The sequence below is a fragment of the Colius striatus genome, chromosome 22 (genome assembly GCF_028858725.1).
Source record: "Colius striatus isolate bColStr4 chromosome 22, bColStr4.1.hap1, whole genome shotgun sequence".
NCBI lineage: Eukaryota > Metazoa > Chordata > Aves > Coliiformes > Coliidae > Colius > Colius striatus.
In genome coordinates, this window is record NC_084780.1 from 3,409,966 (window position 1) to 3,537,401 (window position 127,436).

Consider the following 127,436-nt stretch of genomic DNA (forward strand, 5'->3'; position numbering starts at 1 on the left):
AGGACTGGGGTTGTCAGAGGCAGGCAGGGTCTCTCCTCACCAGCCACAGCACTTCAGGTCCTCCCTGTGCCTGCAGCATCCCAGGAGGGAGAACAGCCAGCCCCAGCCCCTCACTGGGCATGAAACTGCATTTTCCTGCCATCCCTCAAAATCTCCCTGAGCCTTCAAGTGAAAAGCCAGTGGTTTGGATTTGAAAACCAAACTGGAAACAGATGAGATGCATCCTGTCTTGTTTTCTCACCTCCTCTCCTTTCTCTCTTCACTCGTTCCAGATCAGGGAGAGAATGGCAAAGGAGTGACCAAAAATGAAGAAAACCAAAGCAAGGAAACATTTTGCTCTTGTTTATTCCTTTCCCCTCAAGTTTAAGAGACCAGAAAGTTCTGAGCAGCACAGAAATCTGAGCTCTTAAAAAAGGGGCTTTAGTTTAATTCCAATGGGAAATGATTGTTTGGGGCAGGACAGTCTGGCCAGTGCTTGTCTCCTCCACCACTGCTAAAGAAGCTAAATCCATCCAGGAATACACAGTTTTATACAGAGTCACAGCATCCCAAGGGCTGGAAGGGAGCTCCAAAGCTCATCCAGTGCAACCCCCCTGCCACAGCAGCAGCACCCAGAGCAGGGCACATAGGGACTCATCCAGCTGGGGTTGGGATGTCCCCAGAGAAGGAGCCTCCACAGCCCCTCTGGGCAGCCCCTGCCAGTGCTCCCTCACCTCAACAGGGAACAAATTCCTCCTGCTGTGTCTCTGGAACCTCTTCTGTTGCAGCTTGTGCCCGTTGCCCCTTGTCCTGTCACTGGCCATCCCTGAGCACAGCCTGGCTCCAGCCTCCTCACACCCACCCTTTTTTCCTCTTTCTTTTGTCCTTCTATTGAGAAACTGAGGCAGCAGGCAGCACTTCCAGGTGTCTTGGATTTTGGAGTGTCCACTTAGGTCGCTCAGGTCTGGTTTCCAGAGAGCTTTTGGCATGATGGGGTTTTGGCAGCACTCACTTCTCAGGCTTCAGGTGCCTGTGGGAAGCTCTTGCAGGCGCATCACAGACCAGGAGGAGCCTGGTGAGTTGCTGAGGACGTAGATCACCACCATCCTGCTGGAGCTGGGTGTGGTAGAAAGGTCCTGCTCTGTCTAGAGTGTCTTGGAGATGTCAGGGCAGAAGAGCTGAAGAGCTTTGTAATCCCATGTAATGAATGCTAGAACAAGAGGAAGCTAGCTCAGATTGTCCCAGGGGAGGCTGAGGCTGGAGCTGAGGCAGAACTGTTTCCCTGAGAGGGGTGTGAGCCCCTGTGCCAGGCTGCCCAGGGAGCTGGGGCAGTGCCCAGCCCTGGAGGGATCCCAAAGGCGTGGGGCTGAGGTGCTGAGGGCTGTGGGTCAGTGCTGGGCTGGGCAGGGTGAGGGCAGGGCTGGGACTGCAGCAGCTTCAGGGGCCTCAACAACCAAAACCATGCTGTGATTCTGTGATAGTGTTTGCAGGTAAAACTGAGACAACTGCCTCTGAGTGGGATGCTCCCTACCCTGTGCTGCACATCCAGACCTTCACCTCCATCCCCACAGCTCACTGCCATCAGCAAGAGGAGCCTCAGCTCTCCCTCTGGCTGGAGGAACCCGGCAGAGTGGGAGGAGGCAGAAACAACACGAGACAAACTCCCCATTCATCTAAGAGATCATTATTTACTGCTTGAATCAGGAGGATGAAGTGTTTTGGGGGAGTCAGAAGGAGTTAAATCCTTGCTATTGATTCTCACCCAGCCAGGCTGCGTGGCCGTGAGTTACACCAGCGAGCAGCGGTGGGCACCAGGCAAACGTGGGGATGATGAGGGGAGGAGGAGGAGGAAATCTGTGCCCTTCAAATATTTATGCTGCAAATTAACATGTGTTTTAAGCCTGTGATTCTTCAAATATTTATCTAGCATTAATACTTTGAAAGCTGCATTGAGATGTGCCACCCGTGCCTTGTCCCTGCTCCTCTTCAGCAGCTCCTGTTCGAGCTGTGCTGCAGCCACGCAGAGGCAGCAGCTGCAGGATGGTGCCTGGGCTGGGAGAAAAGAGCTTTATCCTCCTTCCTCCTAGAGCAAGGGGAGCCTGAACTCCTCACCCACATCAGCCTCAGCTGGCTGAGTGCAGATGTCCAGTTCCACAGAGCACGTGTCAGGTTTTTGACCCATCTGACTCCAAGGAAAAGGAACAGAAGGGGAGCAGGAGGAGACAGATAATCCCATGAGTGGCAGGATATGGAAGTGGGGCTGGGGGATCATATGTTTTTCCACATGTGATGGCTGCTGTGGTTCTGGGAGGGCTGAGAAACCAAAGCAGACGTGCACAAAGCCCTGTCCTGCCTTCTCATATGTGCCAGCCTGGATATGGGTAAGAGAAGGTGATTTGGCCCACTGTGGCTGTCAGGGTTAGTGCTACAGCTCTGACCCTCACCCCAAAACTGGGACCTTTGCTGGGGGACACCCCAATGCCTGAGCAAACCCCAGGCAGAGCAGCAGGGTGGGATTCCAGTCCTCACTTTGCCCACAGGCTCTCCATCCACTGCGTTAGCCTAGAGCTGAAATTCAGCTTCAGACTCACATTGGCTTCCATCTCCTGGTTTTTATGCAACCCACTTGCCAAAACACCATGAGCACAGAGTGACTTGGAGGGAAAAGGACATGGAGACAAATGCTCAGTGTTGCTGGCACAGGTTGCTCATTTTCCCCTGCTTCCTTGCCATTGCAATTGATACATGGCTTAATGGCCTTTCCTACCACTGCCAGTTCCCTGTGACAATTACTCCTAATTATGGCAAACATGGAGCTTAGGTAAGAGCAGAACTGTCAGCCACACCATTTTCTACATCCTCATTTTTGTTCAGCTTCTAACCTCAGCTGCAGTTTGGCTCCATAAAAAGCAGGAGAGTTAGAGGGAGCCTGCAGATTGCAAATGGCTCTAAGGGGCTGCAGCAGGGCAGCTTGGTTTGTGCCACTGACAGGAGGGACATTTCCAGCTGTGAGCTTGACTTTCATTTCTTCTCCTTTTGCATTGTAATGGGGATGTGCCAAAAGCTGCTTTTATACACTGGGGAAATGTAGAGCAAAAAGGTGCCTGTTGCTCTCACCTACTCTGGTGTTTCCACTGAAGAAGCCTTGGAGTCAAGTCATAGAATCACAAGGGCTGGAGGGGACCTGCAGGGCTCATCCAGTGCAACCCCCCTGCCAGAGCAGCACCACCTAGAGCAGGGCACACAGGGACTCATCCAGCTGGGTTTGAATGTCTCCAGAGACTTCACAGCCCCTCTGGGCAGCCTGTTCCTTTTTGAGAGCTCTTGCATCACTAGGAGCTAAACCTGGAGCCAGCATCCAGCTAACACTGACAGGATTCATCTCCATCTTCCCTTTCTTATTCTGAAGTTTGTCCTTTGCCACTGCAGATGGATGGGAAACCTGCCAGCCAGCCCCAGCTTTTGAGGTAAGGGGAGGCCAAGGCATGGGAAAGTTTGTAGTGCTTTGGAAAAGTGACCTTTCTTGGTAATTAATTTGTCACTTCCCAACAGCATCTGCTGACTCAGCAGCTGCATCCATCCTGGAAAAGGGAATGAGAACCAAGTGTCAAATGGGCTTTGTGCAAGTTCTTGAGCAAAGAGAGGAGAAAATGCAATAACCTGTGGAGGAATCATAGGATCACAGAATCACAGCATGGTGGGGGTTGGGAGAGCTCATCCAGCCCAACCCCCTGCCAAAGCAGCTCCCACCTCACTCAGGGGGCACAGGAATGTGTCCAGGTGGGGTTGGAAACCTCCTGAGAAGGAGCCTCCACACCCTCCCTGGGCAGCCTGGGCCAGGGTTTTGCTTCCCACCAGCCAGGCAGGATTGCTGCTGCACACTCCTGCTCTTAACACCCTCTAAAGCCATTTGCAATTGCTTCCCCAACTCATTTCTCCCTCTTTCATCTCATCCAGTTGCTCCCAGTTTTCCTTGTACATAGTCTGGGATGTTTCTGGCCTGATCCCAAATCCTCCAGTGTCAGCAGCAGCCTGATGGTCTTGGGAGAGCACAGATGAGATCTTACACGAGCCACTTGCTCTCTCTGCACCTCATTTGTCTGGAGAGAGATGTCAGTGCAGAAGTTTTTGTCCCTGAGGAGGATCAGTGTGTCCAGGACCAAGAGATGCTCAATTAGGATGGTAACAGGAGCCTCACATGAAGACTCAAAGTGGACAGACAAATCCCCAGACTGCTTTGATACCTTCCCTGCTTGTCTGTTCAGTTTGTAAAGCTTGTTGGTGATAGATTTAGCATGGGTGGGTTTATTTGTTATTTGCCTATTTAGCCCTACATCCTGCCAGGGGATTTATTACCTTAAATCTATGCTTTTTGTAATGCTGCTGGGTCAAACTCCATTCTGCTTTCTGCTTATCTTGTGGCAATGTTGTTGTTGGTGTTGGGATTTGCCACCACTGCAGTAAAAAGATGATTAAGGTACAGGGATCATTGTAGTGGTGTGAGTATCCCAGTGGTAATGCCTTGTGCTGGAGGCTGCATAAGCTGGGAGAGAGGAATTTCTCCATCTTAGAAATGGGGAAAGAGGCAGAAAGGGGATCTCTGTCTCAGTGGGACCCAGGAGAAGCATAGAATCATAGAAGGTTGGGGTTGGAAGGGACCTGCAGAGCTCATCCAGCCCAACCCCCTGCAGAAGCAGCTCCCACCTAGATCAGGTCACACAGCAACGTGTCCAGGTGGGTTTTGAAGCCCTCCAAGGAAAGAGCCTCCACAGCCTCCCTTCTTGGAGGTCTTCAAGACATCCAGCTTCAAGAACAGCTGCCAGCCTGCAGACAGAAGCCTGGGGAGGGAGGAAAGAGGATCTTCCTGGAAAAGACAAACTAATGCAGGTAACAATGTTTCCTGCTGGCAAAGCCTCTTCCCTTGGGCTGGGGAGCTGTTTGCAGCAGTGCTGCAGGTGTGGGCACCCTGCAGGTACAGGATTGTGGGGCTGTGCCTGTATCAAGGGGGGAGGCAGGAGGAGCATCCAGGAGTGAAGTGGGGCAGCAGGAGCTCTGCTCCTCATAGCCAGGCAAGTGCTTGGGCTCTGCTCCCATTTGCAAGCTGGGGAAGGGGCTGGAGCACAAGGGGGCTGGGGAGGGGCTGAGGGAATGGGGGTGTTGAGCCTGGAGAAGAGGAGGCTGAGGGCAGCCAGCAGCACTCTCTGACACTCCCTGACAGGAGGCTGCAGGGAGCTGGGGGTCTGGCTCTGCTCCCCAGCAATGAATGACAGGACAAGAGGCAATGGGCTGCAGTTGGCCCAGGGGAGGTTGAGGTTGGAGCTGAGGCAGAACTGTTTCCCTGAGAGGGGTGTGAGCCCCTGTGCCAGGCTGCCCAGGGAGCTGGGGGAGTGCCCAGCCCTGGAGGGATCCCAAAGGTGTGGAGCTGAGGTGCTGAGGGCTGTGGGTCAGTGCTGGGCTGGGCAGGGTGAGGGGATGGGTTGGATTCCATGAGCTTAAAGGACTTTTCCAACCCAACTGACTCAGTGATCCTGAGCTCAGTGGGTTGGGCACTTCATGGGTGCTCAGGCAGGTGCTTGGTGTCACCAGCACCGTGTTGGCTTCATCAGAGAGAGCTCTGCCAAGAGAGAGGAAACAAAATCAATGCTTAAACAAGGGGAAAGGTGCTTTCTGCTTATCCCCTCTCGCAGTGAATTGATTACAGCAGCTCCTGCCTCCCTCCTTGCCAGCAGCACCCAGCAGCCAGCACAGTGTGCTGCAGAGGCACAGGGAGCCCTGGGTGCCCTCTGAGCTCCCGGAGCTGCTTTGAACAGGCAGACAATGAGTGTCACACAGTAGCTGTTGACTGTAATGATGAGGGGTTTTGTTTGGAAGACAGATGGGTAGATAAATGTAGCAGTGTGCTCACAGCAGTACCACGTGGATGTGCACCCTTCCTGCCCCCAGACTGGCACTTCACCCTGTTTGATGCAGGTCCAAGCAGAGCTGGGTAACGCTGCACCACAGGGCTTGTGCTGATGCTGAACTCGGGATCCTCCTGCTTTATGTTTTCTCTTTGTAGCTGGGAAGCAAATTCACTACCAACAAAGTAGAGATCTGCCTGAAGAGGCAAGGAGCTGGAGCTCTCAGGGCTGAAGGACATGTCCTGCTTACAGAGTAAGGAAGGGACATCCAGGAGTGACAGCCCTCAGCTGGAGTAATGGGGGGTGATGTTTCTCCAGGGGATGAGGGAGTGAATCAATTCACAGAGGGATGGTCAATAAGAGATGAAGGAGGTGACTGGGTGTGTTTATTTGTGTATGGCACTACTTCATTGCAGGGGTAGAATAAATGAAAAGGCACCAAAGATTGATGCTGCTGAGATAAGTGTTATCAGTACAGATGCACAGCAACACCTCCTGTTCTGAGGGGAGAGCCTGAGAAATGCTCTTCTGATCACTGCAGCAAACTGTATGGGTCACCCAAGGTGATGCCCTGGGATAGATGATTGACCCAGTGTGAGTGGGAAGGGAGAGGTGGCATTGGTGCTGCCCTAAGCAATGCAGAGAGGAGAGAGGGGAGGGAGAAGAGAGAGGAGAAAGGGGAGAGAGAGAGAGGAGAGAGGACAGAGGGAAGAGAGGGGAGAGGGGAGAGAGGAGAAAGGGGAGAGGAGAGAGAGAGGAGAGAGGAGAGAGGGGAGAGGAGAGAGGGGAGAGAGGAGAGGAGAGGAGAGGAGAGGAGAGGAGAGGAGAGGAGAGGAGAGGAGAGGAGAGGAGAGGAGAGGAGAGGAGAGGAGAGGAGAGGAGAGGAGAGGAGAGGAGAGGAGAGGAGAGGAGAGGAGAGGGGCTACATCCACCTCAGAGGGATGTGACTGGCAAGTGCTATGGGAAGGGAATATTTATTAACTTCCACTGGCCTTTGGTTCAATACTCTCTGATATTTATGGGCAATCTAATTTAGGGGTCAAATTTGACCTAACAACGTCTTTTCAATAACGTCCAAAGCAAGAGGTTGCTGAAACTAATTAAGGCTCAGGCTCCAGTCAGGGGCAGCAGTCCAGCTCTGGGACTGGGCTTCATTAAATTTGCCCAGGGAGAATAGTTTAATATTTAAAGAGACCATTTAATGTTTATGTAAAGTCTTCTCCTGACGTGAAGCTGCTGATAAATCACTTCAGAAGGCAGTTTTTAAAGCCCTTTATGCAAGGCTCTTGTGGAACCAGGCTGGCAAATGCCCTTCCCAGCTCTCTTGGATTCAATGAGGCTTATGAAAAGATTCAGTCCATCAAGGGAAGGTTTGCAGGGGTGAGGAAGAGGAAAACAGAATGGAACAAAACAGCTGCCTTTGGGTTTCTCTCTCTTCCTGCATCACTCTGTCTCCCTCGCTGTCAGTGGGATTGATGGGAGCCTCTTGCTCTTGATGTGTGTGGGTCTCAAGGCAGCAGAGCTGCAGGGCTAAAGCTTGCAGAACAGAGGGAGTTTTTAACAGTACTGAAGGGTTGGGCTCCAAGTCTCTGGAGATACTGCTCAAGAACAAATCTGTTTACAGGAGGTAAAAAAAAGGGGGTTGAGAGGAGACCTGTCAGTCAAAGCACTTCTGTTCTCAGCTCAGGAGCAACTGGAAGAGTAAATACACCTCTAGTTAGCTGGTGGATAAATGAGATGGCAGCTGATCAGAAGCCAAAGGGATTTCTTGTCGAATGGCCCTCTCCACTATCAGCCTGGTGTCTTCTTTCCTGTCTCATTCAGCCTCTCACCATGGTCTCGAAGAAGGTGGTGCCCAGTTTGCTCTTGGTGGTGTCCAGAGTGGCTGGGCAGACTGAGGGCTTCCTGCCCCTTTGCACCCAGAGCAACTTCCAAACCACACAGGTAACCCCTGAGAAATGTCCTGCAGGGGCTGGAGCCCCTGAATAAGCCAGCAAAGGTGTTTCTTCCCCCCTCATCCTTCAGTGCCACCCTCACTCCCATCAGCTGCCTCTGTTTCAAGCAGGAGATAGTGTGATACTGGCAGTCCCTCATCCCAGAGTTGGGGGCCATGGGAGAGGGCAGAGACAGCTTTAAAGGTGCAAGACTAGGAAGGAAGAACCTGAACCCCTTTACAGAAGACCTAAAAGAGCTGTGTGTGTCCTCACCTGCAGCTGCTGAGTCTCATTTTCCTTCCCCCCATGCCAGTGGCTGTGATTTTTATAGAGAAGCTGCAGCTTCCCATCACCATCCTGATGGGTCTTTTTGTTGTAACAAATAATTAACCATCCTCCAGATGGTTGTCACCTCTGGGACGTGCAGAGAGGAGAATGTTGTTCTGCTTTTGATGTGAAACTCATACTGTTGAAAGGTGGCAGGCAGGCAGCCTCAGAGGCTGCAGCTATTCCAACACAGCCAGAGTCAGCTTCCCCCTCACTGCACAACCCATTGATACTGGGGAGAGATCTTGTTTCCAACAGCCAGCCACTTGCTGGGGAGCAATTGGCTTTTTGTGGGGAGTACACTCAGCCTTCAGCCTCCTTGAGGAAGATGATGGGGATGCTCACAACCATCCCCAGATGGATTGTTCATACATCACAAGCCTTGTAGCCCTGGGCCTGTTGGTGATGGGGGGGGGGGTCTTCTAGAGAGACATGTGTGAAATCAGGCTTTCCAAAGCTGCTTCTCCTCCTCTGACCACATGTTCCAGCCAAAGCAAGTGCCCAGCAAGCAGGCACTTTGACACTGAGCACAGCCCTTGCTGCATTTCACTGTCGTGTCTGTCATAGCTCAAAGCAACTTTGGCTTTTCTATATGGGCTGGGAAGAAAAGGAGAGTCCCAAAGCCAAGTTTAGCCCCATAAATGGGGAAGGACTGACATTACAGGTCTGCAAGAAAGGCTGGCAAACAGGTAATGTCTGCACAGAGCTCTCCCTTTGCAATGAGACTGGTCAGGCTTTTATTCAACTTCATTGCTACTGCTACAGAACAGAATCAGGGTCAGGCCTCTGGAATAGCTCTGTAAGGACCAACACTGGGCTACCACATCCTGATGACAGAATCCCTGAATGAGGGGGCTGGAAGGGCCCTGCAGAGCTCATCCAGCCCCTGCTACAGCAGGTTCCCCTGGCTCAGGGGCACAGGAACGTGTCCAGGTGGGGTTGGAAACCTCCTGAGCAGGAGCCTCCACACCCTCCCTGGGCAGCCTGGGCCAGGGCTCCCTCACCTCAAGGACTTTCTCCTCCTGTGCCAGTGGCACTGTTTGTGTCCCAGCTGATGCCCATCAGCCCTTTAGGCACTTGTGAGTGTTGATGAGCTCCCCCCTCAGCCTTCTCTTCTCCACACTGAACAGCCCCAGGTCCCACAGCCTTTCCTCAGCAGGAAGATGTTCCAGCCCCCTCAGCATCTTGGTAGCCCCTTGTTTCCTACCAGCCCTGTCAGGCAACTGGGCAAGGTTGCATCAGAGCAAGGTTTTACCTCCACATTATAACATGTCCTGGACATTCAGCAGCTTGGTCACCTCTCAGGCCCATCTGGCTTCTCCCTTAGGAAGATGGCAACAACAGGAGGTCTGTCTTTGCCACTCAGTGAACAGCAGCCAACTGCAAGGCAGGAATTTGCATCTCTGGGTTTAACTTGTGACTTTTTCATCCAGCTCCTGATGAGCTGCTGGCTGTCACCTCTGATCTCACAGTCTTCTGTATGTGGGCCCATACAGCTGCACACAACTCCCCCCAAAGTCTGTATATAGAGCAGAAAATTGTCAGTTTTAGGGATTTAAGTGCCAGTCTAAGCCCTCAAAGGCATCCTTACCTAGTTAGCCAAGTCTGGAAGTTGTACTGTTCCACTTGAACACAGGGAACTCTTTGCCCTGTCCGTGCAGAGGCTCCTGTGGAGAGGTTGGCCTCTCTCTCTGACAAGAAAAGGAGTGTGTAGGTCAGCCCTAAACTAAAGGAGAGACTGAGGGGGACATGTAATGGGACAAGCTAGGCTGCAATTTGGATAAGACACAGGTTAATGTGCAACTACCGTTGCAAATGTGGTGCAGCAGCAATCAATAACAGGATTTCAACAGCAAGGAGTCACGGTTCAAAGCATTAAATAACTGGCACATCCTGGTATCAAACACCTCTCCCTGCTGCAAGCACCAGCCCTCCTGTGCCTCCAGCCATGACTGGAACAACTCTATTTACTTTGGGTACATCTGAGCCACAGTTGGCTTGAAGTCATTCAGTCTGGAGGCAGGCTGATGTCTCATCCTCAGCCTTTACTGAGGCAGGGGGCTTCACCAGTATCAGTAAAGCTGATGGCTTCAAGGGTCAAGGTGTGAGAGAGTGGAGGATTATAAGGTTCAGACATGATTTTCTCTGTTGCCAGGAGGTGCCTTTATCTGTGCTTCTGAGTCAGCCCATAGATGATGTAAACTCTGAACAGCAGCAGATTGAATTGACTTCCAAATGTTGCTTTTCCCTGTATAAGCATCATCATCTTCCCTTCAGATCAGCCCTAGACTTGCTGCCAACCTGAGCAAAGTGGGCTCAAAGCACCCCAGCTCAGCTCCCTCGACTCTCCTTCGCTTCTCCTTCTGACTTTCCTGCCTAGCTGTTCCTGTCAGAGCTGGGATGTGGCTCACCCCACACACAGCAGCTGGCAAAACACCAACATGTCCTGGAGAAACTGCTAACAGAGACGTTACAGGACACCCCAGACAGTACTGTCAGGAGGCTGATTCCTGCCTTGGGAATTCTGCCTTTCCCTCCTCTCACCAGCTCATCATCGCTGAGGTATTTATATTCCTCAGAAGGGCTTTTGTGTCACGTTTGCTCACTTTGGAGTCCTCAGATACCCCATCTGCTCTCATGTACGTGCTCTTCTGGGAAGGTTATTCACTGGTTTAGGGTGCTGTCGGTGTCCTAGAGCTGATATTGACTGTTAGCAGCATTGCAACCCTTCCCAGCAGCTCTTCTTGGCTCTGCTTCCTACTTTCCTCCTCCTCCTAGAAAGTCCTCAGACTTCAGGGTGCAATTTCCAACAGAGGTGTGATGTGAGAGACACCTGTGAGGCAGCTCAGCCCCTGCAGTCAGTTCTGAACACCTTGCTCCCTGCAGCTGCCATTAGGTGTGGTTCAAGGTGGGCAGTGCTAACAAACTCAGCCCTGGGCTTTGCTCTTAGCATATGGGAATTGCACCAGGAAACATCCAGGGGTAGGGTATGGTGCAACTCTTCCTGCCTGCACACTTGAGGGCTGGTGGAATGGGTCTCACTGGTGTTCCCTCTGGAGCTTTGGGCTTAGATGTCTCAAAGGAGAGGGTTCCCTCTATTGCTGTGGGAGTTGCTACTCTCCTTTGGTTGTGTAGATTTCAATTTGCCTTCAGGCTTTTTAGCTGGGGAGCTGAGGAGGAGGAAAGGCTGAATGACAAGTTTCAGGATGCTTGTTCTTTCCCTTGAGCTGGCTGCTATCTGCAGCATCAGGATAAAGCTGCAGCTCAAAGGCTCCACTTATGGAAACGGAATCTGTAAAAGATATTAACAACAAAATCTGAGGTGAGATAATGAAGTGTGCAGTATGATTAAACAGAGGATTGGTGGTGTCTTTTCTGCATGCCTCTCAGGCACGTGGCAAGCAGCAAGGAAAGGAGAGAGGGAGGGTTTCCAGTCCCAGAGAACCTCGCTGGCCTGAGAAGTGCAAAGCATGCTGCAAAGCCTGATAATTAACCTGAGTGAGTTTTAGCCCTCCTTTATCAGCAATGAGGGAAACTGAGGCAAAGGCTTACAGGATCTCCTGAAATTCCACTTGAACATGAGGAAAATCTTGTTTGGTGCTGAGGTGAGGGAGCCCTGGCCCAGGCTGCCCAGGGAGGGTGTGGAAGCTCCTTCTCAGGAGGTTTCCAACCCCACCTGGACACGTTCCTGTGCCCTGAGCCAGGGGAACCTGCTTTGGGCTGGAGGAGCTCTACAGGGCCCTTCCAGCCCTCACCAGGCTGGGATTCTGTGGTAGAGATCTCAGTCTCATGAGCAGTCCCTCTCCCATCGGGCTCAGTGTGTGTGAAACGAGGCAGAGCTCTGGTCTTATTTCTGCTCCTCAAACAAAGCTAGAGCTGAAACCATAATTCCTCCTGAATGTATTGCTCTCCATTTACATACCTTTTGGCTTATTTCAGAGCTGCTCCTCTGTATTGGCAGCAGGAAATCCAACATATGTAAAGTCAGGACGGCTGAGATCAATGGTATGTGTGTGAGTATATCCAATTCCAATCCAATTTTATCCTCCCAAGCCAACACATATCCTGTTCTTGCCATGGCTCATTTAAATAGCTGTGTTTGTACTGGAGCAACACTGCTCAGTATGCTCTCTGCTGCAAGCCATCCCTTAGGAGGAAAGAAATCTCCTGCAATATCCACCACGGAGTGGATTCCAGCTTTAAGAGTTGATTCAAAGGTACACTCCTGGTCCGTGGGCTGAGCAGCTCATTGCAGCTCCAGGTTTGCAAGGGATTACTGCTGAGGCAGGTTGAGCTATGAAATGACTGTAAATGTGTCTGAGCAGCTGGAAGATAGAAAATAATGCATTCCATTAGGCTGGAAGTGAAAGCAACTGCAGGTATTGCTGGGCTCTGTGAGCTCAGCCTGTGCAAATCAGTCTGCAGCAGAGTGATATCATGGAAGATCTGTCATGGGAATCACCAGAGAAGCTGGGCCACATTTACACCCATGTGCTGCAAGACTAGAGGCAAGGCTGTGTGCTTCAAAGGGCCATGCAGACTTGTTACCTCTGAGAGATCCAGGCCTTTACCTCAGGTTTAATTTTGCCCACAGGAAAATGAAGAGAATTTCCCCCTCGAGGGGCAAACTGCTCCTAAAAAGCCTGAGAGGGATCTCTATCGTGTCCTTTTGCCCAGCTCCTTCACTCAGATGTTCTCTTCCAGGCTGACAGCTCCCCTGTGCCATCTAGGAAGGAAAGTTTCCCAGTGACAGCAAGAAAGTGAGTATGAGCCTCTCTGATTTGCTTCCTGGACCGTTTCCCAACGCAGTGATAGTGGGGCCAACGCTGCAGAGGCTTCCATGAGCTCCACCAAAGTGACTTTGCAGGGATATCTCCCTCTGCTCTTAAAAGTGAATGCAGGCAAGCTGCAGCAGCCAAGGTTTGCTTTAATCCTGGCTATTGGTTCTGCCAGTGGCTCTTCCCAGTTGGCCCAGCTATACACAAGCTCAGGCATACACAGCTGGCTGTGACAGTAACCATAGGAACCCTTTGTCTTGTCCTGCAGCAACGACTGTGCTGGTCCATGTGTGCACCAAAGCACGTGGGTGCCTTCAGATGTTGGAAGTCAATTCCTTTGTGCCTTGGGGGAATCTCAGTGGTGGATGCAGAAACTCTGCTGCTGGAAGGAGAAGATGGATGGGCCTCAACCATGCCCTCAGGCAGGACTCCCACTGTCAGGGCTATATTAGATCTCTTGTTAAGAAGCAAAATGTTCTCCAAGTTGCAGGGCAGATCTGCATCCCCAGGCAGCAGCACCACAGTCCATGCCTGCAAAGATCTTGCTGCTCCAGAAGCTGAACAAGAGTTTTGTGGCAAGATGAGCAGCCAAATGGTTGAGGGAAAGAGGCAGGGAAAGGAGAGAAAAGAATGGAACCAGCACTGACTTTCTAACCTAATAAGAAGCCCGTCAGGCTGAGGGACGTGACATATGATCAGGAGGATGAGAAGTGGTGTTCTTGGGTCACACCTGTGCCGTGGCTGTGAGTGACAGGGTGTTAAATTGGCACAGGCAGCTCCCAGGCAAGATCTGACACTTCCCCTGGTGACATATGCAGGGTTGTCGTCCAAATGCCACAGGATGAGGAGAGGGGGTGGCACGGTGAGGTTCTTTCAGCAGCCCCTCAGTTGAGTGTGGAAGGGTTCATCTGCTGCCTGTGGGTTTTTGGGGGTACAGCAAGCTCTCCTCTGTAGCTACCTTAGGAAGATGCTGTAGATCTATTTCTACTCCTCTGCTTGCATCAGTCCTGTCTTGATGCTTCAAGAGGAGAAGCAGACGGCACTGCACGCCTGCTCTTCCCATCCAGGATCTGAGTCACTGCCAGCAGGGCTAAGGCAGCTTCAGGCCTCGCAGGGAAGGTGGAGACTGTCCCCTCCTCCTGTCCCATCTTCCCACATCCAGCCCAGGATATTTACAGCCAAGATATTTGAGAGCTACACCGTGGGCTGGGAAACTAGCTTCTGACAGTGGAGCATCTCCGAGCACCAGAGCCCAGCAGCAGCAGCAGGCCTGTGCTCGGCCTGGCAGCCTTTGCTGCTGCCCAGAGACGTGGGGCTGAGAAAGGGGCTGCAGAAAGCACAAAAGCCACTGTCAGCTTCATCACCAGCACTGTGGGCAGGGTAAAGGGAACAGAGAGGTGCTTGTCCATGGGGATATAGGCTCTGATGTCCAGAGACCTTCCAGGGAAGGCAAGGCTGGTCCCAGGGTTGTCTTGCTAGGGAGGGACAGAGGTCACAGGCGTCCTTCCAGAAAGGGAAGGCATCTGTTCCTGCTGAGTATCAGAGCTGCCAGTCACCCTTCTGTGAAGGAATCACAGCTTTCCCCCAGATCTCCAGTTCTCAAACACCACTCCCATGTTCTCCACTCCATAGCTGAGGCAGAACTGTTTCCCTGAGAGGGGTGTGAGCCCCTGTGCCAGGCTGCCCAGGGAGCTGGGGCAGTGCCCAGCCCTGGAGGGATCCCAGAGCTGTGGGGCTGAGGTGCTGAGAGCTGTGGGTCAGTGCTGGGCTGGGCAGGGTCAGGTCAGTGGGGACTTGATCTTAAAAGTCTTTTCCAAGCAAAAGGATTCTATGATTCTACACTCCTCCTTTGTTATTTGCCAGACTGGGCCTGACCTTCCCCATCACCCTGCAAAGCACTGGGATGCTGGTGCAGGGCTGGGAGGCAAAAGCCTGGTCTGTCCCTGACCCTGTGGCCAACAGAGATCCCTCCATCTCTTGTCTGCAGTCCTCCTACTTTGGTGAGATCAGCATTGGGACCCCTCCCCAAAACTTCTTGGTGCTCTTCGACACGGGCTCCTCCAACCTGTGGGTTCCCTCCACTTACTGCCAGACTCAGGCGTGCTGTGAGTACCGCTGGCACCTTGCTCCCCGTCCCCTCAGCACAGGGTTGTGCCCCAGTGTTTGGGGAAACCAGGATTCCACACCAAAAATGATCCAGGCACGTTGCTCTGGGGTGGCTGCTCCCTGGGATCAGCTGGTACCTCCCTCAGGAACACAGAGCCCTCGGCCCTTCTGTGCTTGGCCAAATCACTGTGGCCACTGTGGGTGTCCCCCAGGAATCTCAGGGGTTGTGTCTGACCTTGGTGCAGGGAAGAGCAAAGCCATGAGTTTTTAGGACAAGAGGCAATGGGCTGCAGTTGGCCCAGGGGAGGTTGAGGCTGGAGCTGAGGCAGAACTGTTTCCCTGAGAGGGGTGTGAGCCCCTGTGCCAGGCTGCCCAGGGAGCTGGGGGAGTGCCCAGCCCTGGAGGGATCCCAAAGGCGTGGAGCTGAGGTGCTGAGGGCTGTGGGTCAGTGCTGGGCTGGGCAGGGTGAGGGGAGAGCTGGGACTTGATGATCTCAAAGATCTTTTCCAACCCAAATGATTCTGTGCTGGTTTAGGGGTGGGGTTTTTGCTGTGTTTCTCCACAGCAAAAGGACTCAATTCATGGGCTTGTATGAGCACAGGCTCAGATGCATGTGCATGTCTGGGCAGAGCTGCTCCAAACTGAGAGCTGTGAGCTTACAGAAGCTGAGCATATTCTAATTCTGTGTTTACATTAGACACTGCTCCAAATTATTAGCTGTCAGCTGTGCTTTCCAGTTAGTGAGCAGGGGAGACTCGGCTTAGCACGTTCACACTTCCCATCAGAACTCAGGATGCTCTTTTAACAGGCTCCCTGGTCTCTACCAAGTGTGTAGTTGTTGTTGCTAACCAGCTTAACAAACCTCAGCGTCTCCTGGCTGAGCCAGGGAGAGCAAGGCAAGCTTTGCCTGATGGCCTGAACAAGCAGAGCTCTGAGCATAAAGGGAGGAGCATCCCTAAAGAAGTGTTTAACCTCATGAGGGCATGGTTTAACACCCACACCCTCATGGCAGGGAGCAGTGGGGATCCACACAGCTCTCCCAGAGCCCCCACCAGCTCCCATCTGCTGCAGGTCCCATTGCTGAGGCACTGCCAAGTTTCCACCTCTCCGGTATCAGGCGTCAATCACAACAGCAGCGAGGCACAGACAAGCCTGCACACATCCATCACTAGTTCTTTCATTATCTTTAATTAAATTCTGATATTACACCACAGTATTTCAGACACTTTCATTGCTTTCCCCATAAGCAGCAGCAGGGAAAGGCAATTACTGTATATCACTGCCTTGCCAAAATAAATTGTCGAGTCAAAGCTTGGTTTTGCCTTTTTAGGCCGTGAAGGATTGTGAGGAACCTCCTTCCCCAGGCAAATATCCCCAGCACCCAGGTGCCAAAGCTGCAGCCTGCTTGGTGGGTGCCAGTTTAACTGAGAGGGATGAGGAAAACGTGTGTGGGTGCAGGTGACTGGGAAAGACACTTTCTGTCTCATCATAAATGTTCCTAAAAGTGTCAAAACATGAGTGTAGCTCGGTCAGAGTGAAGTGAGAGGTGCTCAGTCCCTCTGTTGCTCCTGAGCAGGGTTCTCTAGAGCAGCCAGGGTGGTGATATGCCAGACCCAGGTGCTGAGGCAGTCTTTGCCCTTTGCTTTCTCCATTTCTCTGCCCGTTCCTTTCTCCTGACATGAGTGGCAGCTGCCTCTGGGCTTTATTCCCTCCCTGGGGCTCCCTTAGGACTACAAAGCCCTCCCTTAGGGCTATGATCATAGCATCACAGCATGGTGGGGGTTGGAAGGGACCTTTAGAGCTCATCCAGTGCAACCCCCTGCAGAGGCAGCTCCCACCTAGATCAGGTCACACAGGAACGTGTCCAGGTGGGGTTGGAAACCTCCTGAGAAGGAGCCTCCACAGCCTCCCTGGGCAGCCTGGGCCAGGGCTCCCTCACTCCAACACTGAAACAGTTTGTCCTTATGTTTAAATGGAACTTTTTGTGTTCCCCGTTCATCCCATCACCCCTTGTCCTCTTGCTGGATTCCATAGATAAAAGGGATGCCCCAGTGGTGATGATGACAGGACTGGAACATCTTTCCTCTGAGGAAAGGCTGCAAGACTTGGGGCTGCTCAGGCTGGAGAAGGCTGAGAGGTGATTTTTATTAATGCTGATAAATACCTAAAGGGTGGGTGTCAGGAGGTTGAGGCCAGTCTTTGCTCAGTGGTGCCCAGTGCCTGGACAAGGGCTGATGGGCATCAGCTGGGACACAAACAGTGCCACTGGCACAGGAGGAGAAAGTGCTTTGGTGCTGAGGTGAGGGAGCCCTGGCCCAGGCTGCACAGGGAGGGTGTGGAGGCTCCTGCTCAGGAGGTTTCCAACCCCACCTGGACACGTTCCTGTGCCCCCTGAGCCAGGGGAACCTGCTTTGGCAGGGGGCTGGGGCTGGATGAGCTCTGCAGGGCCCTTCCCACCCCCCCACAAACCTTCCCTTGACCCTCTCAACATGGCGCCTGTTCCCCGCCTCCCTCAACAACATGGCGCTTGCCCTTCCCAAGATGGCCGCCGGGGCGCGCGGCGGGCCGCTCCCAAGATGGCCGCCGGCGCTTCCCTCGTCTCCAAGCGCTTCCGGCGCGGCCTGGTGTCAGCGGCGCGGCCATGGCGGAGTTGACGGACGCGGAGCTCCGGAAAGAGCTGGTAGCGCTCGGCTACCGGCCGGGGCCCATCACCGCCACCACCCGCAAGGTCTACATCAAGAAGCTGAACAGCCTGCGGGCCGAGGTGGCGGCGGGCGGGCGCGGGGGCCGCAGCGCGCCTCACAGCCCTGGCCGCTCCCGCGCCGGGCCTCAGCAGGCCGGCAGCGTCAGCACCGCCGGCGCTGTCCGCGACAGCGAGGACGAGGAGGAGGAGGAGGAAGAGGAGGAAAGGGGCGCGTCACGCTGGGAGGAGGGTGACAGGCAGCCCTGGGGGGACTCCCGCGGTTCCCCCCCGGGCCGAGGCGGAGGATTCGGCTCCGGGGTTGACGGAGGCCTGTCTCGGGACAGCCTGAGCCCCTCATCGCAGTGGGGAGGGTCTGTGCAGAGAAACTGGGGTGCCGGGGCCAGGCTGGGGACATCCCTGAGTGGTGTCGGGGGCCCGAGCTCCCCTTCCCAGTGGGATACGTCCCTAGAGAGGAGCGGGGGGTTAGGGGGTGGGTCTGGCGGGCTGAGCTCCACGTCCCAGTGGGACACGTCTGCAGACAGAAGCAGGGGGCTGAGCACGGGGCTGGGAGGGTCTCTGGGGGGTATTCGGGAGCCCGTCTCCACGTCGCAGTGGAGCACGTTTGCAGAGAGAAGCGAGGAGCTCGGCGCCGGGCTCAGGCCCACGCTGGACACGGCCCGGGAGCCCAACTCCACGGCCCGGTGGAGCCCATGCGCAGACAGGAGCGGGGGGCTGGGCGTCCGAGCCGGCTTGGGGACGTCCCTGGATGGGGTTGGGGGGCTGAGCTCCACGTCCTATTGGGGTACATCCGCAGGCAGGAGCGGGGGGCTCGGCTCCAAACCCCTTTCCAGCGATGAGAGCGAGGGTCTGAAGTCCACGAGCCACTGGGGCACTTCAGGAGGAGGAATTGGGGGGCAAAGCTCCCGAGCTCAGTGGGAGACAGCGGGGGAAAGGAAAGGGCTGTCCTTTAACAGCTCGTGGAGGCAGGAAAGCGAGGTGACACCCGTGTGGGGCACCTCAGGGAGGCTGAGCCATCATTTTGGCAGGGGAAAGGAGGATTTAGCTTCCAGCGTTGGGAAGGAGGCAGACAGGGAGGTGAAGCCCAGCAGCCGGGCAGGGGGGTTGATCCGGCGCTTCCCGTGGAGGACGGCGAGCGACACGGCCCCGGCCTCGAGGAGCTGGTGGGAGAGCTCTGGAGCGGGCCAGGGAATAACCTCCCGCAGCCCCCTGCTGCGCTCAGCCCCCAGGCAGCACGCAGAGGCCAAGGGCAAAGGCCTCGAGTACTACCTGTCGCAGTTCCTTTGCCTCGCCAGCTTCGTGCTGCTGCTGATTTTCCTGGGCATCCTCGTGGTGAAGATGATTGGCTCAGGCTGGCTCGACAAGAGAGAGGAGAACTGTATGTGCACTGCTTTGAAACCCTTCACCTTTCCTTCCTGCCTCCCTTCCGTTGCTGCCATTGCATTGATCCTACTCATTGCCCTCACTTGCCATCCCTGCCTCTGGCCCCATTTCCATCTCCCCTTGCCCATGGGAAACTTTGTTAGTCGTTGGAAAATAAGCCTGTGGTTGGTTCTTTTCTGAACCAGTTTGGCCTTGGGTTCTTCAAAACCCCACGCTTTATGGGCAGTGCCACTCCTGCAGGGCACAGGATGCATTTATGCTTGTCCATTGTGTGAGATGATGTCTGTGTAATGGCCTGTTGTGTGTCTCTGACACAGCCCTCAGTGGCCTTTCCCCTGGCCACATCAGGGGTTGAATTAATACTTCAAGTGTGGCAGAGCTTCAGTGTGAAATGAGGCTTCCCTGTCACCTATTCTTTTTAAGCAGTTCCCCAGCTAGGGCAGATGGAAACACTGTTACCTGATGGCTTTGGACTGAAAGAAGAAGGGGTTTTGGGGTGTGTTTGGGAAGGTGTGAGCCCTGAAACGTGGCACACTGTGCCTGTGGGTCTGTGTGCACTTTGTGTGGGCTGGGAAAGCTGCCTCCTGCTTTCTCAAAGGTTAAAACTGTCCAATGTCAGTGAATCCCTGATGCAGCCTGTTGGATATTTCAAAGCTGATGGTGTTTTGAAGCAAGCCCAGCTGCAAAATACTTTAAATTCCCAGGTAAAGGTTGCTAGCAAGGACTGTGTGCTGGGCTGCTGTGTGTCCAGTTGTTGGGATGGGAGGGAGCTGTGACACCAGAGGCCAGTCATCTGCAGAGCTACCAACCCCACTGAAATAAATGCTCTGCTTTTGCCTTGAGGAGGTTTGATTTAAGTCCCTGTTACCACTGTGGTATTTCAGGTGGCCGTGGCGTGCAGCGAGTGGCATTGCTGGGTTGTAAATCAGCAGTGCCAAGCAGTTGGTAACAGAGGAGCAGGAAACATCCACTTACAGGGCACACTCAGACCCTGGTTTTGTACTTTACAGCTGGACAGGCTTCATCATTTGCAGCCCTTTTGTTTTGCTTTCAGTGCTGCCTACCTTAGGCACTCTTTGGAGAGCCAAGGTAGTGTGTGGCCTGAGATTACGAACAGCAGAACCAGGCTTTAAAAAGTAGTGCCTTCTTTTAAAAGAGGTAATTACTTTCTTGATCAAAGCTCTTGTTTTGCAGCCAGCTAACTCATCCCTCCCCTCCTCTCTCTTGTAGTTAATCTCTTGCCTGTGGATTGTGACAAAAGGACGGATGATGTAAGCACACGTTTATTTATCTTGCAGAACTGTGGACAGGGTGTTCCTACAGGGCAGTAATTGCTCCAGGTGCCTTCCACCAGTATCAGTAACACTGTCAAATGATTAGTTGTGTTTTTGCAGAGAAACTCTTGTCTTGATGAGTTGGACTTAATGGGCCAGATGAAATTAGGGCTGAATGTGAGACTCTGAAAGATAAAACTTGAAGTTCCCAATTATGTGAATGGGTTTCTTGAATAGTTGTAGCAGCAGCAACAGGGGTTTGCAGGAAAGCTGCCTTCAGCCTGAACAATACAGGATTTTATCCACCTAAATCCCTCAGCTCCTTCATAAAGAGCTTGTACAGCCCCATTTCTTTAATCGTAATTATTAGGAGAGAGGAAATTCTGTGTTGGATTCAGAGTTCTGGTCAGATGCCTGTGATGGTCTGGAGACCAGGAATCCCTCTGTGGTCTCTGTCTGGTGGTGCAGGCTGGGCTGTGATGGTGAGCTGGTGATCCTTCCAGAGGATGGGCTGGCTCATTTGTGTCCAGCTCTGGGCCCCTCAGCTGCAGAAGGACAGGGAGCTGCTGCAGAGAGCTCAGCACAGGGCACAGAGATGCTGGAGGGAGTGGAGCATCTGCCTTGTGCTGAAAGGCTGAGGGAGCTGGGGCTCTGCAGCTTGGGGAAGAGGAGCCTGAGGGGTGAGCTCAGTCATGTTCCAAACCCATCAAGGGTGGGTGTGAGGAGGCTGGAGCCAGGCTGTGCTCAGGGATGGCCAGTAACAGGACAAGGGGCAACGGGCACAAGCTGCAACAGAAGAGGTTCCAGAGACACAGCAGGAGGAATTTGTTCCCTGTTGAGGTGAGGGAGCACTGGCAGGGGCTGCCCAGAGGGGCTGTGGAGGCTCCTTCTCTGGAGACATCCCAACCCCAGCTGAATGAGTCCCTGTGTGCCCTGCTCTGGGTGGTGCTGCCCTGGCAGGGGGGTTGCACTGGATGAGCTCTGCAGGTCCCTTCCAGCCCTTGAGATTCTGTGACTCATTTTTGACTGGGAATCTGTTGGGCTTTGCTGCTGGTGTGTTCAGTTTGAACAAGTGGAGAGTGGATGAGCCAAACCTGATGTTTTATTAGGGTATCTTTAGCTAATGTGACCACTGTCCTCTTGCTGCTGGTGTGTTCACATTTCTTACCTGTTTCTGACTTTCAGTTCTGTCAAACTAAACAGAAGGACACAATAATGAACATGCTGCAGGAGCTGTATAACTACTTGTCCATACAAGCTGGTAAGTTCCAATTGTCATTATAAAACACTTAGGAGCATTCAGCAAACTGCCTCTCCCAGCTGTCAGGATGTTTTTAACCTCAGTTTGAAGAGAGGGGTTTATGCAACAGTCAGTTCCACTTGAAGGGCTCAGAGAAAGTCAGGTAATAGAAAAATTGGAGGAGATGTGTTTATTTTTATTCTGAGCAGTGCTCTGCTAATGCTCTGCTATCACTGTGCTCCTTGGAGTGGGCTTTATTTACACTTGATATCTTGGGAATTTGAGGTGGAAATATTCAGTTTCATGGTTCTTTTCTACCAGCATCTTGAAATTGTCTTCGAGACACTCAGAGCCAGTGAGTGTAAGCTGATGTGTTCTTCCAAATAAAGCTGGAGTGACTTAAGAAATTGCCATCTCTTTGCTGAAATGTGGCAGCTGATGAGTGAGTGCTTCTCTCTTCTTTTTGCTCAGTGCAGAGTAAGACAGGCTGTCTCAGCTGAGCAGCTCCCAGAGCACAGTAGCTCAGCCAGTTTGTGCTATGTGTGAGCAGCTCTGGTCCATAACTGGTATTTTTGAGATGGAAACTCAGTGTACAAGTAGAAACTTGTTCAGCAAGATGTGTAACAGTGGTAATCAATAAAAGTGCTTCAGTTCCATGTTTCAGACCTCAACAAGGCTGAAGCCTTCAGGCACTTGAGCTTCACAGGATTTATAAAGCTTTTCCAGTCAGACTTGGGACACTTGAAGAATGTCTCAGCACGTTTGTTTGGTCAGCTTTGGGAGGCAAGATGTGCAAGATGTAGTTCTCACCAGCATTTCTCTGCCTGGGTAAAAGGCAGAGCTGTGATTTGAGCTCCTTGGAAGCATTTTGATCACTGATCATTTCATTAACTCCAACACTGCAGCCTTTGATACCTGATGGCAGGAAGCCCTCTCCTTCCATTAGGTCAGAGAGGCAGTGGTGTACTCTGCAAGATATTCTTTCTCCCCTCATTCCATGTAGAATAGCTCACACACTGAAACATGAGCTTTGATTGCCCTGATCCAACCCATATACATGAGCTGAGCATTTTATTAGTAATCATCTTCCCTGCCTGCAGCATAAACCCCACCTTGTAATCATTTTGCCCAGAGCTGTAGCCAATCTGAGAGGAGAGCACTTCCAGGCAGTTCAGTGCATTTTAACTGTTCAAAGGCTTTGTCTTTCCCCCCCAAACATGATTCCCATTTGACTTTTTTTAACCAGGTAATTTTGAGTGTGGAAACCCTGAGAATCTCAAAAGCAAATGCATTTGGGTGATTGAAGCAAAGGACCACGTGGTGGTGAGTAGGTTGTGAACAGCTATTGTTATGTCACAGTGCTTAGTCTCTTACAAGGCAATAAATAATAGATACTAAAGCAATCCACCAGCTGTTTTACTTCCTCATCCTGTTTTGATTCCTTGCCATAGCTGCAGCTTCCTCTTTGGCCAGTCCTGTTCTCAGCAGTTCTTTTGAAAGTAATCTCCTACGTCTCTGATTCAGCCCCTGTAAATCTCACTTCAATGGTTTGTTGTTTCACCATAGTCATCAGTCTTCTGCAAACTAGAAATTTCCCTGGATTGAGGGGCTGGGCAGAAGAAGGATTTTCCTATACCCCAAAGTGTCAGAAGACAGACTGCTTTGATCTAACACTCCATTTCTTTCATGGTAAACTGTCAGTAAGATTATGTTGTATTTAGTGGTTAGTCTTAACAGCCTGGGATAGTGTTATTTCACAGGGTGCTTCATGCATCATCTGCTGCAGTCAGAAGCCTTTGGCCCAGACAGACCTTTAGATTTAATTCTCCTTCCTCCAGTTTGCAGGATGAGAGTAAGAATTAACCCAGGGATAGACTGTAAGGACTGAATCCTCCCACTACTGCAAGGAAATGGTGTTATTCAGTGTTTGAAATGAATGGAGAACTAATCTCCTGGGTTCTTCCAAACAGAACATAACTGGTGGTTCCCCACAGAAGTTTGAAGCTGCCCTGAACTGGATACTCAACAGTCACAAGGATTTAGGAATATGGTAAGTGGAAGCCCCACTGGGGCAAAGTCACACTTCTCACTGGTGGCTGGTAGGTAATTTGACATCCTCTGTGATGTGTTTCAAAGCTCCCAGACCCTGATAGATTTCAAAAGACACTGTGGGGTTGGCTTTGTCTGTGCTTGCTGGGCAAGCTCCCAAATGAAATCACAGCCCTGCAGCCATAAATGGCCACTGAGCTCATTCCTTCAGAGCCCATTGTCCTGCCTTTGTGCTGGGGGACATTGTGTTCACAAATGTGCTGTCTCTCACAGGAGGCCTAAATCTTGAGCTCAGGGCTGCTTGTGGCTTTTGGTGGCTGTGTTGTCCTTCCTGCAGGGTTTAGAAGTGATGGTCCTGGTGTCCTGCCCACAGTCCTATAACTAAAGCATCCTCCTTAAACTTGTCACTTGTCCTCCCAAGGTGATTCCTCTTGAGCACAGTTGCTGGAGACACAGCCTCAGTGTTGTGTGGAACTGCATCCGTTGGCCAAAGGGTTTATTGCAGGGCAAAGCACTCTTCAGTAGGTATTGCAGCCCTGATGAGGAGGGTGGACAAAAAGATCCACTTAAACATAAGGAAAAGCACAAAAAGTTCAATTTAAAACCATTTAAACATAAGGAAAGACCCTTTCAGTGTGAGGTGAGGGAGCCCTGGCCCAGGCTGCCCAGGGGGGGTGTGGAGGCTCCTTCTCAGGAGGTTTCCAACCCCAACTGGACACATTCCTGTGCCCCTGAGCCAGGGGAACCTGCTTGAGCAGGGGCTGGGGCTGGATGAGCTCTAAAGATCCCTTCCAACCTCACTCCTCTGGGATTCTATGAGTGTTGAATGGTGTCTGTGCTTTAGTGTCAGTTGTGTGTGTGGCAAGAACACACATTAGAATGAGCAGTGGCTGACCATGCTCATCAGTCAGGCTTTTTCCCCAGGGGTTTCTCAACCAGCAGGCTCTTCAGCACATGAGAAACAGCAGAAATAAGATGTTTCCAGGTTAAAAAAACCCAACATTCAAGCCACAACCTAATTAAGACTGTTATCCAGGGTCCACAGACATCATTATCTTCCTCCAGGAAGCGTGAGCTGCCTCCAGTCTGTGGTGAGCTCTGAAGCCCAACATTTGTTTGCATTTTACCATTGCTAAATGTATCTCTGAAGAAATGAAGTGTAACAGGAGTGCTGCTGGAGTCGGTGGGCATAGCTTGTCCCAATTCCCACTGCTCCATTTTTTCCTCTAAAAAGATTCTGCAGCTGCTGCTGTGATCTCAGGATCAGACAGTGTCTGCTGCTTTGATTACTGGTGTGTGGCAGATTCCCAGGACAGCACATAGTTTCCTTAGTGGCAGGTTTGGATTCATAGGTGGGCTGGGAGCCAGAGTTCTCATGTTCTTCTCCAGGAGCCCTGTGATACAATATACTCCTTTTCATAATTAGTAACACTGCTGGCTGTTTGCTGCACAGATCTGCTTGCAGGAGGGGTGTCCAGCCTGCTCTGAAACCTGCCTGTGGCATTCTCAGCAAGTGCTGTGTTCTGTTTATCAGTGATCTGAATGAGGAGACCCAGGGCACCCTCAGTACATTTGCTGATGACATGAGGCTGAGTGGGTGTGTGACTCTGCTTGAGGGCAGGAAGGGTCTGGCAGAGGGCCCTGGCCAGGCTGGAGCAATGGGCTGAGGCCAATTGTATGAGGTTGCCCAAGGGCAAGTGCTGGGTCCTGTATTTGGGCCACAGCAACCCCAGGGAGTGTCACAGGCTGGGGCACAGGGGCTGGAGAGCTGCTGGAGGGAAAGGGCCTGGGGGGGCTGGTGCCAGGGGCTGGACAGGAGGCAGCAGCGTGCCCAGGGGGGCAAGAAGCAAAGGGCACCCTGGCTGGGCTCAGCACTGGGGTGGCAGCAGGAGCAGGGCAGGGATTGTCCCCTGTGCTGGGCCCTGGGGAGGCTGCAGCTCCAGGGCTGTGTCAGTGCTGGGCCCCTCACTCACTGCCACAGGGACACTGAGGGGCTGCAGCGTGGCCAGAGCCGGGCACAGAGCTGGGGAAGGGGCTGGAGCACAAGGGGCTGGGGAGGGGCTGAGGGAATGGGGGTGTTGAGCCTGGAGAAGAGGAGGCTGAGGGCAGCCAGCAGCACTCTCTGACACTCCCTGACAGGAGGCTGCAGGGAGCTGGGGGTCGGGCTCTGCTCCCCAGCCATGAATGACAGGACAAGAGGCAATGGGCTGCAGTTGGCCCAGGGGAGGTTGAGGCTGGAGCTGAGGCAGAACTGTTTCCCTGAGAGGGGTGTGAGCCCCTGTGCCAGGCTGCCCAGGGAGCTGGGGCAGTGCCCAGCCCTGGAGGGATCCCAAAGGCGTGGAGCTGAGGTGCTGAGGGCTGTGGGTCAGTGGTGCTGGGCAGGGTGAGGGCAGGGCTGGGACTGCAGCAGCTTCAGGGGCTTCAACAACCCAAACCATGCTGTGGTTCTACATGAGATTATTTATTCTGGGTGCTAGTCTGAGAGGCAGAACTGGAAATGAGCACTTCCCTGGGTGATTCTCCTGCATATTTCAAACATGTTCGTGGAATTTGGGTTGTAAATAAGACAAGGGGGTGGGAAGGAACAGTGTGTGTGCAGCTCCTGTGGCATCCAGTAACCACATACAAGCTGTCAGCAGTTTGTGAGCCATGCACTGGTAAATGGAGAGAATGCCTTTGTCTAATGGGTTATTCATTGCAAACAGAGAATGAATTAGCAGCTTAAAGAAAAGGAGAAACTCCCCTTTCATCCAAGTCCTCTGGATCTGCTGATTCTCCCTGGGGCTCCAGGGGGCTGTTGGCTCAGGGGCTGTTGGCTCAGGGGCTGTGGCGAGGAAGCCACAGCAGTGTAGCTCTGTCTAAAAAAGGTGTGGGGAGAGGGGGTCTGCAGGAGGCTGGGTCATCCATTTTGCCATGAATGCTTCCTGAGGGGGTGTGTGCTCTGGCTGCAGACACACTTGATGCAGTGTGGCTTTGGTGGCTGAGCTGTTTGTGCTGTTGTGAGGCGAGGAAGGCGGCACAGCCTCGACCCGCGCAGCCGCCCGCGGGCTCCCCGCGCCCGCTGCTGACTGACTCAGTCAGTGTTCCCATTGCTCTGTGCTGGGAGGTGGCAATCCAATTTAGAGTTTAATCTCCTGCACACTGAGAGGTGCTGTCAGAGTGTCTGCAGAGGCAAGGCTTGGCTTTAGCAGGGGGAGTTTTGAGCCCTGCTGCCTTTCTTAAGCGGATCCGTTCCTCGCTGGAGCAGCCAGCCCCGAAACGCAGCGGAAGGAGGAGCTGCCCTCTGTGCTGTTCCTGCATCTGCAGTTCTGTCTTGATTAAAGATGTACACTGAAGATTTTTCTGCCTCTTCCCATCAGGTTGAAAGGCAAAGACCTTTCAGAAGCTGTTACCAAAGTGGAGGACGTGTTCTGCCTGGAGTCAGCCCACCCTCAGATGGGGCTCGGCTGCCGCTTCCGTCGGGCCACGGTCACTGCTGTAAAGAACCTTTTCCTGTGTTTCTGCTGTAAGTTGTCAGTGTCACTAATCAGCTTCTCCCCTTGCAGGCTGCAGGGATGAACTGCTGCATGCTCACACCTTCTCCCCACCCTGTGAATCCACTAACAGGGGTGAAATAAATCTGCTGAGGGGGGAATATCTGTGTTGTGGCAGCACAGGGAGAGCTGCAGACCTGCTCTTGGGCTGGGGGTGCTTCACACTTCCTTTAAATCACCAAGCTGATGAGCTCTCTGGGTATTCCTCAAGTACCTATTACTATAGTTTGCAAAATAAGTACTTTAACCTACCTAAAAGCTTTGCTCTCTCTTTCTTGCACTAAGCTGCAAAGTCTTTCTAGCCTCCCTGATAATCCCTTGTAGCATTTCAGTGTCAGAGGTGCTGCTGAAGGGCCTGGCGTGCCCCAGCCCAGGCAGAGCTCTCCCTGAGCCACCTGATGATAAGACTTGGGTGTTGGCTGGAAGAGTTTATAATCCAGCCAGTAAAAGGTGGGAGTGTAGAGACTGAGATACCAAAGTTAGCTCCTGTCCTAATGGGGCTGTTGGAGCATTTGTCAGTGCTAAACCTTCAACAGAGAGCTCCTGAATTCGGGGCTGGTGCTGGAGCCCCAGGCTTTTATTTCCTCATCTGTGGAGCAGTGAAGCTTGACAGCTTTCCTCAGTGATCACTGTGGGGGAGGCCTCTAGCAAAGAGATCCAAGGAGGGGTGGGGATTCTTGTGGGGAGGCTTTCTGAGTGCCTCTGCCCACAGCCCCTGTGCTTTGCTGCTCCAGCTGTTGCCAGTGCCCAGGTTTCTGCAGGGCTCAGCTGCAACAGTGAATGAAACGAATCACTTGGCTTCAGTTCCAGGCAGGCCTGGGGAGCAGGGACTGAAAGCTGCCTCTGGGGAGCAGGCAGTGTCAGAGATCAAAGTGCATCCAGACTGTTCTTGCATTCAGTTTCCTTTTGTTCTAGGCCTGATAAGCCTTTGGGGGATCCTGATCTTCCTCAGGTATCGCTGGCGGAAGATGGAGGAAGAGGAACAGGCCATGTATGAAATGGTGAAGAAGATCATAGGTAAGATCCAGTAGCTCTCTAAAGGCCAGTAGCTCTGTTCTCCCCTCTGCAATGCTGAGGCCTCCCACTGTTTTATCCTCCTGCCCTGCAGCTGTTGTCCAGGACCACTATAAGGAATGGGAACGGAATTTGGAGCGTTACCCCTACGTTGGCATCTTCCACGTCCGGGACAGCCTCATCCCTCCTCAGAGCAGGTGAGCTGCCTCCTGGCTCTTAAGGAAGCCTGTCAGCAGCAGGACATTCAGCCCAGCTCCAATAGAAATGCAGTGACAGTGCAACAGACCATGAGCAGACAATTGATGGGAAGCTGCACTGCATGAAGAGTGTGTCTGGCCTTTCAGTTTATACAGGATTTGGACATATCTCAGGCTGTGTCTTAACCTGCTGCAGATTAATGTGACAGTCCCACAGCTGATGTTTTGTGCAGTCACACAGCTGTATTGTCATTGTTCTATCAAATGGTAATTGGATTTTCTTTTGCTTGGGCATGGAGCATCTGATTTCTCTCTCCTTCATCTAATGTGTGTAGGATGCTGTTCTCTTGCTCAGCCTTGTTCTTCCAACAGGTGCTGTGAGCAGCACAGGGGAAAGGGAGCTGGGGGTGCTGTGGGCAGCAGGATGAGCCTGAGCCAGCAATGTGCCCTCGTGGCCAAGAGGCCAATGGCAGCCTGGGCTGGGTCAGAAGGGCTGTGGGCAGCAGGTCAGAGAGGTTCTGCTGCCCCTCTGCTCTGCCCTGGTGAGACCACATCTGGAATATGTGTCCAGTTCTGGGCCCCTCAGTTCCAGAAGGACAGGGAGCTGCTGCAGAGAGCTCAGCACAGGGCACAGAGATGCTGGAGTGGAGCATCTGCCTTGTGCTGAAAGGCTGAGGGAGCTGGGGCTCTGCAGCTTGGAGAAGAGGAGCCTGAGGGGTGAGCTCAGTCATGTTCCAAATGCATCAAGGGTGGGTGTGAGGAGGCTGGAGCCAGGCTGTGCTCAGGGATGGCCAATGACAGGACAAGGGGCAACGGGCACAAGCTGCAACAGAAGAGGTTCCAGAGACACACCAGGAGGAATTTGTTCCCTGCTGAGGTGAGGGAGCACTGGCAGGGGCTGCCCAGAGGGGCTGTGGAGGCTCCTTCTCTGGAGACATCCCAACCCCAGCTGGGTGAGTCCCTGTGTGCCCTGCTCTGGGTGGTGCTGCTGTGACAGGGGGGTTGCACTGGATGAGCTCTGCAGCTCCCTTCCAGCCCTTGAGACTCTGTGATCCCATGAGGTGTGGAGGGGGTTTGGGAGGCTCTTCTGAAGTGCTCGTGCGTGTTGCTGCCTGGAAAGGTCCCAGCTGGAGTTGTGCAGCTTGGAAGGAAGCTGTGCTCTGGTGGCTGCTGTTGTGCTCTTTCAGAAAGGAATTGTGGTCGAGGGAGTTGCTCCACAGGTGATGGGGCCAGAGGGCTGCAGCCTGGTTCTGGTGGCTTCAGTGCCACTTGCTGCATCTCTGCAGGGATGTTGCTTGTGTTTGGGTTAAATGGAGCTCCTTTGTTCTCTGGATGGCACAGAGCTCTGCAGAGGCTTCCACGCCTTCACTCTTCATCACTCAACTCCTTTTCCTGACACTGTCATCTCAGCTGTTTTGAAGTGATCTCTGTGTGTGATGCCCAGAATTACTGGACACTGAATCAAACCTGGGCTGAGAGCTTCAGCCTGTGCCCCAGGCTCTGAGGTCTCTCTGCATGCAGGAGGGGTGAGGGCAGGTTGCCAGTCGAGTCTGGAGCTTGACATTCAGGGCAGTTAGCAATTACTGCTGCTGATAGAGGCTCTGCTTTGGCCTGCCACAGGCAGGACCTGTCTCTTCATGCCCTGGCCTCAAATCACTTCTAAACCAGAAGTGGGGTTTAATCTCCTTCACTTGGCTGCACAGAGACCAGGAGGCAGTCAGCAGGAGCCTGAGCAGCAGCCACAGTCGCTGCCAGCACAACCAGGGGATGACTCTCATTTGTTTTCTCTTTGCTGTTCCTCACAGAAAGAAGATGAAGAGGGTCTGGGAGAGGGCTGTGGACTTTCTGGCTTCAAATGAGTCAAGGATTCAGACAGAGTCCCACAGAGTAGCAGGAGAAGACATGCTGGTGTGGAGATGGACTCAGCCTTCGTACGTCTCGGATTCGGAGCACTGAAGAGAAGCAGAAAAGTTGAGCAGCTCTTGGTTTGGACCTCTGCAAAGGGCCAGGCCTTTGTCTGGCACTGGCAAAGAGCAGCCCACAGTCCTCTCACCTCCTGGGGCTGGGGGACTGTAGGGATCTGCTTGCTTTTCTGGCTGAAAATCTTCACACTCCCACCCACCCCCCCCTCAAAACAAAACCCATCAGGGCAATAAGGTTGAGCTTGGAAAGAAGGTTGAGCTTGAGCTGGTGGGAAGCTGGGATTGCACCAAAGTTAGCTTTCTAGCAGATGTCTGGCTTCCCTAGGCAAGCAAACCTGGGGCAAGTGTTTTAAAAAGAGAGGGGAGGGGGGGAAAAACAAACCCAAAAGAGCAGCTTATTTAGCACTGAGGGAGTTGGGATCCCTCTGACACAGCTGAAGGGTTGCAAATTTGACCTCAGCTCTGCAAAGGCCAACTGGTGGCAAAAGTCCATCAGGGAATGTGTTGAAAGAAGAGTTAAACATTTCCCATGGAAACATGCAGGGGCTGACAGTTCAGATGGTTTCCTCAGTACAAAAACAACAGTGAAAGCACTTGGAAATGTTTTGGGTGAGGAGAATGTCTGTGTTGGCTTCACCAACAAAGGGAGGGAAAAGGCAGGTGAAAGGAAAGCCCTGGAGGGGAGGGCAGCCTGCTGTGCCTTGCTGGTTTGGGCTGGAGGAGTGGTGCTTTGACCCTGTTGTGCCCTTGTCAGTCTGTGTGCTTCATTTCTGGGGAGGGAGGTGGGGAGGGGGAACTTGGGTGGATAATAAAGGTATGTAGGAAGCTTCAGAAAGCGCTTTTTGGTGTGGCTGGAGCCACAGGGCTCTGAAAGCACAGCTTTGGGAAGGCTTTTAGGGCTGAATGTTTCTGCTGGGGCAGCTGCAATGTGTGTGCTGTGTGTCAGGAGCTGAGGTTGCCAATGTGTGTACAGTGACAGCACAGGGCTTGCAGAGTTCCTGTGGCCTCCCAGCAGGCACAAGGAGCAGCTCTCAGGCCTCTGTGTTCCTGCTGCCAAGGCCTTGTATTCATTTAGTTGCTTAAGTTTGTTTTTATGTCCAGCAAACAAGTGCTTGTTTTAAAGAGAACAGCACCAGTGTGTGGCAGTCCAGCTGAGCCAGAGATGCTGCTCATCTGCTCTTCCCAGGGCTGGGAAGCAGCTCTCCAGCTCCTGACTGAGGCAGCAGGGACCAAATCCACTTCTGGCACAAGCTCATGAAACCTTCAGGTAGAAGGATTTGAACCCTTCTTAGCCCAGTGGCTGCTGTTCCCTGGCTGCACAGGGAGTTTCCTCTCCCCCTGGTGCCATGTACCACGTGGGCTCCTTGTGCTGGTCCCTGCTGGCTTCTCAGTCTTAAGTCTGCACTTCTCTAGCCCACTGCAGCTCCAGGGGGTTCCTGACTGCAGCCCCAGGGGGTTCCTGACTGCAGCCCCAGGGGGTTCCTGACTGCAGCCCCAGGGGTGTCCTGACTGCAGCCCCAGGAGGTTTCTGACTGCAGCCCCAGGGGTGTCCTGACTGCAGCCCAGGGGGTTCCTGCACCCACAGGCAGCTGTGGAAGGAGCACAGAGGCTCCATCCCAAGCCCCCTCCCACAGGCAGCCTCAGCTGAAGCCAGCAGATTGAGCAGAGCTCTCCAGGAACAACCCATGAGCAGGTTGTTCCCACGAAGCAGGAAACACCCTGTGTGGAGTTTGACTCTTCCCCCATGTTTTCTCTCTGTTTTGCTTGCTGAAGTGTTTGGCCAAAGGAGGAGACTCAGCAGCTTCTTCCACTGTTTCATCAAACAGGGGCTTCAAGTGGAGGCAGCCTTGATGCTTCTGAGTTGTAGGAAGCAGCTGGTCACTGCTGCCCCAGAACTCCCTGCAGACACTGGTGCCTACCACCTCAAGCCTTTGACTGTTCCTGGGGTCTGGGTTAACCTTCTGAAGCATCCAGATGAGGAGTCAGGCTGTGCAGGGGTCTGTGTGTGCCCAGCTGGCTGTGCAGGGTGGGTGTCCCTGCCTTGGTGCTGTTTCTATGTTCTATTTAGCTCTGTACAACAATATAGCAAATAAATTTGTTACAAAGACTTGGTTCCCTGGTTGCATTTGAGGAATCCAAAGTTGTTCCCAATGGCTCTTTCTTTCCTCAGGCAGATGAAATGGAGAGCTCAGGGTTTCTAAGAATAAGCCTGAAGATGGCCCAGGGATTGCATAACAGCAGGATGAGACAGTGTGGAGCCCTGAGACACCCACTGCAGCAGCCAAACAGCCTCAAGTCTTTGGTTGCAAATGGAATCTGTGCTATGGGAAGAGCTGGCACTGAGCAGAGATCTTGCATGAACAGCAGGGAGCTTGTTTGGCTGCATTTGGTAGAGATTGGAAGCTTTGAAGAAGGGGGGAGACTGTAGCTATTAGTTGAGTGAGTTGTTCCATGGCCCCTCCTGAAGGAGCTGTTTAAAGCAGGGCCAGGGTGGTGCAACAGGCCTCAGGGTGCTTCTGGCCTCCTGGCTTTGGCACTTGTTCTTTGGAGGGCAGGTCCCTCACATCTTGGGAGCCTGAAGGCAACAGCTGCTGCAGAGAATCTTGACTCTGCTCCAAGCTGCTGCTCCCTGGTGTTGTGGCATCCCCAGGCTGTGGGGACCTTGTCTGCTTTGGGGATGTGAAGTACAGGGAGCCTGGGAAGTAATGAGGGAAGTGTTGGGTGTGGTGTTGGAGTGGGATGGATGTCCCTGCTTGGCCTTGCTCTGAGGCTGTTGCTTCCCTCCTTGTGCCCTTCAGGGAATCCCAGCAGGGTGGGGGCTGGAAGGGCCCTGCAGAGCTCATCCAGCTCCAGCCCCTGCTACAGCAGCTTCCCCTGGCTCAGGGGGCACAGGAACGTGTCCAGGTGGGGTTGGAAACCTCCTGAGAAGGAGCCTCCACACCCTCCCTGGGCAGCCTGGGCCAGGGCTCCCTCACCTCAGCACCAAAGGACTTTCTCCTCCTGTGCCAGGGGAACTGTTTGTGTTCCAGCTGATGCCCATCAGCCCTTGTCCTGGCACTGGGGACCACAGAAACAAGTGTGGCCCCATCCTCCTGACACCCAGCCTTCAGGTATTTGTGTTGCTGAGCTCCCCCCTCAGCCTTCACGCAGCTGAACAGCCCCAGGTCCCACAGCCTTTCCTCACAAGGAAGATGCTCCATCCCCTCAGCATCTTGCTGGCCCTGCACTGGCCTCTCTCCAGCAGTTCCCTGTCCCTCTGCAGCTGGGGAGCCCAGAGCTGGCCCCAGGACTCCAGATGAGGCCTCAGCAGCTGTGGCAGAGCAGAGGGGGAGCAGAACCTCCCTGGCCCTGTGCCCACACTCTCTTGCTGCCCCCAGGCTGCCATTGGCCTTGCCCACGAGGCCACGTTGCTGCTCATGGGCAGTTTATTCTCCCCAGCACTGCCAGGTCTCTCTCCTGGAGCTGCTCTCCAGCAGGTCACCCCCAGCCTGTGCTGGTGCAGGGGGTTGTTCCTCCCCAGCTGCAGGACTCTGCCCTTGCCCTGGTTGAACCTCAGCAGGTTCCTCTCCCCCCTGGGTTAATGTGCTTTCCCACCAAATAGCAAAGGGTTAATACACTTTAAGCAAGGCCCTGTGAAAGGGGGGATGCTTCTGCCAAGGAAAAGGGCAAAGAATCAACTTAGCCAATTTAGCACCTCTGCCAGGTTCTGAGGTTGCCTTGGCAAGCAGAAGCCACATCAGCACATCTCACTGGCCAGTCTGGGGTGGCTCCAGGGGCTGTTTCTGTGAGCACTCCCACTTCCCCTCAGCCCAGAGCTTTGCCATGGCTGGAGTCATCCTGAGTCATCCCTGTGCAGCTCCTGTGCCTGGGGTTTGGTTGACTCACTGGTGTTGGGCTGGAGGAACGTGTCATGACTGTCCTAAGGCCGTGTGGCAAAGGGGGACACGTCCAGCAGCAGGGAGGGGATTGGCTCAGTGGCTGCCTGGAGGTGGGTGGGACATGGCCACCTCCTGCCCAGCTTTGGCTTGTTGCTAAGGTGTGGGAACAAAAGGGAACACAAGGCTAAATCTCTGCTCTGAACCTGCTTCAGAGGCTGCAGCCAGGCTGGGTTGCTAAGCTACAGCTGAAATATATTCAAGGTTAGGAAGGAATCTTCAGTTTGGTGTAATGACACGTGCCAGAGGATGTTTGCTTGCACCCAAGCTGCTGTGATGCTTGCTGTGACAGTGTCCTCCCCATGTCCCTTCTCTCATTTGCTATATTGGGAGCAGACACCAGTTCCATGCCACTGTGCTGCCAAGTCCCTGCTGGCTCTGTACAAACTGTGTTGATCATTTCTGTGGCAGCAACAGCCTTCCCAGAACCTCAGGTCCATTCAAAGAAGGAAGAGCTGTGTTCTTCAGCTGTGTTCTCTATCCCATTGCCCCACTCTCCTTGCAGCTTGCATTCCCCCTCCCAGAGTTGCTCACATCCCAGTCCCACTCCCAAAGTGGCCCTTCCCAGCACTGAGCTGCTGAAGCCAGGGAGGAAAACATGGGCCAACAAGCAATCTGAAATAAAAGCTGCCCTTTCTCTCCTCATTTGCTGCTCCATGTGAGGCCTTTCCACACCAAAGGCTTTGTCTCCTGCTGCCCTGACACTTATGGGGTGCTAAGTCAGGGCACTGTGCCAGTTCCTCTGGAAAGATCAACGTGAAGCAGAGCAGAGCCTGTGCCCCTGGCAGCTCCCTCTGCCTCAGCCCAGGAACCTGCTCCCCACTGCCCTCACCTTCCACCCTGACTTCATCCAGTTGGCCTCCAGGTAAGGGTTGCAAAAGGGGTTTGTGCCAGTTAATGACTGTGGCTAGAGCAGAGCAGGAGGTGTGAGTCCAGCCACAGCACAGACCTCTGCCCCTTGTGCTGGGGTCTGCTCTGCACAGCTCAGTCCATCCTCAGCAGAGTACAGAGCACTGCTGAGGTCATGCTGGAGCATCTGTGCACATCTCAGTCCACTCACAGCACTGAGCTCTGTCCCTCATGCTGGAGCTTCTCTGAACATCTCAGTCCATCCTCAGCACAGCACAGAGCTCTGTCCCTCTTGTTGGGGTCTATTCTGCACATCTCAGTCCACCCCCAGCACAGCACAGAGCTCTGTCCCCCATGCTGGAGCTTCTCTGCACATCTCAGTCCATCCTCAGCACAGCACAGAGCTCTGTCCCTCATGCTGGGGTCTGCTCTGCACATCTCAGTCCATCCCCAGCACAGCACAGAGCTCTGTCCCTCGTGTTGGGGTCTATTCTGCACATCTCAGTCCATCCCCAGCACAGCCCAGAGCTCTGTCCCTCGTGTTGGGGTCTATTCTGCACATCTCAGTCCATCCCCAGCACAGCACAGAGCTCTGTCCCTCGTGTTGGGGTCTATTCTGCACATCCCCAGCCCAGCCCAGGGCTCTGCCCCCTCTGCTCTGCACATCTCAGAGCAGCCCATTGCTGTAGGAACACTTGTGTGAGGTCTGATGTGAAGCCCACGGGTGTCTTTGACTTTAAGAGACCTCAGTGAGTTGTGAAAACCTTGCTTGGCTTCAGGCTCCTCTGGCCTGGGACCCCCACACTGCCCTGGCTCCTGGCAGAGCAGTGGCTCCCTGGGACCTGCTGTGGGGTGGCAGGAGGACACCAGAGCCTCAGCTCCTGTCCCCTGTGACAGAGGAGGCTGCCTGCCCCGTGTCACTCTGCTGTGACCTGCTCTGGGGCAACATTCAGTGTTTACATCCTGGCTCCAAAACAGCTCTTGGCATCCAAGCAGCAGCAGCAGAGGTGGCAGGGAAAACACCCTGCTGCTGGCTGGGACAGGGCTGAGCTCATGGTGCAGCTCACAAGGGCTGCCAGGGGAGCTCCCTGAGCTCTCTCTGGAGTGCAGCTCCTGCTTTGCTCCCAGATGGGGTCCCCAAGGTGCCACCACCAGCAGCAGGGGCATCCCCAGCCCAGGGTTAGGTGTGTTTGCCAGGTCTGGGTAAGCAGCCAGGGCTTTGGCAGCCCCAGGGCTGGCTGTGGGCGAGGGAGTGACACAGGGCTGCAGGTCTGGCCTCGCTGTGCAGGCTGCAGCTCCCTCTGGCACCTCTGCACAGGACACAGCACAGGGCAAAGCTACAGCAAAGGCTTAAGGATGGGGCAAAGCCTTTGGAGGTGGAAAGAGGAAAAGCCTGCAGTGTTGGGGTGTGTGCAGGAGGGGAAAGGGACGTGGGGACCTGCTGCTTCTCTGTGCCACCTTTGTGGTGGGCAGGGTGAGGAGGAGCTGGCTGGGAGACCTGCCCTGCCCTGCCCTGCCCTGGAGAAGGAGGAGGAAATGCCATGACTAGAAGAAAGGAGAAACAGATCCTGGGCAGCAGCATGTTCCTGCTGCAGGGATGGTCTGTGATGCTGAGCTGTGGCTCATGGGCAGCTTGTCCTGCCATGCTGAGCCCTCCCCAGGCACTCAGCAGAGCCAGCTGGGGCCTGCAGCCATTGCCCCTGGCTTGCTGAAAGGCAAGAGGTGCTTCAGCCCTGGGGCAGCTCTGGGCTGCATCCCCTGTGCTCCTGTCCCAGGAGAGCCAGGGGCTTGCTGGTGAACCTGTCAGGGAGCACAGTCTGCACTGGCATCCCCAGCTGTGCCCACAGCCCCAGGGCCAGGCTGGGCCCTTCCTCCTCTGCTGCCCCAAAAGTGTCTCAGAGTTCTCCACAGCCCCATAGCAGTGACACTGAGGATAAGCCATGGCTGGGCTCTTCTCTGGGGACATCCCAACCCCAGCTGGATGAGTCCCTGTGTGCCCTGCTCTGGGTGGTGCTGCTGTGGCAGGGGGTTGCACTGGATCAGCTCTGCAGGTCCCTTCCAGCCCTGGAGGTTCTGTGATTCTTCAGCCAAGGGGATGTGGTCAGGGGAGCTCAGGAGCCTGTTCCCCAGGGCTGAGCCAGGCTGGAAAGGTCACTCAGGCTCTCCCAGCCCTCTCTCTTTTCCTCCCTGGCCTTTCCCCTGGCCTCTGGCTGCTCCAGGGCTGTTGTGGTGCAGGTGATGCCAAGTGGAGCTGAATTGTGCCCAGGTGATGTTTCACCCTGTTGCTGGAAGGCAGCAAAGTGCTTTGGGGGAAGTTCCATCCTGAGCTTTGTGACACTCCTGTTGCACTTGGCTGAGGCTGGCTGAGGGCTTCAGGAGTTGCTGGTGGGGATGCACCATGGCTGGCCCTGCAGAGCACCCACATCACCTCAGAAATCAAGCTGTTAAATGTAAACCAAAACCAGCAGCAGCACTTTCCTGAACAGCAGCAGCAGCAAGCACAGGGAGGTCAGCAACTGGGGGGCTTTGTTTCCTCCTTTAACCTTGGCCTCTGCCCCCAGCCATCACTTCAGTCCCTCTGGTCTTTGAGAGCCTGTTTGCTCCCCTCCAGTCAGTGGGAATCACCACATCCAGCAATCATGACCCCAACAGGGAGATCTTCACCCCCAACATCCCACCCTTTTGCTGCCAAACTCTCCCAGCACCTTCCCATCCCCAGGTGGGTGCCCCAGGCATGGGCACAGCTTTGCTCACATCCTCAGCTGATTGCTGGGGGCTGCTCAGGGTCCCCTGGGATGGGGGAGTGAGGGTTGGGCACCAGCCCTGTGTGTCCTGGGGGGTGCCAGGACTGTGTGTGCTGAGTGATCTCCTGGACAATGGATGGGATCTTCTCTCCTGGGGATGCACAGGGCTGGCACAGGGTGTCCTGAGCACACTTTGCCCTCAGAGGGGGTCTGGGGGGATGGGTCTGGGGGGAGGGGGTGGGGTGGGCACACGTTGTCCTTGACTCACTGCAGGAACCAGCTCAGCCCTGGCAGGAAACTCTCTGGGACTTTTCCATTCTCTCACCAGTCCCAAAGTGCCTGGGTGTCGTTTTTCCTTGGCCATCAGCAGGCTCAGGGCTGGGTGGCCACTGGCTCTGCTCCCTGATCCCCTCCCCTGCTGCCAGGCAGCCTCCAGCTTCACCCCCAGCCTCATCCCCAGCCTCATCCCCAGCTTCACCCCCAGCCTCATCCCCAGCCTCATCCTCAGCCTCTCCCCCAGCCTCATCCCCAGCCTCTCCCCCAGCCTCATTCCCAGCTTCATCCCCAGCCTCATCCCCAGCCTCACCCCCAGCCTCATCCCCAGCCTCTCCTCAGCCTCTCCCCCAGCCTCATCCCCAGCCTCATCCTCAGCCTCATCCCCAGCCTCATCCCCAGCCTCATCCTCAGCCTCATCCCCAGCCTCTCCTCAGCCTCTCCCCCAGCCTCATCCCCAGCCTCATCCCCAGCCTCATCCTCAGCCTCATCCCCAGCCTCTCCTCAGCCTCTCCCCCAGCCTCATCCCCAGCCTCATCCCCAGCCTCATCCCCAGCCTCTCCCCCTGTCCTTGCCCTGCAGGACACAGCCTGGGAGCTGCTGGGGAGGGGTTTGGGATGGATTTTACAGGCAGCAAAGTACAAAACAGAGCCCGGGGGGGGGTTGGGGGTGAACAAAAGCACCAGTTGTTTTCCTGGGGAGAGTTGTTTTCCTGCACAACACGCAGCCCCTTCCCCCTCCATCCTCAACCCTCTCGCACCCCCAGGGGGTTGTTTGTCTCCAGGCTGTCTGTCCCACTCCTTTTAAAGCCCATGTGTCAGCTGCACATGCCAGGAGCTTGCCAGCACCCACGGCAGCAGTCAGCTGATGGCCCAAATAGCCACGGGCTGCCCCCCTGCCCTGCTCCTTCATTTCCCCTGCTGGAGCCAAACCGAGGAGTTGAGCTGGAGCAGCACCCACAGCCCAAACTGAGCCCAAGCTGAGCCCAAGCTGAGCCCAGGCTGAGCCCAGACGTGCCACCCACAGCAGGTGAGGTCCAGGGGGAGCTTCTGCACCAGCACTGGGCAGGATGAACAAGCTCTTGATTTGGGATGTTGCTGGGAAGGGTCTGGGCACAGGGGTGGGCTGCAGGGAGGGATGGGAGGGAGGGTACTCAGGGGGCTGGTGCCAATCTCTGCAGCAACATAGAGGCTGGGAAGCTGAGCTTGGTGGCTTTCAGCTCTTCATCACACCCTGGCGTGGCTGGGAAGGTGGGGAGCTGAGGGGCTGCTGGTGTGAAAGGCAGAAAGTGGGCTGAGGGGAGGTGAAGGAGCCTGTGCCCTTTGCCATGTGGCACTGCTGGCAGCTCCCTGCCCTGCCAGCCCATCCCTCCCCATCAACCACCCTGCTGTCCCACAAAGCAGCCCCAGAAATGCCTCAGCAGCCCAAGAAACCCCTCAGTGCAGTGAACAGAGTCTTGGCACCTTCCTGCTGAGGGATGTGGGAACCAGGCAGCAGCTGTGGGAGCAGAGTTTGCTTTCAGCACAGGAGATGTCAGATGAAAGAGCTGAGGGTTTCTGCACATGAGGGTGTCTGGCAGGGTGGTTAGAGGTGGGTTTCTTGCTGAGAGCTGAGCTTTTTGCTCCTGGCATGGTGCTGCCTTGCAGCTATTTCTGACTTTGGCTGGAATGGAGGGAAGAGAAGGAGAGGCACGTTGGAAGGGTCACTGAGGCTGCTGTGAGCCCTGCCAGGATGGCTGCTGTGAGCTCTGCCAGGATGGCTGCTGGGCTGGAAGGGGTAGGAACTTTCCTTATGGCCAAGGTGGTGCAGAGCTGGGAGGCACAAAGCCAAAAGCTCAAGGGAAATGGGGCAAGTCCAAAACACTCAGCACAGGCATTGCCTTTGATCCCAGGTCAGCTCCAGAACCAAGAGCTGACACACAGACCTCTTCCAATTCACAGCTGTATTCTTTCCCTGCCTTATAGTGAAGCAAACCAGACAACATGAGCAGCCTCCTGCAGTGCCTGAGGCCCAGCTGGGCAGTGGGAAGCTTTGGGATGCTCCAGGGAGCTTTGGGATGCTCCAAAGAGGTTTGGGTGGCATTAGAGAGCTTTGGGATGCTCCAGAGAGCTTTGGGTTGAACCAGAAAGCTTTGGGTTATTCCAGGGAGCTTTGGGTAGCACTAGAGAGCTTTGGGTTGGTCCTGGGAGCTTTGGGTTGCTCCAGAGAGCTTTGGGTTATTCCAGAGAGCTTTGGGTTGCTCCAGGGAGCTTTGGGTAGCACTAGAGAGCTTTAGGTAGCACTAGAGAGCTTTGGGTTGCTCCAGGGAGCTTTGGGTTGCTCCAGGGAGCTTTGGGACTCACCAGAGAGCTTTGGGTTGCTCCAGAGAGCTTTGGGTTGCACCACGGAGCTTTGGGTTGCACCACGGAGCTTTGGATTGCACCAGATTGATTTGGGTTGCTCCAGAGAGCTTTGGGTTGGTCCAAGGAGCTTTGGATTGCACCAGAGAGCTTTGGGTTTCTCCAGGGAGCTCTAGCTTGCTCCAGAGAGCTTTGGATAGCACCAGAGAGCTTTGGGTTGCTCCAGGGAGCTTTAGGTTGCATCAGAGAGCTTTGGGTTGCACCAGGGAGCTTTGGGACTCACCAGAGAGCTTTGGGTTGGTCCTGGGAGCTTTGGGTTGCTCCAGAGAGCTCTAGCTTGCTCCAGGGAGCTTTGGGTTGCTCCAGAGAGCTTTGGGTTGCTCCAGAGAGCTCTAGCTTGCTCCAGGGAGCTTTGGGATGCTCCAGAGAGCTTTGGGTTGCACCAGAGAGCTTTGGGTTGCTCCAGAGAGCTCTAGCTTGCTCCTGGGAGCTTTGGGTTGCTCCAGAGAGCTTTGGGTTGCACCACAGAGCTTTGGGTTGCTCCAAAGAGCAAGGGGTGCTGACCACAATATGTAGGACTGAGCACATGCTCCTGTGCTGACAGAACACTTGTTTGTAAAGTGATTTTTGCTTTTCAAGTACTGTAGGGTCTTTCTGCTAAGAGGACTCAGCTGGTGGTCAGGTGGGAGGGTGGGAGTTTCCTCCCAGGGCTGGGCTGTCTGTTTTTTGTCAGACCCAGAGCCACAATGGTTCTGCTTGGGGTGGGATGGAGTGGGCACTCATTGCAGATTAGGGAATTTAATCAGCTTGATTTCTTCAGGCTGTGTTTAGGACTGGGAACAACTAACTTGTTTGGCTCAGGCTCTCGTGACATTTGGTCCTGAAGGAGAGCTGGGGGTGATGGTGACAGAGGCATCAGTGGCCCCACAGCTCTGGCTTGTGCTGCTGCAGGGCCTCATCACACCTTACAAAGGAGACATTTCTCATGCCAGTTAGAAGCAATGAAGGGTGAGTCCATGCCAGGGCAGTGGGAGGAAGCTGCTGTGTCCCCACAGGCACTGGGAGCAGAGGCACAGAGCTGCAGACATCTCAGAGCACCACGTCTTGGTTTCATTCTGCAGAGGGGAATCCCCTGTATCCTCCTTCCCCAACACCTCCTGACTCACCTTCACCTGCACTTGCCTTTGGGGGGGGTGTTTTTTGGTTGCTGTTCTTGTCAGGAGGAACAAACCAGCCAAGGTTTTGGTTTGGAGGATCCAGGTTTCTCTGTAACTCGCTGGATCCTGGTGACGTAAATGTCTGTTGGCACTGCTGAGAACCTGAGCCCAAGGAGGTGATTGATTCCAGCAGTGTCTTGTTTCAGAGGAGCTCAGGAGCAGCTCAGGGAGTGTCTGCACTAACATTTCTCTTTTCCTAATGGCTGAGCTACTCCAGGATAAAGGACAAAATGAGAAGAGCCCCTTTTTGTCTGCCTGCAAATCTGAGTTGTGCTGAAGAGCAACTGAGCAGGAGACTGAGGGACTGGGCTGTCCCCTCCCCACAAACTCTTTTTGCAATGTCAAGGTTGCCAGAATTAGAAGTGTGTTCTATCAGCTGAGCCTCAGCCTTGGGCAGTGTGTGAAGCAATAACTGCTGGGTTAAAGTCACGTTGAGCTCCCTGTTCCAACTGTGAGAAACCCACTTGTTTTCCTTTGCTTTTCTCCTTGTTTGTGTTGTTTAAGGAGAGAATTGGGGGGGAGAGAAAAAAAACCCCCAAACCTACATCAAAGCTTCATCTTTTCAAGGGAGAAATCCTCTTTCAAAGTTGCCACAACTTAACAAAATGCTGAATGCTGTTGTGAAGTTGTAGGAAGGCTCTGAAGAGCTGCAAGGCACTCAGCTAAGGACCTGCCTTTGTTCCCCTGTGCTGGTACAGGCTGGTAATTGTAGAGTAGAAATTCCTCTCCAAAGTGTTCAGTGAGGAGAGAAAAGGAAAACTAGAGGGGGGAAGGAGGGTACAAACCACCTTGGGGGAAGGTAAAGGAGCTGCTGCCTGTGTTTTGGAGGTGGGAGTGTTTCTCTTGCTCCCTTCAACCCACTTCATCCCATCCTCCAGGCAAAAAACAAAGCACACCTGCACTGAGGGAGCGTTTGCTTGGTGGTTTAATTGCAGCAGGAGGAGGGGAAGGGGACTTTTAAGCAGCAGAGGCTTGGCTCTGTGCTGTGGGATGGGGAGTGGGTTGTGTTTCAGGGGTTGGAGCTCTTGGGTTGGGCTCTAAGTGCTGGTACCTGAGCAAAGGTTGAGTTTGTCCTGGCTGCAGAAGCCTGGGAGCAGCCTGGCACTGGCTGTCTGTGATGGGAGACTTCAGGCTTGTTCCCATCCCTCTGGGGTCTGCTGGGGAAGGAGGGGTGATGGTGCTGCCCTGGTCTCACAAGGCTTGGGGACGTGGTGCTGTCACCCAGCAGCAGGTCCTGGGGGCTTTGCTGGAGAGAAATGGGTCTTGCAGTGATGTTATGATCTAATGCACTGGGTGAAAGTCAGATGGCAAACTCCCCAAGCTCTGCTGGAGCTGGAGGGACATGGAGAGAGTCACCTGTGCTTCCAGGGTCAGGCAAAGGCAGGCTCTGCACAGCCCTTGGTGAGGCTGCAGGGACAGGGCTGGTCCTCACAGGTGATGGTTTGGGGTTTTGTCTCTCCCTCCCTTTTAGGTTGGGATGTCTTTTGCTGATGTTGCTGCCTTGATAACATGAAGCCAGACTCCTTCTCCAGGGTAAATGTTAGTTCAGCTGCCTTTTGTCTTCCTCAGTGGCTCTGGGGTTCCCTTATCCCTTGTCCAACAGAGCAAGAGCCACCCCTGGGCTGCTTGCAAGGGAGCTGGATGTTGCTTGCAAGAGAAACCAGGGTGCTGAGGCCATGTAGCACAGATGTGATCTGTGTCTGGGCTCTCACTGCTTTACAGCCTGGACTTACCACTGTCAAAATCAAGGAGCAATTTCTCTCAGAGGCTAGAATCAGGAGGGGATCTGTTGGCTGTAGCAGAGGCTGGAGAGCTCAGGGGAGCTGGTGCTTGGGTGCAAATCCTCTGGGTGCTGCTTTGACATGTCCTTGCTCCACGTGTTAGGAGTGTGGAGGAAACACTCCTGCTAATGCTCTGGTGTCAGCTGACTGGAAATGACCCAAACTGAGGTTTCTTTAGGGAGTGCAGATAATGTTGCTAATGCCATCAGCAGTGTTGAGGAGCTGCCCAGGGACCTGAGCTTACAGAGGCTTTATTAATAACCCTCCTTTGCAAGGAATGTCCTAGCTTGGGAAAGACCAAGACCATCATCAACACTCCTAAGGCAAACTGGTGTTGTTTCACAGCAAGGGGTGTCATTAATCAGGGTATTAATAACCCACCAGTACCCATCCAAGGAATGCCCTGAGCCCTCTGCTTTGATGAGGCCACCACATTAACCTGATAGCTCTTCTGGATCATTCCCCTCTGTTTCTACTGCCCTCAACACGTCTAAATTGAGTCTTTTCTGGACTCTGCCATCCAGGCTGGGGCTTCCAGCCAGCCCCTGGGTACCTCATCCTCCCTGGCTGCTGAGGGCTGGTGAAACTGTGCTCCAGGGGCCCTCAGGGTGCTGCTGCTGATGGGGCTCATAAAATCATTTGGGTTGTTGGAGCCCCTGAAGCTGCTGCAGCCCCAGCCCTGCCCTCACCCTGCCCAGCCCAGCACTGACCCACAGCCCTCAGCACCTCAGCTCCACACCTTTGGGATCCCTCCAGGGCTGGGCACTGCCCCAGCTCCCTGGGCAGCCTGGCACAGGGGCTCACACCCCTCTCAGGGAAACAGTTCTGCCTCAGCTCCAGCCTCAACCTCCCCTGGGCCAACTGCAGCCCATTGCCTCTTGTCCTGTCATTCATGGCTGGGGAGCAGAGCCCGACCCCCAGCTCCCTGCAGCCTCCTGTCAGGGAGTGTCAGAGAGTGCTGCTGGCTGCCCTCAGCCTCCTCTTCTCCAGGCTCAACACCCCCATTCCCTCAGCCCCTCCCCAGCCCCTTGTGCTCCAGCCCCTTCCCCAGCTCTGTGCCCGGCTCTGGCCACGCTGCAGCCCCTCAGTGTCCCTGTGGCAGTGAGTGAGGGGCCCAGCACTGACACAGCCCTGGAGCTGCAGCCCCTCAGTGTCCCTGTGGCAGTGAGTGAGGGACCAGCACTGACACAGCCCTGGAGCTGCAGCTCCCCAGGGGGACAGTCATTTCTTTGCAGTGGCTCATCCCCTTTCCTCACCCTCCCCTCTGTTCCACAGGTTCTGTTGGTGAAAACCCAGGGTGAGTGTTACCTGCCCCAGCAGAGCATGTTCCACGCTCCTCCCTGCATCTCCTTTTGCTGCTACTAAAGGGAGCAACTCCCCCAGCCACCTTGTGCACAGAGCCATGGTGGGGCAGAGCCCACGGGAAGCTGGTGAGAGCAGGACCCCTGTGCTCCTGGAGCCCTTCCTCCATCAGGTGGGAGGCCACATGAGCATGATGAAGTACGATGAGCACACGGTCTGCAAGCCCTTGGTGTCACAGGAGCTGAGCTTCTACGAGTCGCTGCCCTTGGCCATGAGGCAGTTCACACCCCAGTACAAAGGTAAGGGGGGATGCTGGGAGATGCTGAGACTGGGATGGGTGAGTGGCAGAGCACGAAGGTCGCTGGGGCAGGTTTTGCTGGGGCAGGTTTTGCTGGGGCAGGTTTTGCTGGGGCAGGGTGCTCCCTGGGTGAGAGTGTGTGTGGGGCAGGTCACAGAGTCATAGGATCACTGAATCATTTGGGTTGTTGAAGCCCCTGAAGCTGCTGCAGTCCCAGCCCTGCCCTCACCCTGCCCAGCACTACTGACCCACAGCCCTCAGCACCTCTGCCCTGGGATCCCTCCAGGGCTGGGCACTGCCCCAGCTCCCTGGGCAGCCTGGCACAGGGGCTCACACCCCTCTCAGGGAAACAGTTCTGCCTCAGCTCCAGTCCAAGGTCTGTGGGACTGGGAGGTTTCCTGCATCTCTGTGGCTTGGAGGACTCTGGTGTCTGCTAAGGGACGAGTGCTGGCTGATGACACCAGGAGACCCCTCCTCTGCCCATCCCCATGCTGCTGTGCTTGGCCACACAGGGGACTCTGCTGATGTCAAATAGGGCTGAACTCTGCCTTCTCTTGAGGGACAGAGGCTTGGGAAGGTGGAGGCTGAGAGTGTGGACACCATCCCTTCCTGGGGAGCCAAGAGCCTGGCCCACACAGGAACGAGACAGAGAGGTTGAACACAGTAAAAACACAGAGCCAAGGTCAGGAATAGGATGAGGGTTCCCAGCTTTGAGGACCTGGCCCCAGATAAGTTGGTGTGATGCACACACAGCAGCACTGAGTAGGTGCAGAAGAAGGGGCTGGGAGAGTCCTGTTCAAAACAGGACTCCCAGAGTCCTGCCACAGACATGCTCTGCTCAGTAGAGCTTTGAATTCTCACCCCCTGATACAGGTTTTCTGTTCCAGGAGTGAGCTCAGGTTGCCTTTGCATGTCCCCATTGCTCCAGGCTTTGGTGTTAGAGGAGGTGAAAGTTTGTGCCAGTGAGGACAAGGAGAGGCTCAGGGGTAGCACAAGCTGGGGGAGAGATCCTTGAGGCCACCATGAAGTTCTGAGCCTGAAGAAACCAGCCCAGGGATGTACCAAGCACCACTTCTGCTGGATGCTTCATCTCAGCCAAGCCCTGCTCCCTGAGCTCAGCTGTCAGAGCTGATCCTTGGAGAACCAGAGCCACAGAAAATCAACTTCCACTTGTCTTGCCACAAGTGAGACCTTCCCAGGACAGGGAAGAGCCTCCTGCCTGCCCCCCAGCTTGAAGCCCCCCATCACTGCCTGGTCCTCCCCCCTTCAAACACCTCCCTTATCTCCAACTCTCCTTTTGCCCTGAACCACATTCCCCAGATGAGTTTCTCATTCAGCTACTGAAGAGCAGCACTTGCAGTGTGGGAGGGTGGGCACTGGTGGGTTGTTTTCAGACACCCTCCCTCCCTCCCTCTCTTTCTTCTTCCCTCACTATTTCTCCTTTTCCTGCCAGACTTTTGCTGCTCATAAAGCTCCTGACCCTGGATTTTTGTGAGAGGAAAGCAGCTCAGCTGTCACCTGAAGGACTTTAAAATATCTCTTGGGCCTTCAGCTTTACAGAAAAGAGCTGAAAGTGTCCTCCCAGTGCTCTCCCTGCACTTCCAGTGCAGTCTGTCCCTCTCCTAGGAAGTCAGGGGCCTTTGTGGATTTATGAGACTGTATTAAAAAGATGCTTAAAAAAGAAACCAAGTGTTCCTCTAAGCAATTTCCCTTAGCCATGGCCAGGGTTGGCTGCTGGAGAGCTCTTGTCTCTCTAATAAAGATGTTAAGCAGCCCCAGCTTTATCAGTTCAAGGGTGGCCTGGTTGTTAATACCATTTAGTCTTCTTTTCCTCTCCTTGCAAGTCCCAGAGACTTTTGGGAGGGAATTCAATCACCATTCTCCAATATGATTTGATATTGGCACAGCTATTGTTTGTTCTGATGATAACCATCCCAGCCCTGCATGCCAGGAGCAGCCAAGAGGTGGAATGGGTTCCCAGGAGGGTGATGGGGAGAGGTGAGTGTTTAGGGGGAACAGTGCTGGGCCCTTCACAGCCTGCTCACACGTGTTCCTCATCACTGTTCTTAGGCTTGGAGGGATGTTATGTAACCATGGCTTGATGTGCAGAGCTGAATAAGTGCTACTACTCCAATCCAACTGCTGAAACAATGTCTGGCTGCTCACTTAACCCTCATGGAGTCATTTGGGTTGTTGAAGCCCCTGGGTCCCTCTCCCCAGTGATGCCTCTCCCAAGGGATGTCTCTTCCCTCCCCAAACCCTCCTCAGAGCTTCACCTTTTCCCAAGAGAAGGCTTTTGGCAAAGTCTCTTGAACAAGGTTCAGGAACAGGTCCCTGCTGGCCATGCCACTTTGGTGGGAGACCCCTGAGTGCATTGGGCAGCGTGGCCAGGGGAGCTCAGGCTTGACCCTGCAAACATGATCCCTTCCCAGGGCTCCCTTCCCTGCAGCTGCCCTGCTGCTGTGAGATGGGCACTTCTGGGCACTGAGATCACACTTACACATCTCTGGTGTTCTAGTCCTGTGTTTAAGCACCAGGGAAGCAGTGAGTGCCCTTGTGTGGTGAGCAGTGCCCTGTGCAACGAGCTGCAGCACCACAGTGACAGTCACTGAATCAGTTGGGTTGTTGAAGCCCCTGAAGCTGCTGCAGCCCCAGCCCTGCCCTCACCCTGCCCAGCACCACTGACCCCTCAGCACCTCAGCTCCACGCCTTTGGGATCCCTCCAGGGCTGGGCACTGCCCCAGCTCCCTGGGCAGCCTGGCACAGGGGCTCACACCCCTCTCAGGGAAACAGTTCTGCCTCAGCTCCAGCCTCAACCTCCCCTGGGCCAACTGCAGCCCATTGCCTCTTGTCCTGTCATTCATTGCTGGGGAGCAGAGACCAACCCCCAGCTCCCTGCAGCCTCCTGTCAGGGAGTGTCAGAGAGTGCTGCTGGCTGCCCTCAGCCTCCTCTTCTCCAGGCTCAACACCCCCATTCCCTCAGCCCCTCAGTGTCTCTTGCAGTGAGGGCAGGCAGGTTGGTGACTTTGGGACCAGCTTTCCCCCAGCCCAGCAAAGCTCTGCCTGCCTCAAGCTGAGCTTGCAAGGGGAGGCAGGAGGTGGCTTCAGGCTGGGTTCTGCTCAGGTTCCTGTTGCACACAGCGTGTGTGTGCTTGTAAATGTAAAAATAAACCCATGAGCTGAGCTACGGAGCAAAAGGCTCCTGAGGGATCACTGAGGTGCCACTGGGATGGTGACAGCACCCATAAATACCCCCTGGCTGCCTCCCTGCTGCTGGCCAGGGGGAGATTGCCATTTTGGTGCCATCAAAAGGCCAGCAAAGACAAGTACCTAAATACCCCTCTGCTCCCAAATACTTTCTTGTGGCACTAAAAGAGGAGCCACGTGTCCCAGGTTTGTTTTTCACATCTAGGTCACTTGCAGGACATATGCAAAACTGCTATGGAAGCACAAGAGGAAACAAAAGGTCTTCTTTTTCAGGCTGAGATGTGGGGTTTTGAAGAGGCTTTTCAGCTGGAAGGAGCCAGAGAATCACATTCTCTTGCACTTTCCTTCGGTGCCTTTGAAAATCTCCCCGTTAATTTTCAGCTTAATGTGAGATACTTAAGAACTCTTAATGTCCTGCTATATATAAAGGGTTTTAGGGGCCAGATTGTCAGCACTATGTAAATGAGCCACAGCTCCATTGACTTGCAGATCTGTAATTGGGGCAGTTTTTGAGGTTAGAGGCTGCTGGAGTGCTGCAAAGTGAAGCAAGGAGCTGGCTTTGGAATCCAGGGCTCTGGTTGCCTGGCAGTGACTTTTACAGGCTTTGATTTAGGCAAAAGATAAGCTGCTTTTTCTTTTCTCCTTTCCTGCCTACCTCTCCTGAAAATTCAAAGCTGAGAGGAGTTGCACTTGCTCTGAGTGATCTGCAATAGGGTTTTGTTACAAGTGGGACTCAGCAAAAGATGAGGTAACAGGAGCCTGAGGAAGACAGAGCTGCCTGTGCTCACCATCACCATGAGCAAAGGACTGAGATGGCAGCTAAAAATACCACCCTCTAATGAAAGTCTTGCCCTTGGTAGAGCAGCCTGGGTATATTTCTCCTCCATTTCAGGGTAAAATGAGCTGGTTGAACCGAGCCTGCCATGGCACACTGGTAGGATGAATGCTGACAGCAAAAGGCAACACACAGTCGTGGTATCAGAGCAGAGGGGCTGTAAGAAGGGTGGGGAAGCACATGCAAAGGCAGCTGCAGGGTTGTGGGGTACAGCACCCAGAGAGGGCTGGGCCCCTCGAGCCCACCAGTGGCTGCAGACACACAGGGCTCATGCAGGTCAGGGAGAGAAAGCTCCCATGGGCAGCAGAGCTCAGTGGGCAAATCCCACTGGCTGTTTACCCATCAGAATCTCACTTGACATGGAGAAAGGTGCTTCAGCACTTATTTGCTTTGGCAGTTTTGCTTGGGAGGACAGAGCTCCCTTTGTCAGGCTGCTGAAATGCATCTCCCCACAGTGCCTGAGAGCCTGGGTGAGGATGCCCTGGGCACAGCTAAAACCCAGCCCCATGTGTTGCTAACAGGGGCTCTTTCCAGTGACATTTGCTGGTCCAACAGCCCTGAGTGTCCTCTTGTGGACTCTGCAGCTAGATCTGAAAGCAGCAGGGCATGACTCATGCAACTGGCATCCCCCCTGAGCCTCAAAGGGCTCTGAAAAATGCCTCTGCTGCCCTGGGAGGCTCAGACAGCCCTGACAGAGAGGTGCAGGAGCAGGGCTGTGTTAGCAGCCTTTCCCAGAAAGGTCAGAGCTGCCTGGTCTGAGAGCCACAGCCATTCCTGCTCTGTCATTTGAGATGCAGAGGCAGCCATCCCCATGCCAGAGATGGGCTGCAACTGGGCTAAATATGTGATGAGCTGAATGGCATTTGAGTCCTGGGGGTTCTGTTTGAGTAAGGGAAAATGGCAATGTTAAAGTGGGTGTTTTAAGAACTTGGGGTGGAAAGTACTAATCCCTGGTTGTGGACAAGGTTCCCCCTCATGCATGAACACCAGACATGTGAGGGTCCAGTGCCTGTGGCAGCCCTTTGAATGCTGGTCCTTGGCACCTGGGGAAGGACACGAATGACCATGACAATATACAGGCATGGTGTACTCAGGCAGCACAGCCAGCCCATGCCTCTGCCCTTGCTTCTGGAGGCTCTCCAACTAAAAAGAAGCAGTTGGCATGCTGGTTCTCTTTGGAAAATTCCTGGTCCCAAACCCTCCCTTTGCCTCCTGCCAATGAGAAGCATTTCCAGCCTGGCTCTGTTGTAAGTGATACCTAAACCCCTTGTCATAAATAAGCCAGGGGCTCTGGGTGGGGGGCTTTGTTGGGTCACTTGCAGCCAAACAGAGCCCAGAGGGCCAGAGGATGAAGGAACATGATGTTCAGAGGAGGCAAGTTCCCAGCTGAGCCTTGAGAGGAGGGATCATTAGAGAAGTCTGTGGCTGTTTTCCAGGGTCTCAGACTAATGGTGTTTATTGGGCCTCACATCAGAGTGGGATCAAGTGTGAGAGGCCACTAAAATACAGGCTGCAGCTGTCCCACTAAGCACCAGCCCCCTCAATGAGCCCAGACCACCTCAGGCTGGTGCAGAACATAGAATCATTTCAGTTGGAAAAGCCCCTGAAGCTGCTGCAGCCCCAGCCCTGCCCTCACCCTGCCCAGCCCAGCACTGACCCACAGCCCTCAGCACCTCAGCTCCACACCTTTGGGATCCCTCCAGGGCTGGGCACTGCCCCAGCTCCCTGGGCAGCCTGGCACAGGGGCTGACACCCCTCTCAGGGAAACAGTTGTGCCTCAGCTCCAGCCTCAACCTCCCCTGGGGCAGCTGCAGCCCATTGCCTCTTGTCCTGTCATTCATTGCTGGGGAGAAGAGACTCTTCCAGGGAGTGTCAGAGAGTGCTCAGATGTTGGCCAAGACTGTATGGTTAATCTCATTCTGGTTTCTTCTCCCCCTTTTCTGTGCAGGCATTGTTTCTGTGCACCTCAAAAAGGACAGCCTTGGCAACCTGACCCTGCTGGCCAGCCCCAGCCTGCAGCCAGAGAGCTGTGCCCGCCGCGATGCCATCGGCGACTCCTCGCTGACCATCTGGCCCAAGTGCACATGGGCTGTGGGTGCTGGGGCTGAGCACCCATGCACCAAATGGAGCCACACACAGCTCAGCAAGACCTTCAAAGACAGGTGAGGGGCTGCTGCTCCCTGCAGACATCCTCCTGGCTCTTGCAGGCTGTTTTGGGCAGGGTCTAAGTGGGATGGTTCTGGTGGCACTGCTCTTAGTTTAAAGCAAAGTGAGCACAGGCAATGCCCAGCCCAGGTGGAGAGAAGCAAAGCCCAGCTTGGTGGCTTCATGGTTCAGCTCTTCCCCAGCTTGTGGATGGAGTGAGGCAGATTGTGCTGACACTGAGATGATGGTGTTTAAATCTGTGCCCTCAGACTCTGCTTTAAGGGCTGATGGGCATCAGCTGGAACACAAACAGTGCCACTGGCACAGGAGGAGCAAGTCCTTTGGTGCTGAGGTGAGGGAGCCCTGGCCCAGGCTGCCCAGGGAGGGTGTGGAGGCTCCTTCTCAGGAGGTTTCCAACCCCACCTGGACACGTTCCTTTGCCCCCTGAGCCAGGGGAACCTGCTGTAGCAGGGGCTGGGGCTGGATGAGCTCTGCAGGGCCCTTCCCACCCCCACCATGCTGGGACTCTGTGATTGAAACCTGTTTCCTGAGAGCACCCAACAGAAGGAGAGTCCCCAGGAGAATGGCCACGGAGCACACAGCACATCACACCCTTCTGCTGGCAACAGCCACACACAACTGCACACTGGAGGCTGGTTCCATCCTCTCCTCATCCCAGGGGAGAGCTGTCTCTGAAAGGCATTGCAAAAGCTTTCTGCAAGCCATCTTTCCTCTCAATGTGTTCAGAAAAGACCTGGGTCAGCTGTGCAGTGCTGCCATGAAACCACAGCCTTTGGTGTGATGGGAGTTACAGGTGTTGGATGAGAGAGACCAAGGAATAACCCTCCAAAATGAACAGATCTCCTCATCATTGCCTCTCTCCCAGCCCTCCCCAAAGCCAGCCCCTCTAAATTGGGAACCATTCCTATTGTTGGATGATTTGCTTGTGTTGGGGTTAGGTAGATAAATAGAGATTCCCAGGCACTGGTGCTATGAATGGCCCTTTTCAGGGGAGCCAAGAACACTTTGAAATGATAATGAAAGAAAATATTGGCACTCTGCAGTAGTTGGCTTTCTGAAAATGACTTTTAAGGAGTAACAAAGGATCTCTGCAGGTTTGGACATGATGAATATGTTTCCTTTGAGAGTCCCTGAAAATTTACCTTACTGTGTTTGCAGCCCTACAAAAAGAGGAGAGGAGGAACTATTCTCCTCTGGAGCTCATCAACCAAACGTGTTCCTTTGTGTGTTTTTATCTAAGCTGCCCGGGGAAGGTGCTATTGAGGACAGACCTTCAGTACCACACAGATTCCCTTTTGGAAGATGAGAATGGAAACCAGCCAGAAAGAAACAGCTACAACCCCTGGGGACTGCACTGTCACCAGCAGCACCTGAACCGCATGTCCTCCAAGCACAATGAGAACAAGCTTCATCGTATCCTCTTCCTTCTCTCCCCTCCAGCACAGTCTTGGGCTACAAAGAGCAGCCTGTAATCAGTGGTTTATTGGTAGTGGGGTTTAAGGTGTGTTTTAGTGCAGGTATGGATTGAGGGAGGTTCTGTTCCCACTCTGCTCTTGCCCTGATGAGGCTTCATCGTCCTGGGGCCAGCTCTGGGCTCCCCAGCTGCAGAGGGACAGGGAACTGCTGGAGAGAGGCCAGTGCAGGGCCAGCAAGATGCTGAGGGGATGGAGCATCTTCCTTGTGAGGAAAGGCTGTGGGACCTGGGGCTGCTCAGCCTGGAGAAGAGGAGACTTAGTGGGGGAAGATGTGGAATCTCCTTCTCTGGAGCTCAAGACCCACGTGGACACGTTCCTGTGTGACCTGATCTAGGTGGGAGCTGCTTCTGCAGGGGGGTTGGACTGGATGATCTTTCAAGGTCCCTTCCAAGCCCCAGCCCTCTGTGATTCTATGGTTCTATGATCCCGCCCCTGCCCAGGCTCTGGGAAAACACAGACCAGAGTTGCTCTGTTCTCTTCTCCCACTGTTTATTATAAAACAAGAAGGAAAAGGGGGAAAAAACCCACCCCACTCCCCACAAAGGTTAATCAGCAGAAGTCAAGGATCCCCTTGGCATACATTTAAAGCCAGAGCTCTATAGGAATTAGCAGCTGCCTTTGCCTTTCCTTTCCCTGTTACACTTCATTACCCACCGCTCACGTGTGTGCTGCAGTTTAACCACTTCCCCCACAGCCAGAGCTGAGGGAAGGTGTGGGACTGACAGCCCAGGGCTGGTGTGTCACCAGGGAACAGAGCTGGGGGTGCTTTAATTGGTAGGACTGTACTACAGTGAATTAAGTGAAACTGGCAGCAAGGGGCCTATAGCAATGACACGTTGGGAAGGTTGGCTGAGAAAGTCTCATTACAAGTTGTGAGCTGTTAGGGAGAGCGTCAGCACTTGCTCTGATTTAAAACCCCTTTCCATTAGAATGGTAAAGTGTTGGGTTTCCCTTAACTCATGTGCAGAGTTTCTGTTGCTTGAGAATGTGGTATCAAAATACAACTATCCCTGCATCCTGGACCTAAAGATGGGAACTCGGCAGCACGGTGATGATGCCTCGGAGGAGAAGAAAGCCCGGCACATCAAGAAGTGTGAACAAAGCACCTCAGCAGCTCTGGGTGTTCGCATCTGTGGGATGCAGGTAAGGCAAAGCCTCAGCCCTTTGGGTGTTTGCCCTACACACAGCCTTGGAAGCAAGCTGGAAGTCTAAAGGGGCTCTGTGTTGGTGTAGACTGAAGGCGTTTTGGCTTCAAACACAGGCTGTAAGACAACTCAGCTGCGTGTCCCAGCCTCAAACAGCAGAGGATGCTTAAGGGCAGAGTCTGGCACATACATGGTAACCCTTTGCCCCATGCTCCTCTCTGCCTTCTGCAGGTTTGGCTGCTTTCACAAGCAGTGGCTGCATAAGCACCACTGCCACCAGTATGAGCAGCTGGAACCAGTTTACCCCAGCTTACCACAGTACAGGAACACAGGTTCCCCACTCAGCTCTGGGCTGCTGCACAAACAAAAAGAAAAGCAACAAAGCACCCCATTGCCCTGCTTGTGCCTTCACAGAGCTGCCTCATCCTGCTGCCACAGGAGTGAGAGGTTGATTTTGTGCTGAATATTTTAGTTCCTCTTGCTCAGAAGCGCTGCCCTTCCTCCTAAAGACTGAAACCCTGCATTTGTTTCACTTGCACTTCTCAAGCTGGTTTCAAAATGTTCTGCAGCTCCTGAAGGATAATTAAGAGAGAAACATGATGGTAAAACACATGTCTGGCAGCATAAAACACCTGGTGTCAAACCCTGTGTCCTTTTCTGGCCTCTGACATCCTTCTTCTGAGCAGATTATGCCTTAAATTACAGATGAGGTGTGAGCTAATTGTAAAACTCACTCCCTCATTCCTTGCTCAGTGTTACTAGAGCCTCACACACACATTTGTGTCTACATTACATCTCTCTCTTTAAGAAAACAAGCCTATTGCTGCCTGTACATTACATGCTGTGAGGAGCCACAAGGCTGGGGTATTCCTGTACTGCTGCAAACTCCCACCACAGCCAGAGGGAAAATGCTGTAAATCACTGGTGGCACAGCTAGGGTTTGCAGCCATTTGGGGTCATTTATAGCAGTACAATGAGAACCTGCACTGGTGGTTTCAGTGGAACAGTTTAAAGCTCTAGATGAGGCAGGAATGGGGAGGGGGGGGAGTTGGTGGGAAGCCTGTGGAGGTTCAGCTCCCATCCTTAGGGTGAAATCTGGAGCTTTGGGAAAGCTCAACAACTGAATCTGCATTGTTGCTCTTTTCCCTCAAGGTTTACCAAGCAGACACTGGCCATTTTCTCTGTAAAGATAAGTATTATGGCAGGAAACTCACCCCAGAAGGCTTCAGACAAACCTTGCAGCAGTTCCTGTGCAACGGCAACCACCTCCGGACGGATCTGCTGGAGCCCATCATCCTGAGGCTGAAAGCTCTGCTCTCTGTCATCAGGAAGCAAAGCTCTTACAGGTTCTACTCCAGCTCCCTTCTCATCATTTATGATGGACAGGAGCACAAGGAGAATGTGGCCCCCTTGGATAACCACCTTCACTACCCAAAAGCAAAGTGCACCCCGACACAAGGCTCTCGAGTGGACGTGAGGATGATAGACTTTGCCCACACCACTTTTAAAGGCTCCAAATGCAATCACACCACTTATGATGGGCCAGACCATGGCTATATTTTTGGCCTGGAGAATCTGATCAAAATCCTTCAGAGCATCTCAGAAGGCAAATGATGAATCCTGTGGGATAGCCTTGGCTTGAACTAGTGACCGATAGGCCTGGGAAGTGCTGCGTGGGGTCAGTTGTAGGGGACCCTCAGAGCTGCTGGATGTCATGTGCACGGTTTGGAGTGACAGCATGGGCAGCTTGCTATGAAATGTGCCATTACTGAACACAATGCCATGCTGTGTGCTGTTACTGAACCCAATACCACACTGTGTGCCATGGCTGAGCTCAGTACCACACTGTGTGCCATGGCTGAGCTCAGTGCCATGGCTGGACTCAGTGCCATGGCTGAGCTCAATACCACACTGTGTGCCATGGCTGGACTCAATGCCACACTGTGTGCCGTGGCTGAACTCAATGCCATGGCTGGACTCAGTGCCATGGCTGAACTCAATACCACACTGTGTGCCATGGCTGGACTCAATGCCACACTATGTACCATGGCTGAGCTCAATATCACACTGTGTGCCATGGCTGGACTCAATACCACACTGTGTGCCGTGGCTGAACTCAATGCCATGGCTGGACTCAGTGCCATGGCTGAACTCAATACCACACTGTGTGCCATGGCTGGACTCAATACCACACTGTGTGCCATGGCTGGACTCAATACCACACTGTGTGCCATGGCTGGATTCAATACCACACTGTGTGCCATGGCTGGACTCAATATCACACTGTGTGCCATGGCTGGACTCAGTGCCGTGGCTGGACTCGGTGCCATGGCTGAGCTCAATACCACACTATGTACCATGGCTGAGCTCAGTATCACACTGTGTGCCATGGCTGAGCTCTGTGCCATGGCTGGACTCAATGCCATGGCTGAACTCAATACCACACTGTGTGCCATGGCTGAGCTCAGTGCCATGGCTGGACTCAATGCCATGGCTGAGCTCAGTGCCATGGCTGGATTCAGTGCCATGGCTGGATTCAGTGCCATGGCTGAGCTCAGTGCCATGGCTGGACTCAGTGCCATGGCTGGACTCAATGCCACACTATGTACCATGGCTGGACTCAATACCACACTGTGTGCCATAGCTGGACTCAATGCCATGGCTGGACTCAATACCATGGCTGGATTCAGTGCCATGGCTGAGCTCAGTGCCATGGCTGGACTCAATACCACGCTACGTGCTGTTGCTGAACTCGAGCATAAACGAGTGCAGGGCTGAAAGAACCTGCTCTGTCTGCCATCAGGCACAGGATCGATTGTCTTCTCTCGTTTCACCATTGTCCTTGATTGACTCGTGAGCCAATAGAAAGTCTTAATGATAAACCTGCTCACCCCTGCACTGCCAAAGCCAAGCAGACCCAGGAGATGCTGTGGGCTTGAGGAGGGGACCTCTGCACAAGAACTGGCCCTCACAAAGGTTTCATATCCCTGCAGGACTAAAACAGGGAAACTTTCAACACAAGGGGCTCTGTAGGGCCTGGACACATGTGAGTGTGATGCCACTGTCAGGTATCAGTCACAAAAACCATGGTGTTTTTGCTTAAAAAGAGTATTAAAGGTGTGAGATCGAGTCAGGGACTGGAGATTAAAGGTCACCTCTAGAAACCCTTTGATACAAATGTTGTGTGTGTGTGTTTGAAGGAGGCTAACAAAAGGCACAAAGTAATGTTTACAGCTTTTGTGGACAGATTTTCTTATTACAGAACAGACTAAATTCCTTCCTGCATGGTGTGGGAAGCCTGAAAATCCGTCCTTACACAAGGACTAGAGCTACAGAACCCCATTACTGGGGAGTGGGGATACAAATAAAATTGTCTAAGTAACTCTCACCTATTGTCTTCCTCCTTTTTCACTTCCACTGCATCCTTAAGTGACATTCTCTTCTGTTGAGGGCTCTGTGTGCTGAAGAGAACCGTTGCTTCCCCAGGTTTGAACAGCAGAGCCCATGGGAGAGCCCTTCACTTGGGTTTTACTGTGTGCAGCTGGTGAATTGGGACAATTTATAGATGGAAAAATTTAAGTCATCTGGCCCAGCTGCATTATTTTACTTGGCCTCAAGTAATCTGGGGTAGACCTCATTATTTACTGCAAGATTGGTCAGAGTGTTGCATATTTCTTGCCCACAAACTCAGTTGACTATAAACAACAAAAGCCACAAACACAGTTGGGAAAGGATTGAGCCATCAATTGCCTTGGCTCACCTGCAGCTCCCCCACATGCTCCACGGTCCTGTGCCCAGTGCTAACGATGGCTGCTGACAGCTCTGCTGCTGGGCTTTATACAGACCCACCCCAGCATCTCCCCACACTGCTGAGCCCCTGGCTGGATGAGCACGTTCAGACACCAGGTTTGAAAGTGGGGAAGGATGAAGGAGGGTCTCAACGTGCCAACAGCAGCCACAGCCTTTGTCAGCAGAGCAAAACAGCCCCTTGGCTGCATGCCTCACCTGACACTGCTCCTGGGAAGTAAACAGCAGCCTGTTGCATGGAAGTGTATCACTGCACAGAAGGCATCCTGCTGCCTCCCTTTTCCCCCCTTGTGTACAAGCACACAATTAGCAAGTATTTAGTATTTCATAGGATCCCAGCATGGTGGAGGTTGGAAGGGCCCTGCAGAGCTCATCCAGCCCAACCCCTGCTAGTATCCTCTTAGTGAATGATGACTGCAAGCTGAGTGGAAGTGGTGATCTGCCTGAGGGCAGGGAAGCTTTACAGGGAGATCTAGACAGGCTGGGCCAAGGTGAGGTCCATGAGTTTCAATGAGGCCAAGTCCTGCACTTGGGCCACAACAGCCCCCAGCAGAGCTACAGGCTTGGGGAGGAGAGGCTGGAAGCTGCCAGGCACAGAGGGACCTGCCAGTGTGGGTTGACAGCAGCTGAACTGAGGCAGCAGCGTGCCCAGGTGGGCAAGAAGGCCAAGGGCATCCTGGCCTGGCTCAGGAACAGTGTTGTCAGCAGGAGCAGGGAGCTGAGCATTGCCCTGTGCTCGGCTTTGGTGAGGCTGCACCTCCAATACTGTGCCCAGTTCTGGGCTCCTCTCTGCAAGAAGCACATTGAGGTGCTGGAGAGGATCCAGAGGCTGCCAGGCTGGGAAAGGATTTGGAGCTGAGGGATCTGGGGCTGTTGAGTAAAGGAGGCTCAGGGGAGACCTTCTCACTCTGCAGCTACCTGAAAGGCAACTGGAGCCAGGTGGGGATGGGTCTGTTCTCCCTGGTGACAAGCAACAGAACAAGGGGAAACAGCCTCAAGTGTCCCCAGGGGAGGTTGAGGCTGGATGTGGGGAGGAATCTCTTTGGTGCCAGGGCTGTCAGGCATTGGAAGGGGCTGCCCAGGGAGCTGCTGGAGTCACCGTCCCTGGAGGGGTTTTGGATCTGGGTGGGTGCTGCACTGAGGGCAATGGGCTGGGACAGAGGCTGGATCAGTGAGCTGAGGCCTCTCCCGCTGGAGCCACTCAAGGACTGCCCGGTTCGGGGTGTCGCTGCTGTGCCCCCGCCCCGCCGCTGGGGGGCGCCGCTCCCCGCCCCGCGCACGCGCGGCCGCGCCGGGTCCCTGCGAGGCGCCGTAGGGGGGTCGGTCACGTGACGCGGCGGCAGCGATGGCGGCCACCAGGTACCGGCGGTTCCTGAAGCTCTGCGAGGAGTGGCCGGTGGAGGAGACGAAGCGGCAGCGGGACCTCGGCGCGTTCCTGCGGCAGCGGGTGGCACAGGCCTTCCGCGAGGGGGAGAACACGCAGGTGAGGCGGCGGCGGGGCCGCGGCGGCGGGGCCTCTGTGAGGCGGTGTCAGGGCCCAGGGCTGAGGGGCGTTGGGGCTGCCGCGGGGCGCGTCCCGGCGAGGCTGAGGAGAGGGTTGTGCCCGTTGGGCTCTGTCGTGCGACGAGCCTCGTGGGACATCCTCGTAAAGGATGGTAGGAGACGGGTAAAACGGTATGTGCGAAATCCAGGTGCAGAGGCGCTTGTGGCAGCGATGTTGCAGCTGATACTGAGGTGACAGTGGTCAAAGTACACCCGTGTGGACGCAGGACAGACACCTGCCCTCATAAGAGGTGTCCTGGAGTCATAAGTTTATGTGTGTGAGTGGGAGAGACCAAAGAGCCAGGGGTCAGAGCTGGGCAGGGTGAGGGGAGGGCAGGGACTGCAGCAGCTTCAAGGGCTTTGCCAGCCACGCTGATTATGTGTCTGTGACTGCAGAGCAGGGCTGGGGGTGCTGTACGAGTCCTCGAGGCACATCTTGGATGTACAGACAAGGCAGCAATTTTGTGGCTGAGCAATGTGTGGCCACCTGTAACTGGGATGTGCTCTCAGACCTGAACAAACAGTCATAGTCACTACTTTAGGATGGGAGGAAACAGCGTCAAGTTGGCCCAGGGGAGGTTGAGGCTGGAGCTGAGGCAGAACTGTTTCCCTGAGAGGGGTGTGAGCCCCTGTGCCAGGCTGCCCAGGGAGCTGGGGCAGTGCCCAGCCCTGGAGGGATCCCAAAGGCGTGGAGCTGAGGTGCTGAGGGCTGTGGGTCAGTGCTGGGCTGGGCAGGGTGAGGGCAGGGCTGGGACTGCAGCAGCTTCAGGGGCTTCAACAATCAAAACCATTCAATGATTCTGTGATTATCAGCAGGTGGATGGGATGGGCCCAGTCACTGTCTCTGCATGAGTTGGTAACAACTTTCCTCTGGCCATCAGACCAGCTTGATGGGCTGGGCCTGGTTACTTTATGTGTACAGCTTGGTAATGTCTGCCTTCTTGAAAAGGGAGCAGAGGCTGCAGGGGATGGATGATAGTTTACTCAATATCTGTGCCAGGCAGAGGACTCACTAAGCAGAATAACAAGAGTTGTTCTGTGAGATTTGGTGTAAATACAGCACCAGCTGAACTGCTGGGTGTGCTGGCTTTGTGCAGTGACCCCCTGGCACACATCAAATGAAGCCATATCTGTGTAAAGCCACTCTGTGTAGATTGGCTTAGTGCACACCAGGCAGGAGTCTGCTTTTTGGACAACACTGTGTTGTTGCCTATCCTTGACAGGCCCTGGAAGCACAGGCCCCAGCCAGCCCAGTCCCTTGTCCCTCCAAATGGACTAAATGTGGTCAATGTCCAGTTCTCACACAGTCTGCTTTGGAGATCCCCAGTGGGGTACAAACCACTGTGAGCCTGTCAGCACTGTGCTGGGATCACAGACTCACAGAGTCTGAAGGACTGGAAGGGACTTTAAGAGATCATCCAGTGCAACCCCCCTGCCAGGGCAGCACCCAGAGCAGGGCACACAGGGACTCATCCAGCTGGGTTTGGGATGTCTCCAGAGAAGGAGCCTCCACAGCCCCTCTGGGCAGCCCCTGCCAGCGCTCCCTCACCTCAACAGGGAACAAATTCCTCCTGCTGTGTCTCTGGAACCTCTTCTGTTGCAGCTTGTGCCCGTTGCCCCTTGTCCTGTCATTGGCCATCCCTGAGCACAGCCTGGCTCCAGCCTCCTCACACCCACCCTTGATGCATTTGGAACATGACTGAGCTCACCCCTCAGGCTCCTCTTCTCCAAGCTGCAGAGCCCCAGCTCCCTCAGCCTTTCAGCACAAGGCAGATGCTCCACTCCCTCCAGCATCTCTGTGTCCCTGTGCTGAGCTCTCTGCAGCAGCTCCCTGTCCTTCTGGAGCTGAGGGGCCCAGAGCTGGACACAACATCCCAGCTGTGGTCTCACAGGGCAGAGGGGGAGGAGAATCCAGTTACTTGGTGTGCTGTGCTTAGCATGGTGAGAGGGGGATGGGGTGGTGCAGTGTGGAGCACAGATGAGCTGAGGGACATGATTTAGTGGTGGCCTTGACAATATGAGTGAGTGGGCTCGAGCTCAAAAGGCTTTTCCAACTGAAGGGCTTCAGTGGTTCTCTAGTGGAATGAGCACTGCCTGGCACTGGTGGCATGCAGCAGTTACAAAGCTGCATCCCAGCTCCTGCAGCTGGAGTTCAGGCTTTGGTGCTGAAATGGACTAGAGAAGCTAATGCCTGACTCAGGCTGCAGACCTTGACAGGCTGGGCAATGGAAATGTGCCCTTCCTGAGCATAAAAACATCCTTCCAGGTGTGTGGGTTCTACTTCAAAGGGCTGTTTTAGGCACCTCATTCTATATTGGTCACCATCACAGCCTGCAGCAGCCATTTCTGAAAGTGCTTATTGCTTTTTCATGTGCTCAGGGCAGCTCAATGTGCTGCACCAATTGGCTACAAGATCCCAAAGCTGCCACTCATCTTAAACATCTAATGGATGCCTGCAGCAGATTTGAATGTATAAAGGCTTAATACAGCCAAGGGAAATGTGCTGGCAGACAGCAGGAGGAGGGTCTGGGAACTCAAAGCATAAAGGTTACTTTGCCAGTCTAATGTCTGTTTTATTCACATGGAACAAGATTTACAGAGGGAACAGTGTTTCTGCCACCCAATTAATGGGGATTTCTGTTAAACTGGAGGGGCACCAAGATGCTGAGGGGATGGAACATCTTCCTTGTGAGGAAAGGCTGTGGGACCTGGGGCTGTTTGGGCTGGAGAAGAGACTGAGGGGGGAGCTCAGCAATAGTTACAAATAACTAAAGGGTGGGTGTCAGGAGGATGGGGCAACACTTGCTTCTGTTGTCTCCAGTGGCAGGGCAAGGGGTGATGGGCATCAGCTGGGACACAAACAGTTCCCCTGGCACAGGAGGAGCAAGTCCTTTGGTGCTGAGGTGAGGGAGCCCTGGCCCAGGCTGCCCAGGGAGGGTGTGGAGGCTCCTGCTCAGGAGGTTTCCGACCCCACCTTGACGTGTTCCTGTCCCCCTGAGCCAGGGGAATCTGCTGTGGCTGGGGCTGGATGAGCTCTTCAGGACCTTTCCAGCCCCCACCATGCTGGAATTTCTCTGTTCTTACTAAAGCATCAGCAGGGACATTGAAAACGTGACTGCAGAATGCAAGAAGCTGAAGATCAGCTGCAGTGTGTCTGGCTCAGGAACAGTGTTGTCAGCAGGAGCAGGGACCTGATCATTGCCCTGTGCTCGGCTTTGGTGAGGCTGCACCTTCTAACTGTGTGCAGGTTTGGGCCCCTCTCTGCAAGAAGGACATTGAGGTGCTGGAGAGGATCCAGAGAGGCTGCCAAGCTGGGAAAGGATTTGGCGCAGGTCTCAGCTGAGGAAGGGCTGAGGGAGCTGGGGCTGCTGAGAAAAGGAGGCTCAGGGGAGACCTTCTCACTCTACAACTACCTGAAAGGCAGCTGGAGCCAGGTGGGGATGGGTCTGTTCTCCCTGGTGACAAGCAACAGAACAAGAGGAAATGGCCTCAAGTGTCCCCAGGGGAGGTTGAGGCTGGATGTGAGGAGGAATCTCTTTGTGCCAGGGCTGTCAGGCATTGGAAGGGGCTGCCCAGGGAGCTGCTGGAGTCACCATCCCTGGAGGGGCTTCAGAGCTGGGTGGGTGCTGCACTGAGGGAAATTGAATGGTGGGTGATGGGGCTGGGACAGAGGCTGCACTCCATGGGCTGAAAGGGCTCTTCCAGCTGAAATGATTCTATGATTCTGTGCTTACTGTGAACAGTCTGTGTCTGTATCCTCTGTGCAGCAGCCATGACCTCCTGAATAACAAGAGCCTTTCCCCAGGTCTCATTTGTTCAGAGGAGACATCACCAGCCTCCTGCTGAACCTCTGCCAATGTCCCAAGGACAGATGAGCCATGTCATTTCTCTTGACATGCTTCTGTTGATACTATTCTTACTCCTGTATCCATTTTAAGCATTCATGTTTGATGTCATGGGGCAGCAATGCACTGTTCTGCTCGAGTTGGCTCCCATTGTAAAACAGAAAAGCAAGATGACATGCCATCCTCACTGCTGAATAGATGGCTCTGCAAGGCAGAGGCACCTGGCTGAGGCACCTAGCAGAGCTTTAAGTATCAGCCAGGTCTTTCCATCACACTAGACCAGAATAGAAATCTATTTACCCTTCAGAACCTGCCCAGTGTCTTTCATGCTGCTCTTCTCTAATAAATTATAAACTATTATTAGCTTGCACTGGGATTTTCTGCCTTTAATCCCAGTACCTTACCCTGTTCAATGCTTTCAAATCAAGCAGGTGGCAAAACTGGCCCTTGAGCAAGAAGGCTGGCAGATTTAGCCTGGTCTTCTTCTAGAGAACAGAAGGGCTGAGGGGAGACCTCATCAACACTCACAAGTACCTAAAGGGTGGGTGTCAGGAGGATGGGGCAGCACTTTTCTATGTGGTGCCCAGTGCCAGGACAAGGGCTGATGGGCATCAGCTGGGACACAAACAGTTCCACTGGCACAGGAAGAGAAAGTCCTTTGGTGCTGAGGTGAGGGAGCCCTGGCCCAGGCTGCCCAGGGAGGGTGTGGAGGCTCCTTCTCAGGAGGTTTCCAACCCCACCTGGACACGTTCCTGTGCCCTGAGCCAGGGGAACCTGCTTTAGCAGGGGCTGGGGCTGGATGAGCTCTGCAGGGCCCTTCCAGCCCCAACCCCTCTGGGATTCTGTGATTTCACAGCAGTATCCCTGTAGTATGAGAACAGTCCAGCAGTATTCTCATCATCTGTGCATTCATAGTTGATGTGTCACATCCTTTTGAGCAGAGTTTCAGGTCCCTTCTGTCAGTACAGGCCTTGTTACTCTTGCAGGCCACAGTGGTGAGAAATGGAGGGGGAAAGAAGTGATCTGTGTTTTGGAGCAGCATAGGAGGGGTCAGCACCATCCTACATTGCACTTGGAAGTCCCCTGAGCCTCTCCTTTACTATCCTTCTCTACAAAGCCCTGGAAGGGGGGTGTATTTTGCTCTGGAGGTTTAAAACAAGCCTTGTGTGATGCTTTTGCCTCTTTCCAGATCGCTGACCCTGAGGCCTGTGACCAGATGTACGAGAGCTTAGTCCGAATCCACACCAACTACTACAAGAACAAGGTGAGCTTTGGCATTGGCCCTCACCCCTCTCTTGAGGGTGAGTCCTCACTGAGGCAGTCAGCTGCCTCATCCCAGGAGGGTTTGTGGGAATGTAGGACAGACAAATGAAGAAGCAGGTACATGCAGCACAGCCCAGTGACTCTGGCTGCTCTGGGACAGGCATAGACATCTTGGCCTCTGTGACATGTGTGAGCAATGCAGGTGGCAGTTCTTGGTATGGCCTAGTAGGATTCTTCAAGCTTGACTGAAAATGAGCTCAGCCTCCATGAGAGGTGACAGTTTAACTTGCACTGCAAGTAATGTCTTTTCCTCTCTCTCTCCTCCTTAAACCTGCATTCTTTGTGAAGTATCCACGCCTGAAAGACACAACCTTCACTGGAGTGACAGTAGAAGACTGTAAGATGATCCTTGCAACAGGTACTGATCACAAACTCCCAGAGTCTCAAGGGCTGGAAGGGACTTTCAGAGGTCATCCAGTGCAACCCCCTGCCAGGGCAGCAGCACCCAGAGCAGGGCACACAGGGACTCACCCAGCTGGGGTTGGGATGTCTCCAGAGAAGGAGCCTCCACAGCCCCTCTGGGCAGCCCCTGCCAGTGCTCCCTCACCTCAACAGGGAACAAATTCCTCCTGGTGTGTCTCTGGAACCTCTTCTGTTGCAGCTTGTGCCTGTTGCCCCTTGTCCTGTCACTGGCCATCCCTGAGCACAGCCTGGCTCCAGCCTCCTCACACCCACCCTTGATGGGTTTGTAACATGACTGAGCTCACCCCTCAGGCTCCTCTTCTCCAAGCTGCAGAGCCCCAGCTCCCTCAGCCTTTCAGCACAAGGCAGATGCTCCACTTCCTCCAGCATCTCTGTGCCCTGTGCTGAGCTCTCTGCAGCAGCTCCCTGTCCTTCTGGAGCTGAGGGGCCCAGAGCTGGACATCTCAGATGTGAGGAGGAGTAAATTAGTAAATTACAAGTATCTAAGGAGGAGTAAATGTAGGGATAATTGAGGAAACCTTCAGTAATCTTTCAGGGCAAAAAGTCCGTTGTATCTGGCCCTGAGCAGGACCAGCAGAGGGTTTACAAGGGCTCTGTGAGATCAGAGCTATGTCAAATGCACAATTGCTGCATCACACCAGAAAACTGCTCAGCTTCTGTTTCACTGGCTTCTGATTCCCCTCAGTGTTTCTCCTTGGTGTGGAAATCCTCTCAGCCAGATCAGTGATAAAGTGCAATGTGGGAAGCTGCTGCAGTTTTGTTCTGCTCCAGTTCCTAACTAACTCTGACTGAGGCTGAGCATGAGCTGCTAGTGATGAGACTCCTCCCCACAACTGAGGGGAAAATGAAGTCACCTCAAGCCCTGAAACAGGAATTCATCCAGATGAAAAGTCAAAGAAAGTGGGGGGCAAAAAGAAAGACATGTAAAGCAAAGCTGTAACAAGGAGGCTTTCATTCCTCTGCTTTTCTGCTTTCCTTCCTCTTTGCCCTCTCTCTCCCCCCCTTTTGCAGACATCCTGAAGCAGATGGAAGACATGAAGAAAGGGACGTGGAGAAAACTGCGGGAAAGGTTTTATGCCAAGAAACCAGAGGAGGACTCAAAGTGATCAGAGCAACTCCAGAGCCTGCACTGTACATATTTTTCAAGCACTGGATGCTGCCATGATGAATAAATCCACTTATTCCTCCTAGCAGCAGCATTTTTGCTCAAACCTCCCCCTTACACCCTTCATATTTAGTGCCCCCACCTGCCCCCTTCTTTTTTCCCTTGATAATCTAGGGCACAGCTCAACAGCCTGTGCTGAAAGCATCTTGGGGCAATGTAGTGCAGAGAACTCTGTGCTGTTAGACCTGATCCTCTGTGTCAGAGGAGACACAACAGCCAGGAGAGGCACAGAGCAAGTAGGTGCCACCATGGCAGCTTTACATTCTCTTCTGAAGGTAGCAGTAGTGATGATGTGAAGATGTCTGGTGTGATGTAGGTGGGAGCTTCTTTGGCAGGGGGGTTGGGCTGGATGATCTCAAAAGGTCCCTTCCAACTCCCACCATGCTGTGGGTCTGTGTAGCTGTGCCTGTGTGTGTTCTAGCATTGGTAAGAGGGGAATGGAGGGAGGGAGAACTGTCACACTTCCCGTGGGGAGGACACAGGAGAGGACTGAAGAGGTGACTCTTTACCATGGTGACAGTGGAAGGGTTTGAGATTTCAACCAGCTGCTGCAGCAGCCCTGTGGCTGCTTGAGCCAAGATTCTGCAGCTTCCCCTCAGCATGGGGAGAAGGCTGGGTGTGGATTGCTGCCTAGCTGGGGGATAAAGATAGGGTTTTAATCACATGTTGGTGTGTAGTGCCATAAACACATTTCAAGTCTTGATTAGTCCATTGCTGTGGCCTATTTTTATTCCTTTTTTAAGGCTTTAGTGCTTGCAGCAGTGTCTGTTCTTGGGAGGCTGAGAACTTGGAGCTGGGGTGGCTGCAGCACTGCTGGGCTGGGGAAGGATGAGTGTCTGGAACACAGCTGTGCCAGGAGCCTGCCTGGCTCAGGGCAGCACCACCAGCTGCTCCTTTTTATGGGTTTGAACAGTTGTTTTCCTGGCAAGGAGTGAAAGAATTGGAAACTTTGCAGCAGGCTCCAATCCAAAGCTTCAGAAAACAAGGCTGGTGTTCAAAGTAGGTCTTTAGAGCAGCATTCCTCTTCATCTTCTGCCTGGAGCATCCCACAGCATGTTCATGTTTGACATCTGGAGCTGAGAGCACTGGCTTGTGGAGCACCTTGGGTCACACAGCCCTGCTTTGGCTCCAGGTCCTTGGATTGTTCTGTACTTCCACCAGCCCCAACACCCACCCTGAGTGCACAGGAAGGGAGTTTTCCTTTACCATGGTTGAAGTTTTTATTGTAACATGATTCTGTGTTTAATTTAGTTAAGGCAATTTACACGTCAGTTCTTCAGTAACAACAAAGTCAAACATTACACCAGAGATGAAAACTTACAACACAGGACACCCCTTCACAGTGAACACCTGTAAACCTGCAGCCTCCTTTCTACTGCCCAGATCACCTTGGTCCACAGAAGGCAAAAGACTAGTTGCCACTAGTACAAGCTTGGGTACTCGTCCTCAGCCGGTGAGTTCTGCTTAACAAACCCACCTCCTTGTGTAGCTCCTCCTTACTGCACCACAACTCTGATAAATGGAGAGGGATCAGCAGGGGGGCAGGGACAGCAAATGTGCTGGCTGGTTTGCAAAGATCCATAGGTACTGGAATAAGTTAACTATTGCAGCCCTACAGCTACTGAGCCTCCAGCCGAGGCAAGAGGCTGCTGCAGCGTAGCACACGGAGATAGATGCAACCCCTCCACAGCTGCAAAATGAACAGTTACTGCAATGAGGAATGAAAGTCCTGGATGGGGTTTTTTCTTTTATCTTCCTACAAGGGTGTTGAGGAATAACCTGTAGCCCCAGGTCTCGTGAGGAATCCCAAGCCAGTCCCTGGTTCCTGAATTGCTTACAAGCGCTCTAAGGGAAAGGTTGGCTGAAGCCCCGGCGGCCACGTCCCTGCCTGGGGCCCAGCAACAAGCAGCCTCAGCAGCTGATACATAGGTGTGGTCCCTCCAAGGGTGAAGCTGATGCTTCTTCTTTGTCTTAGTGGTTCATGGAATTCTGGACATCCACAAACCCCATCCTCTGTCTGCGCTTCCGCTGCTCCGTCATCTGGAGTTCAAACAAGGGACAGGAGTGAGGGGGGAAGCAGCCTGTGCATCACTGAGCTCTGTGACTGACAGGCTGCTGCCAGGAAACCCAGGGAGCAGGACTTGAGCTGGGGGGGAAGTTCAGGATCAAAAAGCATGTCCCTGAACTTACCCCAGCCCGGGCTGGTTCTGTGCCTGGCACTGCTGCTCTCTACAACTACCTGAAAGGCAGCTGCAGTGAGGTGGGGGTGGGTCTGTTCTGCCTGGTGACAAGCAACAGGACAAGAGGCAACAGCCTCAAGTGTCCCCAGGGGAGGTTGAGGCTGGATGTGAGGAGGAATCTCTTTGTTTGCAGGGCTGTCAGGCATTGGAAGGGGCTGCCCAGGGAGCTGCTGGAGTCCCTGGAGGGGTTTCAGAGCTGGGTGGGTGCTGCACTGAGGGCAATGGGCTGGTGGCTGATGGGGCTGGGACAGAGGCTGGATCAGTGAGCTGAAAGGGCTCTCCCAGCTGAAACCGTTTTGGTGAGGACACTGGGTTTCTACAGTCAGCTGTCCCCTCAGGCATTCCTGTATTTGAGCAGTGGTTAGTACCTGTTCCTTCAGCTCGTTCAGCTGGGAGGTGAGATGAGACACCAGCTTCATGGTGGTGTTGAGTTTGTCTTGGAGGTTTCGGATCTCGTTCTGCTCCCCGTCCCCTTCATTGCTGACCAGCGACATGGCTCGCATCCGGGGGAACCAGTCAAGGTTCTTGTTCTGCAAAGGCAGCCATGGACAGTGGGAGTTGGAGAGGGAGTGAGGCAGAGGGAAGAGACCTGGTAGGGTTGACCAGGAAGCCTGAGCTTAGGGATAAGGCAATTCCCAAAGGCTCATCATGTCTCTGCAGATTTGCCACAAATGCTCCATTTCTCCCTTTTTCTTTCTTGGAGCCTTCTGGGCTCAAGCTCTGAAGTTTCTCCTAAATTTCCTTTCCCTCTCTTCTTGCCTTGAAATAACCTTCAAGTCCCACTCTCTCCTGCTTGGTTCTGCCCTTGTTACAATCCTTAAGTACACAGTACAAAGCATCACACAGACAAGGTGCTGCTGGCTGAGACTGCAAAGCACAAATAACCAGCTCAGAACCACCTCAGGCACAGCACCACCACTACACATCTTCCAAAAGCTCCCCTCAGAACTGTTTCTCCTTGGCAAGCTCTGTGTTCTCAGCTACTTCCCAGGGGTGGGCAGGGGTGAAAGAGCTGCTCTGAGGACACAGCATCACAGAATCTTAAGGGTTGGAAGGGACCTTGAAAGATCATCCAAGTGCAACTCCCCAGCCAGAGCAGCACCACAGAGAGTACCACAGAATGGTGGGGGCTGGTCCTTTAGAGCTCATCTAGGCCAAGCCTCTGCTACAGCAGCTTCCCCTGGCTCAGGGGGCACAGGAACGTGTCCAGGTGGGGTTGGAAACCTGAGAAGGAGCTTCCACACCCTCCCTGGGCAGCCTGGGCCAGGGCTCCCTCACCTCAGCACCAAAGGAGCTTCTCCTCCTGTGCCAGGGGAACTGTTTGTGTTCCAGCTGATGCCCATCAGCCCTTGTCCTGGCACTGGGCACTGCAGAAAAGAGTGTGGCCCCATCCTCCTGTCACCCACCCTTTAGCTACTTGTAAATACCAATGAGCTCCCCCCTCAGTCTCTTCTCCAGGCTGAACAGCCCCAGGTCCCACAGCCTTTCCTCACAAGGAAGATGCTCCATCCCCTCAGCATCTTGCTGGCCCTGCACTGGCCTCTCTCCAGCAGTTCCCTGTCCCTCTGCAGCTGGGGAGCCCAGAACTGGCCCCAGGACTCCAGATGAGGCCTCAGCAGCTATGGCAGAGCAGAGGGGGAGCAGAACCTCCCTGCCCCTGCTGCCCACACTCTCTTGCTGCCCCCAGGCTGCCATTGGCCTTGCCCACGAGGCCACGTTGCTGCTCATGGGCAGTTTATTCTCACCAGCACTGCCAGGTCTCTGTCCTGGAGCTGCTGTTGCTGTGAGTCACACAGGGACTCACCCAGCTGGGTTTGGGATGTCTCCAGAGAAGGAGCCTCCACAGCCCCTCTGGGCAGCCCCTGCCAGTGCTCCCTCACCCTCCCACTGAAGCAGTTTTCCCTCGTGTTTCTCTGGAACCTCTTCTGCTCCAGTTTGTACCTTTATCATCTGCGCCACGTAACTCTCTGGCCCGGTGTAATCTGTCTTGTTCTTCACTCGCACCAGCACTATGAAGTACAAGTAGTTCCACATGTTGTGCTCATATTTGATGTGCTCCTCAAAGGACACTGTCTTGTTGTCAAACTTGTCCCTTTCCAGTCCTGCAGGTCAGGAACAGAGAAGGTAGAGGGGAAGAAATAAGGAGAACATGGAACACCTGTGAAAGGAGGCACAGGCAATCGCCTCCTGCCCCGGCTGTGACTTGCAAGAAGTGCTGGTAATAATTAGTTGGCCTTTAGCACACAGCAAAGTGGGGAAGAGTAACCCAGTTGTGTGTTCAGGAGGCTGCTGTTTGCAGGAGCACTGTCTGTGCTTGCTGCCTGTGCATCCCAAAGCACCAAATGCACCCAGTGGATCTCCTCAGCAGAAGAAGCTGTGGGATTTGTTGGGTTTCCCCTTTGTGCTGGATCCCTGAAAGCATTCCAGAACCTTAGCTGGAGTTTATTGCCTCAGCAACACGGTGCTTTTGCTTTTTCTTCCCCCCCACACTGTCTAAGCAGCTCCCAGGAGTGGCAGATGCACAGCAACAACCCCACAATGTGGCTTTTTGGTTTAACACCTCGTTACCAGGAGGTGAGGAACAGCCCCAGCATCTCCCCTCTCACTCCCTGGCCTTGTTTAAACCTCCTCACCCTGCAATGACCCAGCACTGAACACATTCCAGATTTTGCTGTGAACCAAATGAAAACCAGCTGAAGCTTTTTCCCCCCCCTTCCCTTTCCCTCAGCTTTAGAAGAGAGAGAAGAGCCTTGGGGAAGTTCCCAAAGCCCCAGGTCCAAGGGCTCACCACATATGAAACACGTTGTCTTCAGTATCTCTTCCTTCTTTTGCTTCTCGCTCCTCAGGTCAGCAAAGGTGTCAATGATGACCCCAAAGATGAGGTTAAGGACAATAATGATGACAATAAAGAAGAAGAGGAGGTCATAGACAACCCGAGCAGGAAACAAGGACTCCTGGAACAGAAGGGAAACGCAGGTGTCCTGCACACGGCGCCTCCAACTGCCCACAGCCCTGGGCCGAGGCACCAGGTAAAGGGGATGTGGGAAGGGAAGAGAGGAGGAGAGCACTGAGGGGAGATAGAGCTGGAAGCATCAGTTCCCAGGGAGGGAGGGCAAAGGAAAGGGGGGGTCCCAGGTGCTGCCCCAACTCACGTCCTTCGATGGCTTCCGCAGAATGTCGCCCACGCCGCCGCCGTTCCTCAGCCCGTGGTTCAGGACGGTGACGATGCACATGAGCAGCGTGTCACAGGCACGCTCCCACGGGTCAGCCTCTGCTTCTGCAGCACCACACAGGGACACAGTCACAGACACACAATCAGTAGGGCTGGGAAAGCCCCTGAAGCTGCTGCAGGCCCAGCCCTGCCCTCACCCTGCCCAGCCCAGCACTGACCCACAGCCCTCAGCACCTCAGCTCCACGCCTTTGGGATCCCTCCAGGGCTGGGCACTGCCCCAGCTCCCTGGGCAGCCTGGCACAGGGGCTCACACCCCTCTCAGGGAAACAGTTCTGCCTCAGCTCCAGCCTCAACCTCCCCTGGGGCAGCTGCAGCCCATTGCCTCTTGTCCTGTCATTCATTGCTGGGGAGCAGAGCCCGACCCCCAGCTCCCTGCAGCCTCCTGGCAGGGAGTGTCAGAGAGTGCTGCTGGCTGCCCTCAGCCTCCTCTTCTCCAGGCTCAACACCCCCATTCCCTCAGCCCCTCCCCAGCCCCTTGTGCTCCAGCCCCTTCCCCAGCTCTGTGCCCGGCTCTGGCCACGCTGCAGCCCCTCAGTGTCCCTGTGGCAGTGAGTGAGGGGCCCAGCACTGACACAGCCCTGGAGCTGCAGCCTCCCCAGGGCCCTGCTCCCTGGGCAGCCTGGCACAGGGGCTCACAACCCTCTCAGGGAAACAATTCTGCCTCAGCTCCAATCTCAACCTCCCCTGGGCCAACTGCAGCCCATTGCCTCTTGTCCTGTCATTCATTGCTGGGGAGCAGAGCCCGACCCCCAGCTCACTCCAACCCCCTTTCAGGTACTTGTAGAGAATAGTCATGACATAAAAGCAAAAACCCAGAGCACAGACCATTACAAAGAAGCCAGAGCTGTGGGGATGCCTCTTGCTGCAGTGACAAATCCCCTGGGAGCAGATGCTCACTTTGCATCTCCCATCCAGCAGTTTCCCTGCGGCTCCTCCAACTTGCTGCTTGGTGTTTGGCCGAGTGCTCCCCAAGCTCCCACCTTCTTTCTCACTAAATTGAATCTGCTTCTCTACTTCAATAGTTTTTATGCCAAGGTCAGTGCAGAACTTGCAGGCCTCTGGCCTAACATCTGCCAGAAAGTGGGTTGGTTGCTTCCAGCTCTGGAAGGCTGAGTTTTCTGAGCTTGCTGACGAGCCAGGCAGCCAACACTGCTGCTAACGAGCTCACTTACCTTCCAAGGCAGTGGGCACAGCAGAGCAGCTGATTTTGTCACCAGTGCAGGACTCCATGAAGGTCTCCATGTTCCTTTGCATCCCCAAGGGGTCACCTGCAAGGAGAAGAGCCCACAGCCTTGTCAGAGCATCACCTTGCCTCACTGAAGCTTTTGCTGCTGCCACGGCTGCTTTTCGGCTGCTTCTGCCTGTAGCTTTCAAGCTTTGAGCAACAACAGCTGCTTTGCATCCTCTCAGCCTTTTCCAGCCTTTGAATCTTTTGCTGAAGTTTCAGCAAGTCCTCCACAGCACTAAAACCTCATCTGTAGCTGTCCACCCCCTTCTCTGCAGTCTCTCCTAACCCCGACCCCCTGCTCTCTGCAGCACGAGGTCCCCGAGTCTGCACAGGCAGAGTCTGCTGTGCTAACTCCAAAACCAATGCTCCCAGGAGTTTGCCCCAAGGGCAGAACACCCCTGATGCACACACAGAGACACAGATGTGTGTGAGTCTCTCTGTGTGTGTGTCTGTGTGTGTGTGTCTGTGTGTGTGTGTGTTTGCAGGGTCTCACACAACGCTCTGGCTGCAGAACGGCTCTGCCCCAAGCACCACAGCCAAGGAGGACAAGGGCTGAAGAACCTTTGGCTTTGCTGTCTGGCAGCCTGTCCACCTCCAGGATGAAATCATCCTTCAGGAAGAGGAAGCCCACGATGGAGAAGAGGTAGACGAGGATGAGAGCCAGGAGGGCTGTCAGCAGGATGGAGCGGCCGTTCCGCGTCACGCTCTTGATGACGTTGAACAAAGTCTCCTCACGGTAGATCAAATCAAACAGCTGAAAGGACCCAAGAGCAAAGGAATGCCATGGGGTGCTTTTCCTGACAATGGCTGGCCTACCTACACCCCCTTGTTATCCCAAGATCTTGGAACACAGCAGACCTTGACTAACTTTTGCATAAAAGCACTGAAGTTTCCCAGCTACTGGGGAGGAAGCAGAGAAGAATGAAGTGATTTATGCACAGCAGGAGAGCCAAGAATAGGACACATACACCCTGCCTCTGCCCTCACCAGCTCACATTGTCTCCCAGCTGACCCAGATACAGTACACAGTAGAGACTAGAAACAGATAGCAAAGACCAGGAGAGACAGTAATAGACACTGTCAGAAAGATCAGGCTGCACAAAGATCAGAGCCCAGCCAGCTGTTCTCACTGCTCTTATCAACCAACCCCTGGAAGGTGTCAAAGGAACCTTCTAGATTCTAACAAGGGCAGACAGGCTACCTCCATGCCCCAAACATTTATTGTACCAGGATGCTGTAGAAGAGCTCGTGCACAAAGAGGCCCAGGACGCTGGTCAGGATGTAACCCACGTGGTAAAGAAACTCCACATCCATGATCATGGCTTTGTAGCCTCGGATGAAGGTCCCACGATTGCCCACGAAGCTCACCACAAACACAATCTTGTTGGTCAGCTGAGGAACAGCCAGAAAGGGGAGGGAGTGGGGTTTTGCTGCCCTTCATGGCTGCAGGACAGCCTCCTGTGTGTTATGTTTGCAGCTCATGGAGAACTTACATTGAGAGCTCCCAGGATGTTCAGAGTGAGTCCAATCCCCAGGTAATAAATGGATCTCAAGATCAAGGCCACGAGGAGAGGTCTGACACCATAGCGCTTGGTGAACAAGGCCATGACGGAGAAGCAGATCAGGATCCAGAAGAGCAGCGAGATCAGGGGGGAATCCAGCACTCCTGGGAGGAGAAAGGACCCACAGCAACTGAACACACACCTGCTGCCAGCTGGCCACTGCTGCTGGCCAGAACAACTAAGCTGCTGATTATCAGAGAGAAGAGAGAACCACAGTCACAGAGTCTCAAAGGCTGGAAGGGACCTGCAGAGCTCATCCAGTGCAACCCCCCTGCCACAGCAGCACCCAGAGCAGGGCACACAGGGACTCATCCAGCTGGGTTTGGGATGTCCCCAGAGAAGGAGCCTCCACAGCCCCTCTGGGCAGCCCCTGCCAGTGCTCCCTCACCTCAGCAGGGAACAAATTCCTCCTGCTGTGTCTCTGGAACCTCTTCTGTTGCAGCTTGTGCCCGTTGCTCCTTGTCCTGTCATTGGCCATCCCTGAGCACAGCCTGGCTCCAGCCTCCTCACACCCACCCTTGATGGGTTTGTAACATGACTGAGCTCACCCCTCAGGCTCCTCTTCTCCAAGCTGCAGAGCCCCAGCTCCCTCAGCCTTTCAGCACAAGGCAGATGCTCCACTCCCTCCAGCATCTCTGTGCCCTGTGCTGAGCTCTCTGCAGCAGCTCCCTGTCCTTCTGGAGCTGAGGGGCCCAGAACTGGACACAACATCCCAGCTGTGGTCTCACAGGGCAGAGCAGAGGGGCAGCAGAACCTCTCTGACCTGCTGCCCACAGCCCTTCTGCCCCAGCCCAGGCTGCCATTGGCCTCTTGGCCACGAGGGCACGTTGCTGGCTCATCTCATCCTGCTGCCCACAGCACCCCCAGCTCCCTTTCCCCTGTGCTCCTCTCTCACAGTTCATTCCCCAGCCTGTGCTGGTCCATGGGGTTGTTCTTTCCCAGATGCAACACTCTGCACTTGCCCTACTTGAATCTCATTAGAAATTAGGAGTTGTGCTTGGCTGCAAGGGCAGGATTGCCTGAGTGCTGGTCCATTTCTCTGACACCTTTGATCTGAGATCTTCAAAGCACTGCAATGACAGAGGCTTTGCCTGGCAGTGGGCACCTGCCTGTCACTGCTGCCCCCATTTCCCAACCAGGGCAAGCACAGCCCAGGGAGAGAAGAGACCTCTCCCAAAGGACGGCTGGCAGCTGAAATCCCAACTCAACCCCTTCTTTTGACCAGCAGGAAGCACTTGGGGCTTTAGGAGTCAAAAGGAGACTGGAGGTGAGGGGATAACAGGTAAAGGCATCGCTTTTCCTGCATATGAAGGGCCCCTTTTACTTGTACCTCAAGGAGCAGCAGGAGCTGAGGCACTTACCCATGGAAGTGGCTTCAACATAGGGGTAGAAGAAAGCAATGATGATGTTGATGAAGACAGCCAGGTTGAAGGAAATGCTGCCCCAGAGGGTCATTCTGCGGGAGAACCAGTACATCAGCGGCATGCCTGCAGGGAGAGGAGCCACACACACACCTCAGCCGAGCTGCTGCCACAGGGGGAAGCTTTTGTCCTCCCAGCCACCCACAGGCCTGGCTCAGGACAGCTGGCAGGCTCAGGGGGACCTTTGCCTCCCCTTCCTTCAAAACATTGAGAAAAGCTCTGTCCCCATCTGCTGAAACAGGAGCAAGTTCAAGATGTCACCGCTCACATCTCAGCCCTTTGACCTGCTCTGGCACCTCAGGATGAGGTTGGCTCTGTTCTCTTCCTCCCCATCTCACACCTCCTCCAGCCTTTCCACTCCCATCCTTCAGAACAACAGCATCTTTGTGTTTTCAGCACTGGGGCTTTGTCCCAGAGGAGACCCAGCCAGCAGTTTCCCATCCATGCTGGAAACTTGTTTCCTGATGGATTCCTAAGATAGTTCTGGCTGGATCTGCAATTGTTTCCAGAGGCACTACACTGCTCCTTAGTTCTCCATTTCTAGTGTGACTCTTTATTGAACTTCTCTTATTTTAAGCCACAATTTCCACCCTAACTCAGCCCTGAAAGCACCTGAAGCAGCTCTGCAGGGCACAGAGAAACAAGTTTTATCTCCCACTGGGAGCTGCTAGATATTGCCTTAGGAGAAGGGAACTGAAAACAAATGGAGAGAGGGCTCTCCAGAGGAAAGGCTCTGCATGTGCAGGCCCACGAATGTACAGACTGCTGAGGAACTGCACTGACAGGCAGCTCTGGGGTGCTGCTTAACCCTCCACTCCCTGCAAACTGCCACATGCTGCACTCTATGGAGCAGGGGGCAAAGGGAGCTCAGAGAGATGCCATTTCCAGGCTGCTGCCAGGGTTCCCAGCCCTTTCACACAATCCCAGCATGGTGGGGTGGGAAGGGCCCTGCAGAGTTGCTCCAGCCCCTGCTACAGCAGGTTCCCCTGGCTCAGGGCACAGGAACGTGTCCAGGTGGGGTTGGAAACCTCCTGAGAAGGAGCCTCCACACCCTCCCTGGGCAGCCTGGGCCAGGGCTCCCTCACCTCAGCACCAAAGGACTTTCTCCTCCTGTGCTAGTGGCACTGTTTGTGTTCCAGCTGATGCCCATCAGCCTATTGCTGGACACTACAGAAACAAGTGTGGTCCCATCCTCCTGACACCCAGCCTTTAGGTACTTGTAAATACCAATGAGCTCCCCCCTCAGTCTCTTCTCCAGGCTGAACAGCCCCAGGTCCCACAGCCTTTCCTCACAAGGAAGATGCTCCATCCCCTCAGCATCTTGGTGTCCCTGCACTGGCCTCTCTCCAGCAGTTCCCTGTCCCTCTGCAGCTGGGGAGCCCAGAACTGGCCCCAGGACTCCAGATGAGGCCTCAGCAGCTATGGCAGAGCAGAGGGGGAGCAGAACCTCCCTGGCCCTGTGCCCACACTCTCTTGCTGCCCCCAGGCTGCCATTGGCCTTGCCCACGAGCCCACATTGCTGCTGTTCACTTTCCAAGCCGGGCTGAGCGCCGCTGCCACACCAGAGGTGCCTGAGCTGCCCAGGACAGCCCCAGGGGGAGCTCTGCTTTGCTCTTACTGCGCAGCTTCTTCTGCCACTCCATCTCGTTGTGGAGGAAGGACGACTGGTCGAAGAAATCACTGACTTTGCTGCCCTGCTCGTCCTGCTCCGTGGTGGTGAAGAGCCGGTACTTGGTCTCCTTGGTGAGGAACTCGCAGATGCCGGGCACAGGGAAGATGATCTGCTCCATGCTTCGGTCCAGCCGCACGATCTGCAGGGAGCAGGGCAAAGGGGAAGGTGCCCTCAGATCCTGCCCTTGCCAGGCTTTGCTTTCCTCTTTCCTAGACCCAGTTGTGCCTTTTCCTCCTCCTTCCTTCCACTCCAAGTGTCTGCTCCCTACAGCAAATATCAGCAGCCCCTCGCCTAGAGCTACAGGCTGATGTTGCAAAGGCTGTTGTGGCTGTGCTGGAGGGAAGCTGAGAGTGTGACCCCTCACTGGCCCATCTGCTGTGGGGAGAGCAGGAAGGGCCCAGGGGTGCAGCTCATTCCCCTCAACTCCCCACAGGGTCACAGCATCTGAAGGGCTGGAAGGGACCTGCAGAGCTCATCCAGTGCAACCCCCTGCCCGGGCAGCAGCACCCAGAGCAGGGCACACAGGGACTCATCCAGCTGGGGTTGGGATGTCTCCAGAGAAGGAGCCTCCACAGCCCCTCTGGGCAGCCCCTGCCAGTGCTCCCTCACCTCAACAGGGAACAAATTCCTCCTGCTGTGTCTCTGGAACCTCTTCTGTTGCAGCTTGTGCCCGTTGCCCCTTGTCCTGTCATTGGCCATCCCTGAGCACAGCCTGGCTCCAGCCTCCTCACACCCACCCCTTGATGGGTTTGTAACATGACTGAGCTCACCCCTCAGGCTCCTCTTCTCCAAGCTGCAGAGCCCCAGCTCCCTCAGCCTTTCAGCACAAGGCAGATGCTCCACTCCCTCCAGCATCTCTGTGCCCTGTGCTGAGCTCTCTGCAGCAGCTCCCTGTCCTTCTGGAGCTGAGGGGCCCAGAGCTGGACACAACATCCCAGCTGTGGTCTCACATGGCAGAGCAGAGGGGCAGCAGAACCTCTCTGACCTGCTGCCCACAGCCCTTCTGCCCCAGCTGCCATTGGCCTCTTGGCCACGAGGGCACGTTGCTGGCTCAGGCTCATCCTGCTGCCCACCAGCACCCCCAGCTCCCTTTCCCCTGTGCTCCTCTCTCACAGTTCACTCCCCAGCCTGTGCTGGTCCATGGGGTTGATCTTTCCCAGCTCCCTCAGCCTTTCAGCACAAGGGAGATGCTCCACTCCCTCCAGCATCTCTGTGTCCCTGTGCTGAGCTCTCTGCAGCAGCTCCAGAGCCAAAGGGCTCATCTGCTTCTTGCCAGCACAGGGAAGGGAAGGCTCCTTGTGCAATGAGCTGCATGAGGCAGCTGGAGCACATGTGGGATTCCCCAGCCCTTGGCACACAGGTAACAGAGCAGCTGATGGGTCTTGCCTCGATTTGGGATGTGTGTTTCTCATAATATGCCAGAGGATCTTCCTCTTCCTCCTGCACCGGGGCCGTGGACTTCAGCATCTGCGTCAGCTGCTTGTTGTTGAGGCTGAGCTGGGATGTGGGGAGAGAGGGGAGGGTGAGAGTGGCTTCAGCCAGGGAGTCAGGTCCAATTCTGCACTGACAACAGTTTGTCTCTCAATGTCTGCCACAGCTGATGAGGCTTCAGGGCAGAGCAAATGAATGAAAGCTTCCCAAAGGGCCGGGAGCCCTCCCTGAGGTGTCACACGTTCCATTCCCTGCCATCCAAGTGCTGCCAATCCACAAACTGCAAATCAATGCCCAGGAATCCCCAGGGAAATCACATCACTGCTGAATCTCATTCAGAATCTAAGGGACACTGGCAAGAAGTGACAGCAAAGGACTCAACCCTTCTTCTCCTGAAGGGAAGGAGAGAGAGGGGGTACCAGCAGGACCCCACTTGGGCCAGCCTGTGGCAAGCTGGATGGCACCCCAGGGCTGAGCACCACAAGTGCAGCTTGCTGCACGTGCCCACATGACTTGTTTGGGCTCCAAGGGCACTGATAAGTCTTTTCTTCTTCAGTCCCTCTGGGGAATACCAAAATCCATAACATCTTAAACACCAGAACACAGGGTGGCTCAGTGAGAAGGGCTGGAGACTCTCTGCAGTCTCTAGCTGGGGTGTCCCCAGGGCTCTGTGTACCATGGAGGAGATGCCTTCCTCCTCTTCCTCCTGGATTCGCTTCACCGGCTTCAGCAGCTGCTGCAGAGACTTGTTGTGTCGGGAGAGCTGGAAGAGGGACAAGTGAGAGTGGGGTGAGCCCAGGCTGGGGAGCAGGGTGCTGGGAGCAGGGGCTGCCTTTCACAGGAGGCAGCAGCCCATTTCCCAGCCATCCCTCCCCAGGGAGGGCAGCCTGCCTGCAGGAAAAGGCAGTGAAAGCTGCAAATTGGGCAGTGGGAGCGCAGAGTGGCACGAGGACGCTGCCAACACAGCTCAGTACCTGCAGGGCCAGGATATAAATGTTGTGGCCAACTTCCCTGGGTGAAACCTCAGCGTTTTCACACTCCTCCTCCTGCAGGTAGGCCTTCTTAATCACATCAACCTGGAAGGCAGCAGAGGGACAGTGAGCTTCCCCCCATCTCCTTTGTCTGCTCTGGCCACCAATGGCTCTGGGGAAACCCCCAGGCAAGGGAGGAGGAGGGCAGTGACCAGCAGCACAGCAGAGGAGATGGTCACTGCATTGCAAACCAGAAACTGCATCAGGACCCTGGGCAGAAGAGGCCCAGCAATGGGCTGGGGGCTGCTGGGGGCTGCTGGGGGCTGGGGGGGTTTCAGCCCTTACCAGCTCCTGCGGGCGCAGGCTGATGAGGATGCGCTCGGCGTTCTCACTGTCGTGTCGGCTTTCCATCAGGGCCAAGAGGAGCTTGGAGGCATTGTCCTGGTGAGGAGAAGCCCTTGCTGAGGGCAGCTGTGCCCTCCTGTTGCCCACAGCTTCAGAGTGGGCAGAAACCTCCTCCCAGTGTCCCCCTCCCAGTCAGCTGCAACTGCCCTGGCCCAGAGGCATCTGAGCCTGCCACGGTGCAGACACACCAGCCCCATCCCACCAAGCCCTCGCTCAAGGGCCTGCCACAAGTCTCCCAGTACCCTCCATGGGCATGCCAGTGATGCACCCACTCGTGCCCATCACCCCAGCCTCAGGCTGTGCCTACCTTCAGCTGCAGCACCAGGTCCATGCGGTACTTGCAGAGCGGGCTGATGTCGTTAAGGATGAGGGCTGTGATGATGTCGATCCCGTTGGACTCGTGGGTCACGATGCAGCTCTGGGGAGCAAAGCAATGTGTTACCCCACAGGTGCTGCCAGTTCTCCCAGCTTCACCCACAGCTCAGGTCTGAAACAGTGGCCTGACTCTGCCAGATTACCCCCAGGAGCCCCCAACCCCCATCTCCCTGGCAAGGGCACCTTTTGCACCACTCTGTGATTTGCATCACCACATTACTTAGCCAAGCAGTAGCTCATAACCCATCCCTTGTGCACCCTGGCATCCCCTGCTGCCCATCTTCTCCTCCTGTCCACACTCTGAAATCAAACCTGGCCCTGGCCTTGCTCCTTTCCCACACAACCCCTCCCCCAGATAAGCCCCAGACCTGGTTCTCGTGGCAGGGCCCTTGGCAGTACTCAGTCAGGGTTTCCAGGGTCTGAGTGATCAGGGCCACGTTGTACTCGTTGATGTAGAGGCCCAGCAGCCCCAGCCCTCCCGTGGTGCTGCCACACATGATGTCAAGGAACTGCAGGGTCTCACACACCAGGTTGTAGTTGGTCTTGTTGTTTTGGCACCGGAGGAAGTTCTGTAGAGCAACACCTGCAGTTATGGGCTGAGCAGCATCACTGATGGGGGCCACAGCCCTGAGCCCCCCTCCCTACACCCCCTGCAGCTGCAGTTCCATGGAGAACTGGGCTGGGGCCACCCTCGTAATGCACAAGCCTCTGAGAGCAGCACAGACACAGCCATGAGGTGAGCAGCTCCTTCCACACCACCAGAAGTTACTCACAAGGGCTCAGTGCATTTGCAGATGGGGAAACTGAGGCACGGAGTGGCTGCTGCAAGAGCTTTTTGACCCCAATTAGGGCAGAGCTCAGCTTTCCCACACCCCAGTCCCACACAGCCCAGCTCCTGGCAGCCTCTGTAACCAACCTGCAGGTCCCTGTTGTGGTTCTCACAGAGCAGCTGCAGGAACCTCAGGATGGGCTCCATGATGAGGACTGTCACCCCCATCTCATTGCTCTGCCCCTGCTCCCCAGCCTCGTGGCCCTTCCGAAAGCCCATGCCCAGCGGGTAGCGGGAGGGGGTGCCAGGCATCAGGAAGGTGTCTCCTCGCCCTACAAGACGATCCAACCTCGTTAGCATCAGGCTCCTGAGGCAGACACGGGCTCTGCCAAAGAGGGGCACGGCCCTGTACCTTTGGTGGCAGGGTCAGGCTCGTCTCTGTCCTCACGAGGCTTGTTGCCGATGTCGCTCATGTTCACAGACACTGTGGACTTGGTCTCCTGCTGAGCTTTCTTCATCCTGTCGTGCAGAACCTTGAAGAACTTCTCAGACTTCTTGTCACTCGTCATCAGGTTGTAAAAGGATTTCTGGGAGGGAGGGAGGAGAGTGGTTCAGGTCAGGGAATGACAGAATCATGGGATGTTAGGGGTTGGGAGGGACCTTTAGAGATCATCTAGTCCAATCCCCCACCATGGTGGGGTCCAGACTGGCCCTGCCTGCCCTTCTGGTTTGGGAACCTCCAGCACTCAAGAGCTTTTGCTGAGCAGGTTTATTTCCATGCAACAGCTCTGGGCATCAGAGTCCTCTGGGATTTACAGGGAGGGATCATCCCCTGCTGCTGTGCAGGGTTAGGAACAGAGCAAGCAGGGACTGCAGCAGCTGCAGCCCTGGAGCCAGATTGCTCTTTTGCATAGACAATTTTTCAGCTTTGCTGTGATAAAGGATTCAAGATAACCCAGAGGTTATCACACAGGAGCTGCAGCCCTGAGCCATTTTATCACTACCCAGCAGAGAGCATCAGCTCTACACCAGAACCAGCCTGAGACAACCCACCCCTTGCTCAGCACCCAGCCACAGAGCTGGATAAACTCAGAACCAGGCAGATTTCTGCAGCTGCTCCTCTGGATGGCCAATAAGCTCATGCACCCCAACTAGTGCTGCCCAGGGGCCAGCCCAGGACTGTCCTGCACCCACATCCTCCAAGTGCTGGGACCCTTCCCCTGCACACACCAAACTGTGGCTGCCCAGCAGGCAGCAGCCAGGGCTCAGCACCTGGATCTCAGTGTTGCCTCCATCCAGCAGCCGGATGGCAAGCAGGATGCTCTCCTGGAAGATCTTCTCATTCTTGGTGTTCATGATGAGATCAGCAACCAACTTGGTGGCCCCTTCTCGGTCCAGGCGGCACTGGACAGCAGCAATAGCAGACCAGTCCTGGTCTTGGCCTGCACAAGAGGACAAGGGCAGATGTGATGGTGTGGTGGTGCAGAATGAGCACAGCTAAATCACTGCCAGGGGTATCTCAGTCCCATCCCTTCAGCTCCCCAGATCCTCTCCTGTCATGAAAGCGAGGGTATGGTGAGGAGAAGGGCACTCACCTGCCCCAGCAGCATCCACCATTTCCCCTTTGGAGCTGGATTTCTTGTTCTGCAGGTAATTGTTGAGCAGCATTTTCCGCAGCAGGTTGCCCTGCCAAGGCAAACAAGCACCATGGATCTCCCAGTGCCAGGGCAGAAAGAGGCTGGGCACCCCAGGGCTGCCGTGGACAGGGCACTGCCTGCCTGGGAAGCAGGGCCTGCACACACAGGGAGTGGGGCTGAGGACATGCCATGGGACCACAGTGCTCACCCTCTCACCATACTTGTTCCTCTTCACCAGCATCTGCTGCAGAGTCCTCAGCACCTTGATGCACAGCTTCTCCTCTGTCTCCATCAGGTCCTTGGTGTGCTGCACCAGCCTGGCCCAGCAAAGGCAGCGTCACACAACGGAGAGAGACAAGGGGGTCCCTGAGGGAACCATCCCCACCGACCCTCCAGGCTGCTGCCAGACACCAAGGTGCATGAGCCACAACAGGTGAAGGTGACCAGCCCTCCCCAGCAACCCCTAAGCAACTGCAAAGCATCCTCACTTGGGTGGGGGAGCCCTGGCAGGGGCTGCCCAGAGGGGCTGTGGAGGCTCCTTCTCTGGGGACATCCCAACCCCAGCTGGATGAGTCCCTGTGTGCCCTGCTCTGGGTGCTGCTGCCCTGGCAGGGGGTTGCACTGGATGAGCTTTTGGTCCCCTCCAGCCCTCGAGGCTGTGTGATTCTCACTTGGACAGGAAGCCTCCGCTCTCGCATCGCTGAAACGCCTCCGTCCCCTCCATGAAGAGCAGCTCAGGCCGGTGGAGCACATCCACCAGCACAGACAGCTCAGCCTCCACCAGCGGCTTCAGGCGATCCTCCAGAGCATTGATGATGTCCTACAAGTCACAGCACACACCTTTAGGGCCAGTGCAAGCCTAGGAGACATGAGCAGAGGAGAGGGACCCCTGCAACGCCAGCACCTCCTTGCTGCTGTGCACTGATCCGTGCCACCCTCCGGCCCCTGTACCTGCAGCTTCTCTATGATGTTCTTGTAGTCCCACTGGTTGGGGGTGGTGGAGACACGGGGGAAGCTCCTGGTGGCTGCTTTGTAGCTGGATGTGTTCCTCTGCATGGTGCTGCTGGAGCTGCTGTTGAGCAAGGAGCTGACGTGGGCGTCCAGGTCCATGGGCAGGGCGATGGAGCGGCTCTTGGCTGCAGGAGATGGAGCTGAGGTTGGGGACAGCCTGGAACCAGCTCACCCCATCAGCTGGGTCCTACCACACTGCCTTGGGCCAGGCACCCCTCCAGTAGCTCTGCATTTGCAGCAGGGTTAAATACCAGAGTGAACTCCTCCAGGATAGTGAGGGGTGGAGTACTTCCACTCATCCCCTCATCCCACAGGCCCCTCAGCCCAACATGGCTTGGAAAAAGGCTCCACCTCCAGTTTTTGGTTGGGAAATCCCAGCACCCTGCCTCAAATTACAAAGGGAAATCCCCACCCAGTGCCTAACCACCAGCAATCCTTTCCACACAGTGACTCAGTGCTAACAACCCTGAGCCTGAGTCAGGCAGCCACACACAGGCTGAGGGGAAAGTTCTGGCGAGGGAAAAGCACCCTCAGTGCTGGCTGTTTGCAGGCCCTCCAGCAGCAGGGACACACCAGGGATCTCCCAGCCAAGCCCAGGCTTTGGCCTTCCCCACGTCACCCTGGTCACAGCTGGAGATGGAGCTCAGTGAATTTACTGCACATGACTGAACTTCCTGAGGGTGCACTGAATCCCCTCACCCAGATCAGTATTGAGGGCACCCTCAGTCAGTTCACTGGTGACTTGGAGCTGGGTGGGAGTGTTTATCTGCATGAGGGGGCTGCAGAGGGCCCTGGGCAGGCTGGAGCCACGGGCTGAGGGCAATGGGGTGAGGTTTAATGAGAGCAAATGCTGGGTCCTTGGCTTGGGCTACATCAGACCCAGACATTGGCACAGGCTGGGGCAGAGGGGCTGGAAAGCTGCTGCAGGGAAAGGACCTGGAGGTGTTAACTGATAGCAGCTGAACAGGAGCCAGCAGCGTGCCCAGGGGGACAAGAAGCAAAGGGCATCCAGGCTGGGATCAGCAGTGGGGTGGCAGCAGGAGCAGGGCAGGGATTGTCCCCTGGGCTGGGCCCTGGGGAGGCTGCCGCTCCAGGGCTGTGTCAGTGCTGGGCCCCTCACTCACTGCCACAGGGACACTGAGGGGCTGCAGCGTGGCCAGAGCCGGGCACAGAGCTGGGGAAGGGGCTGGAGCACAAGGGGCTGGGGAGGGGCTGAGGGAATGGGGGTGTTGAGCCTGGAGGAGGCTGAGGGCAGCCAGCAGCATTCTCTGACACTCCCTGACAGGAGGCTGCAGGGAGCTGGGGGTCGGGCTCTGCTCCCCAGCAATGAATGACAGGACAAGAGGCAATGGGCTGCAGTTGGCCCAGGGGAGGTTGAGGCTGGAGCTGAGGCAGAACTGTTTCCCTGAGAGGGGTGTGAGCCCCTGTGCCAGGCTGCCCAGGGAGCTGGGGCAGTGCCCAGCCCTGGAGGGATCCCAGAGGCATGGAGCTGAGGTGCTGAGGCTGTGGGTCAGTGGTGCTGGGCAGGGTGAGGGCAGGGCTGGGGCTGCAGCAGCTTCAGGGGCTTTAACAACCCAAACAATTCTCTGATTCAAATCAAAAGCCTCCCCTGGAGCCAAACCTCCCCATCCCCATCTGGCAGCCCCTCACCAGGCCTCTCAGGGACGAGGGTTCCCACTCACTGCCAGAGCAGAGGCTGCTGCAGCCTGGAGCAGGGCCCCGGGACGGCTCCTTACCGACCATGGCCAGCGTGCGGATACAGGCTTCCATGGAGCTCTTGTGCTGCTGCTGCAGCCAGGGACACTCCAGCAGCCTCGTGGTGGACTGGAGAAGCTGCACCACAATGGTCTGGTGGGTCTGCAGGACAGAGCAGGCGGATATGTGCCAGTGCAAGGTGTGTTTGGACCTTGATTTGGGCCGGGGGGGACTCAGCGAGCCCTTTTCCTCCTTCCCCCAGTCACAGCTTGGCCATGCAGTGCCTCATTACCTGCAGAGAGGTGCTGTTCTCTGAGAAGGGGGAGCTGAAGAAGGCATTGATGGTGTCCAGCACAACTGTCAGCACGTACTTCTCCAGGGTAGGGTCTGGCAGGCGTTTCTCTCGCTTCTTGCACATCTGTGAGGAGAAGGAAGGATGCTGATGGTACCAGGCCAAAGTGAGCACAGGTCCTGGCCAGCTGCTGCTGGCATACAGTGCTGCTGAGACCTTGCTGAGACAAGGGATGTGGCTGGTGACACAACTCCTGGCTCCACATCAGAGAGCCCTGATGGTTCCCCAGCCTGAGACAAGGCAGCGAGGCAATGTCCCCGTGGTGCCCATGTTCCATGTCTGGCTCCTCAGGCTTCAGGGGAGCCTCTGTGACACCAACCTGTCCCCATCTGATGCAGCAGCCATTGCTGCTGTGTCCCTCCCACCCAACCCTCCCCACAGACCCGAGCCATGTCCAGGGTGAAGTTCTCAAAGAGAGTCCAGATGTGGTTGCTGGTGTAGATCTCCTTCATCTCCACCTCCGTGTCCACGTAGCAATGGTTGACGAAGTTCACATAGGCCATCTTCACCTGCCAGGGAGAGAGGGAGGGAAGGAGAGAGGCACAGGAGCCATCAGGGCATGGCAGACAGTGCAAAGCCAGCAGCACCCTCACGGGCAGCCCTCACCTCCGTGATGCAATCCTCATGTGTCACCACCCGCACCACGTCCTCCAGGGGCAGCAGGGACGTGCACTTGATTTCCGTGTAAACGTTCTTGCCCTCGGCACAGGCGGCCAACAGGTCCACCAGAGAGATGTGGTACATCAGTGGGCTGTTCTCCTCCACCCCATCCCTGGCTGCTGTCATCATCTCCAAGAGGGTGGCCAGTGAAGCCTTGTCGTTGTAGAAAACCACCACGTCGTCCCCAGCGTTGGTGAGCTGTGAGGAAGGGTCATAGCATGGCATCACAGGATGGCAGGGCTTGGAAGGGACCTCTGTGCATCATTTAGTCCAAGCCTTTTGGTAAAGCAGGTAACAAAGCAGCAGTTACCACTCCAGAGAAGCAGGGTGAGAAGCCTCACGAGGCAGAAGACAGTGTTCTCTGCAAGAGGGCAATGAGAGGGAGCACCCAGGGCAAGGTGAAGGGCATTTACAGGGAAAACCAGGTGTTTGCAGCACAATCAACTTAGAATCACAGAATCCCAGCATGGTGGGGGTTGGAAGGGACCTGCAGAGCTCATCCAGCCCAACCCCCTGCCAAAGCAGCTCCCACCTAGATCAGGTCCCAAAGGAATGTGTCCAGGTGGGTTCTGAAGACCTCCAGAGAAGTAGCCTCCACAGCCTCCCTGGGCAGCTTGTTCCAGTGCTCTGTCCCCCTCACAGTAAAACAGCTTTTGACTAACTTGACTGACTGCAAAATGGTTATTGGCCCTTGGACCTTTCATCAAGCTCTTGGAGATGCTTCCAGCTAAAGGGAGAAGCCAACATGGCCAAGGAGACTCTTCCTCAAGGAAAAAGCCAACCCTGCACCTCTTGGGAGCTGTGCTCTGCTGCAACCCCCTCCCTTGTGTCCCAGGGGTTGGAGGAGAGTTGCTCACCTCAGTCATGATCATGTCCTGGCACTTCTTGACGTACTTGCCCTCAGCCTTGATGATGGTGTGCAGGAAGTCGAGGTACTGCACGTGGCGGCCGTGGGTGGCCACGCAGTGGATGAAGTGCTGTGGCACTGTCTCGTTGATCTCTGAGCAGAGCTGGTAGTTGTTGAGGAAGATGTGCTGCATTGTCTCAGCTTCCAGGAGCTGCAGGACCAGGGAGCAGAGTGAGGCTGAGGAGCTGTGAGGAATAGCCTCTTCTCTTGCCTTGACCCTTCCTCTCCTGGGGTCTCCCCCTGAAGCCTCTCCCTGTGCTGCTGCCTGTGACCACTCTTTGGTCCCCTCTCCTTACCCCTGGGGTCAGGAACAGATTGAGGTGTTTGTGCAGGAGGGCCTGGTTTTCCTGATTGCCAGCACAAAACTTCTGCAGGAACTGGTGGGTGAATTTCAGGATCTCCATCATCTTGGCATCACCCTGAGGACGGGCAGAGAAGGGGAACACCCCGAATTAGTGAGCACCAGCTTGCTGCACCTCTTGCCTTGCCCAGCTCCAGGACCTAGACATACAGGGAAGCTCCTGCAATCCCCACCCCTTGCCCTGGGCCAGCTTTTGCACACTGACCTTCTCATAAGGGATCTGCAGCAGATCCAGCATCACTTTGTGGGCATCCATGTTCTTCAGCAGGCGCTGCTGCTTCTTGCGCACTTGCTCTCCGACCCCGCACATCTTATTCAGCCGCTCCAGGATCTGGGCAGAGAAGGACCATGGCAGATTGGAACTGAGCCTGGATGTCCACCAGCACTGGGAGCTTGCTTGCAATCCAGATGTGCCTTTCAGAAACCCAGGTGCTCCCTGCATCACTCACAAATCTGGCATCCCCCTCAGAAATGCTCCTCGCAGTGCCACACGAGAGCCCTCGTACCCATCACCAACCCTCTGCCCTCCAGTCTCTCCAGTGCCAGGCTCACCCAGGAGCCCTGAGGAGCCTCCTTTGTACTAAGCTGGCAGGAACAAGCCCTGGCTTGGACTTGTTTCTACTGAGCCACAGGAGAGCTCTGAAACTCCTCCTTTCCTTTCTTGCTGGCAGGCCTGTGCCAGGCAGATGTCTGTGCCAGGCAGATGTCACTGGCCCCTAGGAACAGCCCCAGGGACAGGATTCAGTCTCACTTACCCCCTTGACTATCTGATAGTTCTCGCTGCTCTTCTCTCCTGGAGCAATCACCTCTTCATCAGCAGCATGCTGCAAGGGACAGAGACAGCACCAGAGTCCCACTGCAGCTCTCCAAAGCCTGGGCCACAACTCCATCCCACAGAACCCTCCCTGACCCTTCTCTTCCAGGGAGTGGGGTGCACAGCCCATCCAGAGGTGTTAAGCGTGGGACTGAAGGAGCTGCACCTCTGCCTCCAACTCCTCCCCTGCCCCAGTTCCTGGGGTCTCACTCAGGGGCTCTCACCTCTTTCTTCTCCTTCTTGTTCCCCTCCACTGTGCTGTCTCCTTTGCTGCTGCCCTTCTTGTCCACCCACAGCTCTGATTTCTCCACCATGGTGCGGAGTTTGTCCAGCTCTGACTTGATCACCTTGTAGTTCTCCACATCCTGGGCTGAGATCAGGAGCTGAACCTGCAGACACATCCCCAGAGGTTTCCACTTTGGGGCACAAACTCTATTCCTCTCTTCTTCCAGAGTTCCCCTCCTCTTCCAGACCTCTCTCCCAGGGAAAGGGACCAGGACCCATCCTACCTCCTGCACCCACAGCCGAGAGTGGGCTTGGAGGTGCTCCAGAGCAGCATCCCACCAGAGTTACCTGTTTGAAGGTGTGCAAGACCTCCTGCCTCTGGCTGAAGTGCTTGAAGAGGAGCTGCAGGGAGCCAGAGATGAGTGGTGGGTAGTCGTGCATCGTCAGGTGGATCAGCACCCGCAGGAACATCCTCCCTCCCTCGTCATCCACCTCCAACATGCTGCTCGTCTTCCTGAAGCCAGGACCAAAGCACTTGGTGTCAGCAGCCTCGTGGGAGCACCCAGGAACCCCTCAGGGCTCATGGGGACAGCTGTATTAGACTTTAGAACCTCATCTTCCTCATCACCAACAGCCTTCAGGCTCGGCAGCATGGACAGGAGAGGAAGAGCCCCATGGCCCTGGTAACTACACGAGACAGGGCAGAGACTCACCCCACACCAAACATGGCTTCAGCGTGCTCACCAATCCGGTCCAGGTTCATGGCTGCAGCTGAAAGGAGAGGAAAGGGAGATGAGAGGGGCAGCCAGCGTGGTCCCTGTGCATTGGCAGGAGCCAGCCCAGCTCCACAGCCCTGCCTGAGCATCCACGATGGGCACAGGACACCTCATCCCACCTGCACAAACCCCATTTCCCCCTCTCTGCTCCCTGGCAGCAGCAGTGGTGGCTGGAGAGCTGCTGGAGCCTGTGTGTTCCCAAGGTGTGGGGTTTGCTGAGCTGAAGGTGTACCAGAGGCAAAGTGGAAAACCTACTTGTGGAGTCAAAAGCTGGAGCTGTCCCATCGGCTGCACTGTCCTGCATGGGGTAGACTTCCACAAACTCCTTCTTGAAGACAGAAAGCAGGTAGGAAATCCTGTAGTCCAGACGCACGTTCAGGATGAACTGGCAGCAGCAAAGAAGAAAGCAGAAGTCAGTGACAGCTTCATGCCAGCTGCCTCTTCGTGTCTCCCCCACACCACTCCCTCCCACAGGTCCACAACATTCCTCCCTCCCCAGCAGCTCCAACCTGCAAGATCTCCAGGATCTTCAGCTTGGTCTCCATCACCACAATGTTCTCGTTCTCAATGCTCCTCCCTCTGTCCACTTGCTCTGGGGCAGACCCAGCACTGAGGCTTGGAGAGCTGAAGATGGACTGTTTCCTACTCAGCACCATGGTGGACATCATCTGCCCAACGCCTTGGATTGACCTCCTCACGTTCTTCCCTACAGAGGCAGCCACAGTGGGCAGTTAGTGTAGATGGAGAGGTAGCAGAGGGTCAATGAAGGGACCCTCTTAGCCTGGAAAGTGCTGTAGATATGAATCAGACAACAAGTAGGAGAAACTGGCCACGGGCTCAACATCTCCTGTCCCCCAGGGCTGATCCAGCCAAAGCTTCTCTAGAAGCACAGAATGGTTGGGGTTGGAAGGCACCTCTGGACATCACCCAGTCCAACCCCACGTGTCAGCAAACCAGTGTTTTCTTGCAGCCCAAACTGGAAAGCACTGGGCAGACCATGGGAAACGTTTGTGTGGCTGTGGAGCAGGGACTCACCCGTCACCTCGTCGTTGTAGACAGCCTGCATCATCAGCTGGGGGTTCTGCACGCAGTCAATGATGCCCAGCAGTGTCCGTGTCAGGCGCAGCAGCTCGCTGAAGCTGTAGAAGCCGAAGTAGATGAGGTTGTGGGCAAGGCTGACGACCTGGGGAAGGACAAGGCAGCTCCAGACACCTCACCACGCTGAGGATCAACAGATGTGGCAGGGACGGGGACGCCAGCACCGCCACCCTCGTTGCACCGTGTTGCCTCGTGCCCCGTGCCAGGACTCGCACCTCGAAGGTGAGCTTGTTCTTCTCCTCGTTGGCGAAGGGCACTGCCTCGCTCACCACGTTGTTGAGGTAGTCCTCCACAAACTCCATGGTGCTGGCAAACTTGTTCTTCTTGTCATCGCGCGAGGCGTTGAGGTTGGAGTCGTAGCTGCCAGGGGATGATGATGGTGGGGGTGAGCTGGATGGCAGCCAGTCTCCAGCACTGCCCAGCAGCACTGTCCAGGCAGCTGCTGAGGCATCCCAGCCAGAAGCGATGCTCGTGACAGAGCAAACTTCCCTCTGTAGGCTGAGCCCTGACAAATCCACTCCACAAACATCCCTCCCCTCCCTGCTGAAGCCAAATCGGTCCCTACACTGGATGGCATCTGCCATCCCACCTCCCTCCCTGTCCCTCAAACAAGACTCACTCTTTGATCGTGATGGCCGTGGGGATCTCAGTCCAGAGCCGGGCAAACTTCACGGGCATCACCAGCTCCTGGGGGTCCCTGTCCACGTGGACGTGCAACATCAGGTGGCAGAAGGACGCCCGCAGGTCAAAGGGCAGCATCTCATCTGCCATGCAGAGGAAGATCAGGTCCACACCCAGCTGCTGGGAGATCTCCTTGATGGCCAAGTACTGGCGATCCAGGCACATGCGGGCAAAGAGCTTCAGCTGGTACCTGCCCAGGGTTGAGGGAGAGGGCGTGAGGCCGTGCAGGCTGCACACCCTCACCTGGAGAGAAGATGCCTTGGGATCATCACCTGTAGTAGCTGAGGACGTTCTCGTCATGGGCATTGCCAGCACGGGCCTCCTGTGCCAGCTGCCGGATGCTTTTCTCATGGTGGTCATTGTTCTTGTCCGTCCAGGTGAGCCAGACCTCCTCCTCTGAGTACTCAATGCTCAGGTACTCATGGCTCTGGGACATCTCCTTCACGGGCCTCAGCCTACAGGAAAGGGGTAAAGTGGAGATGCTGCCATAGGGAGGGAGATGCTGCCATGGGGAGGCTGATGCTGCCATGGGGAGGGAGATGCTGCCATGGGGAGGTTGATGCTGCCATAGAGGGGGAGATGCTGCCATAGAGGGGGAGATGCTGCCATGGGGAGGGAGATGCTGCCATAGAGGGGGAGATGCTGCCATAGAGGGGGAGATGCTGCCATGGGGAGGGAGATGCTGCCGTGGGGAGGGAGATGCTGCCATAGAGGGGGAGATGCTGCCATGGGGAGTGAGATGCTGCCATGGGGAGGGAGATGCTGCCATGGGGAGGGAGATGCTGCCGTGGGGAGGGAGATGCTGCCATAGAGGGGGAGATGCTGCCATAGAGGGGGAGATGCTGCCATGGGGAGGGAGATGCTGCCGTGGGGAGGGAGATGCTGCCATAGAGGGGGAGATGCTGCCATGGGGAGTGAGATGCTGCCATGGGGAGGGAGATGCTGCCATGGGGAGGGAGATGCTGCCGTGGGGAGGGAGATGCTGCCATAGAGGGGGAGATGCTGCCATAGAGGGGGAGATGCTGCCATGGGGAGGGAGATGCTGCCGTGGGGAGGGAGATGCTGCCATAGAGGGGGAGATGCTGCCGTGGGGAGGGAGATGCTGCCGTGGGGAGGGAGATGCTGCCATAGAGAGGGAGATGCTGCCATGGGGAGGTTGATGCTGCCATGGGGAGGGAGATGCTGCCATGGGGAGGGAGATGCTGCCATGGGGAGGGAGATGCTGCCATAGAGGGGGAGATGCTGCCATAAAGAGGGAGATGCTGCCATGGGGATGGAGATGCTGCCATAGAGAGGGAGATGCTGCCATGGGGAGGGAGATGCTGCCATAGAGGGGGAGATGCTGCCATGGGGAGGGAGATGCTGCCATGGGGAGGGAGATGCTGCCATAGAGGGGGAGATGCTGCCATAAAGAGGGAGATGCTGCCATGGGGAAGGAGATGTTGCCATAGAGGGGGAGATGCTGCCATGGGGAGGGAGATGCTGCCATGGGGAGGGAGATGCTGCCATAGAGGGGGAGATGCTGCCATAGAGGGGGAGATGCTGCCATGGGGAGGGAGATGCTGCCATGGGGATGGAGATGCTGCCATAGAGAGGGAGATGCTGCCATGGGGAGGGAGATGCTGCCATGGGGAGGGAGATGCTGCCATGGGAAGGGAGATGCTGCACCAAGGGGTGACAGGGGTTTCACCAGGGCTCTGTGGGAGCTGGTGCAAGGCAGAGGCAGGCACCCAGTACCCAAGCTGGAGGCACTCCCCTTGGCTACTCACTCTGTTTTGATGAGGATGTCACTGTTGTTTGGGTCCAGCACGCACTTGCAGATCAGCTCCTGGGTGACGGGGATGGCAATGTGGTTGGACACACACAAGTCCGAAAGGTAATCCAGAAACCTGGAGAGCAAGAGGCAGTTTGCTGGGAAGGGCAGATCCACGGGGACCTCTCTCCAGCCCTGGGGACGGCACATCCCACCCACGGCGCGGCACAGAGCCCCTGGGGCCGGGGACCGGCCGCTCACGCACCGTGGCTCGCGGTTCTTGCGCACCAGGCTGACGAAGGTCTCCACCTCTGTCTTGGTGATGTGCTTCTCCAGCAGCTTACGGTTGTTGTGCAGCAGAGCTGTGATGGTGTCCTCAGCCAGGATGTCGTAGCCGATCTGCGACTGCATCATGCCGAACTGTTTGGCGATGTGCTCCTGGAGCGGGAACAGAGACGGTCAGCACAGGGGCTGGCAATGCCCCCAGCCCCACCGAGGCCTTGGCAGCCCCCCCAGGGCTTGGAAGAGGGTGTCAGGATGGGGGGGTTCCCCTGGCAGCGCCCCCGTTACCCCCACACACCTGGTTCTTGCGATAGTCCTCCTGGGAGTGCCGGAGCACGCGGTAGCACAGTCGAAACATGTACTGGTAGGGAGCATTCTTCTGGTCCGACAGCTCCTCCAGACGAACCAGAGGCCCTTCCCCACCCTTGTCCTTGAAGGGGGCTTTCAGGATCCCAAAGATCTGCCCAAAAGCACAGATGGTAAGTGCTGTGGTCTCCCCTCCACACTGTCACCCCCATGCAGGGATGGGCACCAGCCACGCTTGCCAGGAAGGCTTGGTGCACCACCAGGGCAAGAGCTGGAGACAAGCTACACCTCCTCTGTGGGATTTGCCTCCACAGGATCCCAGCATGGTGGGGGTGGGAAGGGCCCTGCAGAGCTCATCCAGCCCCAGCCCCTGCTCAAGCAGCTGCCCCTGGCTCAGGGGGCACAGGAACGTGTCCAGGTGGGGTTGGAAACCTCCTGAGAAGGAGCCTCCACACCCTCCCTGGGCAGCCTGGGCCAGGGCTCCCTCACCTCAGCACCAAAGGACTTGCTCCTGTGTTTAAGTGGCACTGTTTGTGTTGCGGCTGATGCCCATCAGCCCTTGCCCTGGCTCTGGATGCTACAGAAACAAGTGTGGTCCCATCCTCCTGACATCCACTATGTATATACTTATAACTATTAATGAGCTCCTCCCTCAGTCTCTTCTCCAGGCTGAACAGCCCCAGGTCCCACAGCCTTTCCTCACAAGGAAGATGCTCCATCCCCTCAGCATCTTGGTGGCCCTGCACTGGCCTCTCTCCAGCAGTTCCCTGTCCCTCTGCAGCTGGGGAGCCCAGAGCTGACCCCAGGACTCCAGTGTGACCCTGGGCAGAGCAGGACATCTCTGCAGGGCCCAGGGGCCACTCACCTGCTTCAGGATGTTCTGCTCCCGCATCAGCTTCTGCCGCTCCCGGTTGGGTTTGGTCACCACGATGTCCAGCACGTTCTGCCCATTGTTGGGGACATCGCTGACGAAAAACACCAAATCCTCTAACAGCTGGATCACAAACCTGCAAAGGGACACAGTGCAAGTGGGGTCATGGGACTCTCCAGCCAGAGGGGCTGCTCACCCACCACATGCAGCCCACCCAGACTTGGGTCCCTGCAACGACAACGATGCGCTTTGGAGGACCAAAGAGCTCGGGGCAGCTGCTGGCTGATCCTCTCCTCCCCGCCAGAGCTCAACAGCTGCCCTGAAGCTTATGGGTCCTAAGGAACCTATACATGCCAGGGTAAATGCCAGGGCCCTTTGCTCATGATTCCTGCCAGGGATTTCGTGTGTAACGCCTCTGCCTGCTCAGCCACCTTTGCAGGACCCCGTGGGGCCGGCTGGCAGGGCGGAAGCAGCTCGCTGTGTCCCACGGGGGATCTGTGTTTGCTCAGGAAGCACCAAGCACCCACCCACCTAAAAATAACAGCGTGACTAACCCAGCTGCCCCTATCCTGGGGCCAGCTCTCAGCCCCTCAGATATTTTTCTAGCAGCAAAGGAGGGGCCGGAGCGGGGCTGCGGCGTTATCTGGTTTCCTCGCCGGGCTCCTGGGAGAAGCAGGCGTGGATTGGGGTTGTGGGCAGGAAAGCAAGACCCAGGCAGGGGCCTCATCCTGCAGTGATGCTGGTGAGACTGTGGAGGAGCCCAGCTCGGCTCCATCTCCCAGGGGAAATGACTTTTTACCTCCGGTCGTTCTGGCTGAGAAAACCTTCGTTCATCTTCTCCACCACGTTGGCCAGCATCGAGCTGGCGTCGTTAGCAAAGTCCAGGTCCCTGATCTCGGACACGGGCACAGAGACGATGGCAAAAGCTTCTTTGTCTTCTTTGGTGGGGCATGTGCCCAGCTGGGAAGTGACAGGGAAGCAGCATCACACAGACAAGGCAATGCCAAGCATGTTCCCACCAGCCGTCCCCAACCCGGCTGAAGTCAGCTTGTCCCTATCAGAAGGACTGGGGTGGCTCCTGATTTACTGGGACATGCTTTAGGTCCCTGGGCAAAGCCTGAGTGCTGGGTGGGAAGGAGCATGCAGAGAGCTTTTGGGGCCCAGGGGATGAACCCACCCACATGGGAGGAGGGAGAGGGGCCGTACCATGAGGCGAATGGGTCTCTCCTCATCGATGTCAATGGGCACGTTGGTGCTCTGGATCCAGGTGTTGGTGCAGAGGTGGCGCAGCCTCACGTAGGAGTTCCTGCAGAGGGGCACAGCGTCCTGCCCAGTGACCCCACCAGCACCCAGCCCTCCCCCCAGCACCCAGCCCTTCCCCCAGCACCCAGACCTCCCCCCAGCACCCAGCCCTCTCACCAGCACCCAGCCCTCTCACCAGCACCCAGCCCTCCCACCAGCACCCAGCCCTCTCACCAGCACTCAGCCCTCCCACCAGCACCCAGACCTCTCACCAGCACCCAGCCCTCCCACCAGCACCCAGACCTCTCACCATCACCCAGACCTCTCACCAGCACCCAGCCCTCCCACCAGCACCCAGCCCTCTCACCAGCACCCAGACCTCTCACCAGCACCCAGACCTCTCACCAGCACCCAGCCCTCCCACCAGCACCCAGACCTCCCACCAGCACCCAGCCCTCCCACCAGCACCCAGCCCTCCCACCAGCACCCAGCGCTCCCCCCAGCACCCAGCCCTCCCACCAGCACCCAGCCCTCCCACCAGCACCCAGACCTCCCCCCAGCACCCAGCCCTCCCTCCAGCACCCAGCCCTCCCACCAGCACCCAGCCCTTTCCCCAGCACCCAGCCCTTCCCCCAGCACCCAGCCCTCCCACCAGCACCCAGACCTCTCACCAGCACCCAGCCCTCCCACCAGCACCCAGACCTCCCACCAGCACCCAGCCCTTTCCCCAGCACCCAGCCCTTCCCCCAGCACCCAGCCCTCCCACCAGCACCCAGCCCTCTCCCCAGCACCCAGCCCCTTCCCCCAGCACCCAGCCCTCCCACCAGCACCCAGCCCTCTCCCCAGCACCCAGCCCTCCCACCAGCACCCAGACCTTCCCCCAGCACCCAGACCTCCCACCAGCACCCAGCCCTCCCACCAGCACCCAGCCCTCTCACCAGCACCCAGCCCTCCCACCAGCACCCACTCACACCTTCCTCCAGAACACACTTGCCAAAACTTCCCACCACCGCCAACTCCAGCCTCCCTTCTTTATTCCAACCCCTCCAGGCTTGAAACCAAGGTACCCACGTACCTTGGCACGAAGGAATCCGTCTTCTGCAGCGTGGTGGGGTCGAGCTCGAAGAGGGAGGCGATGTCGTTGCCGTGGGGCACGGCCACCAGCCGGTACTTGATCTTCTCGCCCGTGTTGCGGCGGCTGGCGCGGCTGCTGCCGCCCTGCAGCGGGGGAACGGGACCGGGCTCAGCCTCCCTGAGCACGTGGCGTCAGAGATGCACAGCAGCCACTGCCCAGAGCACAAGCTTCTGCTCAGATGCTGGGCTGAGCCCACGCTGATGCACGAGGGGCTGCGAGGGCACAAGCGCGGCAGGAGGCACCTGAGCTACGAGGCCAAGCCCTCCTCCAAATAAACACCCTGAAAGCCCAAATCTCTCTTCTACCAGCGCTGCCCCGTGGCCTGGGGATCCAACATGCACTGGGACCCCCTCTAACTTCAGCAGGGTCCTCTCACAAGTGGGATGGGGGATGGCCCCCCAAGGCTGCAGCCTCGGCACCAAGCAGGGTCCAGTGGCACTGGCTCCATGGTGGGCTCTGTTTTTGGGACCCAGTGGCACTGGCTCCACGTTGGGCTCTGTTTTGGGACCCAGTGGCACTGGCTCCACGTTGGGCTCTGTTTTTGGGACCCAGTGGCACTGGCTCCACGGTGGGCTCTGTCTTTGGGACCCAGTGGCACTGGCTCCACGGTGGGCTCTGTTTTTGGGACCCAGTGGCACTGGCTCCATGGTGGGCTCTGTTTTTGGGACCCAGTGGCACTGGCTCCACGTTGGGCTCTGTTTTTGGGACCCAGTGGCACTGGCTCCACAGTGGGCTCTGTTTTTGGGACCCAGTGGCACTGGCCCCATGGTGGGCTCTGTTTTTGGGACCCAGTGGCACTGGCCCCACGGTGGGCTCTGTTTTTGGGACCCAGTGGCACTGGCTCCACGGTGGGCTCTGTTTTTGGGACCCAGTGGCACTGGCCCCATGGTGGGCTCTGTTTTTGGGACCCAGTGGCACTGGCCCCACGTTGGGCTCTGTTTTTGGGACCCAGTGGCACTGGCTCCACAGTGGGCTCTGTTTTTGGGACCCAGTGGCACTGGCCCCATGGTGGGCTCTGTTTTTGGGACCCAGTGGCACTGGCCCCACGGTGGGCTCTGTTTTTGGGACCCAGAGGCACTGGCTCCACGGTGGGCTCTGTCTTTGGGACCCAGTGGCACTGGCCCCACGGTGGGCTCTGTCTTTGGGACCCAGTGGCACTGGCCCCACGGTGGGCTCTGTCTTTGGGACCCAGTGGCACTGGCTCCATGGTGGGCTCTGTTTTGGGGCATCTCCCTGCAAAGGCTCTAAGAGACGGCGTGATGTCAGGCAGCAGCGTTCTGCAGCGAGGCTGCACACAGCTCACCGTGGGCGCTGCTTTGGGCTCAGCCACGTCTCCTTTATAACTTGGGTTTTCCTGAAAAGTTAAAGAGGGAGATGAAAGACAGCTATCAGTCCTCCCACTCGGTCCCTCCAAAACCCTGAGCACGGGGTGATCTCTTTATTCCTGCCTTCCTCAACCACACTGCAGAGAGAGACAGAGAGAGAGAAAGAGAGAGGGCAGCTGCCTGGATGGGGCTGAAGGACGTGAGCTGTACCCAATGCACAGTGCTCTGAGGAGCAGGTCAGGGTGAGCCCCAGTGTGCAGCTCCAGGGCTTTGCACTGCAGCAAAACCAGCTCTTGCTGTAAATCCCTCGAGGCCCCAGGCTGAGGTCTCAGTGAGCGACTCAAGGCAGGCAGCACCCGCCCAGGATGGGGATCAACCTGTGATCTTCTTTCCTCTGCAGATGCCACCCGAGCGTCTTTTGGTTTAAAGCAGCCGTTTCAGAGTCCCACTCTTTGCTGTTTTCCATCCTGCAGTGGTGGAAGGGGCCCCAGGGGCTGCCTTTGGTTGTCTTCTCCAGTTAAACAGCAGCCTTGGCACATGGTGCACTGAGATTCCCCCTGGTGTGTCCCTGCTCCCTTGGCAGCAGAGCGTAGCCCTTGGCCACAGCAGTTCATTAGTGTCAAATCAACTTTGTGCCTCTATCAGGAGAACCTGAGCTGTCCAAATTGGCAGATGATGTCTCCAAGCCCAGATTTTGCCCCTACTCTCCCCAGGCAAGGACAGCCCTGGATGCTGCTGTGGCTCAGAGGATGAGGATGGGCAAAACCTGACCGGGAAGAGTTAAACGCAGCAGGATGAATTATTTCCAGCTTCCACCTTACCAGGATGGAGTGAGCAAAGAGAGGAAAATCCCAGCCAGCCCCTCCTGATCCCTGAGGCCACAAGAGAAAGGTGCCAGAAACAACACCTTTGGCAAACAACCCCTGAACTGTTTGGGTGGGGGATTTTTGGGGGTGAAAGTCTGTCCCTGCGAGCAGGCAAATGCCGATGGTGCTCACAGCTGGTGAGGCGAGGAGGAGCCGGGGCAGGACAGCTCAGAAAGCAAACTGGAGCAGGGCCAGAGGGCACCACTGCTGTCTAAGGGTGGGTGGGCACTGCCTTTGCAGGGGGCAGGTCTCTGTGTCCCTCTGCTCGCCCCCTTACCTCTGCTGCCAGGTAGTTGCCCGTGGCGAGGTGCTTGAAGCGGTACAAGCCGTTCCAGTGCCCGGCTCCTCCTCGGCACGGGTCGTGGTGGACGACCTGGGAGAAGCAGAAGAGAGCTCAGCTGGTGGCACACAGGGCTGGCAGGGGACTGGGATGCCATTCCTGCCCACAGTGGCTCTGCTGAGCCCAGGCACACGTGGATAAGAGCTCCATCCCATCTGTGTGAGCAAACACACTGAGGGTGCAAAGCTCCGACACTGGTGCCCATCCACCCAGCACCCACAGCTCCCAATGCTCTCCTGCAGCTCAAGCCTTGTGCTTGCTTTGACCAGGCCAGTCAGGCTTCTAGAGTTGGGATGGTACAGAAATAACCACTGCTGCAGCACCCCATCCCCAGGGAAAGCACAGCAGGTACCCCAAAGGCCCTTGGACAGGGGCTCCATCCCCTCCCCACTCACCTCCACCTCCCACAGGGCGTTGGAGCTGGTGGCTGAGGTGGCTGATTGTCTCAGGGTGGTGCGGAGGAAGACGTGCAGCTTGCCTTTGTACTCATCACAGGTGAGGAACTTCTCCTGCTCAGCATGGAAGAGCCTCACCACGTCCCCCTGCCACCAGGACACGACAGTGAGACCCAAGGATGTGACCCTTCTACAGGCAGATGCATCTCCTCCTGTGGCACCCACCCCCAACCCTGCAAGGGGATGGAATCCCCCTGTAAATGGTCCAGAGCAGGGCACAACTCCCAGCTGTGGCATGGCAGGACTGCAGGAGCCCAGGCACCATCAGCTCTTCCAGCTCTATCTGCCTGAGCTGTGCTACAACCTGCCTCTAGCACAAAAGCTCCTCTAAACCGAGGGAAGGACGTGGGCATGGGCACAGGGCATCTCACCATGCCATCACTTTTACTCACACAAGTCACCTCTCTCTGCTTCCCCTCCCTGGGTTATAAAATGAGTGCACACTCACCATTTCACACCCCTGGAAGGGTCAGAGGCTCTGCTCACCAATGTGTTTAAGGCATTAACACCCCAGGAAGGAGGGTGCAGGGGATGGGGGAAGCTGGGGATAAACGTGGTGCCTGGGGATGAGGGGCTGTAAGATCACAACAATCAATATCCATCCAGCTGCTTCCTGGAGGACCTCAGCCCCGAACAATAGCTCTGCAGGGAAAGTTCCTTTCCCAGGCAACAGCCAGCCCTGCTGCACAGTGAAAGAGCTGAAAGCTGTCCTCACAGCTAGCAGTCACTGCTGGTACTCTGTGTGCTGTCCTCCACAGCCAGTCTGATACAATAGGTGGAGGGTAATTTCATGCCCCCACAGGTACCTGCTGATACTGAAATATCCAACTCCAGCTTGCTGCTAAAGCTCTTCAAGTGATAAATTCTCCTAGATATAAAAGTCCTCAAGGCAGCATCTCCTTCCTCTGCCCCTGTCACACAGCCAAGCAGCTGTCCACACATCCTGCCCCTGCAGGGGACTGGCGCTGAATCCCCAGAGCCCACCATGTCCTGGCAGCCAGGGCAGCCAGAGCTCCTCCCTTACCCCTTTCAGCACCTCCTCCATGTGATCACAGAACTGCATGAAAAGGTTGATTTTCCAGCTGGTGTTGCAATTAACTGAGTTCACCTGAGGAGCAAGAAAGCACCGTCAGGCTTCCCTGGGAGAGGGGAATAAAGGAAGGGAAACAAGAACCAAAGAGGCAAGCCCTGGGGGCCAGAGCCTTGCAGGGGCAGAGCTGCCCTGTACCTCCTTGCAGCCAGCGTTGTCAGCGAGCTCGTAGTTGCTGGCGTGCAGCGGCTGCCCTGCATTGACAGGGTTCAGGATGACTTTGTCTCCCACGACTACCTGAGGAGCAAAAAGGGGAAGGGAGGAGAGAAGCTGAGCCCGGGCACTTGGCAGGGAGCTGAGTCCTGGCAGGTGGCAGGGGCTCGTGCTCACGTTGTCTCCATTGCTCCTGAGCTTCCAGAAGGGCTGGATGAAGAGCCAGGAGCCCTCGTTGCCGGTGGCGTCCAGCGTCACGCGCATGGCGTTCTTCTCCAGCAGGGCCGGCAGCCGCTTGTTCACGGTCAGGTACTTGTTGCTCTTCATGTGGAGCAGCTGGAAAGGTAAACACTGGGGTGAGCTGGGGAATGCAGCTCCCCAAAGTCCCCCAGGGCTGGCCAGACCCAGGGGTGAGCCTGTGAGCCCCGTCCCAGCGGGTGCCTGTGCCCGTGGCTGTACCTGGATGACGCTGCCGTATTTCACCACGTCCCCGTGAACCTTCTTGTTCTCTGTCTCGTTCTGCTTCTGCTCCATCTGGGCTGCATGCTGAGTGCCAAAAGGAGAAAAGCTGGATGGAGTGACTCCAGAGGGGCCACTTGTTCCCTCAGCTGTGCAGAGGATGGGATGGTCTGGGACACAGAATCAGCAGCGTGCCCAGGGGGGCAAGAAGCAAAGGGCATCCAGGCTGGGCTCAGCACTGGGGTGGCAGCAGGAGCAGCGCAGGGATTGTCCCCTGTGCTGGGCCCTGGGGAGGCTGCAGCTCCAGGGCTGTGTCAGTGCTGGGCCCCTCACTCACTGCCACAGGGACACTGAGGGGCTGCAGCGTGGCCAGAGCCGGGCACAGAGCTGGGGAAGGGGCTGGAGCACAAGGGGCTGGGGAGGGGCTGAGGGAATGGGGGTGTTGAGCCTGGAGAAGAGGAGGCTGAGGGCAGCCAGCAGCACTCTCTGACACTCCCTGACAGGAGGCTGCAGGGAGCTGGGGGTTGGGCTCTGCTCCCCAGCAATGAATGACAGGACAAGAGGCAATGGGCTGCAGTTGGCCCAGGGGAGGCTGAGGCTGGAGCTGAGGCAGAACTGTTTCCCTGAGAGGGGTGTGAGCCCCTGTGCCAGGCTGCCCAGGGAGCTGGGGCAGTGCCCAGCCCTGGAGGGATCCCAAAGGCGTGGAGCTGAGGTGCTGAGGCTGTGGGTCAGTGCTGGGCTGGGCAGGGTGAGAGGAGGACTGGGACTGCCTGAACCTAAAGGGCTTTTCCAACCATAAGGTTTCTTTGATTCTATGATCCCTCTGTCCCCCAGACAACACAGGCCAGAGATACAACATGATTCCCACTGTCCAAGAGCTCAGCCTGGGACCACTGAGCCATGAGCTCAGTGAAGCTTTAAAACAAGGACTTAAAAATGAACACAGGGACAAAATGGCACCAAAATTCACCTCAGATCCCAGCAGGTCTTATGGGGCAGCACCAAAAGGCAACTCTGTGCATGGGTCAGAGGCTGATGCAACATGCCAGGGCCATGGGGACCAGCAGCACCAAACCAAGAGGGGACCAGAGACCAAGGAGCAGAAGGTGCCTCATCAGTGGTGCTGTGCACAGAGACGGCTGCAGGCCCAGACCCGCTGCAGAGGATGAGGCAGGATGGGTCCCTGCCAGGCGAGATGCCCCAACCCTGAATATCTCAGTGCTGCTTTTGGCCCTTCTCTCTAAAACCACAGACATTTTCCATGCAGTCTGCCTGTCAGAAGGAGTGATGGTGACGTACATGGAACAAGGCAGGAACTTGTGGATCCATCTGGGAACGGCGAGGGAGCGTCAACAGCCCTGGCACAGCCTGGGCAGCATCAACCCAGCCTTCCCCACAGCGAGGGATGGAGCTGGGAGAGCATCTACCCTTTCCCACCCTGCTTTTCCCTCTTTCACTGGAGGGCAGAGGAAGTGGGAAGCACAGCTGGAATTGCATCTCCACATCAGGAGGATGGGGCAGCCAGCTCAGGAGTGTCTGAGCAGCCTGTGCTGGGACTTTGAAGGCTCCTGGCAGCCTTGTTGGCCACAACCCTTCATCCCCACACAGCTCTGGGTGCCACCCAGGAATGTGACCCCCGTGGTGGTGGCTGCTGCCACCAAGAAAACAAGCCTGCTGCCAAGGAATCCCACACCAGTGCAACAACAACCCCAGGGAGCAACACGGCTGCAGCGAGGGATCCAGCACTGTGTCCTACATCTGTGTCCAGATCTCAGCTCCTCCCTTGCCAGTGGGGCTGGGAGTGGGAGCTGGTTGCCCTGAGCATGCCAGCTGGTTTTGCCAGCCTGTCCCTAGGATGGGACAGGGGCTGTTCCCACGCCACGGTGGGATGAGGTGTCAGGGGGTGGGGAGCCAGGGAGGGTTGCAGGGAGGTTGGGGAGACATCAGGTGAGCGGGAGGAAAGCTTCCACAGCACATCTGCATTGCTTCTGGCTGCACCTACAATCAACCAGCTGAGAAAGCACCAAGTCTTAAACCCACTGAAAAGCAACAGGGCAAGAGCACAAGCTCAGAAAGGCAACTGGGCACTGAGGATGGCCGGGCTGGGATTCTCTGCTCAACGCTTGGGCTGCTTCTGCTTCAGGGAATTACCTCTGTGGGCTGGAAGATGCTGCTAAATCCCAGCCTGGGGTGCAGCACCCTGCCAGGATGTCCAGGAGCTTTGCAGCAGCGCTCTGCAGAGAGCTGTGTCCCTGCCTGGGCTGCCAAAGAGCAATTGCCAAAAGGGCAACACCGGGAGCAGCGGAAGGGAGCAAGGAAATGACAGAATCTCTTTAAGACAAATCCTAAGCAAGGTGCAATCAATCAGGCTCAGAAATGAGCCTCTCTGGCCAGCACAGCTGCCTACATCACAAGTTACAGCCTAACTGGAGGAGGAAAACAGCATTTCCATCCACCAGTGACCACGTGGGGCTGGAGATGGCAGGAGGCACCGACCCTGCCCCGGCATCTCCCAGCCATTGTCCATGTGCACACACTGCACCAGACCAAAGGCACAACCAGGGCATCAGTGGGGCTGGGCTGGAAGCCTGATGAAATGAATTAATGAATCTCTCCTGAGCTTTGGTTTTATGAATCATCCCAGGGGCCTCGCCAGCTGTCTGAGGCCATTATGCAATGTTTAACATGGGCCCTGTCCAAACCTCGTGGAAGTCAACATATTTCTCTTCCACATATCTTTGGAGCCAGCCCTGGCTGCAGCAGCTCCCTCCTCCATGCCAGGCACCCTTGGGTGCTGTGGGAGGTGCAGGGCTGTGCTTCCAGAGCACCTCTGCCCGCTCTGCCATGGGCTCCTCTGCACAAGGAGCATCAAGAGGGCTGAGACAGGGGGTGGACATCACCTCTCATCCCCAAAGCAGCATCACTGCCCTCCCTTCCTCTCCCTGCCTGCTCAATCCCCTAGATCCTGCTCTGCAGGTCTTCCCTGGGACATCTCCCTTGCACTGGGAGCCATCAAATCAGCTGTGGCTCCCCAGTGCTGCTGTATTCACCCTGTGCAGTCACAGCATGGACTGAGCACAGCCATGCCATGCTGCCCAGGGCTTCCCCTGTGCCAAGGGCACACATGCAGGCATGGCATGAAAGCACAGGACCCAGGGTTCATTTGCCTCTCACACCTGAGGCTGGATAAGAGCACTGCACAAGAGTAACCCAGGGTAGAGCTGCACCCTCCAGGGAGCCCTCAGCCCTGCAGATGCCATTGCAAAGCACCTCACAGAGCTCCCACCCTCAACTCCTTTACTACACCATATGCCATGAATAAGAGCTGACAGCCACAGGAGCCATTCCTCTAGAAAAGGTGGCTGTGGCAGATGTTCCCTGGCAAGGGGAGGGCAGTGGCACAGCAGAGCTGAGCAGAGAGACCCCCTGAGGACAGCAATGCCTGGGGCAGGTCCTGGCCTCCATGCAGGGTGCTTTCTGGGAAGCAAAGCATATCAGAATGTGCACAGCAAGAGGTCTGGATGTCACCACCCAACCAGCCCATGGGGACCATCCCTTCTGGGGAGGATGGTTCCTCACACCCCCTCACCTGGAGCTTCTGCAGCAGCACCACATCTGCAATCTTCTCCTTGTCCTGCTTGGTTTGCTTGGCCTTCCAGTACTGCTTCTGGGCAGAGTAACGGTTCATGGGACATACTTTGAAGAGGCAATCTGAGAGGAGAGGAAGGTAACTATGAGGCTACAGCAGCCACCTGGTTGCCAGCCACCAGCATGTCCCCAGCGGGGCCAACGCCACTGAGAGGCAGGATTGAGTGCTGGAGACCCTGGCAGTCCCTGCAGCATCACTGGGAGATGGGTGACCCACCCCACAACCCCCTCAGCCACTGCTGGGGGTGCAAGGGAGGCAGGGCAGGGACTGCTGGGGGGTCACATTGCTTCCTATCAGCTGGTGGACTCGTTTCAAATTAGGCTCAATGAGTCCAGGAGTGACTCCACTTCTTGGATGCAGGATTCAGAGCGTTCCCGTTGGAAAGAGCTGTGCAGTTTGGGAAGGAAGCTTCAGGGGAAGAGAAAGTCCTGATGAAGGCCAGCTGGAGGGAAGGAGGAGAAGATCCTGGGGGGAGGGACGCCGGAAGGACACGGGTGCCATGAGAGCAGGTCACGAGCAGACCTCACCTCACCCCATCACCCTGGGCCAGCAGGAGCGTGGGCTGCTGCCCTGTGCTGCTGTGCCATCAGGACATGCAGCTGCTCCAAACATGCTCCTGCCCTGTGCTCACAGGGAGCCTCAAGCACCAGCCTCTGGAAGCTACCAGGAACTTCTCCTAAAGTCTGTGTCTCCACAGCTGCAGTTCAGCTCCTAAAGGAAACGCTTTGGGGACCTGAAGGGAACACATTTGCACCGCAGCTCCTCCCAACACTTTGCTGTGTCTGAGCTCTGTAGATTGCCTTGATTTGCCTGTTTTTTTTCCCCAGCCTTCCATGGCCTGGATGGGAGGCAAAATGCAGCCACCCAGGCCCAGGCTTTGGGAACTGAAACATGAGAGAGACTGCAGACAAAGAGGCACTGACACCCCCCAGCCCCTCATTTAGGGGGTGTGAGCAGGAAGGGCTCTTGTAGCTTGCATTGCTCTAACACACCTGAAATAGCAGCCCAGAGACTTCAGACACAAAAAGTCCAGCAGCAAAAAAAATCACTTCCATCTCTGGCTCAGGTCCCAAGGCACTGGCAAGCACGTATTTATTTACCTGGGAGTGACGAACAAACAAGTGCAGAGCACAGTTCTCACCGGCTCTGGCTGCTGGGAAGAGGCCAAGTTTCACATTTCATTTACAGGTCTATTTGCTAATGGCATATCCCGTGCCAAGGAGGCTTTCCATGGGGAAGGATCCACTGCAATGCCTGGCTGCCTGCTCCCACTGCCTCCAGGGCCACCTGCAGCACCTTCAACTCTTTTTGTTCAATTGCTAATTAAGGCTGTAAAAAAAAAAAGCTAAGGGTCTGGTAGAAAGCAGGAACCAGGAGGAGGGAAGTTAAAGCATCTATTAAGAGATAGGTGCAAATGCAAGCCCTGGCCCCAAGCACACCCTGCCTGGCATCCCCATCTGAGGACTGAGCCTGGTTTTGCAAGGAGGGAAACTGAGGCACCCAGAAAGGCTCCAGCAAAGCTTGTGTTGGAGGCTGGAGATTTTGGCAGTCAGGCCTAAGCACTGAGAATCCTTTTTGCAAGATGGGTGGTTGGTGGAAGAGGGAAGCCAAGGAAAGCTCCCACATCAATGGGATGGCTGGCAAGAAGAGGGAAGCCAAGGAAAGCTCCCACACCAGTGGGATGGTTGGTGGAAGAGGGAAGCCAAGGAAAGCTCCCACACCAGTGGGATGGCTGGCAAGAAGAGGGAAGCCAAGGGAAGCTCCCACACCAGTGGGATGGTTGGTGGAAGAGGGAAGCCAAGGGAAGCTCCCACACCAGTGGGATGGTTGGTGGAAGAGGGAAGCCAAGGGAAGCTCCCACACCAGTGGGATGGTTGGTGGAAGAGGGAAGCCAAGGAAAGCTCCCACACCAGTGGGATGGTTGGTGGAAGAGGAAAGCCAAGGAAAGCTCCCACATCAGTGGGATGGTTGGTGGAAGAGGGAAGCCAAGGAAAGCTCCCACACCAGTGGGATGGTTGGTGGAAGAGGGAAGCCAAGGAAAGCTCCCACACCAGTGGGATGGTTGGTAGAAGAGAGAAGCCAAGGAAAGCTCCCACACCAGTGGGATGGTTGGTGGAAGAGGGAAGCCAAGGAAAGCTCCCACATCAGTGGGATGGTTGGTGGAAGAGGAAAGCCATGGAAAGCTCCCACACCAGTGGGATGGTTGGTGGAAGAGGAAAGCCAAGGAAAGCTCCCACACCAGTGGGATGGTTGGTGGAAGAGGGAAGCCAAGGAAAGCTCCCACACCAGTGGGATGGTTGGTGGAAGAGGGAAGCCAAGGAAAGCTCCCACATCAGTGGGATGCCTGGCTGAGATGAAACAACCCAGCACGGCCATGGAAGCCACAGAGGCCAACCCTGTGCAGGGAGGACAGCAGCAGGGCCAGGGCCTCGCTGCCCCACTCCCCCTGCAGCCACCCTGAGCCCGCTCAGAGCAGGATGGAAGCATTTGATTTGCTTTTACTTGAGCTCAGGGCTGGGAAGTGCCTTTAGAGGGAAGAACCCTGGAAACAACAGCCAAGAACAGCGAGGTGCTGGGTGTCTGTGGGAGGGCCAGGGGGGCCCTGGCTGCAGGGACAGGCTCACAGGGTGGGTTTGGGCATTTCCAAAGGAAACCATTTGGAGCTGGCTCTGGGAAAAGGGTCCAGTGTAACCCCCCAGGAAGCTGGGCCAGGCCCCGGCGTGACCCGCGTGTGCCTCAGCACAGTGCAGGATAGGGCCGGGCCCGGCTGCAGGATATGGGGACAGCAACAACACATGAAAATCCTCTTAAGCCTCTCTCTGTCACCACAGGGAAACAGCAGCAGCCAGTTGTTTTGACCTCCCTCAGGGTGATAGCTATCAAAGAGGCACAGAGCTGCTTTTCCGGCCATTAAGGCGAGCGGCTGGATATCCTGGTGGTGTTTGCACGGAGCAGGGCTGAGCCCAGAGCAGACCTGGGCCTGGAAAAGACATCCAACAGCCACCCATGTGCAGGCAGGGATTCGGTGTGGCTGCTGGGGTGAGGCTGCTTCCAGCTCTCCTCGTTCAGCCCCAGGTGAAAGGGCACCCACAGGCAGGTTGGGAGACCCTGGGGAGCTGTGGGGTGGGCTCGTTAAATCACCCCCAGGTAGGAATTAGTAGCAACATGATGAGGCAGGTCACTGCTCAGGTGGGACAGCCATGGGGAATGGCCCAGAGAGGAGCCTGGATATGCTGGATGTCAAACACACCCTGAGAAAAAAGGTGGAGGCACAAAGAGAGTCTGAAATCACAGTAGGTGGAGTGGAAGGAATGGCTGCCCCAAACCAAACCCCAAACCCAACACCACAGTGGCTGGTTTGGGGCAATGTCACAGCTCTGTGTGCACTCCCCAGCTTCTGTGCTCCAGGCACTCAAACCCAACTGAGATGCTCAAAACCCTGCCCCTGCATTTGCAGCTTGCTGAGCACACAGGGCAGCCAGGCACCAACCCAACACTTGAGCTGTGAGAGAGGAGCACAGGGGAAAGGGAGCTGGGGGTGCTGGTGGGCAGCAGGATGAGCCTGAGCCAGCAACGTGCCCTCGTGGCCAAGAGGCCAATGGCAGCCTGGGCTGGGGCAGAAGGGCTGTGGGCAGCAGGTCAGAGAGGTTCTGCTGCCCCTCTGCTCTGCCATGTGAGACCACAGCTGGGATGTTGTGTCCAGCTCTGGGCCCCTCAGCTCCAGAAGGACAGGGAGCTGCTGCAGAGAGCTCAGCACAGGGCACAGAGAGGCTGGAGGGAGTGGAGCATCTGCCTTGTGCTGAAAGGCTGAGGGAGCTGGGGCTCTGCAGCTTGAAGAAGAGGAGCCTGAGGGGTGAGCTCAGTCATGTTCCAAACCCATCAAGGGTGGGTGTGAGGAGGCTGGAGCCAGGCTGTGCTCAGGGATGGCCAATGACAGGACAAGGGGCAACAGGCACAAGCTGCAACAGAAGAGGTTCCAGAGACACAGCAGGAGGAATTTGTTCCCTGTTGAGGTGAGGGAGCACTGGCAGGGGCTGCCCAGAGGGGCTGTGGAGGCTCCTTCTCTGGAGACATCCCAACCCCAGCTGGATGAGTCCCTGTGTGCCCTGCTCTGGGTGCTGCTGTGGCAGGGGGGCTGCACTGGATGAGCTCTGCAGGTCCCTTCCAGCCCTTGAGACTCTGTGACTGTGGTTCCCAGGGAGCTGCAGTGATGTGCCCCAGAGCACAGGGCAGCCACTTGTTCCCTGAGGAGCCCATGTTTGAGGCCAGCTGGCCCCAGGCCCTGCAAGTCAGGGAAGCAGGAGGCACAATCTGCTTTTCCCAGTGGCCTCTCAGGGCTTCTCCAGGCCATTTCCACAGGCCAGGAGCCACTTTGGCTTCCACTGACTCATCCCCTTTTCTGCCTGGGCCTGGCTGCTCCTTACCCAAATGGGAAACAACGTGGCCAAGAATGAGATGGCTGAGGGCACATCAGAATATAACTGCCTCTCCCCAAGCCCTGCCTGCCTCAGAAACGGGAGCTTAATCCCCCAGCTCTCTCTGAGCTGCAGCCAAGCACAGCAGATGTAATTAGTGCTGAGTGCTAACAGGCTTGCCTTGAAATACTTTACCTGTTGCAACTGCCTCTCTGTCTGTCCCCTCCTGTCCTGGCAGTCACCCAGGTGCCAGCAGCCCGAGGGATGCAATTTGGGATGGTCAGACCCACCAGTGCTGAGGATGGCTCCTGGTCACCCCTGCTCCTTAGGGCTGGCCTCAGGGGTCCTAAGAACCCCCCTCACTGTGGAGGTGGTTCCAATAAATGACACCAGAAACAAACCTATGGAGGTTATCCAAGAACCCTCTGGATCCCTCTGCAAATGACACGCAGCATCTCCAGCCCCAGGCTAGCTGGGACCCTGATGCCCACCCCTGGCATGGATGCTCAGGGCCAGCATCACAGTGGCAACAGAGAAGCCCCAGCCCAGCCCCAGTCTCACCTCGAAACTTCTTGGGTGGGTTGTCCAGGTCTCCAGCAGCCGGTTCCACCACACAGCGATCATCCACCAGCCTGCACAGGCACAACAGGCAGGAGCAGGGAGTCAGCAGCAGCGAGATGCCAGCAGGGCCACCCTCACCCAAAGCCACAGAGCTTCATCTCCCCCTCCCCACCCATCTGCACCCTGTAAATGTTTAGCACAACACTCAGCTGCTGGAGCAAGCGGCTGCTCTGGGGCTCTTGCTCTGAACACATCACCCTCCTTCACCACCACTTGCCATTTATTTCACTCAGGTTTCATTTCACCCTGGTCCCTTGGGGCAAAGAGCAGCCAGCAGATAGGGATCAGCAGCAAAGGAATGGGATGCTCTGTGCCAACTGTGTGCCCAGGCCCTTTGCTCAGTGACCCACGGGGAGGTTCTGACGCTCCTGCTGGAACCAATCCTGCCCTGCCCAGCTCCCAAATCCAACCCTCCCCGGACGTGGTGCCCTGGTTTTTCACTCCTAGTCTGGCAAAAGTGTGATGATTTCAACTTTCCTTCAATGGTTTCTCCTTCCCTGAGAGCTGAGGGACACAGAGGGTGCAGCTGCTGCAGATGGAGGTGACAGGGCACCCCCCAACCCAGTTATTAATTGCAATCTGATGAAAGGTGCTGGCTCTGCCCATCAGATGCAGAGGGCTGTGTGTCTCCTCCCTGCCCACCTCTTTGTTTTCCCAGCATTGAGTCAAACCCTGTGGGCTTGGCTTTGGGTGCTGAAGACCGATGTCAGGACGTTGCTTTTCTAAGCTACTAAGAACAGCAAAGCATAACCCAGCACAAGGTTCTGCCCAAAGCACAGGGGGATGAGCAGCGCTCAAGGGGCTTTTGTGGCACCAGGGCCAGCCTGAGCTCCTCTTTGTGGCCTTCCAGGCTTTCAAGGGAAGCCAGTGCTCCAGTGAGACAGGCTGTACCTGCTCACCCGCTTCCTCCCAGCCCCTCTGGGCAGTGATGCAGTGAGAGAAACTACAGCTCCTGCCCGGGGTGAGGAAGTGAGAAGCGTGTCCCCACCTGCAGAGGCTGAACTCAGGCAGCTGTGAGCATGACAGTGGATGCAGGAATGCACCCAGAAGGGAGAATCCATCACAGGGGCAGCTCTGTCCCTGAGACAGTGGGGGGAAGATGCAGCCTGGAGAAAGGAGGCATATGCAGGTGGCACGTCAGCCAAGGGCACCACGGAGCCTCCTCTCCTCTCCTCTCCTCTCCTCTCCTCTCCTCTCCTCTCCTCTCCTCTCCTCTCCTCTCCTCTCCTCTCCTCTCCTCTCCTCTCCTCTCCTCTCCTCTCCTCTCCTCTCCTCTCCAGACTCCCAGCCCACCCAACAAACCAAACAGCTGAAATATTGCTGGAGAGGGATGCAGAGTTGGCAAAAGAGACAGACAGTCCTTCTGCAGATCCAGCCTCCTTCCCCCCAGCCTCTGGAGGAGGGGGAAATTCCTTTCAGTAGCTGTGCAGAGAGGAATTTGGCCTCCATGCTGATGGACTGAGACCCTGAGGTCCTCGGCATGGCCGTGTCCTTGGCAGCAGCAGCACGGGCTGGCAGGGTGCTCTGAACACCCCCACCACCAGCTCCCTGCTCTTCAAACCTCCCAGGGCTGGGGGAGGTTCAACTTTGATTTCAAACAACGCTTTTGGTGGCAGCAGAAGCTTAAAAACAACCAGCAAAGACTCGGAAGGTTGTAAACAACAAAGCCCAAAGCGCTGAGGTTTCGGCTAAAGGCACGGTGAGCTGGATGGGGTTGGCTTTGCAAACACTCCTGGTCAGCAGCACAGGGGGTTATGGGCTCCTGAGCAGGGGCTGCCCAAACACAGTGCCTTTTCCATGGGCCATGGCAGCAGGGAAGCAGCCAGGCATGTTCACAGACTGTGGGGCACGGAGCCTTGAGAGGGCAGGGAAAGAGGAGTGGAGCAGAGGCAGCTGTGAACAGGGGCTGCACCACATCTCACCCTGCAGGAGACATGCAAGGCTTCAGCCCAGCCCTGAGGCCACTTGTAGGTGGTTTTGGTTTCTTCTGCCCTTGTTTTGATGGGTGACAGGGAGGAAAGAACACCTTTGATGTGCCTTAGAGCAAAGACCACGGAGGGCTGAGCCCTGACCAGCCCACAGGTCAGGCTGATGGAGAGGAATGCACATGCCCAGCTCCTGTCAGTGCTTGCAAAAGCAGAGGGCTCAATATCTCTTTAAACCAGCAAAACCCTCCATTGCCATGGCTATGGGTCTCTGAGGTGACACCTGCTCTGTGTGGCCCGTTTGCAGTGGCAAAATAAACATGCTGGGAGCTTCCCAGCCAGCCCAGCTCTGCCTGCAGCACTCTGCTGCTGCTTCCCTGTGCCCAGCCCCGCTGCTCTGCCAGGCAGGATTAGAGATACTGACCTGCCAGCTTAGAAGTCTTAATTAGTGAATGATCTCAAGGCAGTTTCAGCACCTTTAATCCCAGGATTACATTCTCTGCAGGGATGCAAAGTGTTGTTTTTATTAAACTGATACTCTGGACTAACATTCCTCAGTTTAAAGTTGCTGAGAAAGGATTCTGTCAGGGAGGACATGAGTCACCTGGGTGACTGCTGGGGCCAGGACAGGCTTCCACTAACAAGCAGCATTACCCAGAGCAGGATGAGGCACAGGGGAGCTCCCTCTGCTCTCAGAGCAGTGGGGAGGCTGAAGTCCTGCTTCCACCTCTTAGCTGTTGGTGATAAAATGGCTTGCTGGTGCCTGAGCACCTGGAGGAAGATGCTGGGTGAAGCAGCAGGCTGGATGCACAGATTAAAGCTTTGGCTTTGCCTTTGCAAATAACCCCCAGGGAGCACGAGAGGCCGGATCCTGCACACGGAGCCCAGCAAAGCCCTGGCCAGCATCTGCTTAGCTTTAAGCCACAGCAGCCAGCACTGTGGCTCCAGTGGGGCTTTCTGCTCGCTGTAAAATATGGAGCACAAAGTGATTCCTTGGCCTGAAGCCACAGCACTTGGCTGAGCCGTTGCCGGAGGTCAGGGGGAAGCGGCCGAGGCTCCGGCTGCAGCAGCACGGGCTGGGAGCAGGAGAGACACTGTGCCCTGTCCATGGCACACCCGAGGCCAAGGCAACTCTGGCACACCATGGCCCAGGGTGGATGGGGAAGGAATGCTCTGAGAGAACAGCTTCAGCCTCAACCCCGCTACAACACCTGGAGAGGAGGAAGAGGAGGAGGAAGGTGCCGAGGCCAGGTCAACCCCTCTGATTCAGGGTGCAGGATGGGCACTGAGCTCACAAGGAGGGGAATATAAATAAAGTGAATGCAGGGAAGCCATAAAAGTGCAGCTTTTCCCCCACTGACCCAGTGCTGGGAGGAGGAAGCTGCTCCTGGCCTCACACACTTCTCCTCCCCGCTGAGAAGAGTTCATCCTGACCCAGCAGAGCTGCAGTTACCCTTTAACCAGCTGCATTTCCCTGAACTGCTCCACCCTGCAAATCCACCTGCAATCACAATTACAGCTATCAAAGGTGGTTTTTCACCTTAAACAGGCAACTGCCATTCAGGTTGCAACCAACCCTTTCCCTCTACGAGCCCACGGTGCTGGTGGAGGGCTCTGGGTGTCCCTGTGGATGGCAGGGATGGGGCAGCACATCACCCTGGCACCACACTTCTATTCCACACTGGCTCCTGCCATTTGATGTTGATTTATCAGGGACACAAGATAAGATAGGGACACTTGTGACAGTGATGTCTCCCAGGCTCACAGCATCACCCCATCCATCACGCTGGAGCAGGAACCAAATCAAGGTCTCTGAGCAACTTTCCCTGCTTGGCCACTGGTTTGTTTTGCCTGGATGGTCCCCACAGGGCACCTCCCATCACCTGCTGTTCCCTCCATCCCAGCCTCAGTCCCCAAAGTTCCCTGTGTGCACACACAGATCTCCCAGGCTCTACCACAGATGGTCCTTGGGCAGTGAAAGGGCTGCATGTCTGAGCTCCCTGCAGTGGGGTGCCAGGCCCTGCTCAGCACCAAACCCACATCCCTGGCCTGTGCAGCTGCTTTTGTCCCAGAACTGTTTCATCTGCAGCAGCAAAGTCACAGGCAGCCCTGCAGAGCCCTTCCCCACCTCCTGGCCAGAAGCCACCTCGAACCGAGTCAAAAGAGAGGTCCCTTCATCTCCCAAACTCCTCCTGGGCACCTTCCCCTGTGCCCCAAACCACTTCTGGCATCTCTGCTACACCCATCCTGTCCCCCCCATCTCCCCCAAGGGACTGTGTCACTGCCAGGGTGCTGAGCAGCACCAGCCAAGGGATGCAGCCAGCAGTGTGGCTGCCCTCAGCTCGGACACCTGAAGCTGCTGCTGCTTCCCAGCCCCCAGCTCTCGCCCTCCCTACCCACAGGACTTCAGTACAACCTCCTCTTTTTGGGTTGTTTGTAGCATTTTAGCTAGTTTGGGTATTTTGGCTCACTGTTCCCTCACCTAGCTCAGCACTTGAGCACAAAGGAGAACTCTCCACCCTTCAGTGGGATGTTTTTCCTCCTTAAGAACAAACACCCACTGCAGAGAGGGCGTGCAAGAGGATGGGTTTGTGCCCAGGGGCCTTTAGCAGTGCAATTTGAGGGGCCTGGGAGCAGAGGAGGCTCAGCTGGGGGCTGTAGGGCTCCTCCTCCCTCCACCACCAACCCCCTCCATCATCCCCAGCAAGTTCCCTGTACAAAAAGAGGAAAGCACTTCCAAAAATAAACCAAACCCAAATTAGCCAGTGTTAATAAGGGTCCTGATCTGCTTCCTTGCTGCTTCTCAAGGCACCCCACTGCCCATGGGGCAGCAGCCTGATGAGGGAAGGCAGTGCTGTGCCAGTGGCTGGTCCAACCCCCAGCTCACCCCCACACACCTGGGGCTCAGGGGAAAGCTGCTGCTGTGGTGCTGGAGCTGCCAAGAGCCTGGCAAGCTCCTGCAAACAATGGCACCTGTCCCTCTGAAGGTGAGGATGGTGAGAACAGCCCTGTGTGCTGCTTTAGTCCTGGATGACATCTTCTTCCTCACAGTCAGGGGCAGGGCTTTGCACTGGCAGCACAGCAGCAGGGCTCCCAGACCCCCCCAGTGACAAAGCACTGGGCTTAATGGCTGTAACACGAAGCACAAGCTGCAGCAGAGCCAGGCAGGAGGAAGGATCCTCAGCACACACCCCACCACCTTCCCTGTGCTCTCATCAGACCCCTTTCCCCCTCCTGAGCCTCTCTGGGCACTTTGAATGCAGCTGCAGAGGGGTTCAGGGCTCCAAACCTCACTGTGCATCCTGAGGACAGACAGACAGACAGAGCCCTGTGTTTCCCATGGGCACCACTGGGTTGGTACTTAGTGTCATTCATGCCCACCTCAGCCAGAGACTCCAGCAGCCCTCTGAGGAGGAGCTCACTGCCCTGCAGGGACCCTGGCACAGGGATGTCACAGCCCTGGCACGTTGGGGTACATCCCTTAATGTGACACTTGTGAGCAAGCACCTGCAGACACCCCACTTCATCCCATATAAACAGAGGGTCCCACTGCAGACCCCCAGTGATCCCACAGCCCAAACCACTCCCTGTGCAAGGAAAGATGGCAAGAACACTTGTGGCAGGTTGCTCAGCTCAGTGAGCACCCAGCACCCAGCTCAGGGCTGGCAGAGCTATTTGCCTTGCAAATGAGCTAAATAAAGGTCCCAAGCTGTGGCAAGGAGGGCTCCAGAGAAGCACTCTCAGTGAGTCACCCAGTCCCTTATCACAGGAGTGATTTGAGGTGTGGTTGGGTGTCCCAGGTCTGGGCCACACGGGGAAAACAATTCCAGAGGGTGGGAAACAAGCTGGAGAGAGCAGAACCCCAGGGAAGTGGGGCTGCCCAGCAATGGGCCCTGGGAGAAGAGGCTCTCCAAGCATGTCCTGCTGCTCAGATGCTTCTGAAGCACACAGCAAAAAGGGAGAGCTGGGAATCAGAGCTCCAGATGTCTAAACATCTCCTCATTCAGCTCCTGGTGAGCCATGGGACACGCAGCATGGGCTAATAAGCAGTGGCAGGTCTCAGCAGAGCCTCCTCCAGACCCCATCCCACAGCCTGGCTGGAGGGTTGCTCGGTGCTGAGCTGCCCAGGTGGCAGCCCCTGCCATGGGACAGCTCTGGCACTGGGACACGGAGCCAGCTACAAGGAGACCTCTCCAAAAGAGACCAGAGGGATGTCCTCTCACCCATCCCGAGAGGGTCTGGCACAGACAGGCTGCATCCTGCACCTCCAGGACCTTCTGCCTGAGGTTTTGTGCCCCTGTCTGCAGCCAGTAGCCCATTTCTGGGCAGTGTCCCACAGCCAGGTGAGGGGAGGCTTCAGTGGGCATTAACCCCGAGGCTGCACGTGCCCAGCGGTAGGTGCACGAACACGTGTAGGCGAAGGTCTGTGTGGCTCTGGTTATACAGAGGCATGTGGGAGCAAGTGCATTCATCACAGATTATAGAGCTGGGCAGCTCCTGCCCCAGGAATCCCATCCAAGTCAGCATTCCTGGCTGAGCTCAGCCTCTCCTCCGTGCAGCGTGGGGCAGGAGCTCTGGCACAGACCCACATCCCACCCGCCCGGGGAGGTGGGAAAGGTTTGAATCCCTGCTTTGAGGTAAGAGAAAAATAACCCCACCTGTGTCTCCAGGCATCCAGCAGCCTTTGCCAGAGCCCTCACCATGGCAGGGCCGTGGCCTCTCCCCGTGCCACAGGGCAGGAGCCAGCAGCCCCACGGATGGGGCGTCACTGAGGGTCTCGGCTGTGCCCAGGTGCTGCTTTAGCAGCAGAACAGGAGGGACAAGGGACAGGTCCCAGAGCAACCAGGGGATCAGCAATCACCTCCCCAAGTCAGGCTGCACAATGCCCTCCCCTGCAGGAGGCTGCAAGGAGTTGGCTCAGCCTGGACCTGGCACTGCCCAAGCAGCAGCCCGTGGCCACGGGCAGCCCCGTGTTGGTGACTCAGCTGTGATTCCCTCTGGCCAGGGGACTCTGAGAGCCAGCACTGCCCAGCCCAGGGCACAGCAGCCTCCAAGCACACAGAGCTGGGCTGGAAACCCCTTCCTTCATCCCCCCCAGGCCACATCCTGCTCAGCCACACACAACCCCATCCTACCCTCCGCCATCCCTCACACTGCTCCAGCCCATTGCAGCTCCTGCAGTCCCTAATGGGGAGGAAACAGTTTCTAGCCACAGCTGCCTGAGAGAGTGGGTGCAGGGTCCCTCCAGGGTCACATTCTGCTCCCAGCAGCACCAGCAGCCAGGGTGGGCTGCAGGGTCCCTCCAGGGTGAGTGCAGGGTCCCTCCCGGGTCACATCCTGCTCCCAGCAGCACCAGCAGCCAGAGTGGGCTGCAAGGTCCCTCCAGGGTGAGTGCAGGGTCCCTCCAGGGTCACATTCTGCTCCCAGCAGCACCAGCAGCCAGGCTGCAAGGTCCCTCCAGGGTGAGTGCAGGGTCCCTCCTGGGTCACATCCTGCTCCCAGCAGCACCAGCAGCCAGGCTGCAAGGTCCCTCCAGGGTGAGTGCAGGGTCCCTCCTGGGTCACATCCTGCTCCCAGCAGCACCAGCAGCCAGGCTGCAAGGTCCCTCCAGGGTGAGTGCAGGGTCCCTCCTGGGTCACATCCTGCTCCCAGCAGCACCAGCAGCCAGGCTGCAGGGTCCCTCCAGGGTGGGCTGCAGGGTCCCTCCCGGGTCACCTCCTGCTCCCAGCAGCACCAGCAGCCGGGGTGGGCTGCAGGGTCCCTCCAGGGTCACATCCTGCTCCCAGCAGCACCAGCAGCCAGGCTGCAGGGTCCCTTCAGGGTGGGCTGCAGGGTCCCTCCAGGGTCACATCCTGCTCCCGGCAGCCAGAGAAGAGCTCATGGGAGCTGGAGGCAAGTCCGGAGACCCAGAGCTTCCCCTCCCCAGCACCTGCACCCATCCTTGCAGCAGCACCCAGAGCTTCCCGGCCACTGTCCTCACCAGGCTGTGGCTCAGCACCACTTTCCCTTGTCCTCCCAGCCCGTCCCGCCGCGCTGACCGGCTGTCCCCGGCACCCAGCCCAGGGGCAGGCGCTCACAGGAGCCTTTCACTCACCCCAGGGTGCTGATGAAGCCATTGACGGAGCCCTCGGCGTACAGGGAGACGATGTCCCCGACGTGCAGGAAACTCGACATCTCATTCATGGTTGCCGCCGCCCCTGCAGCCCGTCCGCTTCTCCCCGCAGTCACCTTCCCGTGTCCAACCCCACCATGGGCTGAGCCGAGCGCTTGTCGTTTGGGGAGGGGGGAGCTTTATCCCAGCACCCGCGGAGCTGCGACGGCAGCGACAGCCCCAGCGCACAACTTCCACACGTGCCGAGCAGGAGAGGAGCCGGGAGAGCCGGGCGCGCAGGGGCGAGGAGGAGGAGGAGGAGGAGGAGGGATGAAGCTCAGTGAGCCGCCGGCAGGAGCTCCGTCCGGCTGCCCGCGGCTCGGGCTCGCACAGCGTCCTACCTGCAGCCAATGCAGCCAGAGCAGGAAGTCCTGCTCGAAAAAGCATGCAAATAGTTTTGGCCTGGGAGGAGAAGCGGAGCCGGCTGGGGCGGGGGGGGAAGGGGATGCCCCAAAAAGAGGCCCCACCTCTGCCTCCGCCTCCCGGCGCGGGACGGGGCTCGCCGGGGTCGCCGCGGCTCCGTCCCGCCCGTCGCGGCCGCTGCAGCGGGGCTGGAGCTGCACCCGCCTCCCCTCGTCCCGCTGCCTCCATCCCCTCCCGCAGCCGCTCTGCGCTGCCCCTCGTCCCGCTGCCTCCATCCCCTCCCGCAGCCGCTCTGCCGCTGCCCCTCGTCCCGCTGCCTCCAGCCCCTCCCGCAGCCGCTCTGCCGCTGCCCCGCGTCCCGCTGCCTCCATCCCCTCCCGCAGCCGCTCTGCCGCTGCCCCTCGTCCCGCTGCCTCCAGCCCCTCCCGCAGCCGCTCTGCCGCTGCCCCGCGTCCCGCTGCCTCCAGCCCCTCCCGCAGCCGCTCTGCCGCTGCCTCCATCCCCTCCCGCAGCCGCTCTGCGCTGCCCCTCGTCCCGCTGCCTCCAGCCCCTCCCGCAGCCGCTCTGCCGCCTCCCCTCGTCCCGCTGCCTCCAGCCCCTCCCGCAGCCGCTCTGCCGCTGCCTCCATCCCCTCCCGCAGCCGCTCTGCCGCTGCCCCGCGTCCCGCTGCCTCCATCCCCTCCCGCAGCCGCTCTGCCGCTGCCTCCATCCCCTCCCGCAGCCGCTCTGCCGCTGCCCCGCGTCCCGCTGCCTCCATCCCCTCCCGCAGCCGTTCTGCCGCTGCCTCCATCCCCTCCCGCAGCCGCTCTGCCGCTGCCCCGCGTCCCGCTGCCTCCATCCCCTCCCGCAGCCGCTCTGCCGCTGCCCCGCGTCCCGCTGCCTCCATCCCCCTCCCGCAGCAGCCGGCCCCAGCCCCGGCGTGAGCACGGGGCAGCTCCCGCTGCGTTCTCCCGTCCCACACCAGCGCTTGTGGCTTCCTGAAGCGCAGCTGCCTCCTGCCAGCCTGCTGCTGCCCAGCCGGGCACTTCATACCTGTCTCTCTTCCCCTGCTCCTCTCCTCACACCCAAACCCTCCCCTCTGCACCCCTAAGCCAGGGTGACCCCCCCTCCCCAGCCCCATGCCCCCTGAGCTTCACCCAACACTGACACATCCAACCCACCCCACACCCCTGGCAGCAGCAAGGAATCCCCCCCATCCCTCCCAAGCCCACCCAGACCCTGCAGCCCATAAGGAACCTTCCTGCAGCCAACCCTGGGCAAGCAGCTCCAGTTTCCCAACATAACACTAGTGGGAAAGGGAGCACATCCTCAGAGCATCTTCTGGACAGCACAAGTGTCCCAGTTCCTCACTTTTAATTAAAACTTGCCTGCTGTAAAAACAATATTGGGGGGGGGGGGGGGGGGGGGGGGAGTAGCATGATGCTTTTCTCATTTATTTCCCTCCTGTCCTCTTTTCCTCACAAACAAACAACCAGCCAGGTCTCAGGAATATAAACCTTGCCCTAAATAGTGATTTTTTAGATCCTTTTCTCTTTTCTTCTCTCCACTAGGAAGCAGACAGGTCCCCTGGCACAACACAGGGAAAAAGAATTAGTGCCATTCCTCTGGGGGAGATGTGAATTCAGGTCCATCAGGATTAGCTGCCTTTTCAGCACAGGACAAATTTAGAAGCCTTTATCTCAGGGCAACAGAGGGGATCATAAGAGAGAAAATATATATATATATAACATGCTGCTGTTAAGAGCAAATGAAGTTTCACAACAAGAGCTCAAAATGAGTCCCCCAAGGAATTGGAGGCCAAAACTTTGTGCATGGATTAGTCACTTTGAGCAGAGGCATCACAGCTGAGAGGCATCACAGTGTGCCCATGCCAGTGCCCACACAGGTCCTGCCAGCCTCACAGCCAGGACAAGCATCACCTCTCCCAGCCTGCCCTAAACTGGGGTCTCTATGCATCCATCTGTCCTCCCTCGACCCCAGGTTTGAGTTTGCAGAGTGCCAAGGAATAAGAATCACCTAGAAGTGCAAAAAGGCTCATTGCAGTACCCAAGCAGGCAGCTGGCCTGGTTTCTCCCACCCAGGAGAATGGGGAGCAGCAAGAGGAAGCTTCTTGAGGTCTCCTTCCCACTCTGTGGTGGGATGCAGCCCCCTCCCCACGCTGGGGTGATGGGCACCATGTCCAGCCCATGCTCAGGACTAACATCCCAGCTCAGCTCAGGCAAGGATGAGGAACCTTTGCCTACCCTGCACCCTGGGGATGGTGACACTACCTCTCCAAACTCCCCCCTGGAAGGAGTTAGGATGGATGAAATCCTCCCCATCCTCCAGCCCTGGGAGGGCAATGGGCACCTCCAAATCCCTGGCCAAACATCAGCTCTGTCTCTGTGGTGAGCACATATAGGGACCCTCAGATCTGCCACCCAAGGTTTGCCCACACACTGGGAGCAGCACGGACAGGCAGCTTCTGAGAGGGAGAAAAGTGCATTTCTCCTGGGGCTCAGCCACTCTCAGCTGCCCTCAACACAGCTTTGGCCATGCTGAGCCATCCTGCTGCCCACCCTGCCTGTGTCCACTCTGCACAGGGTCTCTGGGGTTGCTCCCAACCTGGAAAGGAGCATTTTGTGCCCAGGTTCAGACCTCAAAATACTGCAGGAAGCTGCAAACATTCTGCTGCCCTCAGGTGAGTGAGCAGCCCTGGCCATGGGATGCTCTTGGGCAGATGGAGCTGGACAGCCACCTCCCTGTGCCAGCACTGGCTCCCCCAGGCCCTGGGGAGATAGAGGAGATAAAAATAAGAGTGTTTCCTTCCTTACCCCCTGCTTTAAGACACGTGATACATTCAAACTGGGAGTTTCAGCCTCCTGGAGAGGAAGCTGCTGCAGAGAGGCAGCCAGTGAGTCAGTCCAGCAACAGTCATCCCCATCCCTAAGGCACAGCCTCCATCTCTGGCAGGGTTGGAGCCACATTCCTTTCACATGCTGAAATTGCTTCTTTGCAGGCAACTGCTCAAACTCCAGGGCCACCTCCCTCCCCCAGCCCTGTCCCCTCTGCCTGCACACCATGGCCCTCAGCACTGCTCCCTGCCCTGGGATGCTGTTGGCTTCCCCTGATGGGGACTGTAGCTCCCTCTGGGCTGGGCAGGAGCTTAGGTTTGGCCAGATGCTTTGGGAGCAAACATTGCTGGATGGAGAAGGTGGCAGGCAGGGGAGGCAGATGGGTTGGAAGCATCTCAGTGCCCTGCCTGATCCCCAGCTGGCTTTTGCATGTGTCTCCTCAGGCATCTCACATCCAGGCTGGGAAACTCAAGGGTAAAACCACTTGGAAGCAAAACCAAAGAGCAACAAATAACTGTAGGCTCCTTTGTTCGAGGAGGAGGGAGGGAGACACTCAGTCCCTTGTGCCTGAGCAGAGTGGGGAGCAGGAAGGCTCTGCTGACAGATGCACACAAGGAGGGAATTCTTCATCCAGGAGGCGAGTTTGCCCCCTCATCTTGCTGGCCCTGGGTGCACCCTGCCCCTGCTGCTGCCTACAGATGCAACACAAAGGCTGTCACACTGCTCTGCCTTCCTCCAGTAACCCCACAGAGCAGCAGAGCTGGGCCAGCTCCAGCTCTCAAAAACAACCTTGTTTCTCCTTCTGGGTGAGGATTTGAGAGCCCAGAGTAACTACCATTGAAGCAGAACTGTCCCTTTGGTGCAGAAGCTGCCCCATGTGTCTGCAGTGACGAGGGTTAGACCCCAAAAACCGCTTTGTTTGAGCTGCAAACCCAAACCTCCTCTCCAACAGCCACGTGAAAGGCAACCTGAGGTCTGCCAGGGCAGGGCTGAAACTCCCTGGGGCAACTTCATTAAGTGGTGAAGAGCAGGGCCAGTTCCCTCCTGCCTGTCCCATCTGTGCCTCTGCTCGTGCCCAGGGAGGGGTCTCACGGGAGCAGCCACACTCCCCCAAAATAGCTCTCAGACTGGATGACTTTGGCCCACATCCTCAAAGGTATTGAGGCTCTGGGTTACCTGAGAGAACCTCAGAGGTAGCAGGAGATGGCCTGGGAAGGAGAAGGTGCTGGTACACACATGGCCCTGCTGGCACTGACCCTCGGGAGGGTGCCCACAGGCTGATCTCACCCTGGGGACACAGGGAGAAGAATGAGAGAGGAAAATAGGGCAATAGAGAGCAGCCCCTCCTTTCTCACACCTTGCCCACCCTCCTCTCCATACACCCAAGCCCTGAGGATGGGGCAGGGTGAGCAGTGAGGGGGCCAAGAAGAGGGGAAGGACCTCCCTGCTCCCCCTCCCCTTCCCTTTCCCAGAAGGGTTCAGCGACGGTCGCAGCCAAGACACTTTGTACTTGGGTTTAAAAATACAGCCAAGGCCCCTGTGGCTCAGCTCTGTGTGCAAGTGGCAGGTAGATTTCCACACTTGAGCCAATAACCTTCCCTCGAGGGAAATTTAGGCCTTTTTTTATGATTAAAAGGGGAAAAAATAATCGTGGGGAATTAAATATAGTGCAGAACAATTAGCAACGTTAGCAACGCCAGGGCTGAGCCTGGGACAAACACTGGGGGTTGTCTGGAGAGGCAGAGAGGCTGGGGACAGCCACAGGCAGGGCTGGGTGCCAGCAGCATCACCTGGGTGCTCAGGGCAGGGAAGGACTCTGGGTCCTTGGCAGATGGTCCTCAGGAGGCTGGAGCCAGCAGGACCCAGACCCAGGCGAGCAGCCTGGCAGCATCAGCCACACCTCATGGGCATGGGGTTATTTTTCCTGCCTTCAGCTTTATCGAAAGCAAATGGAAGTGTTTGCACAGGCTTGTAGCTTCCCTAATAAGCAAACACAGGTTAATTGTGTGGAGTGGAACAGGGGCTGCCAGCCATACCCTCGTGAGGGCCAGGATGGCAGCTTGGCAGCAGGCACAGAACGGGTGAGGGAAGAGCCCTGTTGCCCGGTTCTCATCCCTTCTGGTGCATTGCCCAAGAGAGATTTGGCATTGCACAACCCTCCCTGGCTCAGCTGGCCATTGCTGCCCTGTGCCTTGCTCATCCCCTGGGTGCAGCCACCATGCAAACTCCACTACAGCTGCACAACCATTTTGCTCCATTTTGCTTTGATGCCCACCACAGTCATGCCCATGTGAGAGCTGATGGCTAAGAGATGATCACCAATGGCTTCACTGACTTGTCTCCAAGGGCACACACTAATTTACACCCTGGGCAAAGCTCCCTTTGCTCACACACATCAGGGCAGGGACTCAGAGCAGACTTCCTCACATGGTCCCTATTGATTTGACCTCAGCAACACTCACAAGTACCTAAAGGTGGGTGTCAGGAGGATGGGGCAGCACTTTTCTATGTAGTGCCCAGTGCCAGGACAAGGGCTGATGGGCATCAGCTGGGACACAAACAGTGCCACTGGCACAGGAGGAGCAAGTCCTTTGGTGCTGAGGTGAGGGAGCCCTGGCCCAGGCTGCCCAGGGAGGGTGTGGAGGCTCCTTCTCAGGAGGTTTCCAACCCCACCTGGACACGTTCCTGTGCCCCCTGAGCCAGGGGAACCTGCTGTAGCAGGACTTGGGCTAGATGAGCTATACAAGGCCCTTCCAGCCTCCACCATTCTCTGACAAACAGATTTTCAAGAGCAGTCAGAAGCTGCAGAGTGACCCTCAGCACTGCTGGAATCAGATCACAGCAGCACATCTCAGTCCCTGAAGAAATCTGTGAGCCACACTCAGCAGCACAGCTTCTCCTTTCCAAAGCTCTTCTGGAGATGAATTACCAGCCAAGCAGCATTTCCAAGTGACCACACAGACCTTCTTGCCTGGCTTGCAGTCAACATAGAGCAATGAATGAACAACACATCTTATCAGAGAGCAGATGGAAAATGCTCCCCAGCTACAGCCTGGGACGGGCACAGCGCCCACCTGCACAGGCTGCCCGAGGCAGGACGGGCTCCAGCTGCAGCCCACTGCCTCAGATCCAGCTCCAGCCCACTGCCTCAGCTCTGGGGAAGGGGATGCTCCAATGGGATGGCTTTAAACAGGGGGTACTCCTGCACCCTGTCCAGCATCTCCTCTGCTGGGTCTGGTCTGAAGGGCAAAGGGATGCAGGGGAATGTCACAGGGAGGAGAAGGGGCAGAGCACAGAGGAGCTGGCTTCCCACTACAGATCTCTCCTGCCCTGGCCTCCATTTCTCCCTGTAAAGTTTCATATAAAATGGCTGATCTGAGCTTCTTCCCTCCACCCCAGCTTTTGAGACAAGTTAGTGCCAAGCAGCTTAATTACAGCCCTCGCCTGAGATAACCACACGCTTCCCTGCTGAATGACAGGCTGGGTTACCCTGTGGCTCAGGGCCAGGACCAGCTGCCTCCTGTCTGGGACAGGCCACTGCCTGCTTCACACCCCTGAGGGATGAAGGAGAGGGTCTGGGGACAGGCAGACCCTGCTCCCCTCTGTCTGGGCCCTGCAGCCTGTGCTTGCAGAGGGTCTGATGGGCTCTCTCGTGGTGAGACGCTGAAAGGAAACTCACTGCGAGCTGCTGAGTGGCTCTTACAGCTCTGAGATCAAGGGAGATGCTCAAGGGGAGCTGGGAGATGCTGTGAGCCCCACTGGAGAGGGTCCCACACTGTGCAATACCCACAGCCCAGTGCTGGCAGTGAGGAGCCCCCAGGCACCCAGCACAGCCTGGGCTGGCACTTGGGGACTGGCTGCAGCTCAGGGAGTTGGGAGAGTTTCTGTCGTGCAGCACAGCCAAGGGCTGGATCAGCCCACGCTGCTGGTGAGCTCCCCACACTGCCTGAGCATCCCCCCTGCAGTGGGATGGGGGGGATACAGGTGCTTGATATAGTGCCAGGGCAAGGGCTGATGGGCATCAGCTGGGACACAAACAGTGCCACTGGCACAGGAGGAGAAAGTCCTTTGGTGCTGAGGTGAGGGAGCCCTGGCCCAGGCTGCCCAGGGAGGGTGTGGAGGCTCCTGCTCAGGAGGTTTCCAACCCCACCTGGACACGTTCCTGTGCCCCCTGAGCCAGGGGAACCTGCTTGAGCAGGGGCTGGGGCTGGAGCAGCTCTGCAGGGCCCTTCCAGCCCCCACCATTCTGTGACTTTGTGAATAAAATGAGGTCCCACACAGGGCTCAGTGCCCTTCAGCATGGGGACCCCTGCCACAGGCACTGAAGGAGGAGGTGAGTGGGGAGTAGAGCTCTCAGGGGCTGCACACAGCCAGAGCTAAAGCCAGCCCAGGGCAGCAGGAGAGGCAGAGCAGGAGCATGGGATGGAACTAGCTGCCAGGCCAGGCACACAGGGACACCACACAGGTCACCAACCCAGGCTGCAAGCCACATTTCTGCATCCCATCCACCCCACACATTGGGTCTTCAGCTTCTTCCCACTTCAAATTTGCTCAGCAAAGAGACAAGGGGTGTACTTGTGTGCTAATGGTGCCTCACAGGGCACATTTCCACCCTCACAGTGAGGGATGTCCCAGGTGAGGAGCAGCCTCACTCCCAAGCACATCTCATGGTGCTTGGAGGGTGAAGAGCAGCTGGGTGCAACCCACAGCACCCAGCAGCTTTGTGGTGGATCAACCCTTGCAGCTGCAGGGGTGGAAACAGCCCCAACAGCCCTGGGAGGATTGATAATTAGCAGCCTGAGATCTGATTTCAAGCGACTGGCCACATCCAGTTCTGAGAATAATACTTGCTGGGTGTGATCAAGGGAGTGTTGGGTTGGAGGTGGCTGCTCTGGCTGCTCCCAGCCTGGCACAGCCACCTGTGTGGGGTGAAGCCTGAGCTCCTGCAGCAGGATATGTGCAGGAGCAGCACGGGAGGACCCGGACGTGCCCAGGTCCTGGGGATGAGTCACTGCTGCTGTGCCAGGGCAGCTTCCAGCAGCACAGAGGAATGCATTGAACAAAGACCCAGAATCCCTGTTTGTTGTAGAGGGAAGAGTTAGTCATGCTCCTGCTCCAGAGCTGCTGAGTCACCCAGCAGCCACCAGCCCTGGGATAAGGGACTGGAGAGGGTGGGAGCCACTGTTTACTGACTTGACATGTAAATCGAGCAGGAGGTTGTGATGATGCAGTAAACCCAGACACTTCAAGCTGAGAGGGAAGAGGAATAGTGAGACAGAGTTTATGGCTGTTCAAGAGGGGGAAAAAAAGGAAGCACAGAGGTATTTTATTTGCAGGACTGGAGCTGGCTCTAAAAATGATAGGTGACATTATATGGCATTTTATACACCAGGAACAGAACCAAAAGCTCTTTGATATGCTGCAGCAGAGGCTGCTCCTTCCTGCCTGATTCAGTGCAGCAGCTGGGCCATGATTTCTGAAGGCATCAGCATCTTGGCTGTGGAAAGGCAGCTGTAGCTGGGCAGTTGATGGCTTGAAATACCCAGGAGCAAGGCTGGGTCAGGTGAGCCAAGGAGCAGCACACACAGAGGCAGGATGCAGTTGCCTCCTTGGATGTTTAGGCTGGGATGAAAAGCAGCTTTGTGCTGGTAAAGTGGAGTTTCCTTTAT

General features: G+C 55.9%; 4 protein-coding genes across 5 annotated transcripts; 3 read left to right on the forward strand and 1 right to left on the reverse strand.

The window, feature by feature from the left end:
• Window positions 1–17,619: 17,619 nt before the first annotated feature.
• Window positions 17,620–32,444, forward strand: LEMD2 (LEM domain nuclear envelope protein 2). 2 transcript variants are annotated; one of them, XM_062013686.1, is made up of 9 exons: window positions 17,620–19,103; window positions 20,339–20,379; window positions 21,568–21,643; window positions 22,869–22,945; window positions 23,593–23,672; window positions 27,031–27,176; window positions 28,120–28,221; window positions 28,313–28,415; window positions 30,221–32,444. In XM_062013686.1, the coding sequence occupies exons 1-9, from the start codon at window positions 17,666–17,668 to the stop codon at window positions 30,369–30,371; spliced, it is 2,214 nt and encodes a 737-aa protein (XP_061869670.1). In that variant the 5' UTR covers window positions 17,620–17,665; the 3' UTR covers window positions 30,372–32,444. The 2 variants fall into 2 exon arrangements, with proteins under 2 accessions (XP_061869670.1, XP_061869671.1); XM_062013687.1 differs by lacking the exons at window positions 17,620–19,103; window positions 20,339–20,379 and adding an exon at window positions 21,944–22,064.
• Window positions 32,445–44,877: 12,433 nt separating this feature from the next.
• IP6K3 (inositol hexakisphosphate kinase 3) lies at window positions 44,878–55,517 on the forward strand. The gene is made up of 5 exons (XM_062013712.1): window positions 44,878–45,076; window positions 51,066–51,279; window positions 52,524–52,696; window positions 53,726–53,901; window positions 55,056–55,517. The coding sequence occupies exons 1-5, from the start codon at window positions 44,878–44,880 to the stop codon at window positions 55,515–55,517; spliced, it is 1,224 nt and encodes a 407-aa protein (XP_061869696.1).
• A 3,506-nt stretch (window positions 55,518–59,023) lies between these two features.
• Window positions 59,024–66,033, forward strand: LOC104561886 (ubiquinol-cytochrome c reductase complex assembly factor 2). The gene is made up of 4 exons (XM_062013671.1): window positions 59,024–59,193; window positions 64,287–64,361; window positions 64,709–64,778; window positions 65,855–66,033. Exons 1-4 carry the CDS (start codon window positions 59,056–59,058, stop codon window positions 65,947–65,949), a joined length of 378 nt encoding a protein of 125 aa, XP_061869655.1. The 5' UTR covers window positions 59,024–59,055; the 3' UTR covers window positions 65,950–66,033.
• Window positions 66,034–67,269: 1,236 nt separating this feature from the next.
• Window positions 67,270–118,602, reverse strand: ITPR3 (inositol 1,4,5-trisphosphate receptor type 3). Its single transcript, XM_062013432.1, has 58 exons — window positions 118,514–118,602; window positions 110,435–110,505; window positions 105,399–105,520; window positions 101,810–101,896; window positions 101,528–101,686; window positions 101,336–101,434; window positions 101,132–101,215; window positions 100,048–100,194; window positions 99,590–99,685; window positions 98,425–98,475; window positions 97,062–97,204; window positions 95,951–96,050; window positions 95,544–95,704; window positions 94,739–94,880; window positions 93,866–94,027; window positions 93,551–93,723; window positions 93,302–93,421; window positions 91,805–91,987; window positions 91,471–91,722; window positions 91,067–91,211; window positions 90,789–90,936; window positions 90,263–90,459; window positions 90,009–90,138; window positions 89,691–89,748; window positions 89,326–89,491; window positions 88,977–89,141; window positions 88,694–88,762; window positions 88,144–88,269; window positions 87,874–87,996; window positions 87,528–87,728; window positions 86,617–86,868; window positions 86,394–86,519; window positions 85,951–86,076; window positions 85,700–85,820; window positions 83,904–84,088; window positions 83,624–83,772; window positions 83,161–83,269; window positions 82,911–83,001; window positions 82,588–82,757; window positions 81,728–81,902; window positions 81,463–81,647; window positions 80,915–81,115; window positions 80,479–80,589; window positions 80,112–80,207; window positions 79,770–79,871; window positions 79,472–79,558; window positions 78,751–78,861; window positions 77,311–77,503; window positions 75,633–75,758; window positions 74,203–74,375; window positions 73,937–74,101; window positions 73,271–73,463; window positions 72,654–72,749; window positions 71,401–71,525; window positions 71,037–71,202; window positions 70,190–70,350; window positions 68,617–68,778; window positions 67,270–68,048 (listed from the first exon to the last, which is right to left on the reverse strand). The coding sequence occupies exons 1-58, from the start codon at window positions 118,600–118,602 to the stop codon at window positions 67,980–67,982; spliced, it is 7,995 nt and encodes a 2,664-aa protein (XP_061869416.1). The 3' UTR covers window positions 67,270–67,979.
• Between the last annotated feature and the right edge of the window lie 8,834 nt (window positions 118,603–127,436).

Coding starts and splice junctions, on each gene's coding strand:
- LEMD2 (XM_062013686.1), top strand. CDS start 17,666: ATGGCGGAGTTGACGGACGCGGAGCTCCGGAAAGAGCTGGTAGCGCTC. Junction 20,380..21,567: donor GTGACAAAAGGACGGATGAT/GTAAGCACACGT, acceptor TCTGACTTTCAG/TTCTGTCAAACTAAACAGAA. Junction 27,177..28,119: donor CCTTTTCCTGTGTTTCTGCT/GTAAGTTGTCAG, acceptor CTTTTGTTCTAG/GCCTGATAAGCCTTTGGGGG.
- IP6K3 (XM_062013712.1), top strand. CDS start 44,878: ATGGTGGGGCAGAGCCCACGGGAAGCTGGTGAGAGCAGGACCCCTGTG. Junction 45,077..51,065: donor GTTCACACCCCAGTACAAAG/GTAAGGGGGGAT, acceptor TTTTCTGTGCAG/GCATTGTTTCTGTGCACCTC. Junction 52,697..53,725: donor CAATGAGAACAAGCTTCATC/GTATCCTCTTCC, acceptor ACTCATGTGCAG/AGTTTCTGTTGCTTGAGAAT.
- LOC104561886 (XM_062013671.1), top strand. CDS start 59,056: ATGGCGGCCACCAGGTACCGGCGGTTCCTGAAGCTCTGCGAGGAGTGG. Junction 59,194..64,286: donor GCGAGGGGGAGAACACGCAG/GTGAGGCGGCGG, acceptor GCCTCTTTCCAG/ATCGCTGACCCTGAGGCCTG. Junction 64,779..65,854: donor TAAGATGATCCTTGCAACAG/GTACTGATCACA, acceptor CCCCTTTTGCAG/ACATCCTGAAGCAGATGGAA.
- ITPR3 (XM_062013432.1), bottom strand. CDS start 118,602: ATGAATGAGATGTCGAGTTTCCTGCACGTCGGGGACATCGTCTCCCTG. Junction 90,139..90,262: donor AGATCCTGGAGATCTTGCAG/GTTGGAGCTGCT, acceptor TGCTGCTGCCAG/TTCATCCTGAACGTGCGTCT. Junction 73,464..73,936: donor AGCTCTTCTACAGCATCCTG/GTACAATAAATG, acceptor GGGTCCTTTCAG/CTGTTTGATTTGATCTACCG.